Source organism: Gymnoscopelus braueri (genome assembly GCF_963280865.1).
Source record: "Gymnoscopelus braueri genome assembly, chromosome: 4".
NCBI lineage: Eukaryota > Metazoa > Chordata > Actinopteri > Myctophiformes > Myctophidae > Gymnoscopelus > Gymnoscopelus braueri.
The window spans coordinates 42583365-42727543 of NC_137605.1; the positions used below are offsets into that span (position 1 = coordinate 42583365).

The window sequence follows — 144179 nt, forward strand, 5'->3', positions numbered from 1 at the left end:
TCCCATGTGTAAAGATTAGAGGATTAATATGACTCTTCTGAACATCAGGTCACTGACAAATAAGATGGTTATTGCCTCCGCCAGGCCGAAAGGCATGGCGAGAGAGTTTTGCACCCTGTCTGTCCGTCCGTCCGTCCGTCCGTGTGTGTGTGTGTCCTGTCCGTCCGTTAGCAGCTAATCTCCGGCACCGTTGGCCCGGTCGCTGCGAAACTGTGCACACACACTCACTGGATGCCAATTCAGAACCTCTGCCTCAATTTTTTCACATGGGCCTGTTATAGCGCCACCAGGAGGCCGATTTGTGCAAAACCCATTTTTTGATATTACTCCTACAGATTTTTATCCAAACGTCATGCAAATCGGTATCTCTATAGTCATGTGATCAACACTGATCTGTCCGATTTTCCATATTCCATCCTCATTGGCTAAGGTTGGCTTCCAAAGTTTGCAGGATTGCTCCGTTTTGAACAAAATGCCTCAAATCATGAACGCAGCGTGCAATCTCTGTGAAATTTCACACGCATATTCCCACTAGGCCAAGGAAGAAATGCCACCCTTTTCACATTGGCCTGTTATAGCGCCACTAGCAGGTCTAATTTAGCAAAACACATTTTTGGAACAAAATGCCTCAAATCATGAATGCAGTGTCCGATTGCCGTGAAAGGCCTAAGAATAAATGGCACCCTTTTCACATTGGCCTATTATAGCGCCACCAGGAGGCCGCAATAACGTACCTAACCTGGCGGAGACCTGTACTCCGAGGAGCACTTTTTCTAGTTATTAATGATTTTATCTCTGAGCATAAACGTAACTGTACCTGGCTGTCATAGGCCGGTTCAGCTGCACCCATTAAAGCCTCTCCTCCCAATTATGGCTTTCAACAATCTGTTAGAGAAGAGGAAATGGGCAGTGGCATTGCTTAATTCTTTCCGACGTTTTTAACTGTACAACAACCTCTATTCGGGAAGTTCCAAAGCTTTGAATATCTAGGACTTAGATCAAAGTCAGTCACTCTTGTATCTCATTCACCCTACAGTAGATAATGCCCCAGGTTTCTGCCTGAGTCTCTGATTATGCCTCTGTGAAAGCCATAGCCGGAGGCATTATATTTTACATCCATTATACATCCATTATAATCTACATCCATACTGTATGTACAGAATGTACATCCATCCATACATACGTCCATCCCAACGTTGCAAACACGATATGTAGATACATACACTCAGGAATGCCTGGGGGGAATTTCTTCACATTTTGCACAAACATCCACTTGGACGCAAGGATGAGCTGATTAGAATTTGGTAGTCAAATGTCATTTTGTGTGTGAATAGTTTTCACATCAATCTATAAATCCAGGGGTCTGTGTCGTGTTTTTGCCCATATGCCTAGTACTCTGACAATGGGTACTGCACCAGTTTATTTTTATTCACAAACTCAGATGCCAGTGATTCCAAAGCATTTGATTGTATTAATCTCCTGAACAGCATGCATCTAGTCCCACACATAACCATGTCCATACTTAGAACTAGTTAACTCAAAGTATATATATGTTGATATTTTTCCATTCCCTCAGATGGATCACTGTTGCATTATATTTACAGTGTGGCAAGCTGTGTACATCAAATTTATTATGCGTGCTGCCAGTAGGCAAGTATACAGTTTTTTTCACACGTTTTATATACTGTATTTGAAAATATTGTATTCAGTCAGATCATACGTAGATAGGCTACATTATAGACTGGTGACATGAAATCCAGGATTCACAATGGAACCACACAGTAATTAGACTTGTTTTTCAGTTTTCACTCTCACATACACAAGATGATCTGGATCAATGAAGGTCTCTCAGAGTTTTATCTCTAGCCACTGGACTACTGTAATGCACCTTTTACCGGCCTGCCCAAGAAGTCTATTGATAAACTCCAACTTATTCAGAACACGGCTGCTAGTCTCTTAACAAAAAATAAGAAAAGGGAACATACAACACCTGTCCAGTTTCTTTTTGAAAAGATTTTTAAGTCTTGTACTTTTATATAAGGCTTGAAATGGCCAAGCACTTTTTTATATCAGAGATACCCTATCACCTTATGTTCCAACTCTGCAACACTCTACCACATCATCATCATCATCTGTTTAAAGTCCGCTTTCCAGGCACCGCTGGGTTGGACTGGATCCTCGCTATGGCTTGGCGAGAGAGTATGTTTTACCCCCTGTCCGTCCGTCCGTGTGTGTGTCCGTCCGTCCGTCCGTGTGTCATTCTGTCATTTTGTGTACAGCTAATCTCCGGCACCGTTGGCTTGATCGCAGCCAAACTGTGCACACACACTCCCTGGATGCCAGAGCAGAACCTCTGCCTCACATTTTTCACACAGGCCTGTTATAGCGCCACCAGGAGGCCGCTTTGTGCAAAACATATTTTTTTCCATGACATTTTGCGCGCACATTCCCATTAGGCCGAGGAAGAAATGCCACTTGAAAATGTTCAAATCAGCCTCATGGTGCCTCATGGCGCTATAACAGGTCCATTTGTGTTTTCACCTATAACTGCACCGATCTGTGTAAAACTCTGTATGCGCACTCCGTAGAGGTCAAGGAAAAACCTTTGCCCTGCATTTTTCACTTTTGCTTTTTATAGCGCCACCAGGAGGCCGACTTATGTAAAACATATTTCTTTATATTACTCCTTCCGATTTTATCCAAATTTCACGCAAATCGGTACACATGATCTCTATAGTCATGTGATAAAGCCGGATCTGTTTCATTTTTCATATTCCATCCTGATTAGCTAAGATTCACATCTAAAAAAATGAACACAGCGTCCGATTGCGGTCAAACTTATTACACTATGTTGAGGAACAAATGCTACCCTTTTAACATTGGCCTGTTATAGCGCCACCAGCAGGTCTAATTTAGCAAAACAATTTTTTTGAATAAAATGCCTCAAATCATGAATGCAGTCAGTGTGCTATTGCCATGCAAGGCCTAAAAATAAATGGCACCCTTTTCACATTGGCCCATTATAGCGCCACCAGGAGGCCACAATACCTGACCTGGCGGAGACCTGTGCTCCGTGGAGCACTTTTTCTAGTTTGTTTTGTATTACTCATTGAAAATGTCTTTATTTTATTCATGTTCCATTTAAATACTGTTTTACTTAACATTTATAACTTTAGAGCGGTTCATAACCTTTTGTTTTTTATTTTCCTGTGAGCTGCAGACTGTGTGAAAGGTGCTACACAAATAAAGTGATCATGATTACTTGCACAGTGTCTACAGAATATGTGATAATTAGCTATAGAACACTTCAAGTAATGAGGTAGAGATTATTTATGTAAACGTCTATGGATGACATGAGGTGGGAATGGGGTGGAAAGGGGGGATGCAGAAAAATATGCTGCACGCAAGAAAGCAAGATCCAATCTTCCCACACTATTTAAAGCAGAGTGGATAGTAGCAGATGGTAATGTGCAAAAACATAGTTCCACTTGCTTAGTAACAGAGTTTTGTACCACCACTACAGACAAACTGGAGAAGGTTGCTGCAAGCTTCAATAGGCTCAGCATTAGACACACTGTCTGCCACACACACACACACACACACACACACACAGTTATTTACTTTAGCATACTTGCTTAGTTGTCCAGCGAATCCGATGATGACGTCCACTCAAGTCCTTAACGATGGGTTCTAAGGTGGCTAAAGAGTCCTATCCTGGAACCACATGTTCTAATGCAGGTAGGGCATGTGTAGGTTGTAGTGGTGGTAGTATTACTGGCAATCACGGGTGTGTTCCTCCTGAGTCTTTGTTGCTGGCTTCTGGCAGTCCTGTCCTCCTCCAGCCTGTGAGTTCCTTCATAGCAGTGCTGCCGCCAGAGCTCACGGTCAGTAGCAGCAGCCTCAAGGTCCTCTGGCCTGATCTTGCACTTCTTCAGTGAGGTCTTCAGCTGGTCCTTGTACCTCTTCTTCGGCCCTCCTGCCAAGCACCGGCCATGGTGAAACTGGCAGTCGGTCTTGGGGCATCCGGATCACGTGTCCAAGCCAGCACAGTTGGTGCTGCTGGGTGATCATGGCCTCAATAGTTCTGCAGTTGGTCTTTGCAAGTATTCCAGTATGTATATTCACACGATCATGCCAGGTGAGGCCCAGGATGCGCTGTAGGCATCCGATGTGGAAGCGCTCCAGGAACTTGATGTGTCCATGCTTCACAGCTGTAGAGGAGGGTGGTGATGCAGACAGCCCTGTAGACAGCAAACTTGGTGTGCAGATGGAGGTTGTTGTTCTTCAATAGGCTTAGCATTAGACACACTGTCTGACACACACACACACACACACACTGTCTGACACACACACACACACACACACACACACACACACACACACCTTCATCCTTACAATTTTCTAACTGGTAAACATGCATTCAACTCTTGCACAGTCTAATGAAGCAGCACTTGTTTCACATGGAAAAAATAAACTTGGACTGTATTTTTTATTTTATTTTTTAAAGCCGGCCACTGCTGTGAAGGAGGGAAGCAGATGTTTGCTATTGCCTTCCTCTAATGACTCGATAGTCCGTCTACCATCTGTGTTCAGCTCCTGTGCCAGTAGAGACACAGGACGGGCCCTTCATTTGACATTTATCACCAGTCCATGGGTAATGGCCATTTGATCGTACAACGCTGTCATGCACCAAAAATAGCCTATCCACAAGCTCACTATGCGTTGTGGATGCGATGCGTTGTGAGCTTGTAGAGCTGCTATTTTCGGTGTGTAACACCGTTGTAAGACAAAGTATAAATCATGCTTAATGATTCAGCTGCAACATGACTCGGGAGGCGGCAGAGCGGCCAGACAACTCCATCTCCCTCCTCAGACGCCATGGGTGACCCACACACACACACACACACACACACACCTCTCTATTTCATTTAGACACTTCAGCTCAGAAATAACCAGACCGTAATGAACCATTTAACCATTTATTAATATATGACCGTTACCATATATGCAATGATATTGCATTCAAGTTTGGCGGTGTGACTCTGCTCATGTGATATTAAAAGATTTCCTGTGCAAAATGACACAGATCTTCAATCACAAACCCCAGAGCAGCATTCAATTCAATTCAATTAAAGTGTCAAATCACAAAGTTGTCTCAACACTTTACATGTAGAGAAGAGACCCGACGATCCCACCCTGAGCAAGCAATTAGCGACAGTGGCAACGAAAAAACTCCCTCTTAACTGGGAGAAAACGTCAGGCAGACCCTAGGCTCTAGGGTGGCGGCCTTCTGCCTCGACCGTGTCGGGGGAAAAGAGAGAGGGAGAGACAGAGGAGAGACAGAAAGCATGAAACATAATACAGTTTAACATAACATTGAACCATCAATGCATAATTAAACAACCACAACATAGTACAATCCAAAAACGCAGTACAATACACAGAATCATGGAACCACGGAGTACAATACACAGAATCATAGAACCACAGTACAACACAGAAACAACAGTTATAACGCAACAGTTATTACACAACAGTTATTACACCACAGTTATTACACCAGTTATAACATGACACGACATTAAACCCTTAATGTACAACCATCACCATAATACAACGCCATCTACAAAACTATCCTGCCAACATCAGATGCTAGGGAGGAGGCCGGGGAGGTGGAGGAGTTTTGAAACCTACAGCTGTACAACCGGCACTGACAGCCAAGCACATAGAATGAACAGAGAATGAACAGAGAACAGAGGCTGCTTAAATGAACCGCCTGAGATGCACTGTGGGTATAAAAGGGCGTGAGTGAGTTAGCCTGTAGCGAATGAGAATGACAAGGGGTTGAACGTATGACTTAAAGGAGTACAACTGAATAAGCTTGTTAGCGAATGGGGGGGTCCGGGGAGTATGAATGAAATAGAAACATTCTGCCTGCCGTGTCTACATGAACTATCGTTTACACTGAATTTCATTTAGACACTTCAGCTCAGAAATAACCAGACCGTAATGAACCATTTAACCATTTATTAATATATGACCGTTACCATATATGCAATGATATTGCATTCAAGTTTGGCGGTGTGACTCTGCTCATGTGATATTAAAAGATTTCCTGTGCAAAATGACACAGATCTTCAATCACAAACCCCCAACACGCGCTCACTTGCAGTGAGCAAATACAGAGCCACACCTTACCTTATATGAGAATGTTTATCAGTAAAAGCATCAAATTGACGCAATTCCATTTAAGTCCATTTGATATAAATGAAATATGCTACATGAATTAACTATGTGAGTGTCAGCGTTGACACATTTCCTTTAAATGCATACCGAAGATGCCCTTCACATCTAAAGCCGACATCCTGCGCCAGCAGCGACTATTAGATGCACATTTGGCAAAACACCACTGTGTTCTGATGTTAAAGGAAATAAACTATGAACTTATGAATAACTATGTGTATAGACAGCAATGTCTAATTCCTTCTATATGATGGCAGCAATGCTAACCCTTTAGGCAAGTCCCGCTCGCCCGGACGGTGACCTGATATAGAAGGAATACACTATAGTGAATTACCCATCTAAACCTACCATCTAAACCACCATTAAGCATACGTGAGACCCAACACGACCAAAGCTTATAAATTTACCTATCTATAAGCCTACCACATTAAGGTAAACGTGAGACCAAACACGACCAACCTTAGGTAAACCATGCCTACCAACCTAAACCACTGAAGCATATGAAGACCAGTTATACTTTAAAAGATACCCTAACATCATAATACCACACTATAGCCTACGTGAGACCATGACACGACCGATGCTATAGTGTTTTACCAGTTATACTTTAAAAGATACCATAACATCATAATACCACACTATAGCCTACGTGAGACCATGACACGACCGATGCTATAGTGTTTTACCAGTTATACTTTAAAAGATACCATAACATCATAATACCACACTATAGCCTACGTGAGACCATAACACGACCGATGCTATAGTGTTTTACCAGTTATACTTTAAAAGATACCATAACATCATAATACCACACTATAGCCTACGTGAGACCATGACACGACCGATGCTATAGTGTTTTACCAGTTATACTTTAAAAGATACCATATCATAATACCACACTATAGCCTACGTGAGACCATAACACGACCGATGCTATAGTGTTTTACCTGACCCCCAACCTGCGCTCAGGCAGGAGCAATTACTTAACATGGCATCAATTATGCAACTCCTGATTTATTCCATAATTGATCGTACATTTACACTCATAGCTTTTTGAGCAGAAGAAATTTTATCCGTATTTAACGGATATAACATAATAATATAAGCAGCAGATGACCAACGACCCATGGCTTTCAGTGTGAATGATGGAACCAAAGATGCTGCTGAGTTGCAGCACCAATCCGAAAGGAGTGAACAACTTGGGGCAGTCCACATCTGAAGGCATCCTGCTTCCTGGCAGCGAACCAAGCCTTGACATGGCCCTCCCAACATCCGAACAAGGTTCATCTCCCCCAGAATTTAACCGCCGTTGAAGGTAGCGAGACATAGAAGAGAACGGACAAAAACGGTATCAGTTCTTACAATAATTGATATTCCATTAGAATAAAGCGGTATCAGTTCTTACAATAACTGATATTCCATAAGAATAATTAACTGATTTAGAGTGCTTAAGAGGAATTGAAACATGTGACTGAAAGAGAAGACAGGAATGGAAATGTCATGCAAGGGGTTAAAGCTTTCAGTGCAAGAAAGTATTCCCCACATCTAAGAAACCCATAAGATACTGATAGAAACTGCTTCCAAGTAATATCTACATTAGTTAAGATTCTTTCCTCCGCTTAGTAATTACATAACTCCTCGCAGCTAGCTGCGTTCATCGACACATGAGCCGAGTGATCCAAGCTACTTTTGAGTCAAATCATGCATTAACTTTTCACAACATTTCACTATCACAATCCCAACATAGAATGGAGCGATTTAAACACCCATAAGTAATAAGTTCAATATAAAGCGACCATCCCAGAATACTTAAATGTCCGAGATCATTAAACGATCCATACCATTTGACGTACGCCTGGATTTTATGGACGCCGTTCCTTTAGAACATCAGTGTGAGTGGGTTACACAGATCAAGCAGTGAGCAACCGACATGGCTTTCAGTAAGCTTGAACCAGAATAAATTTAGATTTGATTAATGATGACCTGCCTCTCATGACTTCGGCAGAAGTAGATCCAGTTATACCACCAAGGTGATCTTGAGAACTGCTCGGCAATGACCATATCGCTGCAGTAGTTATGAAGACCGGCAGCAACCCACAACCTGAACCTTCCCAGCATCCATGATGGACAGAAGTTCATGCCATCGTCAGAATTGGATCACCATAATGGGCAGTTGCTCAAGAAACATAAAACAGAAGTAGAATAAGTTTAAGCAATGAATGAATATCCCTTTACAAAGACATGTTTAAGCTAAAAGTGAAGGTAACATGCAAGTTAGCTCATCAAACGATGAATCCAATCCATAATGATGATAGAAATTGAAGCAGCAGAGAATCAGATTAGCCTTTGTATGCCCTCTAAATGGCACCCCCTAGAGATAATTACAGTTAAAACGATCACCCCATTCACGAGCTTCAATCCACAATGAATACAATAGCTACCCTTATCTGCTCTTCTTCCAAACTACTTCCATTAACCCTTCTTACATATACTACAATCCTTACCTCACATTACCTGTTAAGCTTTTGACTTGAATAGCAGTACGGTGTCAATGCTACATAATGCTATACAACAGCCCCTTTTAGTAGTAGAATCAGTAGCTCGCACTTTAGAACTAACGGAAACCCAACCTGAACCTTCCCGGCATCCGTGATGGAAAGATGGTCATGCCATCAAAGCCTTGGATCACCATAATAGCAGTCAATCATGAAACGAAAACAGAAGCAGTGTGAATTCAAGCAATGAATATCTCTTTACAATGACATGGTTAGCTAAAAGAGAAGTAACGTGCAAATTAGCTTCAGTGCACTAATGAATCTACCTGCATCTGAGAATCAGATTAACCTTTGTTTGCCCTCTAAATGGCACCCCCTGGAGGACAACCCACTACAATTGAAGCAATCACCCCATTTCACAAGACTTCAAATCCACCATGAAGTAATTATCTATTTAAGCCTCTGCAAACTAATCCACCCATATTATAGTTACCTGAACTTGAGCGTTGATTAAGTGAATAGAACAGGAATGCAGAAATAACAGCTTCACTGAGTGGATTAAATTAACTTGAATATCCCATGATAGTTGTGTACCTATTTAACATGACAGTTACACTGCCATAATGCCTGCACATGACCAGTTAAAAAGAAAACACCCTTGCCCTTTCACCTTATTCTCACACAGTAGCATTGAACTGATCCCCATGATATGACTGTCAGTTGCATAGACTACAGTACCCAAGATGCATTGCTGTATTGTATGAGACTTCCTGATTACTCCCAAGGAAAGTCACATGACACCACCACGCCGTGTTGCCAGATTGTAAGAGAAACAAGCGGCCAAGTCTATAAAAACAAGTCGCAAAACAAATGTTTAGAATATTAAACATTTTTTGCACCGTGATTACATATGAATCTGGGGTTCCTTCCCATGAACGCTGTTCAGTAATATATTTGCTGTGACTTACGGAACACGATCCCAAAGTCGCTTATAATAAGCATACATGGCAACACTGATTTGATACACATGCTGTGTTTTCCTATCCTGGCTTGAGTACATGTCTGAATTTGACTTGTCTTATATTATGCCCCGTTGCACACAGATTGTCTACGACAGCCTTAAGTATAAACATATTATAAAAGCATTTGAGCGAGCAGTAGCAATACAACTGTTGGAAACTCTGCTTGAAGCTTCAGAGCCAACTAGATGGCACTGCACCATTGTGGGTATTCCCAGAGTCAAGAGTGCCTCAGCAGAACAGCATTAGAACTTAGAAGCAGTACTTATTTTGGAAAAACAATTTGGCCCAAATAACTCCATTACTTCTATACCTTAAGTAAACAATAATAATAATAATCTAAAATAGCCAAGATTCATTACCTGATGAGGTAAAGGGGAGTAGCCTACATGGGAAGCAAGCCTGCTGTGTTAACTGTGCAGTGTTGAACAAACAATCAAAGCTTTTACATGGCAACAACATGCTGTTAGCTTTAAGCTACAACAATTCGATTTTTCCACATGGGAAGCAAGCATGCTAACTGTGCAGTGCTGTATAACAAACAAAGATTCTACATGCAGCAGCATGCTACGTTAGCTTTAGCTACAACAATTCCAGCTTTCCACATGGTAAAAGGGAGTAGCCTACAACCAAGCTTCTACTGTACATGGGCAGCAAGCATGCTGTATTAGCTTTGAGCTATGAGCACAGTAGTGTTAGCAGCAATAATAGAAGAAGCATTGGCTGCTGTAGCAGTGTTAAAGTCAGCATCATTAGCAAATCATCTCATATAGCACCAAAATATCGTAGAGCAGCACACAAACCGTAGATAAGTAGCAGATGACAGCTCGCAGCAGCTAGCAAAATGCATTAGTTCAGCAACCAAGAAATTTGAAAATTTGAAAACCTACAGCTGTACAACCGGCACTGACAGCCAAGCACATAGAATGAACAGAGAACAGAGGCTGCTTAAATGAACCGCCTGAGATGCACTGTGGGTATAAAAGGGCGTGAGTGAGTTAGCCTGTAGCGAATGAGAATGACAAGGGGTTGAACGTATGACTTAAAGGAGTACAACTGAATAAGCTTGTTAGCGAATGGGGGGGTCCGGGGAGTATGAATGAAATAGAAACATTCTGCCTGCCGTGTCTACATGAACTATCGTTTACACTGAATTTCTTTCATTCTTGCTTCCCTAGTACATACATACGCATAAAACGAGGCCGTTGGTAAAATCTCGTCATTTTATTTTATCCCCCAACTGTGGTAGGTTACATTTCTGCTCTTTTTTCCCACAAATGCCTTGCCGTGTGATTATCGTCCTTGAAAATAATTGACATAATTTGTGCACTTGTCTCAGATATAACACCCAACACATGTGCAACGTAGTGAGAGCATCAACAGAGTTCTCATTGGTTTTTGTTTTTCTCAGATTGAAAGCCATTATTTATTTATTTTATTATGCTCTTGTTACTATGGTAAAATGTCACCTGCTGTCACATTCAATTCATTTGCTATTTTCTGTTGCTAGTTTGCAGAATTGGTGTTTTGGACTTGTTCCCCATGGAAATGCCTTAACAACAGGATATGATATAATTGGTCTCTGAGGGAAGAGACAATTTCAAGTGAGCTATATACACACAAATGGTTGTTAGGAAACAACCAGCCATATGCAAGTTTCTCATTAGGCGTTTAGAAATGATCATTAACCTTTTGATGAGTATTATTTAAAACGGTCTTTGTGATCATTAAAGTGTTTCACACACACAGTGTTTCACTATCTTTCCTTAAATGAATCAACGCTCCTGGTCTATCATGTGCCTGCATTGTGCCTGCATTGTGTCCACATGACTCCAAACCAATGTATATAAATTGCAATACAAGTTTTCCACCCAAATACACAGTAAAATTGTACACAGTAAAATTCTTAATGTTAAAGTAATGTAACTTTCCTTTGAACCCGGTGCTAAAATTGTTTACCATTGAGCTAATAGAGCCTGCCTGCTTGCTCAGGGGATAAATTGAATCTTGACCATCAGGTCAAAATTCCTGTCAGATCCTGTGTCTAGGTAAGACCTTTAACACGATCTAAATGTCTCAATAGATGACAAAATACAACCACCCCAAGTTATATTTTCTCTCAAACATATTCCCTTTTTCTTTCCTTTGTGAATGAGCTGTGGTCGTATTAAACACGTCTTTTATTTTCAAACATAAGATCTATGTTGCCAAGTGTGTGAGAATCTCAAATAAAAAAAAGGCAGACCTTTGACATGCTGCTCGAATGAGTGCTCTCAGAAACTGATAAGTCATTTATATTTCGTCATTATCTTGACAAATCACATGAATACATCATTATTGAGGGACACTTTCAGTCACTGGCCTTTATAGTTGCCAGTGACTCGTTGCATTCATCCCCTTGTTGATTAATAGTAGGCTGACCTGGGGAGCAGATTAACTTTGCTCTGACTCAAAAGGAGAACAACTCAGTTCAACGTGTTTAAACTTGATGGGGGGGAGATAATGTGGGTTATTTTATCCCTTAATTCACTAAGATGTACAAAACAACAGAGAAGAGGGAGCTGACTTGGTTTCTTGCTACCATGGAGATGAGCTGATTGGAGAGCAGAAAATCATTCAAAGACATTCTGTAACAACAGCAGGAAAACTATTTGTGTCTGTGTTGTGGGGAAATTATAGTAGTATTTATTTTACGTAGCTCAGTTTTGTTGTTATATGCTTAATTTAGTGACATTGGCATTAAACAGACTATTTGTGGGCATCCACTGGCCTAGCGGTCCAGGCGCAAACCAGGCTCTAATGCAGCCTGACAGGGTGTCAGCCCAACGACCTTTACTGTGTGTCACTTCCCGTCTCTCTCTCCCTGTGTCCTGTCTGTCTCCACTAAATACTATCAATTAGAGCCCCAAAAATATTTAAAGAATTTAAATAAAAAAGGAACTGAACATACTATTTGCATGACATTTTAATAATCTTCTGACCTAAACCATAAGGCACATTGTTATAACTTCATTTAGTATGGTTAAAATACTTATTCACCGATAACAAACACCTGTTGCTTGACTATTATGATGGTTCTGTAACTAAAAAGAAAAACAAATGGAGGTGGTGAATATACATTTATTCAACATGGCAGCTATGAGTGGTGGTTTCCATACCCGTCAAATATCATTAGATATTGTGTCATGTACTATCACAAGCTTTGTTTTCCCTTCAAGGTGACAATTGCATGTTTTATTATCACAATATAAAAGGCTCAGGCCTACAATAATACACATTTTACCTTACAAGTAACACATGTCAAGTCACATGTCAATGTGCGCAAGCCAGCTCACTGTTTACATGTAAGAATATGAAGCAGTATTATAGATATTTTCTTTAATATAATTTGCTTCAACTACACATCTGAAGTCAACTTGTTGCAACACTACAACAATACATCGAACTCTTTCAGAAGAGATAAGATAAGATATTTCAGGCACATTTGATCACAAGTACAGCTGAATGGTAAACTACACTTTGATTATATCAACGTGTGACACACCACAGCTCACAACTGTAAACAACTATTGAACCCTCTGTCTTTTGGATTATATATATTTTTTTTAACCAAAGTCTATTTCCATGTCTGAACAGTTGGCCAATTTTCTGAAGTAACCACAAATGCACAGTGTAATATTTTAATCAGAGTGTTGAATGAAGTAATTTGCTTTAATATTGTTATTTACACAGATTGATACATTATTGCACTGAGCTACTGCAGGGCAGACAATTGGGAAGTGGGTCTATAACCTACAGGAGAGAGGTCAAGAAACCTTACACAGTGGTTCCAAGAGAACAACCTTTCTCAATGTCAACAAGACCAAGATGCTGATCGTGGACTACAGGAAGAGAGGAGCGTGGCTGGGCCCCATCACCAAAGCGTCTGGTGTAGAGAGAGTCAGCAGCTTCAAGTTCCGCTGTGTTCACTTCACCAAGGACCTCACCTGGGACGAGCACACTGGCCATGTGGTGAAAAGGGCACAGCAGCACCTCTTTCTCCATAGGCGGCTGAAAACGTTTGGCATGGGGCCCAAGATTCTATGGGCCTTCTACAGAGTCAGAACCGACAGCATCCTGACTAGATGCTCCCTCCCTCACATGGGTACTGCACTGCACTCAACCACAAAGTGCTGCAGAGGGTGGTACGGACAGCTCAGTGTATCAGTGGATGTCAGCGTCCCTCCATCTAGGATATATACAATGTGTCAGTAATTATCAAAGAGGCCAGCCACCCTAAACACAAGACTCTTTCACCCTGCTACCATCTGGCAAACCGTACCGCAGCCTCAAGGCCTGGACCAGCACACGCACGCACGCGCACGCACGCACGCACGCACGCACGCACACACGCACACACACACACACACACACACACACACACACACACACACACACACACACACACACACACACACACACACACACACACGTGGTTGTGCATATATGTGCACACACAAACATGCAAACAACTACATACATATATGCCCCCCACACACACACACAGACATCATTTGTATTATCAAAAACATCCCACACACACAGGCACCTGACATTTTATAATTGTACAAACATATACTGTATATATACACACATACAGAACATTTGCACACAAAACACAAACAGACTATATATAAATATATATACTGTATATGCACTGTATATATATACTGTGTATAGTATATATATACTGTATATATATATATATATATATATATATATATATATATATATATATATACATATATATGTATATAGTGACACAGCACCCAAAGGAAGGCACCTTACATTGTGCAATAATGTATCATATTTTTTGTACTATTTTCACTGTTATTTGTTGTTTTATTGCTAGTTTTGCTCTTTTTCTGGTTGCTGTAATGTCAAGGAGCCAAAATCCAAGAATCTGACCCTCCTAATGGGATGTAACAACAATAAATAATCTTTTATCTCTTGCAGTGGCGTTTCTCAATCAGACAATTCAGCACTACGGACAGCTCTGTGCGCAGCGATGTGTTATTAACAAACTTTCACAAAACCTCTCTCATTTACTGCAGTTGTCCTTGTTCGGAACCATTCAATAAAAGTCTTTCAGTGTATTGACTCATTAAGACTGTGTTCACTCGGCGAACTGCGGCTCATGTTTGACAAGCTCACCATGAGTGATTTGACTTTGTGTGCGTAATAGTTCCTTAGGTTGACCGAGGGCACTTCTTTTATCCCCTCGTCGAAATCACAGCATCTCATTGCGATTTCCAGTTGTTTCTGTCTCTTGTAGAAGAGGGAGAACTTATTGAAAATGAGCGTAATCGGAAGCACAACCACTAAGATTCCGGCAAGGATGCACGCTGAGGCCGTCAGCTTGCCTGCTATGGACACCGGCACCACGTCGCCATACCCAACCGTTGTCATGCTCACTGTGGCCCACCACCAACATGAGGGTATAGTGGAGAGATCGTCACTGTCCTCTTTCTCTACGGTGTAGGCCATCACGGAGAAAAATGACACCCCGACAGCTAGATAGAGAAGCAGCAGCCCCACTTCCTTGTAGCTGTTCTTGAGCGTGGCGCCGAGGGAGCGCAGCCCCGTGGAGTGACGGGCGAGCTTCAGGATGCGGAACACCCTCATCAGCCGCAGTACTTGCGCCACCCGGCCCAGGTTGGCCAGAGCGGGGCTGCTCTCCGCCACCAGGTTGATGACGAGCGTCAGGTAAAAAGGAAGTATGGACACTAGATCTATCATATTTAACGGGTGCTCGAAGAAATGGAGGAGGTCCGGCGCCACTACGAACCTACCAACCAGCTCAAAAGTGAACCAGCCGATGCCAAAATGTTCCACAGTCTCGAACCGGGGATCTTCAGTGCGTTGCCCCTCATTGTCCAGTAAGCTGAACTCTGTCATGCTGTTCATACACATAGTGGCGATTGAACCCAGTACAACCACAATAGAGAGGCTGCTGATAATGCGACTGGCAACGGAGTACCCAGGGTTATCCAACATCAGCCACATGCGCCTCCGTGCGCTTCCTAAAGGCTGCTTATCGAACTTGGTGGCGTCGTTGTAGAACTCCAGCAGCTCGTCAAAAGACGAGGCAGTGCTCCCTGCTTCGCTCCTGTCTTCCCAGTCTTCTCCTCGGTCTGGGTCCATCTTCCTGCAGTGGTAGGCACTACTGCAACAGGAGTCAATAAAGAACACGTTGATGCCCCAGTACTCTATCTCCTGACTGAATGAGAAAATACACAACTCGGCCATGACGTGCAGCCGTCCTGTATTGTAGAAATTCAACACATAGGGGAATAGTGCTGGGTTCCTATCAAAGTAGAACTCCTTGTCTGTGTCATCGTAGTCGTCGCAGAGCTCCAGTATGGACTCTTTGGACTGACAGAGGAGCAGGCGGGCCAGTCTTGTCTCCGGGAACCGGGACAGTGTGTTGGACAGAAGACTCTTCTTGAAGCCACCGACATTGATGCGGATGGCGACATCTCCCCCAGTGTAGGACTCGCCGTCCAACATCCCCAGTGTTTGACCAGTCATTTCTGTAAAGAGAGGGTCAACAGACCCTGGCACATGCACGCAGGCACGCAGCTGCGCACGCGCACACGCATGAACACACACACACACACACACACACACACACACACACACACACAGGTATAAATACTAGACTATGACTTGATCTTATGAAAACGCATGCAAAATGCCTTTGAGATAAACAACACCAAAGTATAGCTTGGTGCACAAACATCGATCCGTTCTGAAGCCAGAGCCGCGCACAGGAGGGAGCGTTCTATATGCATTTAACTAATTGAAGATAAAATGTAGGCTATTAAGACATAAACTTACTTTACTGTGGAACCAATTCCGCGATTTCTACAAAACGTCCCTGCATCATCTTAACTCAGTTGGTGGCATTTTACAATGGGTATTTCGTTCAGAACTCGTGGGCAAGTTGTGGTGACGGAGAGCGTGGTCGCTTGACTCCTGACTGTTAGTAGACGCTTCTTCCTCTGATGTGCTTACAGCTGGATGAGATAAAAGGAAGGCTTTCCTGGCAGTCAGTCACCACGATGTTCTTTCTCTAAAAGACGCTTCCCCCTTCACAATCACAACATACACCCGATGCCTGTCGTGGCCGTGGGATATAATTTAATCATTCATCAGCTCTGCTCGTTACGCCGCACTCAGTCGTACATGTTCTCCGAGGATACTAACACACGCCCAACACAGGCTGCTTCTTTTGTTTGAGCGAGGGAATTCCTTCCGTGCGTGTATTCCTCCCTCTCATCTCTATCCATCCGCTCTTTCTATCTGTTGCTGCGCAGCAACACGTAGCTTTCCCCACCGCCCTCCTTCAGAATGATCTCAACACCGTGGTGCTGAAAGGGACAGCTCCTCAGGGGGAGAGGGAGTCACGAACGAACAGAGACGCAGGCAGCGGGCGAGCAAAAGGCTGCTGTAATTCCTTTGTTAATTTGTACTGAGGCTGATTTGCTTTTGTTGAAGGTATATCTGAACAGTGAGACGGGTTATTAGTGTGAGGTATGCCTCCATCACCTGTGTTTTTGTGCGAGGTTTTTGATTGATTGATTGATTGATTGATTGATTGATTGATTGATTAGTCAGAAATGTAAACAGAAAGGGGAACAGTCAGACATTAAGGCTAAAAGGATAACTCAAAAAAAGTCCTGGGGACTTGTTTCCATTGTGGTCCTATGTATTAAATTCATCAACATAGCATACAAATGTGCACAATAATACATGTCATCAAGACAGTGAAAGACACCTCCTTTCATGGGAATTTACATTTACCTCCCCTTGTGGTCTCCTGATAGATGTTTTTTTTTTTCAGGCCAATTTAGAAAGAAACCAGTGATACACATCCTTTAATGGATGGTGTCAGGGCATTCCACATTTTGGTGGAATGGTGGAACTTTATCAGAATGAGAATTTCCCCAAGTTTGTTCCAAATTTGGGTGGTACCAGTCCAGATCATGGTTGCTCCCTCTCGTGTTGTGGCTGTGGGTGTCACTCACTTTGGAGAAGTACTGTAGTTAGACAGGTACAGTATGAGGGTATTGAGGGCTCTGTCCTTTGACTATCTTAAATATTAATCCTGCATTGTCATTTGCTTTACTCTGTCTTCTACCCTGAGCCATCCCAAACTCAAAGTGTGTTGGAATTAGGTGGGTCATGAGCTTAAGGCCGAGAAGTAGTCATCTCAGTTTGTTTTAGTAGTCATCTCAGTTTGTTTTGGGAGGTCTGGAGCTTAGTTTTGAGTGAAATTGAGATGTTGGAGAACCAAGAGGTGCAGGCGTAATCAAAGTCTCCAGTTAGAGTCTTGAGAGCACTTTTGTTGACAAAAGAGGATATCCTGCCTAAAAACCTTGTTCTTAGATTGACTTTCTTGATACATTTTGATGCCATTTTTTCACCTGTCAGTTTGTTGTCAAGAATACAACCCAAATACATAACCTCTACTTTGCTTGAGATTACTGTATTGTCAACTCTGACCTTGAAATCATTTGCATTACAAAGGATATGTTTGGACCCAAAAATAATGGATTCTGTTTTACCAAGGTGTAATGACAGTTTGTTATCGGAAAGCCAAGTACGGATGTTGCCGAGTTCAGAACTGAGGGCTTCCTCAACTTGCATTTTGTCCTCGACCCGAGACCAGGAGTGCTGAGTCATCAGCGAACAAGAACAAATTGCAGTAACAGGCTGCTTTCATGTCGTTAATGTATAGAAGGAACAGTACTTCCTTTGGGGAACCCCAGTTCACTAGGACGGACGAGGACAGGGTTCCATTGACATCAACCACTTGTTCTCTTCCCTCAAGGTAGGATTTCATGCAGTTCACAGATGTGTTATCAAAACCAATCGCCTGGCATGACCATGCAGCAGTATTTGTCCGAGTCTACCTCGTTCTGAAGCCATATTGGAATTCGAACAGCAGTTTTTGTTCTGCGAGGTAACTACAGATCTGTTTGTGAATTAATCTCTCTATAACCATATAGAACAAAGTATGGAAACAGGGCGGTAGTTGCTATAAGTTCTCATTTGTTTTCACTTACGTGCCTCTGTGTTTGTGCTGTTTACTAATCCCACTACATGGCAATGATATGGGATCATTAAAGATTGTAGACTATAATCCAAACATAAACCTCAGCCACCAATGAATATCAATTTAGTTCCCATAACAATATGTCCTGTCCTTGTCTGATAGAACATATAAACATTGCCCTTTCTTTCATTCAGGGCTACTCTGTCCTATCCCAATATAAAGATCATAGCAGCTGCCGGCATAAAACAGCTATATACATTCTTATTGGTGTAGTCTATGTATATATTAGTTATTACAATTTAGCACTTATAGTGGCATTTGAGAAACCGAGTAGATACTGTGTAGAGATAAATAATTGCTACTTGTTAAGATACATTGTTAATTAAGGGGATATGTATATGATAAATTATACTGTATCATCCCATATTGGTCCCTGTCCTTAGTTTAGGACTTTTGCTCAGATTTTGTGCACGTTCAACAAGTGAAGCCAAGTCAAATGTATATACTGTAGCACATTTCATATGACAGGCTCAATGTGCTTAATAACGCAGTAAAAGACAATGAGATATTTAGACAGTAGCCTATATTAGCATTCCAAAACATTGCTTTCTCTTAGCCATTTGGAGATTAAGGTGACTGTGCGCCCACGAGACATCTGTCCACCTTCAGCCATACTCAGATCTTATGCAGCCTTCTTCAGTTCTTATGTTGAAACTTAACCCACACACTTCATAGAAGTATGCTTGATATCTGCATGGTCTATTCAGATCCCCTATGCCCTCATATGCCAGATTCACTTGTGGCATAATTATAGAAGGCTTAATAAAAATCTCAAAAATCACACTCTGTTCCTCGTCTCCGATGATATTATTGGGACATTCCAGTCTTTTTCTTATTAATGTTCTCACACGCATTATCCATCTTGTGACTGTGCGGTGCTGTTTCGTTGTGATTATAATCCTATTTAAACCATCTGTATCCTCCTCCGGCGGGGCTCTCAGAAGATCTTAATGAATGCCTGGGTTGCTTCCTCCGTACTCTGTTATTCCACCATGTTTCTCTTTTTTCTTTTTTTACTCGTTATTATTCTGGCTATTCCACCTGTCATGATGATTCATCCTCTCGCTGTGGAGGAATGCTTTATAATCCCTTTTAGGACCACATCCGTGTTCTTCAGATTGTGTTAAGACATAACAGTGCATGTGGGAGTGTAAAGATAAAAGAAGTAATGTTTTATGTTTTCCTGTACAGTTATGTACAGTATGTGACAGCTCTGATATCACTCGCAGCTGGAAGGATTACATTATCGCAACATAATTTATTTTTCCTTTATATACTGTGTAGGCTACGGTATATGTTTTTTTCTTTATCAATGTTCAAATGTTCACACTGTCCTCTGTCAGTGTAGGTTCTTGGATGCTGAGGGACATTCAGGCTTTGCTCCACATCGTCTCTTTGCTCTACAGACTGACATGTCTGAACACACAAATGTGCATTGTTCACCACTTTAACACTGGTGTCCAAATTTTGTGCAACGTATTATAGGCAGAAATAAAATAATTTAAAAAATAGCAGATCTGCGATTCAACGCGTTGGCTTGTACTATTTTCAAAATAAGTAAAAAATACATTACGAAAAAATAAGAAAACAAAATACATTAAGATCAAGTGGTATTCAAACTCATATTCTTCTTACAGTAGCTCATTTGTCAACAAGTGTCTGTGCAAACATCCGTTTATGACCTTTCAAGGAAATTATTTGATCTTATATTTTCATCACTGCAATTCCATATTTCTCAGTTATTCTCTAGTAAACGAACCAATGCTCTGAACAACATTCAGATGTCAGTGATGGGATCTTGTCTGTGCTACACTTGAATAGGAAACAGCCTAATAGTCTGGCAAGTCAACGAGGTACTAAACTTGAGCGATGGAGCAGGCCAAAACACTCCTGGGGTGTTGGCTGGTTTTCAAAATCCTAAGCTGTGACAGAGAAAATGAACATCATTCCGAAACTTGTGGTGATAAAAAAGGGCTTGCATCATGTAAATCACTGTCATTTTGACACAGTACACACTCGGCAGCCTTTCTGTCAAATTTCAGCCTCTCTCCTTAAGGCTTGCATGTTTCGAGTGAGACTTTGTGAGATAGCATTATAAATTTAATCGTTTTGAGAAGAAAGACGGTTTTATGGTTTTTCTCAGCCATAACAGCTGAACAAAGGAACAAGGAAATAAATGTGCTCAGTATGAAAATGATCTATGACTGGAATGTGAGGGCTGGACTATAAATCTTAGAAAATAAACTGTCTTTGCCTTCAGGATATTATGCCAGCTTTCTCTTTTTGCTTTTAAACAGCTTGGCTTTGGAACAGAATAATGTCTGAATTAGGTCACAAAAGTGTATTGAAATTCATAGGCTGCACTCTCAATGTCAATCTTCTCCTAAGCTGATTTTCCAGAAGCTCAATATAGATAATGTACTTTGTTTGGTATCACTGTGTCTCAAAATAAAGGCTCCAAATTCTGGTGTGTTCTCCGTGCTCAGCAGAATGCAATCAATCACATTTATTATTATTATTATTATTATTATTTTTTAATATCGTTCTTCTGTGACTTTAAAGCCCCTTCGCTCTCATTTTGCTGAGGCAATCACTCTATTTCACATTTAGGAGGCTTTAGATGAGTTTTCCATCACAGACTGTCAGTTGAGTGAGTGTAAAAGGTGAACGAGAGAGAGAGAGAGAGAGAGAGAGAGAGAGAGAGAGAGAGAGAGAGAGAGAGAGAGAGGAAAAATAGACAAACGGACAGAAAGGACAGAGAGAGAGATGAAATGGAGACAGAAAGAGAGAGAGCGGAGAACCGTTATCTTTCCATCTCATCTCTCCATCAAAGCCTGAGGGGCTTAAGCGAGTGTGTGGGAGTTTTCATGTTGCGTACACACTAAACTCCTGAGGATACATTTTACTCTGGACCTGCAGGGGTCCATTTTTTACATCTGCTGTTCCCTGTCCTCTGCTCCGCTGCATGCATCTCTCCTTACATCTTTCTCTTTCATTCTCTCTCGACCCCTCTCTCAGCGTTTTCACCCTCGTCTCTCCTTTCCCGTCTCTCTAACTTTCCACCATTCTTGTTCCATCATTCCTCCATAGTAAGTAGCCTTGGGAACCAACTGTGCCATGTGGCCCATAGGGGCAGGAGCCATTGAGGCGGCTTGTACAAGTACACCCCCCAGCCATGATGTACAAGTACAGCCCCTGGACACGACGCTAGTATGTCGCAGGGACTTACCCGCAGTGCAACCCTTGATGCTGAGTGCCAAGCAGGGAGGCATTGGGTCCCATTTTGTAGTCTTTGTTATGACCCGGCCGGGGGATTGAACCCCGGCCTCTCAATCTCAGGGGGGACACTCTAACCCAGAGGTCTTTGACAGGGGGTCCGGGACCCCTAGGGGGTCCTCAGAGTTACTACAGGGGGTCCGCCAAATCTTTGTGTGATTTTTTACATTAACCACTTCAACCAAGCATCCCTACTCTGAGGAGAACTTTAGCCAAAAATAGCAGATCTACAAGCACACAACGCCTCGCGTTGCGAGGCGTTGTGCGCTTGTAGATCTGCTATTTTCGGCAAAGTGGTTTGGAATAGGGGGGGAAAAGAGTGAAAGTACAGAGTGAAAGGTCATGTTTACTAAGTATTGTTTAAGAGCATGGTTAAATGTCTGGAAATACACATTAACATGAATCCAACATGATAGTGCTGTGAAACAAGTCTATGAAGCTGCCTATGAAATCTATGAAAATAAAAAATATTTTATACAATATATAATGGGGGTCCCTGCTTTCTCTCTCTCTCAGCCAAGAAAACGTTGAAGCCCCCGCTCTAACCACAAGGCCACTGAGCTGGATCATTTCTACCTCATCTATTCTATACCTTCTCCCACTACCACTTTGAATTAAGCCTGCTTTACACTCTATCGTACGACAGTGTCACATGCCGAAAATAGCAGATCTACAAGCTCACAACATGTGTTGTTGTGAGCTTGTACTGCACATCTGCTATTTTCGGCATGCAACACTTACGTCGTACGATGAAGTCTATAGATTAAGCATTATATAAGAGTTTGAAAAGAAAGTATGTTGACATTCTTGACAGAGAACGTCAAGCTGCCATCTTGGATATGGCGTTTCATATCCGTCTCTCCCTGCAGTGTTCAGGGGAGTGCCAGATTCCTGCTGAAGCAATAAAGGCCCTCGATCTGTCCATGACAAATGCTGTCAATAAAGTTAGCCACATGTTGTGTCCTGGACAGTTGCCAAAGGCTCTCATCGGGGAGGCTGAGCAGGATTCTGAACTCCCATGACAGATTTAAACACGCTGTAAAATAAATGAAAAAGCTAAATAAAATATTCAGACACACACATGCTGGAGAAATAAACTGATTGTATTCATCTCTCCTCCTCGCCTTCACGCTGAGATAATCACATCAAATCTGACTTGATTATGACGAGGGCTATAGGTTCCAGGTGAGGTGTCGGATTAGAGTGAGCAGAATGAGCATTTCTTGGTTCATCATATTCATATGTTTCTAACAATTCTATACAGTCAGTCCTTTACATTCTAGGCCAGACAAAGACAAGACAAGATTCCCCATTGTTCTTCAAATTCCTTGACTTGTAGAACCCGAAGAGGGTATGTACAGCACTCACACCAGTAGACAGTCTATCTCAGCATCTGGCCAACATCCAGTGCTTCACTTTATGAGCAGAAATTAAAAAAAATGGGGGTGCTGCCAATAATATAATGCATAGACAAATGTTTAGAGAAGTACACTTGACCTGTAGCATGTTTGTGTCCTAACCAATTATGATCAGTGGTGGGAAAAGTACTCAAATGTTTTACTTAAGTAAAAGTATCAATACTGCAATGTAGAAGTATTGGTATCCAAATGTACTTAGAGTACCAAAAGTAAAAGTATTAAAATGTTTGAAAATAGCAGATCGACAAGCTCACAACGCTGTGAGCTTGTAGATCGGCTATTTTCAAATAGCCTACGTATAAAATAGGGCTAAGGTGGTTAATGTATGTAATATAATATAATAATTTGATATCTGAATAGTAACTAGTAAAAGTTTTCAAATAATTGTAGTGGAGTAAAAGTACAATATTTGCCTCTAAGATGTAGTGGAGTAGAAGTAAAAGTATTGGAAATTGTAAATACTCAAGTAAAGTACAAATACCTCAAAAATGTACTTAAGTACAGTACTTAAGTAAATGTAGTTACTTTCCACCACTGATAATGTTGCAGAAAAGGATTTATGATAATAAAATAAAGAAAAGATGAATGCACTGTGCGTGTGTGTGTGTGTGTGTGTGTGTGTGTGTGTGTGTGTGTGTGTGTGTGTGTGTGTGTGTGTGTGTGTGTGTGTGTGTGTGTCTGTGTGTGTGTGTGTGTGTGTGTGTGTGTGTGTGTGTGTGTGTCACGGGGGAGGCTGTTAGCATTTGAAAGAAAGCAGCAGTCCCATCTGCACAGGATAATTTTGTTTATTTTGAGCACAGCAGAACAAACAGCCATTCATCATCTGTCTGTTGGCAAAGAGGAAGCTAGTTCAGTGGGATGACACGAAAGAAAACATGATGTAGTTCTATGCATCTCTTTGAAATACATCCAGGTGCATGGCTTAAATATCAAAAGGTGAAAGGGTGGTCCGCCTGATGAAACTGGCCCTGCATACGGGTCCATTTTCCAACTCTCTTTCAGCTGCTAATGAGGTCTACAAAGGGGATGAGTCATGAGTGGGTGATATTTATTTAATTTGAATCATGCAGTTAAAAATATATATATATAATTTACGCAGCAGTGCCGTATAGTCAGGGGATATTAAAAAAATCTTGGAATAAATTCCTTACCAAAAAAAATCTTCACCAATGTGTTTGTAAAGGTGTCTAGTAACACATCTCACAAAGACTGAAATGCAGTCCCCCTAGGAGAATTTTTGACAGCTCCTTAAAGTTGGGGTACCCACCATAACCTTGGTTTAAAAAAAATAAAAAAAAATATCTAAATTGAATTCTGTTTTGAGTAGCATGTGAGGTGTCAAACTAGGGTGTTTTTATGATTCTGAATCCATTGCAAGCATTTGTTTTCAAGGAGTGGTTTTGGTGCAAAACAAATGCTTGCAATGGATTCAGAATCATAAAAACACCCTAGTTTGACCCCTAGTATGAGTGCAGGTTAGCTTACTTTATAGGCCATTTCCTTTTCCACCCACCAGATGGCGACAAATCTAAAACTGAATTTCTTTGCACACTTCCATTGACTATGATCAATAAAATCAGGATACATACTGTTACTTTGCATATCTTACTTCACGTCAGCGGGTGTTTAAAATTAATTTAGTTTTGGTGACCAAGGAAGTTCAACATCATTGGCGGGAAATGTAATTTAATTTGAGCCAATACTAGCCTATAAACCGTCTCATTTTATCAGGTTATCCATTTCTATACACCGTGCGAAACATGCTGCCTAGCGATAATTAACCGTTAATGTTTAATAATTAAGATTGATTTGTGTCGTTGATCTAGCCAGATCACTAGCCCATTATGTTTTTACTTTAGCATGATTCTCAAAACTGTAAATAGGACAACACGCCAAATTCTTGAATATTATTTTTATTTCTTCTATTCTATTCTATTCTATTATATATTATATTCGGTTCTGTTCTAATTTATTCCATTCCATTTTATTCTATTATTTTGTTTTCGGGAAAGGTGCTGCATTTCGCAGTCCAATAGCCTACTGAACCGATAAGTGCGCCACTGGAGAGTTTTGGGCACTCCCTTGTGTGCTCAGCAAGAAAACTCTACCTGTTAACACTGCTTCGTGCCTGAGAGCACCTTTTCATGTGAAGGGACACGTGTCGTGTGTGGTAAAACTACTGTATGGGATGACAAGGTTGGAAAACGGGTAGAGATGCAAAGAAAGTTGTTTTGATTGATCTCCTCCATGAGATGCGAGCGAATTTCCTGAGAGAGAGTAGGGTAAAGCATGGCGAGTTCAAGTCCTGAACTTGTCACTCCTCTAATAACAACTGGATCTAATAACTCTTACGTCACTGGATCTAATAACTCTTATCTCACTGAAGTCCAAGAGAATCCACTCAGGGTAGGTCATTGCAGCTTTTTTGTTGTTTAAGTTTTATATCATAAATAATACATATACTGTACATTGTCTAATATAGAGCTGTGGTAGTTTCAACGATCATGGTCACATATAAATAGGCCTATTGATAAGACTGTGAGACTGTTAAATGTGCTAAATGTTAAATTACATTATCAGTGTCTGTTTTTCATTACTTTAACCAATATATACGAACTTAATTTATTATCAGAAGAAAGAGATAAGACATTTTGAGCTTTTAGGAACTCCCCTCCTCACTGTGTTAAGAGGAGGACGTTCAGAACTAATGCCAGGGAGAACAATCAAGTTGTCACTGGACATTTATGAAGCCAAAATACAACTCTGCAACCCTGAAGCTTTTTGGTTAATGACAACTCATGAGGATGCTTGACAGCTTTAAGATGTATTGATGTTGGCACACTTCAAAACTATTTTCTAAAGTGATCATAAGTACATCCTCATGTTGAAAGGGCTCATGCAGCCACTATGTAAATGAGAATAATGGGGGTATATGATCACTCTCTCTCCCTCTCTCAGTCTACACTGTGCACGCATGTGCTGTGCATGAAGACTTTTTGTGTCACTTTGTGTGTGTGTGTGTGTGTGTGTGTGTGTGTGTGTGTGTGTGTGTGTGTGTGTGTGTGTGTGTGTGTGTTGTCACAGACTCTACTGTACCTCCACACTGTTTCATTGTGTTCGTGTGTGTGTGTGTGTGTGTGTGTGTGTGTGTGTGTGTGTGTGTGTGTGTGTGTGTGTGTGTGTGTGTGTGTGTGTGTGTTCGTGTGTTCGTGTGTGTGTGTGTGTGTGTGTGCGCTAGTATAACGCATGTCCTCCCTCCTACTGCCTGGCATATACATTCTCCTCATGCTCGTCTTCCAATCCTGTGTCAGTCCATTCTTTGTTTCTTGCTAGTTACTCTTCTGTGACATTAAAGTCAGGGGTGGGTAGAGGTGCGGGGGCACAGGCAGAGAGAGAGAGAGGGAATCACAGAGAAACCGAGCGAGGGTGGGAGCGGTGATTGGGTGTGAGTAATGGCCCCGGGGCTAGGCTGTGAAAGAATACAACTACTGTACAATACTGGAAATTTGCCAACCAGCACCCAGTGCCATCCTGGCTCTTTCAATGAATTCAACTCCCGCCTTGTCCTGCACGTGTACCCTCTCACTCTCTCTCTCTCTCTCTCTCTGCCCCGTTTCCCATTTCTCTATACTTGACCATCTAAAAAAAGCAGAAAAATGCTGAAAATAAATGCAGTCAACACCCATACAGGTATTTTCAAGTTAATCTGGCTGAATGCCACTTCTCAGGGCTGTGTGGTCATGCACAAACTAGGTTTGATTGACAGATTGATTTCCCATTTCACACTCCTGTTAGTTGTGTAGCACCTCTGAGGGCAGGTCAATTTACCTTGTTATTGTTCTTTTTCGACCATTATTACTTGGCCCAATAGGTTTTTGTGATATCAAATTGTCAGCATCGGATTCGCTCCACCCAGAGGCTCAAAACCTGACTAGAGATCTGATCAGCAAGTGTAACTAAAAACACCAGTACGAGCATTCAGGGCTTTTTTTTTTGTTCTGATTGGTGATGATGACCATTCCCTCCTCCCTCTTATGCACTCTCATCAGAAATAGTTTATTGGCTGTGTACATTCACACATTTGCACAAAAACACCCCCAAAAAATTAAATGGGAATTCAAATCTTAAAACGGAAAGATCTGATGACACTGAGTTATATGTACTTTACTGTATACAGTGTTGGGTAAATTACTGTGCAGTTTGAAAGAGGCATGACATTTAGATGTTAAACAGTGCTAATGAGTGTTAATGAGTAGTTGAACATATTTTAATAATAATAATGAGTGTTAATGAGTAGTTGAAAATATTTTAATAATAATAATGAATGAGTACAAGCCCTTGTCTCTAGAGTGACACAATCTAGACACATCAAGTCATGCCCACCCTCCCATCCCCTTAGCCACCACCTCTGACCATGGAGACTGAAAGGCCCATCCAGAGATCACCTCATCCTGGGTAGGGACAGATCACCATTGTCAGTAGACACAAAGAGACACACTGTCTGGCTGTCTGTGTCCCTGGGGCCTGGAGATACATGAACAGGAAGGGGAACATCGCTGTCAGTCACTCCATCAGCCTCCAGGCCCATTCTGTTCCATCATTCTGACCCTGAGTTAGAACTAGAGAGGAGATTCAGACTGACTCCTAATGGCAGCTGGGGGACAGTGCCAAGGAGGCTAACCACTTAAGGCTGAATTATACTTTGTTCCGCGGTGTCACACGGCAAAAATAGCCAATCTGCAAGCTCACAACAACGTGGCACGACTATTTTCACTGAATTTTCCCATGTAATAACATGCCTAAAATAGAGACAACAGGGTTCATGTCGTTTTAAAAGCTAACAGATGCAGTACGTGCAGTTTATCTTATGCATAAATCATGAAATATCAGCAGTCATTCACAGTGGCAGCCAATGGAAGCTGTTCTACTTTATCTTCAACAGAAATTGTAGAAGTGTGTGTGTGCGTGTGCGTGTGCGTGTGCGTGCGCGTGTGCGTGTGTGTGTGTGTGTGTGTGTGTGTGTGTGTGTGTGCACTAGGCATTCAGATTTACCCCCTTTATTTGGAATTCTGAAACTGAAGTTCACACAAAATGCTGTGTGAAGTCTGGTGAAACACAATCTGGGTCTATATTGCACCTTTTCTATTTTGCTTGATCTCTTAAGTTGTGAAATATTACCAGCAACTCAAACTCTCTGTGACTTTTATGTAATAGATTTATTCATTTCATTGACTATATATACACTTGGAGTTTTACATTTGGAATTACCACTCCATGACGAACAAACTCACAAAAATGTAGCTGAACTATGACTGAATTCTTGGTGTTTCTGCTATAGGGACTATAATGATGAATGTGCTCAATGGCTGTGATACACTATGTGGCGTTGTCTCTCCTGTTGATACTGATATATTCCGCTGTAACTGGGGTACTGTTTGGGTCGGGTCATGATGTCTGTCTGTTGTGTAAACAAACAAAAATGGATCCTTAACAATTCTAGAGCACTATTTTGATTCGCACACAGGAAAAAGTATCAAATTACATCACCAGTGGTTTTCATTTTAAGCACTGGGTGTTGTATGCAGTGACTCACTTATTACATTGTATGGTGGTATGAACAATTCTGTGTATACCACTTATCTTCTATTAGTTTTTATTTTCTCTGGATTGTCTGTGTAACCTTGAGATACTTGAATGAAAATCGTGTTTCAATCCAAGTCGGTCCACTGGTCCATTATACTTTAATACGTGCTCCACAAACAGAAAGAGTTGTGTGACCTGAAGCGACCTTACTGTCTGACAAAGCAAGTGATGATTTTAATGTTTACCAAGCAGGCAGCAGAGCCAAGGGCACTCCCAGATTACCAGCTTGGCCTGGCTTTGCTCCTTTGTTTGCACTTCCTGAGACAGGAAAAGTTTGCTTTCCCAGCCTCTCTCCTGCTTTCGCTTCCTGTATCTTTCCGTCTCTCTAATACAGTCATGTTGTGAGACAAAAATAGGTGAATGTCGCACAAATTGCAATGGAATATTTGATAAATGTTTATTATTCATAAAAGTCTACTCTATAACATGTAAAAAGTCCTGTGTTGGAAAGTATTTATCTAAAGTATTTCTTAACCATACCAATTATTATTTGCTTAGTAGTTATATACAAGGCAACATAAAGGCACAAATCCATATAAATGTTGGCATTGATTAACATTCATTTTAAATATCACTTAAAACAGCACTTTTATATTACTTTCAACATATTTGTGACTGCCAAATTGCCACTAATCAACAGAAATGTTTCCACTGATGAACATGAACTTAAATATAATCAGTAATCAGTTGTCTCGTTCATCGTCATCACACACAGTCTGAGATGAATTTGCCATTGCTACATGCAACGAAAATTGTCTAGCAGGTGCATCTGATGATGATAGGGGAGTTCTACTGGAGCTCAGTTTGGGCATGGGCAAGCCTCAATCACTCTCGTTCCATTCACATTCTTGTGGCAGAACTCAGGAGTCACTGTGGTACTTCTCTGCTGCTGACATAGGTGGCAGACTCTGAGGATGTACAGTACATTAAGTGGTTGTAGTCACCTTCTCACAACTTTTGTTGCAGTGCGGTGGTAGACTCCACTGCTTTCTGCACTATGAGGAGATCAACAGCACCTGGGAGATGGTATCTGTCAGTTCTTCATCTGTAGGTGACCACTGAGCTTTTTGATGAACTGCTGCTTGTTAGTGTTCTTTATAAAGAACTCATCTTTGTTCAATGTAACAGGCATGTTATCCTCATCCACGGTTACGGTTGCTCCAGTGCATGCTCTCCTGAGGTGTGTCATGTCTTTGGTGGATGTGACTGATAACTGTTATTGAATGTATACTCAGCAGTTGTCTGTCCATTCGTGCTGGCCAGGATGCCGTTTCTGTTGGCCTTTGCCTTATCAACTTTCACCAAGATACTGCACTAGCCTGCATCTGAGGAGAAGGGGTGTCTTTCTTGGAGATAGTTCAGAACGGTGTCTTTCATGTCTTGTAAGCAGGTGAGAGAAGCGTCTTGAGAAAGCATCTTGCATCTGTCATGTCCTTGTTCTACTTGCCAGTGTTGTGGTTCACCCCCGTCAGCTGTGGCATGGCATTTCTGACTTCAGCGTAAGCAGGGATGGAGAGCAGCCAATTGCAACTGTTGCAGCTCCATCAGCCTTCACCCTCTCATGAGGGCACCACCGGTTTTCATACTTATCAACACCTGCTCAGCCGTAGAGGAGGGTGGTGATGCGCACACATGCGCACACACACACACACACACACACACACACACACACACACACACACACACACACACACACACACACACACACACACACACACACACACACACACACACACACACACACACACACACACACACACACACACACACACACACACACACACACACACACAAAAGACATTCTGCAGCACAGAACAAAGCCACAATTTATTCTGACAGCTGCCACAGGTTGTGAGTGCAAACCGGCTGAGGTTGATCTGAGGTAAATTAAACTAAATGTAGTGTTGGGGGAAGTGTTTTATCTATGCGATAAAAACACTGCGTGGTGTCTGTGAGACATCTTTCCTTACGCCTGAGGATAGATTTACCACAACCTCACTCGCTTAATCACATCTGTGTCTCTTGTTTTGACTCACAACACATGTGCACACGCGCACACACACGCGCACACACACGCGGACACACACACAAATATTATGTGGCCCCTGGCACCTCTCACTATTAAGCAGCGTTCTTCTCATAGCTCCGGCTTCGAATGCTATCAATGCATTGAATGGGAGATTATCACGTTTTATAGGCGACATACTGACCTACCCGCGATTTATCAAACCATTCATTGGGCGTAATCAGGAGCTACTGACCTACTCGGAGGCAGAGCAGTCCCCATAACATGATTGATTTATGATTCTGTGCCTATCGGTACATAACTCGAACAGCGCTGAGTAGGCTCAAGAACTTTCGAACTTTTTAAGTCATCTCAGTCGGTAGGTCAGTATGTCTTGATAACACCCAATGAATGGTCTGATAAATCGCGGGTAGGTCAGTATGTCGCCTACTTCGCCAATTCAATGGTCTGATAAAACTTGATAATCTCCCATTCAATGCATTGATAGCATCCGAATGGGGTGCCCATAGACTCCACTAAGGTACCACCAAGACAGCAGGCCACTTACACTCTGTCCTTTAAAGCTGGACAAGGTTATTGATCTTGCTTTAGTGAACAGAGAGCCGCTGGCCTGATTGATGATGTCATCTCTCTGATCATGAATCACCAGTGTTTCTACCATGCTGGGTTGGCTGCATGCCCAGTTACTCTCTCCCTCCCGTTTTGCTCACTCTCCTTTTGTCTACATATCACCCCATAATACACTTAAGTCTGACATTGCATGCACACACTTTGGCATCAGTCCTCCTGGGACCTCATCGTTGAGCTGGCCAAAGTCTACCCCCCACCCCCCCACCCCACACACACACACACACACACACACACACACACACACACACACACACACACACACACACACCTCTAAATCTTGTTTACCCCTGGTGGGGCATCACTATCATCCTTGCTGGAGGTGTGCTATGGGTCAGTGGATTCATCAGACATCAGGCCCAGTGTGGAGCTGAATGATGAACAGATGGCGAGGAGAAGATAGAGAAACACAGTGAACTCCAATAAATGAATCGATAGAATAACGCATTATTCAATGCGTTATGGCTGCGCACTTGGGTGGGTGTCCATTGGATTCCTGCGTGCCGGACAAAAGTGTTTATGAGGAGAAACCACAGAGTTTTGTTTATGGACGCATTACGTGCAATCAATCAACATCCTATACGAAAACAAACAATCATGATGCATTAATTAATCTTGTTATAGGAGTCCAAAGGAGAAGGAAACTGTCTCATGCCTGTGCAAAAGATGATGGTCTTCAAAACTTAGGCCTTGAGGATTGATTAGCCCAATTAATGTGTTGTACTGTTGTACTATAGGCCTAAATCCCCTTTCAATTGACCATAGATGTAACCAGATGTCAATTATCACGTTGTGGTAATGAAGTGCCTTCTTGAAAAAAAGAGGCGCTTTTGGAGCGGCATTCGCAAGATTCTGGTGTCTCGTGGCATGGGCATAGGTGGCATGGCTTGGCGGCGGCAGAGGCGACATGAAGGTGGCATGTTTCCAGCATGTTGCACGTCGCTTTAGGATCTCGCTGTCACTTTAATTGATGTGCGTTTCTCACTCTTCTGAAGTAGTCAGACAGGTACATGGGCACTGGTCCCTTGAGGATCTTGAAAACCAGGCCCGTTGCAAGTTTCTGTACTGTGTCCTCTACCCTGAGCCATCCCACACTAGCATAATGAGCAGGGGTAAGGTGAGTCCTAGGTGTGAGGTCTAGTAGTTTGTTTGAGAGGTCTGTAGTTTCGATTTTACTGCCTTTGAGGTGCTAGAGTACGATGAGGTGCATGCATAGTGCTCCAGCTAGTGTCCTCAGTGCATTCCTACTGACCAACGAGTAGATCCTGCCCAAATATCGTATTCTTTGATTGACTTTCTTGATGACTTTTGTTGCCATTTTATCACCGGTTGTTATCTAAAATACAGCCCAGTTAGGTAATCCCTTCTTTCCTTGTGATAACATTGTCACCCACTCTGATCGTAGAGTCTGTGGCCTTACTGAGGTAAATTTGTTTGTTTGTTTGTTATCAGTGAGCCATGTGCAGATTTTACCAAGCTCAGAGCTAAGGGCTTTTTCAACCTGCAATTTGTCCTTGTCCGAGACCAGGAAAGCTGAGTCATCTGCGAACAAGAACAAATTGCATTCACATGCTGATGTCATGTCGTTAATGTAAATTAGGAACAGTAAAGGCCCCAGTATGCTTCCTTGAGGAACGCTGCAGCTCACTGGGAGGGGGAGGACAGGGTTCCGTTGACATCCACCACCCGTTCTCTTCCCTCCAGATAGGATTTCATCCAGTTCACAGATGCACCGATTGCATTCAACTTATCGAGCAGTGTAGAGTGATTTACAGTGTCAAATGCAATGCATTGCTGCTCTGCAGTTTTACATTTATTTCCTGTCATGGTGGTGTCTTAGAGCAGGGGTCTTCAATAGGGGGTCCGGGACCCCTAGGGGGTCCTCAGAGTTACTACAGGGGGGCCGCCAAATCTTTGTGTGATAGGATATTGTTTTTACATTAACGACTTGAACCCTGGCATCCCTATTCTGAGGAAAACTTTAGCCAAAAATATCAGATCTACAAGCTCACAATCCCTCACGCTGCGAGGCGGTGTGAGCTTGTAGATCGGCTATTTTGGTTTGGTATAGAGGGGAAAAGAGCAGACTAAGTACAGGTGAAAGGTCAAGTTTACTAAGTATTGACGATTTATGTGGTTAAATGTCTGAAAATACACATTAATATGAATCCAATGTGCTAGTGCTGTCAAACAAGTCTATGAAATCTATGAAACCGTTTAATCTGCAACACAATTTTATACATTAGTGCGGGTCCCTGCTTCATCTTTCTCTCAACTAAGGGGTCCTTGGCCTGAAAAACGTTGAAGACCCCTGTCTTAGAGAGACAGACAGGGCAAACTCCTTCTACATAGAGACGATTTGGGTAAGACTGCTGGAGCACGTACAATATTATGTAATTGCGAGAGAACTGAGAAGAAAACGAATTGAAAACCAGTTGCAAATGACTCTATATTGTGCCATCTGAATTGGGGAGATGTATTGTTCTGTGACTATAGCTTACGGAAATTATGGAAATGAACTCTCTCAATATTCTATGTTATTGCATAGCAATGGTAATTATTTATTTTGTCTCTGTACGCAGGGCGCACACTGGAAAATGAAAGCCTAGCCAACCCTGTGTGTGTGTGTGTCTGTCTCATTCAAATAAAGGTTATTAAACTGTGTTGAAGTGAACTACACCCATAATCATATTTTCAGGCCCCCAGCTCTGCAGTGCTCTGTATTACTTCCGTGCTGATGAGCTAGACAAACCGAGGCCAATGTGTGAACATTATTTTTGCCAAGTGACTTCAAAGCTGCACTACGCAAGATTTTCAAGCATTATCTATCTAAACCACTTTAGATAGGAATTTAAAACATATATAAACCCATCTCCCCTGATTGAATTACTATCATTATTGCGGCCGCTAACATACAGAAATTGTGAACATTAATACTCAAGTTATTGATTAGAACTAGAATTAACTTCTCCCAAGAAGTGTCTTCTAGTCTCTGGTAACATGACTACAGTACACTATAGCGCAACTGTGAAACGATACTGCATGGTCGTAACTGTAAAGATGAAGAGAAAGCGTATTCTTGGAAGTAGCACCACAGAGAGTAGGGCGTCTTACTGTGTGATGTATTGTGATAAGCTGTTTTTCTGTGGTGTATCGAGACCAGAGGAAAGGATGATGGTGAAAATATACAAGTGGAAAAGATACAATGCGACGCGTTGTGAGCTTGTAGATCTGCCATTTTCAAAGGATTTTGTATCCATTTTATCCATTTGAAAACGTGTGAAATGGGACCTTCTGCATAATGAGCACTTTTGCTTTAAGTGTATTTTGATGCCAATACTTTTGTACTTTTACTCAAATAAATTGTGAATACCGGATCACTGTAAGATACCATTTGACTCTTGCGGTTCACCTACTGTCAAGCTATCTCTGCTGTAATTCACATGCATATTTTCAGACGATAACCCACAAGCTCTTTCATGTGGCTGTAAGGCACCCCGATTGAGAACCTCTGGGTTTGGGCGATAGTAAGGACCATTCACACCAAGCCAAGACTATCCCTACTGTGAATGACTGCGGGGGTCTCTCTCTCTCAGATTCCCTTCTTCTCTCTCTTCCTCTTTTCTTTTCTCTTCTGTCTCTTTGTTCACTAGTCTTTCTCGCTTTCTCTTTTCGCACAGATTTCCCCCACTCTCTCTCTCTTGCTTTCCTCTCTAAGGATTTCTTGTACTCATTTCCTTTCCTTATTTTTCTTCCTTTTAAAAACACACTTGGCACTTTAACTGCCTTCTTAGTGTCTCTTTCTCACACTTTAATTTGCCTCCACCCACCCTGGCCTCTATCTTTTCTTAAGTCAAGGGAATTACATGGATGTGGTAAGCTGCTGCTGCTACCTCTCCCTTTGCAGTGATTACGCTTCCCTCTTTAAGTCTGAGATATAATGTACTATACCGAAAAGAGCTCTGCAAGCTCACAACACATCGTTGCGTGGCACGTTGTGAGCTTGTAGATCAGCTATTTAGTTCTTAGTTCTTCATAATTCACAGTCCTTCACACACCACCATCACCTTTATTCTACACTGCTATACTACACACGCATTATGCTTATGAACTAAACATTTAGGGTGGGGGGTGCACGGAGTATCTCTGAAACAGGAGAGAATTGGTTCACAGATTATCTTGTTCTTGTGTAATCAATTATACAGCAATTATGTGTTGCAACTGAAGGTTTTCCAGCAAAATAACTCCCATTTAGTCAGGCCTCAAACAGAGAGGCAAGTTACTTTCTGGTAATGGACTTGTGATTGTAATGACTGGTAGAGATTCTGGTGTTTCTGGCACATGGGCAATATTTTATAGTAACAAGGTGGGCCAAATCATCTGAACCACATTGACAGCCACACTGAAACTTGAGTAAACAAGATCTCTCCTTCTCACACAGTTCCAGTACAGGAACATTCTGTTCACCACAGCACATCCAAATAAGTTCTGAGATGTAATCACAATGCCAAAGCGAATAAAAGATGTAGTCTACTGGCACACACGCACGCACGCTTTCACATTGCCTTTTAAACTGAACACTGCTGATGTCCTAATGTTGCCTGCTGTTGTCTTGGTAATGGCTTATCAGACAGCAGGAAGTACTGTAGGGCATGCAGGGTGGATTATGGGGTGTTTGGTGGAGCGTTCTCATCTCACATCTGTTGCTCTTCTGTTGTTTGTTTCCACAGACATATCTTCTGGGAATCATCATCTCCATATGTGGGAATGTCCTCATCAGCATTTCTCTCAATATACAGGTAGGTAAATCGGTGGAATCCAGCCACCCAAAACGGTCTGTCAACACGGCACAATGCTGATGCTATATAAAGAGCAAGTTTTCTCACATAAGAAGGTTTATGTTTATATGTTTATTGTCCCGTGGGGGAAATTCAGTTTCACACTGATGGCTGCTCAAATGGTCATGATGATGTCTGTTCTTTTTCTTGATTATTCCCTATTTTATTGTCCTTGTTGTGTTTACTATTAAAGCTGCTACAATGTGTGAAGAAGCAGAATAATTGTACTCCTGTACACAAGACATAACGGGTTAAGTGACTTGCTCAGGGACGCTTCGATACGTACCGATACAAACCGAATTCTATTGGACTCCCAGACGACCTACAATCTCACACGGCCAGTCGGCCACCCCTAAGTAAAGCTAGACAAACTTAATTCCTCTTTCAGTTCTTTTTAAATTCAGCACATCAAAATTCACTCTTCATTCATCAGTATTTTACTGAATATACAGCTACAGTAAACCCAAAAAGTGTTTGTGACAATTATGTTCTTTTGGGTGCTTTTTGGGTCTTTTTGGGCACCATCCAGACACTCTGCATTGGTCTTTTTATGTGGAAATCCTTTTATCCCTCACTGAAAAATGCATTTAAGCACTGGATTACTTTATCACCTCTTCTATTGTGCCCCAGTTTTTTTTTTAATGTTTTTCTTATTTGGTAACATAAAGCTGTAAAGATTAAGTTGACTTACTGTTGTAAACCCTCTAGTTCACATGTACAATTTGTCTTGTAGGTTTTTCTTGTTATTTTTTCCCTTTTTCTTTTATTTTTACTTAATCCTCAGCATTCCTCCAGCTAACATGAAAAAAACTAATCTGCCTCCTTCCCGTTTTCTCTCTCTCTTTCTCTCTCTCTAACAGAAATATGCCCACGTGCGTCAGTCTCAGCGTGGCTCCAAACCCTACTACACCTCGGCGCTGTGGTGGTGTGGCGTGGTTCTCATGGGTGTGGGGGAACTTGGGAACTTTGCTGCTTACGGCTTCGCCCCCGCCTCACTCATAGCCCCTCTGGGCTGCGTGTCTGTCATTGGTAGGCCCTGCCTTATTACTCTTTACCTACATTATTTTGGTTGTCAAAGCTGGCAGCTGCCAATGCTGAAGTGACAGGTTGCCACATTATTCATCATTCATGAAGGCAGGAAAAATGGTGGCTTCCTTTCTTGGAGTGTCCTATTCCCCTACTGAAGCTGGATTTATACTTACATGTAGTTGTGCGCTGGTATCTGCTACTGAAAATAGCAGATACAATAGCAGAATAGCAGACAAGCTCACATCGCGGCACACAGCACTGGCATGTAACCAAGTATAAATGAAGTATAATACTACCATACTCATATCTCATTGTGTGTTTTACTATAGGATTTACTTGCAGAGTACCATAGGTGTACTTTGGTGTTTTTCATTTTCATGAGGAATTCAAAAGGTGTGGAAAGACTAATTTCCTCAGGCTCATGTTGTACTGATCAACTTTTCAGTGCATTGATAACTATTTAATGGTATATTTTCAGACCCAAGCTAATATTATATATAGCAGCCTATCTTCTAACAGAATATGGAACCTTTTGCTATATGAACAAAGGGAAGCTTAGTATTATGGCACAGTGTTCTAAGGTCTGTATTTGGTGCTGTTATTCAAACTCCATGCATTACACTTATTTGTCACGAGAGCCTGTGAGCATTTATCTCACACAACTTAAAATACTATCTTATCAGTTTACTATCTGGCATGCACTCCTATGCTGCATTTACATGGGCAGGGCAGCTACAAAAGATACAAAGCTACAAAGCGATGAATGTGTATCTGTCGTGGAGTCACTGTTGATCAACACTCTCGTTGACGACATCAAGCGCGCGTCAGACTAGCGAGAAAAATATAAAGGAAAATAAAGCTGGGGTTAAAAAGAACAGGTGAGTGGAAATGCTTAAACAAGACTTGGTTGTTTTGTTGCTTTGTAGCTGCAGTTGAAGCCAGCTCAACTTGGATTGCAGCTTTGTAGATTTAATAGCAGCTACAGTACAAACGCCAGGTGTTGCTTTGCATCTTCATGTCACTGGCTTCCATTGAAAATAAATGGTAGCCTGTAGCTTTGTAGCCGACAGTGTTAACACAGCATTACAGATGAGCACCAGGGTGCCTCCCCCAGGATTCAAAGTGAAGTGCCTTTGAGAAGAAAATGAAAAATGTATGATACCCTACAAAGTGGTCAAAACACTGGAAATAAAGCTCCACATTTATTTTGAAATACTTTGATTCAAATTCCTGTGCAAATTTTTCTGTTGGTTTGCAAGGAAAGATAGGGGAGAAAGAGTGGAGTTGACTGAATCTAATAAGTGTCTTTAGAATTATACACTACAAATAAATAAATTGTCCTAGTGTGAACTAAGCCATCCATTTTCTGGCACTAGCCAATGAAAGAGCTGCAGATCTTTGGGTTGGCACAGCTGGCAGCTGTTCAGTGTAAACACAGTAATGACAGGTTAAATATTGAACTGGTCAAGCTGCCACCTCCAGGCCACCTATCGCACTACTATGCTGGAGGTGACAGTGAGTCACATGCAGTAGATATTAATGGCTGCCATTACCAGATGCTTCAATTAATTTTCCTATAGGCCTGTCTACCCAACGAATGAATGGGCTGAATAAAAGACTTGAAAGACCTTGTTTGGGTATTTCATACATCAAGACAGTAAGAAGGCCAGAGTGGCTTATTGTTGGTATCAGCCGAGAGCAAGGGTGTCTATCCACTTTTCAATGCACTAGGCCCCTGGGATGGAATGGATTGTTGCGGTGGAGTGCAACACCTATCATCAGGTCCCAGTACTTACTGCTTGTTTTAGTTACCCAAGCCACGTTACTCCTATGCTGAGTTGGCAGTACAAGGAATCGAACACAGAACCTTGCAGTCCAAAGGCGAGTGCTCTACCGACAGAGCGACAACGTGCTGAACCTGTGGTGATAGGGCCTTTTCAGTTGCTGCCCACTTTAAGTGGAAAATACCTAAACAGAACGATTCCCCCACCCTGTCAACCTTAAAAGCCGACCTCAAAAACCACCTCTTCAGACTCGCTTTTCACAACTGACTTTTTTCCCCTCATGGAAAGTGACTTTTAAGATCTAGAAAAGTCTGAAATATTATCATTATTGTAATTCTATTTAATCTCACTGTTATTAACATTCACTCTGCTTCTTGTCAAGTCACAAGAAATTGTTACCTTAATTAAAACATTTGATTAGTATATTGTAACTCCCTTCAATCATCCTGATTGGCCGAGAAACAGGTTTCCTTTTTTTTGCCATACTATAATGGCTAGGAATTGCCTCGCAATGCATATCAACAGAGCAGAATTAACTCTTCATCAAACCTTGATATCTCAGTGTGAGAAAGACACACATTCACAATATGAAATCACATTTGCATAAAACACGAGGCAGATAATGTTATTCACCACAGCACATTTCCTCTCATGTTCTATTGCAAGTAGTGAATTAATGGTCTAACATCTACACACACAGTGAGAAGGCTACAGCTAAATGTAAATGCTCAGCTGAAGCAAAGAAATGTCTGAAGCCAGAATATCCGACTAGACTGGTTAATGAGACGATAGAGAAGAAGGAGTTAAGGAAGGAGGGAGAGAAGATGTTGTCTACTCTGTAACTCTGCAGTCATTACATGGACTGACCTCACATCTGACAGGTGGATCTGAGGGAGGCTGTGCAGGTTGCCGCCTGTCACTGCAACTCCATCTCTGGTGAAGGCTAACTGAGGCACGTGCACACATTGACATACAGTACACACACTTCTGGGAAGGCTGAGCGATGCCGCGCGCGCGCGCACACACACACACACACACACACACACACACACACACACACACACACACACACACACACACACACACACACACACACACACACACACACACACACACACACACACACACACACACACACACACACACACACACACACACACACACACACACACACACACACACACACACACAGCTCCTCGTCCATGGTGCCAGCGTTCAAATCGATTTTTCTTTCATTTAATCTTGAGCGAACCTGAAGAAGCCACAACGCAAGGCATGTCGTTAGCGGCAATATTTTGTTGTATGCGACTGTATGGATTACATTAAAGAAAAGTCGATTTGAACAGTGTACTGGAATACTTGAATCTTAAACATACACTCTATTTATATGCAAACATACTGCTTTGAAAGATTTATTGATTTAGCCTGCTAGCAATGTTTTGTACACACACAAACAAATACAAACATCACACACCCTCCCTGCTGTGCCTGCGTTTCAGGAGTGTGACAACTCAGAGAGGGGGCTGACAATGGGGGGTCCTTAGGAGAGGAGACAGGAGGACAAGAGGGGAGGGTATAACAGAAGTGAAGAGCAGGGAGCCCAGAAGGAACAGAGATAAGAGGAATGTACGAGGTGATATTGGAGAGCAATGAAGACATAATATCACACACACACACACACACACACACACACACACACACACACACACACACACACACACACACACACACACACACACACACACACACACACACACACACACACACACACACACACACACACACACACACACACACACACACACACACACACACACACTTGTGCATGTGACTGTATATATTATATATATAGTCATACAAACAGTGTGTGGTGACATAGTGGTGACAGCACTCTCTGCACCCCAGAGGTTCTCGTTGCTACATTTCCTATAAGCAATCCTTGAGAATCTGACTTTGTATGTTGCTATGGTTACTTGTTAGATCCAGCTGGTCCCAGAAGCAAAAGAGGAGCCCTCAATGTGAAAACGAACATTGCCTGTTAGATAAAATGTTAACCACAATGACCCTAACGTCCCTATTCTGGGCATGTCGTATGTGGCGAAGATTCAGCGACAATGGGCAAACATTAGCCATAGCAAATAGCAGATCTACACAAATAGCACGTAGCAAACGTTAATGATTCTATCATCACATCCAGTCATTCCTCGCTGTACTGTATGTGAATGTATGATGACTGATTGTATGAATAGTGTTAACCTCTAGAAGAGGTGCAGTAATTATTACCAGGATTTGACAGTAAAATTGTCATCAAATAGAGAAAAAGCTGGAGCACTCAGGTCATCATAAAAACATTTAATAACATTTAATAAGTGCAAACAAGCAAGACTGACGTTTTGACAGCACCTTCAGATCTACGTCAGCTCTGAAGAAGACACTGAGCTGCCTTGCTTGTTGGCACCAATTCAACGTTATTAAACGTTTTTAAGATGATCCGTGTCCTCCTGCCTTTTCTCTTTTGATGCTGCTATGGTCCCTGTCTGAGAGGCACCGGTTATTATCCTTAAAGTGGGATTTAGCACATGAACTTTCTCAAGTTTCTCAAGCTGTTTCTGTACTCAAGCACTATTGCATTTCACAGTTTATGCTTTATCACAAGTGAATTCCAACCCCCTTTATTTCTCTATAGTAGCCATTCTGCTTGTAAACGACTGTTTGGAGACAAAACCTTAAAGGCATACTATGCATGCTGCTGCTGTGTAATGCACAATATTTATGTAGGAATCCATTTGTCACAGTGTGATAGCCTAAAAGTCAGATGACATGCTCCCTTTCTCTGATGCATTGATGCATTGAGGCATTTATGCGCTGTCGCGCTTGACTTTATGTGTTGCTAATCTTTCATTCTGGTGGTTATGGAGGTATAGCTTTTGGACATAACCCTTTCACTGCGAATCTGCAGTGTTCATTTCAAATCCGAATGTGTAAAAATGGACCCGTAAGGGTTGGAATTAATATCATTCAGGATGTTGCTGTCTGTGTTAGTATGTCAGCCTGTCGGTTTACTGTCATTGTACAAATATGAGAGTACATTTGTACACTCTCAAGACTCAAGAGTTAAATGTTACATGTATATCTGTCCATACTATCAGGTTGAGTGTCTCAGCCAGTCTGCCTGCCTGTCTGTCTGTTAACCGTCTATTTGTAATACTTGTTTGTTTCTGTGACAGACAAATGTATCCAACTGCCTACACTCTCTGCCTTTCACTGAGACACATTAACAAGACTAATCTGACACTCAGCTCATGTGAAACTGATTGCTTTTCAGCTTGCCATCCTTTGACAATGATACTGATGAATGAGTTCATATAAATACGGCATGAAATAGCATGACATTTCTTTTTTTTTATCTCCCAACAAGCCGACTTTGGTGCTTTGAAATAACATGCTCCATTTATCTATGCGTTTTCACAGAATCGTGCCAAGATGAATGTGTTACTTTGATTATTTATTACAGTCATGACTACTGAGTGACTAACACAAACCAGTGTTTAATGTGTGTGTGTGTGTGTGTGTGTGTGTGTGTGTGTGTGTGTGTGTGTGTGTGTGTGTGTGTGTGTGTGTGTGTGTGTGTGTGCGCGCAAATAACAGGTTTGATTGAGTGACATCGTTACTAACAAAAATGAACAAAAATTTAGCACAGTGGTTTAGAACAGTGGTTCTAAAAAAAATTGCAGATCTACAAGCTCACAGCACATCACTTCATGCTGTGCTGCGAGCTTGTACATCTGCTTTTTTTTTTTTTACATTTTTGAAATATCTTGAAAGTGTTTGGTTTATTTTTTTCTTCTCTTCTGGGGGTCCCTGGCACAAAACATTTTCAGATCGGGGGGTCCGCGGCCAAATACATATCATTTTGGAGGTCCTTGGCACGAAAAAGTTTGAGAACGACGGCATCTGTAGAATCGGCCTAAGGTCTTAATGGATTAAAAGGATAAAACATAAAAATAGAACGATTTTCATTCTGGTCCTTTGGGTGCAAATGTTTGTGGTTTTTGGGTACTGTAAATGGAACCTGTTACAACTCAACTAATTGATAATAATAATAATAATACATCAGACTTATATAGCGCTTTTCTTAGTACCCAAAGTCGCTTTACAAAACAGCTTATTAGGAGCAACAAAAAAACGTTAAAAGGCTAAAAACAATAAGCTAAGACTAAGAAGAAGAAAGGGAGATTTGGTATGGGTTAGGCAGGGAAAGACCCCCTTTATTTCTCTATAGTAGCCATTCTGCTTGTAAACGACTGTTTGGAGACAAAACCTTAAAGGCATACTATGCATGCTGCTGCTGTGTAATGCACAATATTTATGTAGGAATCCATTTGTCACAGTGTGATAGCCTAAAAGTCAGATGACATGCTCCCTTTCTCTGATGCATTGAATTTTTGAAATATCTTGAAAATTTTTGAAATATCTTGAAAGTGTTTGGTTTATTTTTTTCTTCTCTTCTGGGGGTCCCTGGCACAAAACATTTTCAGATCGGGGGGTCCGCGGCCAAATACATATCATTTTGGAGGTCCTTGGCACGAAAAAGTTTGAGAACGACAGCATCTGTAGAATCGGCCTAAGGTCTTAATGGATTAAAAGGATAAAACATAAAAATAGAACGATTTTCATTCTGGTCCTTTGGGTGCAAATGTTTGTGGTTTTTGGGTACTGTAAATGGAACCTGTTACAACTCAACTAATTGATAATAATAATAATAATACATCAGACTTATATAGCGCTTTTCTTAGTACCCAAAGTCGCTTTACAAAACAGCTTATTAGGAGCAACAAAAAAACGTTAAAAGGCTAAAAACAATAAGCTAAGACTAAGAAGAAGAAAGGGAGATTTGGTATGGGTTAGGCAGGGAAAGACCCCCTTTATTTCTCTATAGTAGCCATTCTGCTTGTAAACGACTGTTTGGAGACAAAACCTTAAAGGCATACTATGCATGCTGCTGCTGTGTAATCCACAATATTTATGTAGGAATCCATTTGTCACAGTGTGATAGCCTAAAAGTCAGATGACATGCTCCCTTTCTCTGATGCATTGAAAAATAGAACGATTTTCATTCTGGTCCTTTGGGTGCAAATGTTTGTGGTTTTTGGGTACTGTAAATGGAACCTGTTACAACTCAACTAATTGATAATAATAATAATAATACATCAGACTTATATAGCGCTTTTCTTAGTACCCAAAGTCGCTTTACAAAACAGCTTATTAGGAGCAACAAAAAAACGTTAAAAGGCTAAAAACAATAAGCTAAGACTAAGAAGAAGAAAGGGAGATTTGGTATGGGTTAGGCAGGGAAAGCAAGTCTGAAAAGGTGGGTTTTGAGGGAGGCTTTGAACACGACAAGAGGGGGGGCGGCTTTGATGTGAGGTGGGAGTGGGTTCCAAAGTGTGGGGGCTGCAACTGAAAAAGCCCCGTCATCCCAGGTGCTTTTTTTTGGGGGGGGGGGGGGAAGTCCAGGAGGTTTGCATCGCCAGACCTGAGGGAGGGGGAGGGGGTGTGGCGTTTGAGGAGGTCAGAGAGGTAGCTGGTTATTGAGGGCTTTGTAGGTGGTGAGTGTGTTTTACTCGGAGCCCAGGTCATGGAGGACTGGGGTGATGTGGTCTCTGGATCTGGTTCTGGTGAGGAGGCGGGCTGCCGAATTTTGCACTTATTGAAGTTTTTTGAGAACTTTTGCAGTGGCACCATAGAGGAGGCTATTGCAGTAGTCGAGTCTGGATGTGATGAAGGCATGGATGAGTGTCTCTGCAGCAGTTTGGGATAGTGTGGGATGGAGGCGGGCGATTTTTTGGAGGTGGAAGAAGGCTGTTTTGGTAATGTGGTTGACGTGGGATTGGAAGGAGAGGGTGGGATCCAGGATGACACCAAGGTTGCGGACTTTGGTGGAGGGGGTGACAATACGATAATGAGGACTTCAGATTTATTGCAGTTTCAAGAAGTTTCTTTTGCATCCAGGACTTAAAGTCAGTCAAACAGGTGGTGAGGGTGGAGAGGGTGGTAGCAGTAATGGTTTTGGAGGGGAGGTAGAGCTGTGTGTCGTCGGCGTAGCAATGGAAATTGAGGCCATGGCGGCAGTGCCGGTGATTCCGAGGGTGGATTTGAGGCGTGAGAGGAGTATGGAGTGTTGATGGTGTCAAAAGCAGCACTGAGGTCAAGGAAGATGAGGTTGTTGAGTGAGCCGGTGTCGCAGGAGAGCAGGAGGTCGTTGGTGACTTTGATGACGGCAGTCTCTGTACTGTGTTTGGAGCGGAAACCAGATTGGAAGTTTTCGAAGAGGTTATTGGATTCAATAGTCATTGATGACGGTTAGGTTCAGTCCAGCTGCTGTTCAGCCAGCTAGATAGAGATACTAATGTTCCACATTGTCACTTATGCATTGCCCAATTCCTTTTGACTTCATTGCTGTAGAAATGTATTATTCCCATCTAGCAATATTATCGCCATAGCCATTATTGTTTCGGGCCAATATGTACAGCACAATCAGTACAATGTCTCGCTTTGCTTGTCATACCTTTTGAATCAAAGTACATTGTCAGGGGAATCTGGAGAAGCAAAAAGAAAAAGTAATCGGTGTGCTGTCAATGTAATTATGTAGTTTTATTTAGAGACACACAGTGTGACACGCAAAGTACCTAGACATTTTCACTGCACAGCTTAAATTACATCATGTCTTAGGCTCTGTTGAATCCTCCTGCTGCCCGTTTGGGTGTGTAGGTATTGCTATGTTAGAATTCAAATGATAGGGTAGTCAGTGCATTGTGAATGGTGGCTGAATCAAGCCTTGATTGTGGTGTGATTTCTACCTTTTCTCCCCCAGCCAGCGCCATCATATCTGTGCTTTTCCTCAAGGAAACGATGCGTGCCTCTGATGTTGTCGGTAAGTAAAAAAGTAGCTAGAAGATAAACAATGAATGTTTTCCTGATTTAAAGAAAAGTTACATTGCAAACCACATCTCAGTGCAGCAAAAGGCAGAGGGAATATTGTCATGCTTTGATTGGCAAAGGATGGAAATCAGTAGCTCAGTCTTCATTAAAATACTTCATTTAAAACTCATGTGCCTACCATTTCCAGTTTTTTGTGTAATGTTGACAAATGCAAATGCATTCCAAAATGCCAGTAGTACACATTAAAGTCAGTTTCTTTTAAGTCTTAAAGTAGTAATACAAGGTCTTTGCGGAACAGTGATCATTTAATTCAATGTCACTTATTTAGAGACACACTAAATATTTAGAGAAAACCATAACATTATTATGATTCATCCTCTGTTCCACAGGTGGCGCTCTGGTCATAACAGGAACATATGTGCTGGTGACCTTTGCCCCCCATAAATCGACACACATCACTGCCAGCCTGGTCCGGTATTACATCGTCAGCTGGCACTTCCTTCTTTACCTCGTATGTTCCTCTAAACCAGGGATCCTCAACTTTTAATTTCAACAACCCCCGGTTTGATATGCATTAGGATTAGGCCATGGACCCTCATTTCATAAATCTTTTATCTCTGGGACCCCTATCTACACTGTAAAATCTTCAGTGTTCATTTAACTCTGAGAATGTACAAATGGAACCAAATGGACTTGTAAGGATCCATTTGGTTCCATTTGTACATTTCCGGAGTTACAGGCCCATAAGGGTCATAACCAGCAGAATCTGTAAAGATGCCTAGCTGGTATAATCCCTTAAGTATTGCTGGCCGGTAAGCAGCAATAGTTAATGTGGCAAGATTGTTGGGCCAACTCTCAGCGTGATTACTTCCTTCATTGTTTATTGATAGATGGACCATCTATTGACCATCCATAACTCAACTAAAATGTGTGTTGAATTGACAATGAGACTCACTCGCAGCTCATCAGGGGTGCTTGCCAGTGGTGTAAACACAGGACGACTGGGCGCCCATCATTATTCAGAGCACAGCATCTCTCCCTACCATATTTCACATTCTGCGCCTGTATCTAGTCCTAGTCGCTGAACCAAGCCAATGCATAGAGACTGGAAAAAATTATAAAACAAGAGAGAAGACAGAAAACAGAGAAAAATGATGCTCAAAGATATGGTGGTAATGGGGGTTGCATGGTTATGGGTAGATGTTAAAAAGGGGGTGCTCTTTACCAGCCGAGGGAATGCATTGTGAATACTCATCAGGCTATGAAGGAAGAGCCTGAAGCAACAAGTGATTCATTGTAGATAGTTATTAATCAAAGTAATGCTGTGAAGACAATGAATCATCCATCAAGGTCATACTATTGTCAAATCTTTTCATCTAGAAGGACTCCTAATTAGGCCTATTGTTAAACACACCGATCGTCATTGTCTATACAGTATCAGGAACATAAAATGCTGATTATATGGCAGTCACACTTGCGTGACTTAAACTCACAAACATCATGATATTTGATCTGATATTTAAATCCAAAATAAATCCTAAATCCTATCATTCTATTGTGAGAAGGATGTGAACATCTGTTACAGTGCTTCCTGATGTGTTGTGCTGGAACATTGCTGCCAGCCTACACGTTTATTTAAAATGCTGCACTTCGATGAGTTTCAATTCACGTTAAATACCAGCGAAGTTCCCCTTTAACAGCTAGATTTGAACGTGAGCCAAAAGAATAACATCATAAAATATATCCTAAAATGTATTTAGGATAGTCAGAGAAACATTTTAGAATGTTTTATGAGAAACTGTCACATTACTGGTTGGCCCGGCAATATCTCTCCTCATTTCTGCTTTGACAGTCCTTTCCTCCTGCCTTCCAGACGTTTAGAGCCCTGTGGCATTTCATCAGCTGTCCTTTAAAAATGGAGTGCTGTTGTACTCACAAGGACAGCTGTGCCTGTGGTTGCTCTCATAGTATTTGTTTGCCAGGGTGTTTTGATTCAATTAAAGCACAATGCTCACTGCCAAATTTATTTTGTTTGGGGCAAGGTTTTTCCACCGTGGATAGCTCCACACTGCGAAATCCTGTGTTCATTTAGTTCAGTGTAAATGGATAAAAGGTTTTAGGACCCAGCCTGTGAGGTTATCTTTTTAATTTTTCTATTAATGATTTGTGTTTTCCCTGCCTTATCTCCTTTGCTCTCACACTCCTCACACTTCTCTTCCTCTGCGTCTTTCACTCTCTCCAGCTTATAGAGATCATAGTGTTCTGCATCCTGCTGTACGTGTACAAGAGGAGGAATGTGAAGCACATTGTCATTGTGATGCTGCTTGTGGCCCTGCTTGGTAATGAACGAGTGGAAACAACGTGATCGATGCCAGAGGTTATCGAATGAGCCATTACAGGCAGTTGCACATTGCTCTGTTGCCTGGCTACCAAAAACTGACCGGTCCGATACCCCTCTCCATTATCATTTCTGGAAAGAAGTTTGTCTATGGTGGTGGATAAGTGAAGCATGTTGAAGGACCCTTAATTCAATTTGTATCAATTGTAATATAATAACCATAGATAGATATACAGTATATAAGCACGTCATGGACCTATTATTTTCCTCTGAGGGAAGATAACGTGTCTTTGTGCATTTATAGAATTCAGTCTTCTGAATTCTATAAATGGAAAAACAAATGTGTCCTGCCACTCATCCAGCAATAATGTTTTTTTGTAGACTGGTCATGCTCTCCTGAACTGGCCCTTGGTTTTCTTGTTTTCATGTGTTGTTGCAGCCTCTATGACAGTCATATCAGTCAAAGCTGTGTCGGGGATGATCACGGAGTCTATAAAAGGCTCTCTGCAACTCATCTACCCCATTTTCTACGTAATGTTGGTAGTCATGATCGCCTCCTGTGTCTTCCAGATCAAGTTAGTGAAGGTTTTCTCTTTCTACAATTTTTTTTTTTTACCCAGCCATCATGGTCACTGCTAGATTCAATTCAGTTCAGTTATTCAGAATCTCTGAACAGAAGCAGAACCAATGTAGATTTGGAGTGTACACAGTAAAATCCTCAGTGTTAATTTTGTACAAATGTAACCAAATGGGTCCGTAAGAGCCCATTTGGTTACATTTGTAAGATTGATGAACTAACGCTGAAGATTTGACTGTGTATAACATACAGTAGCCTACATTGGTCCTATTTACATTGACACTACAAGACTATTATGATGGATAAGGAGCCTGCTATGCGGTCTCTGTTACTACAGTCATTCTATTCATCTTCAAAACAGAGCTGGACAGCCTTTCTCTTCTTTCTCCACAGATTTCTCAATCAGGCAATGAAAATGTTTGATGCCACAGAGGTGGTTCCCATCAACTTCGTGTTTTTCACCGCCAGTGCTATTGTTGCAGGTATGCCAACCCCAGTGCTGTCAATCAATCACATGCTTTACTGATGATACTGTCACAGCCTGTAGATTTCCTTCTCTGGGAGTTCACCAAAAAAAAGTGTGAATACTATTTCTGTGAAATGAACTCTTTTCAAATAGTTTCTGAGGAAGAAGATGAAGGGGAAAAGTGCTGTAAAGATCTATTCATGACACAGCATAAAGGAGTCGAACATAGTGCCAAGATGGTGATTCATCCTTGAAGTGTATCTCTTTAACAGTTTTTAGCAGCCTATTTATAGCATGTACTGTATACTGAGCCAGCATAGATCAGTATCATGCTGATCAATAGTTATCCTACACTTAGCTTCACAAAAGCATCTTAGTGGTAAGATTCCATTTGTTCATATATATTCGAATATTAAACCGACTATTCGACTATCAAACCACTATTCGATTATTCTATAAAAATAAATTTAAAAAAATGTTTTTTTTTTTTTTTTTTTTTTTAAGTGGCTTTTCTACAGCAGACACGCAGCTGTGAGCTCTGGTGTGACGTCAACTCGCATTCCTTGAGTCGAGTCATCAATGCCATTGAAAAAAAAAAAAAAACTTTGTGCGGTGAAACCGCCCCTATAAGTGAGGTTTGGAAATTTGTACAATTATCTTGGGCAGTGAAACCGCCCCTATAAGTGAGGTTTGGAAATTTGTACAATTATCCTGCGCTGTGATTGGCCAATCACAATCTATTTAGGACTGTGATTGGCCAGTGTCACATGACACATGTGCATAGCCCTATATAAGAAACCATAACTTTAAAAAAAACATAAATTTGTTTTTTTAAAGTTATGGTTTCGTCCATCATAAAGAGTGTTTCAATAAATGTATTTATCTTTTGTACATGATTGGTTGACTCCATTCAGTATTGTGATTAGCTAGCAAGACACCGCCCACTTCACACAGGGTGTGATTTTTATAATCAAATCGATTAATCGAATATTCAAATACTTATAAGTCGAATAATTCGAATGCAAAAAAATCACTATTCGTGAATGCCCTAGGCCAGTAGCACTAACAAAATGAAGGTAAATGCTACAATCTAATGGCTACAAAAATGTGCTTGTGGCCAGAAAGTCACTGGTCTAAAAGCATGGACTGGGGAAATCTGGACAGGGGACATATAGTCAACGCTCCTAGTTATATAAAGGTTGAAAAGGGAAAGTTTGGGAAAACAAGGCAGGAAATAAGATACAACGCACTCAACAAACAAAACTGGGTGCTGGATCCTTAAAGTAGTAAATAATGGAAAAAAGGGAAAAAGACTAGGAATGCACTCCAAACTCACTTTTAAATTGCCACATGGACATTTTGGGCAAGACGCCCTTCTTCAGCAGGTGTACTGGCAATTTCACTACCAGGCACAGGGCCATAATAGGAATTTACTCAATTGAAAGGCCCATTAATAGTTGCGTTTCTGAGCCAACATGCCTAGAAAATGTGTGATCATGGGGCAGGATATTGTTGAGGAACCGAGAGCCACTGAATGCTGTGAGGGCAGGGCCCAAATAAGACTTAGGCCCCAGGGCTATGACCAGGCTTAAGCAGTGAAAAGACAAATAGAAGTGATTATGTCAACACAGGTCCCAATCAGGAACTGGCCCCACCCCCTGGCCAAAAGGAATCCTGTAACAGTGTTTCAGCACCATAGACAGTAGCTTTATTTTACCCAGACAAAGGCAGTCTTTATAAGGCTATTTTTCCATTCAAATAAAATCAACTTGGCTACATTAAAAAGCCTGGGTGGTGTCCTGGACTGTCAGCTGTCCTTCAAGGTACACATGATGGCAGTGAGTACTTGGTCCTGTAAAGGGGAGGTCATGTTTCGATCTCACTAGATCTTTATCAGGAACATTTCTGACGAGGATCTAGTGAGATCGAAACCTTGAAACGGCAATAAAAAAAGTGGAGCTGAGAACTAGTGTGCTTTTTATTTTTACCTTTACCGTTGATTGTCGTTTGTCCAGTACCTGATGTGCATGCACTATCTCTTTCAGCTCCTTATCCAGGCCTCCCAGTCATCTCAAAGCTTGACTACTGTAACTACCTCCCTCATTGGCCTCCCGTCATGCTCACTTAAACCCCTCGAAAAAGTACTTAAATGTTTAAACTGCTGTAGTTTGAACTGTAGTTCAAACACTTGGTTCTTATCGTCGTTGTCGGGTAGAAACCTCCATTTTTGTCTTCTCCATTTTTCAACTTTTTTATTTGTTTAATAAATCAGTGCTATTGAACACCCTTTACGTCTGTATGTGGGTTTTCCAAATATTGAAACAATGAAAAGTATTAAAAAGTGCTTCTGACTAAACCTCCTAACTCCATTGGATCCTCAAACTGTCGGTCAAACCACTTAACTTCAATTTTGGAGATGGGTGTTTTTTCCATCATTGATGCCATCATTGATTAGAATGACAAAGTCAGAAGGAACATTAATGGTCAAAAACCTCCTAACTCCACTTGAGCTGTATTTGGGTAAAATTATGATAATATAAGGACACAGATACTTGAATGTGTCCTTATATTCACCATACCAACTTTGATGAGGCAGTATTGTGTTGTTGTAAAACAATTTCCTGAAAAGTTAATATTTTTGAGTTATTATTATATTATGTGCATAAGAACACACTCTCCCACCACTTCATTATGTCAGAGCGCTGACGACTCATTACACGATGACAGTTTTTGGGTATCGTCCTCACTTATGCCATGGAGAGACTGGATGATGCTTTTGTAATTAATGCATACTGCTTTGACTGCTGAATTGGTTGAATGCACGGCATTGAATGCACGGCACCCATTCCACGAGCAGGTTTAATTCACATATGCGTGATTGCACTCTTTTATACATTATTGTATAAAACTAATTATTGTAGCATTGTCCCCCTATAAATTGTCCCCTACAATTTTCTATATCAATACTCATCCTTTCCAATTCTGCAGTAACTGCGTGAAAGAAGAATTTGCCTGTGAGACTGGTAACTGGAAGAAATTCCAATTCCTTCAGGGGAATTGTGTCATTATCACAGTTAGCTGGTCTATGTTGGATATGTCAGGCATTGACCCAAACAAACACAGGCACAGGATGGAGAAAACTAAAGATATTGCATGATTGTTTGGTGCTTACTGTTCGCCGGGCCCCCTGGAGCTCCTGGGTTGCAGCCCTGTGTGCCCGTGTGTTAATTTGGGCCTGTGTGAGGGGTAAACACTGAGTAAAAGCACTGAGAGACACTGGATACTGTGGAGGTGTAAACACTGAGTCAGTGCATAGCAGATATACAGTATATACACGTGTATATATATATATATACGTACACATGGGTATATATACTCTCTGTGTGTGTGTGTGTGTGTGTGTGTGTGTGTGTGTGTGTGTGTGTGTTTTTACATGTTTGACAATTATTTTACATTTTGTAGGAATTGTGTTCTACCAGGAATTTGAAGGGCTGGCTTTACTGAACATCTGTATGTTCCTTTTTGGGTAAGCTTTCACCAAGTTGTACTGAACCGAGTGTTACTTCATTTACTGTAATCACACATTGTAACTGGAACCAACTAACTGTGAAACTCCTTTTCCAGTTGTCTTCTGTCTTTTCTTGGAGTTTTCTTGATAGCCAGAAATAGACCAAAGGTAAAACATCAAGACAAGACCTTTATTGCGATGGACAAAATTCCAGGTATGCATTTTGGCCTGTTACATTTTACAATAGCAAACAATTCAATGCATGTTATACTCAAAGACAGTCCAATAAACAACATGAGGACAGATTTAGTTAATCAAAGCCTTTTTATTTTGAAAACACTTTCCCCTCCTAACCACTAGAACTAAACATGGTCCTGTTGTTAGAGTGCAGTGAATTTATCTGTTCACTAACCGATTGTAGCCCCAATAGTAGTAACCATCTCATGTGCTATCCTATTCATGTTCACACAGGGAGAAGGCACAAAAGCAAAGTCCAGCCTGAGGCAAAGAACACTACATACGGAGCGCTGGCGGCCAAACTCATGTGCAACAGAGCTGGCTCAACAGATGATTCCTAGGACCGAATTCCATCTGTTAGACTGAATTGTTGTATGATGTGTACGTACGGGTACATGAATGTCTTGGTTTGCCTGTCAAAGACATGATAAATCAGGGCTCCACAACAGTATATCATTATTCATAGTAATTATGGTACCCATGTATGGTACCCATGTATGGAAGTATGCCATCTGGTTGGTAGTACTGACAGCATTGACCACCGTCTGAGATGTTGTGGCAAATTATCACTCTCAAAATTGCTTTATTTATTGTAGGGATATTTCCAGCAGGCTTGTTGGGAACTGCTGATGAGAAAAGTGGACTCTGGAAAAGAGATGACACATCTCAGGTTCAAAGGCCAAAAATCCACAATAGACACCAAATGGAATTACTCATAGTACTGTGAGTCAAAAGATCAGAGAGGCCACTCTTGCAAATGTATTTCTCCTAACATAAAAACTCAATGCTTTCATTGCCAAAATGTAAATAACCAGGTCTATATGGTGTCAAATCTTGTTAATAAACCAATGATCAAATGTGATGTCACAAAAAAACGTAATGCAACAAAACAAGTGCACTAGTGCCCTCTACTGGTAAAGGAACACCAGAAATTAGCAAGCAGTTTTTTCTTCATTGTGGTAATAATAATAATTTAGTCCCCACTCCTTTGGAGTATTTTTGTCACTAATGTGTGGCTGAAAATGAAAAATAAATATATTATGTTATATATAAATGTTTAATACTTTTTTTTAATTTATAGTTAGGACAGTGAAAAGGCAAATGGAAGTTATTATGTCAACACAGGTCCCAAGCAGGAACTGGCCGATGTGATTATGGGGTTTGTTAATTAAAATTATTATGAATAATTACAAGACAGCTTACTTATAAAAACGGACTGCACTCACATCAAGACTGCTTGACTTCACTAAAATGCTTGGTGAGGGGAACTTCTTAACCAAATAAGAATGAGTTTATCCACAACCCACTACATGATTCGCTCTTACATGTTTAGCTTTAAACAAAAACAAATTGTCATTAGTTTGCTGGAACAACAGTAATAGCAAGTATTGTCGTTTCCATTCTATTTTGATTCTTTATTCTATTTTGTCTAACCAATCAACAAAATCTAATTTAAACCATTATAATTCCACTTTGATATTCAGTTGAATTCACCAGAGGGATGGGCGCTGATAGCCGAGTGGTTAAGGTGTGTACCACATAGTCCCGGCCTGGGACTGGGTAAATGCTTTCTATAGCCTTTGGCTTTCTATTACTGCTTAAAGTAATTTAAACTTTGAAATGAAAAGTACACCAAGAAATCCAGTGTTCATTTAGTGTGTAAACCCAGAATTGTGTGACATAAGGAAACACTATGCCCAGTACTCATCCCCTTAACTTCAAGGTATTTAAATATTTTAGATGGCATAGTGGAAAGTGACAAGAATAATAGGTTAGGGAAAGTGGGAAATCATATGATGCAAGTCAATGAAGGGCCCCAAGCCCCCTTACCCCACCCCATACACAAAAAAAACACTCAGTGCTAAATACTGTATGATACACCTAATCACAGATTCACTTGTTGGCCACAAAATGAATAGGAACAGATACATTAGAATAGATCTCAAAGAACAGTGTACAACATGTTATATTAGAGCTAGAGTTTATTATGAATGAGCTGCCTTCATTTCTGAGAGAAGGAGAAGAGAGGAGAGGAATGCTGACAAAGAAGACAAATAGCTAGACTCAACACAGAGGGGCAGAGGCACTCACTTAAAAACGTATAACTGTAACATAGCTGATATTCCTATTCATAAACACAACTTGTTATGAAGGCCACAAAAGAAAAAAGGTGCCACTCGCGATACAACGTTTCAGCACCAAGGACAGCACACAAAATCGCTCTACTAAATCGAGTGGTTCTCAAACTTTTTTGCCCCCCCCCCCAATTGATATATATTTGGCCGCGGACCCCATCTGAAAATGTTTTATGCCAGGGGACCTCCAGAAGCAAAGATCTGAGTAAAAAAATCGCTTTAAAAGGATAAATATTTTCAAAGATTTGTCAAAAATAGCAGATCTACAAGCTCATAGTGCAGCACTCGGTGCCGCGCTATGAGCTGCTATTTTTTAATAGCCAAAGTATCAAATATAGTTAAAGTGGTTAAAATGATTTGCTGGGGACCCCCTGGTAGCCCCCTCCCCCCCCCAAGGACCCCTGGGGGTCCCCGGACCCCACTTTGAGAACCAATGGCTTAATCGATCGGAGAATGGTTCAGCACCACCGCCGATGTGTTATTCTTCAGCACCATGGACAGCGCCATGGATTTATCATTAAAGGAATAGTTCACCCAAATAATTACTTTACTTTCCATCAATTCATCGCCCCATGAAGCCTTGAATTCAGAGCGATTTTTTGTTTTTGTCGCATTCCTGATCCAATATTCCTCCATCACAAAGTGTAATTGGAGCCAGGGCAGACTACTACTGTCTACCTCCTTATAAGTGGTCGTTTTAAATATAGTATTGCTCTTGTTAAGATTGGCCTCCTATTTACTACAATTAATAAAATATTGGAATAGCCTGGCCCTAGGCCACTGGATCAGGAATGCGAAAAAATCATCTCCATGGATTCAAGGCTTTAAGGGGTAAAGGGGTAATGATCACAGACATTCTAGGGCTAGTGCCTTGCATGGTTTCCTCCGCAGTCGTGTGTGAATGAATGTTAAATACATTGTAAAGCGCTTTTGGAGAAAGGTGCTATAATAAACGCAGTCCATTTAATTTAGGCTATAGGCCTACCATTTACAAGCAGCCGTATACTTAGGCTAATTCAAATCAGCTTTTCAAACGATCCCCATAGCAGCACAACTGCTGATAGGCTATTTGTGAACCATATGGGGCGGTGTCATAACCTGACGCTTCCAGATCCAAGAAGCTTGCGTCTTGAGCTGTCTTGAGGAACGTGGTTACTCAATACCGCCCCCATCTGGCAGAGTCAGGTTAGCGGTGTCATGGATTTCAGCAATTCTTTGCTTAAACCTCTGGCAAATAGGCCTAACTGATGAAAGAAAGTAAGGCAGACTAAACTGGGGCAGACAACCAAGGACAGAATGCAAATGAATAGGCTACATAGTTTGACAATCAGCTGGATTAGATGTGATGCCCATACAGCCACACAGCACAGTCAGCTACACAGAATCAACTCGCACAACCACACAAGTGTGCAAGCAATTGTCTGGCCTCAGGGGCCTGCGGTTAATACAATATCCAAGCAGACACGGCGGTCTGCAATATAAGAGCATCAACAAACTGAGGCCAAAGGCCAGATAGCCTACTGATAGTCTTTCTCATCACAAATAATATGAAACAACTTACCAGTGAAAACTTTCATCCAGCGGCTCTGACAGCCAAATCCAATCCAGCAATATCCAAAAACTTCAACACGTTTGAATACTCAAACTCCAACAGTAGGCCTACCACACTATAGATATGTGACCAGATTGTATACTCCACCATCCTCCTCTCCTTCATCCTGGCAAACCTTTCAGCCACCTTGTTATCAATGTCAATATCCCTCCCTATGCATAGAAGGTGATGTTTGAGGAGTCTGCTTTTCATGTCCGGTCTTAAATTAACTTGAGGAAACTGATAACGGCGCTGCTGACAGTGTTTAGTATTTTGTTTGGAAATGCCTTTTCCATATCGTGGCAGGTAGCCTTTATGTTGAGCTTTATGTCCCATTCTCTACACGTGAAACACGCTCTACAACTCAGCTGTGGAGAAGTTGGCTAGATGCTGCTGGTTGCGTCACTTCAGCGACGTTATGGGGTTTTGGCAAAGATTTTAAAGCGTTTCTGAAACTGTTGCACAAGGATATCTAGACACTTAGCTCAGGTCCATACCAGAGCTAGAGGACACTTGCCAAGCATGAAGGGCTGAGTTGTTGAGAGTGAGAAGACGTTTGTGAGTGGAACTCATGATATTCTCCCTCACTGCTGTTGCTGCTTTTTTTTTACCTACACACTCTGCACTTGCGTTACGAAAAACAGTGAGGGGGAACCACACATACAGCTTTTAAAACTCGCAGAAGTCAAATCGACAGCCCAATAGGTTTCCACCCAGCCAGTCACATGATGAACCAATACAACGGTCACAAGAGCAGCTACAACACAAGTAGCAACAAATGACTCTGAATGGCCTTTTGGCCCCAATCAATCAATAATAGCCTAAAAATAGCTATAATAGCTAAATCCGTGATCAGGTCAGTAAATCACTTCATCAAGGTGAGTTGTCTATTATTGTACAGTCACACCTAATCTCAGGCATTTAGATTCAGTTTACATGAGTGTTAGCTTGCTTATTACTTTTAGGAGTAACAAAGTAGCCTAATATAACATTACTTTTACAAATTGGGTAATATTACAATTAATGTCATGTTATGCATTAGGCTACCATCAGAAACGTAGCTGTAACTTTTATGTTTATAATGAACTCATGCACACTAAAGACAATCTGCCATTTGTCCACCAATCCCTATTTTGACAATTACTAAATTTCTCAAAATATATACCAGCATCAGAAGGTGTTGCAGCCTCGTAGTTCTTTGGGTTTCATTAAAAAAATTACAATCTGGAATGTTGATGCAACCCCACAGTAATGACCTGCCTGCCACTTGTAAAAATCTGGTTTCAATAAGGCTGTATTGAATTGAACTCATGTTTATAGAAGCATATCTGTGTCTAGCCATGTGGTAGTGGTACCTAGTACTGGTTGAGCCAGCAAAATGTCTGGCATTTGTGACCAATGTATTCTGGAGGTGAACCTGCACGAGTTCATACATACATACATACTACAATCTACCTCACACAACTTTAAATAAACCATACACAGTATACTATATTAAGTGCTAGTAAAGTTTCTTGTTGCCAAGCAACAAGATTTTCTTGTCTGACACGTCATGGGAAGCCTATTTTCAAGCCAGGTGTAACTATACAGAATAAATGTTTAATGCCACTTTGATGCCACAGCATCATGTAAATGTCAAAGACAGAGGCACAATTATTACAGCAGGGAAAAACTTTAATTGCCCTCAAATGACACTCTGCAGATACAGTAGTGTTGAACAGAAAATATATTTCTAACTATATAAACCATTTTCCAAAAACCAAAACAAGTGATTAACCTTGTTCAAACCAAGAATGCCATGACTATAATACTTCATGCATTGAATAGATAGATAAGACATCATGGTAACTGATTTTGGAAAAGGTATAACTCAACCAGAACCTTTAGCTTATCTTTAATAAACAGGACACCACTGCTAACCGTACTTTATGAAACCTCCATTCATTAAGGTATTAATGTAAACAAATCAAAAGTTAAGTCAACTGAAATACTAATAAGTTCCGTTTAAAGAATATTTCCCAAACATTCTTTTTCACAAGCATCTAATACCAAAGCTAATGGTGTAGAGAGCAATATTCCCAGCATACTGATACATGTACAGTAAATGCACTACCCACACTGTACAGTTGATGCTGCCACAATGCAAGGACATGACACTTAAGGCACAAGGTTTTTCTCAGATCATCAAGTCAAATACAGCATCATGCGATCATTTCTTGCAGTTTGCAGTTCCACAGTATGCCAGACCCACAAAAGAAAGCGTCAATATACTAGTTGTAATGAACTAGGCTGGGTTAATACACAGCTTTAATGCCAAGATGACCTTTGTGCAATAACTTAAGTACGTCGTTATGGGAAAATTGAGCTCTGCTGCACAGGCTCAGATCTGTGACCTATACTTCTATATTGATTTTAGCGAAGCGGTATTGTAACGAAGTGGGGTTGCGCAGAAGCACCAGGCCTCTCTGTTCCACCGGCTGGTTGAGGAGAGTATGGAGGAGGCCAGCGACACTGACAAACCCCAGAGCTTCCCCACAGCCAGCGGACAGGGTGAAGTCCCCCTGGGTCACCCAGCCCAACGTCACACGGGAGCAGTGTGACGTGACGCTGGGCAAAGGATCAGGCCACAGTCCCAGGATGAGGTCTGAGGAAGAGGCCAATTCAGGGTCTTTAGCCGGAGTGTGGCTCGAAGTCGCGGTCTGATCGGATAGGGTGACGGGAGTGGCAGAGGTGGCAGCAGAGGGCTGGCCCAGAGATGAGGTAAGGCTTGGGTCAGTGGTCGTAGTTGGGGCATGGACAGAGGCGGAGGAAGATAGTTCTGAGCCCTTGCTCTCAGACTTGCATGACAATGTTGCAGGTTTTTTGGAGCCCTTCTTGTGGCGTTTTACTCGGCTCTTGAAGTGGTCTCTGTGAGGGGGTTCCTGTGGACCGCTGAAGTCAGGCTCTTTTTTTTGCAGCCGTGTCAGGTCTTCGCGGGTGGGCACACACACCAGAGCATGTAGCTCCGGCTTCCCCTTTGACAGCAGTGAGAGACGAACCCACACCAAACTGTTCCTGTCATTTGAGAGAAACGACGTCACGTGTGCGTGGTCAAGAACTTGCACCGGCCCCACACGTAGTGACCTCTGACCTCTTGAGGTTGTGGGTCTGCACCAACCAGAGAGCAGCTTCAGAGACTTTCTATTTCTGGGAAACACAGAAACAACCCATTAGAATTCAGGAGAATATTTATCACGGTTAATAATTCAAAAGGCACGTTACATTTTTTAAATCATCCTAATAATTGATTTGAAATGTGTATTCTGTAACATTCTGCAATCCCAAAGTGACCAAAATAAAAAGCGAAGCCAAAAGACCGTAAAATCAATCCAATTTTCTGCTCATAAAATCGTCCATTACTCAAAGCCAGTGCGACGTTTTTATGAGGATAGATGCAACTCTTCACCTCTACTAATCTCTGTGATATATCGCAGCAATTTAAAGCTGGATGTACTTTGGGTTTTCTCATCAGAGGAGTTATGATGAAACGGAGGTAGACTGGAGGAGGGCTATGCATCAGGCCTGTCAAACGCTCCAATAGGGTCTCATTGAAAAAACAAAAGGAAAAAGATAAGTGACGATTAAAACGCAAAAGGCAAAAAGAAAAAAGGAAAACGCTACTTGAGCTACACAGCTCAAGGGACTTTTATAAGTCAGTGGAATTAATGGGGGTACTTAGTGGATTCATTTGCATGTGTGCAGGGACCGTGGACGTTAATGAAAGGGTACTTCATCTCAGTTAATTCCAATATTTCAATATATGAATCTGGCTTTGATTCTCAACATGACCCAACTAAATCCTCAATATGACTCCGAAACACAGCATGAAATAAAATGAGACAACAGAAAACATTGTACCTCAGAATAGTGAAGCTACTCTGTGGCACCATTAGTGTCACATCAACTTCGGCGCCAGGCATGGCAGGTTGGATCTGACTCTGTCCCCTGTCCCCCTCTCTCGTGATAAGTTCCCACTCTTCAGCCAGCTGTTGCCAGGGGCAACGGAAGGGAGCCAGGCAGCCATGTTTTATGTAATTGGTCCGTTTGGCAGGCGGACGCCTACAGGAGAGGAGGTGAGAAGGTTAAACCCTTGTCAAACTGTCGGGGCAGCCCTGACAATTTATATAACAAATCGTGCCTGCCGAAGAGCGGATTATGGAGGATGAGTAACACACAGCCTTATTACCATCTCATCAGCGTAGATGGGAAGTTATTCGTAATGGAAATGAATCAGGGTCAAAGCTGTGGAATGCTTACTTTCCTTCTAATTAATCTCCCATTATTGTCAACAAACTGCCAGTTCTTTTAGGCAGGGACTAATAAGCATTCTTCATCCAATAAGAGGATTCTGAGCAGACTATTTCACAATTACAGAGCTATTTTGGATGCAATGATATCAAACAAAAGAAAAACACGTACATTTGCATGTACTGAACATTTGCTTTTGTAGTGTCTCATCATGACAAGACGATCCCCTTTTATTTGCTTGGTTTGAGAAATGTTACACCACAAGTGTGAGGCAGGTAAAGTGGCAAGTTAAAAACTACACACTATAAGTATTATACATAATTTCAAACCGTTTCCAGACATGATGTAGGCCAGATCTAGTTGTCTTATGCTATTCATTGTTCTACTGACCTTTTGAACTTATTCAAGAGTTGGGTTTCTTGCTCCTGCTGAAAACGTACACCTGCAGGGCAGTCTGGGTAGTCGTGTGGAAAGTGAGAAGCTCCTTTATTCTGGGACTGTTTCAGACTCATCTTTAGACCACCGATACGAACTCCTCTATACACCTTGGGGATAAAAAAAAACACACAGCAAGGTAGCTTTCAACTCATTCTGTGTATGTGCATTTAGCATATTCTCGCTCTTAACTCATTCCCTGCCTAGGACGTAAAAAACGTAATTATTTCCAATTACCAATTCTGCCTAGAACGTAAAAAACGTAATTTTGAAAAAGAATGTTTTAAAACAAGATCTCACGTTCCTTCATCTCTCGCAGTGACACATTTCATTGTAGCACACCCGGATACGGAAATACGTCAAATCGAAGATTTTCGGTTCCGTCCGCTTCCTGTTTAGGTCCCCCTCTAAAACGGTCTTTTCTCGGCTTTGCATTTCTCCGCCGTGGAATGCTGTTTAGCGACGCTGTTTTGAAACTGCTACTATTGCAAAATGGAATGTCGCCGATTGAAAATTTCTTCTCTGGGCCACTCACACAACTACCCTGTGTGTCTACAAACAGTTGAACACGCGATCATAAGGGATTTAAGTGAGTTTTCCGTTCACATGGCGATACATGGTGTTTTTACACTGGGCTGGAGGAGAGAGACTCCGCCCCAATCGGAATGTTTGTTGTTTGAGCGGCGTGCACAACTCGCCTGTGTGTTTAGAAACGATTGCACTTGCGATCATAATGGGGAAAAAAAATTGTGCATTTTTTTTAAGTTATAAAAAACACTAAATCGCTGGCAGTGGGCAAACACAGCCAGAAATAAGTCTGGCAGGGAATGAGTTAACTTACTTGACAAAAGCAAAAAAATTATCTGCACCAAACCGTTTAGCCCTAAATCTAAAAATAAACATTCTGTACAACTACATTACATAGAATTAATAGAAACAATACCTCTGATATTACAGTTTTGCCTGTGATTATTATTGCAGGACAATTTAGCAAAATGTCATGATTCCAAATACTAATAGTTAAGAATCAGAACACCCATCCAAAAAGGTGCAGGCCAACAGTAACAACAATTAAGAGTGTACACTTACTCTCTTGTTATATTTAATGGATCAATATGATGATAAAATCACGTCATGTATGTTGAATATTGAAAGGCCCAAACAGGTAGATGAGATTATATAATTATTAGTCCAAAAAATATTGAAAGAGAGTAAGAGTGCACTGTTCACTTTTGTACCCAATCCCAATACTCAAACTTCCATTCTTGCGTACTCCACTCGCACCTTCGCCCCGCTTCCAAGCAAGGCCGCGAGGAGGAGAGGCAAGGACGGAGGAACCGATCAGGTTCGTTTTAAGGTATCAGAGTGCTCCACATTTTGAAACGATTGGCAATTAGTAGGGACATTGAGATTTGTCCTATGCTCATTGAAATTTGAGCATTGGGATTTGGCTCCTGTGATTCCAAATACTGAAAACTCTTCAGATGCAGAACCAAAGTACATCAGACAAACTACCTTCTATAACAACTTACCAGTGGGACCCAGAAAGCCATCCCCCAACCCTTGGGCAGCAGTAGGTCCCAACCAGCCCCCCAGGAGCTCATCTCCTGTCCCACCTGCTTCCCGGGCTGCTGAACTAGCAGGACAGGGACCCTGCCCTGAAAAGGAGTGGGGCTGAGCCTGGAGCCTGGCACCAACATCTCACTCTTCATCCTGTTCAACTCCTGAGGCAAAACAGATCAGAGAGTTATAAACACGGCTACTGTATGTGTTTCATACAAAAACCTGTGCAAGTGTTATTATAAAGTTTGTGACAGAGTAGTGGTAAAGAGATAATGGGTTACCTGTGCTGATATCATGTTGTGTGTGACGTTGTCACGGACAGACTGGTCCCACAGGGAGCTCTGACTGCAGTGCTCTGGTACCCCACGCAACATCAGCTCTCTCCTTTTCTCCTCATTCATCTCTGAAACAAACAAAACAAAGCACAAAAATGCACACTCCTACATGACTAGCTTCACAAAGACAAAAAAAAAAGAATACTCCTCGCGCAAGATTGCTTTTTTCCCCCTACAATTACTCACCCCATGTTGGTTTGAATACATGGAGATTTTTTTTTTTTTGTATTTGTTTTTGGTGAATGAAGAGTCCAAAACACCAAGAATAGAATTGAAAAAAAGGATAATAATAGGGGTCCAATATTAACAGCAGCAAAAAAATCCAAATCTGTTCATCAACTCCAAAACAACTCTGTGTCCTCAAAATGTGTGCATGTGAAGTCAGCTCGTGTTGAACCCCAGGCGTGTTCCTCGTTCATGCAGGAGACAAGTTATACCGCAAGTGATTTAAAAAGTAAACTTTTCAGCGAAAAAGCAATGTTAAGGAAGTACTGACTGAGCATACGCCTGGATTAAGGGTGCGGAGATTCATCGATATGAATCGATATGGACGTGCGCAATGCGACTGCACCGGTTCATTCAGTGAGTTCTGTGTTTCTGACGTGACGTTACGAGACTGTTTGCTCTTGTTTTGGGCATGCTGTTTGATCAGACAGACCACCATGTGTTGCGCCGTTAACGCATTAACTTAAGCGTGCGTTTTCTCTTCGGTTGTGGAGATGTGGTGGAGTTAGGCTTAGGCTACTAAGCTATCATCGGTCTAAATACCCAGGCGCGCAGTGGTTTCCAGTCCACAAATACCAAAACGCTCGCCCCAAAACACAGTCGCCCCGGGGCAAATCCGGCGGTATTCACCTGGTATTCCTAAACGTAACCTCAGTAAACTATGCCTAAACCTAACCTTATTCCTAAACGTTACCTCAGTAAAACAGTGCCAAAACCTAACCTTATTCCTAAACTTCAGTAACCTCAGTAAAACAAATGCAAGAATACAAGAACCGCTTGTCTGCGAAAGAAATGGGGGTGATGTGTTTTGGGGCGTGTCTTCCGTTTACCGTTTCCACCCGACCGCACACTGAGCACAGAGAGCAGACTGAACATAATGGCACAGGAGGTCCAACCTGGGTCCTACGACAAACTTACTAGCCTTCTCCTTGCGTTTTATTTTGTTCATTACTGTTAAATGTCCCTGTGTTGGACAGGGGGGATGTTTATGAAAATACGGAACAACTTGCGTCCCATATTGGTTCAAAACGGGACGATGGGAGTGGACCCTGGTCGGTAACGCGGCAAGTAACTTGGCTAATTATAATAGTAATTCCTCCGCGCTGTAGATAGGCCTTTCTACTAATTAGTTGTAATTTCTAACAAGAAAAAAACAACCTCCGGGATCCCGGGAACCGAAGCCAAGTCCCGGGAGGGTAAATACCTCCGGGATTCCCGGTATTAAACCCTAGAGTGAACCCAACCTACATGCAGACTACAGACTATGCACCCGCGACTGCAGATAGCTCCACGCCACGGGTTAAAATGCAAGAGAAGTACCACTTAACTGTATAAAATCCCTGTCCACTGATCAGTTGTTGCGTCACTGTAGCACACTCACTGATAATGATCCACAACCGTTTGTTCTTCTTGCGGAGTCTCCGACACAAATGATTGAGATCATTTTGTAATTGAAGAAAGCGTATGTGGTGTATTGTTTGCATTTAAAACAAAGTATTTTTCACTGTTTCACAACTTTTCACTGTTGATGCAGCTCTCTCTCTCTGCTGCTGTTCTCTCTGGGAGAGAGGGGGGCTAGAGCCTAATTTATACTTCGCAGTATGTCAGAGTGTCGCATTAGTGTGTGTAAATTTATGTTTATTTGTTTACACATTATCTTTTCCATGTTGGATTTATGTTAGTAACATTAATCCATAGATGACATTTAATCTCTTAAACCCTCAATACTTAGTCAAATTGACCTTTGGCTCTGTACATGGTCTGCTCTTTTACAGATAAGACGGGTACAGATAGACGGGTACAACTGGTACTCTGACAAAGCCCCTGACACTATGACTCAGACATAAAAGGTTGGATCGGCAGTGCGACGTAGGTGTGAGGGCCGCATAGCGGCCTGAACCTCTAGTTTCTTTACAATGTACTTCTTTCTCCTTTGTAGAATGTCAGTGATAAAGTGGGAAGGGAACAGAGGACGGTTGGTTGAGGTAGAGAGGAAGAGCAAGGAGGTAAAATTGTGGAATCCTGCCGCAAGGGGGGGGGGGGCTCAATGACCACAGAAGTAGCATGGTGGTCGAGATGACCCAAGGGGGCGAGGAAGGAGCCCCCCCACCATGCTTGCCCCTGCTTGAGGAAGGGAGAGGAGCTCATCTGCAACTTGATCTCAACTCCCTCACCCTCATTTAGTGTCCCATATCCTTTGAATTATGCATCCAGAATTTGAGTAATCAATAATACAGGAAGCAATATATGAGGAAATTTCCTATTTTTGTTCAAATCCATGCTTGCTCTTATTTTGTTAGTAGTACCCACTGATTTCTGGGATTCACGAATGTTTTCTTATTTTTGCTCTTCTTAGTTAACTCATTCAGTGCCCGACTTATTTCTGGCAGTTTGGCTCTGAGTGCCAGAGCCAAAATTCATTGTAAAAAAAAGTGCTTAGGAGCCGAACATTTTCAAATCATGATATCTTGGGTTCTGAACTTTTTTTTTTTTTACGTCTTAACACATTGAATGCCAATCGCGTAGATCTACGCGAACCTATTTAAAGCCGCAGCGTGCCGTTCGCGTAGATCCCCCCCCAGGTGCACTTTCGGAATTTTTTGATCCATTTCCGGTTCCGGTTTGAAGACCGGAAACAGAATTATTTGGGATCCGGTTTTGCCGATCACGTCGGCCCTCGTTCTAATGACGAAACTGAAACTCAATTCTCTTCCTGTAGTTTTTTCTCCTCGCATATCACTGTTTAACGTAATCCGCTCTAACCATGGAGCTCCGTTTGACATGTGGTTTTCACTGGTAGATTCAGTGAGATCTCGCCGATGTAAACAGACAGTGCACAGCTCAATCTTAAGGATTTTAACAAGATCTATGGCGACGTGAAAAAAACAAAAAAACAACAATAACACGTTGGCACTGGTGAGTACATTATGAGATTAACGTCTGGCATGGAATGTGTGTTAAGACGTCCAGTGGAACAGGGCTTATGATACAACGGACGTCTTAGACGTCGAGTGGCACTGAATAGAACATTTTATGAGTGGTCAACACTCGCTTGCACTCTTGCACTCCAAGATAAGGGCGCAGTCACACCGAACTGGAATTTTACCTATGAGGGCGGATTCTGCCAATGCTTTTCAATGGGAGTTGACTTGTTTCAGTTTGTTGTCATTCGCAGATTTCGTTAAAAAAAAACTACAAACTCTCCATTCCCATTGAAAAGCATTGGCAGAATCCACCCTTTTGTTTTCACAGTCTACATAATTGTCTAACGCAAAAAAACATGAGCTTTAAATTTGAACAAAAAAAATGCATGGATATCATAATCAAATTTAGATTCTTATATGGTTTAGAGTAATGATCATAATTGTGTTATTACATTTGTGGGTTAATATTGGTCCATTAATCCTAATTAAGACTATAAAAACGCTTCGATATTGCATGTTCAGCAACATCTTAATTTCAGTGTGTCCCTCTTACCATATCACAAATGTTGCCGTTACTGCCATTACTGGGTTTTGATTTCTCTGTAATGCCAGTACTGACGCTCTGGAAAATTACATCAACTTCAGTTTATGGTAAGATCACAAATCTGATCCAAACAACCCATATAAAAACTGTGCATTGCATTTTGTATATAACCTAGCAAGATTGCCCTGTAAGAAATTACTTAACTGAATAACTAATGAAAATGGTGACACTTCTTTTTCTGCTCTAACATAGGAAAGGAATCCCCAACAGGGAGAGGAGTGAGGAGAGGACAGTATGAGCTCAATCTGTTATAATGTTGGGTCAAATACTGTATGTGCATTGCACATACACACATGTACGTACACAGTACACACAAATTCGACCCCGACTAAACTGTCCACTCCTCATTCGTTGTCCTTGAGCAAATCAGTAAAATATTGTCTGTCACTGAGGGTGTTGGCCGAGTACAGGGTCCTGCCAGGATTCGAACCTGGTACATCTGCATGGCCTGGCAGAGGCTCCCCTGGAGCACAGGACCAGATGCGTACTCATTGCAACAGCCTCAGAAATACAAACAACACACTGATTCACTGTTATTACTCTCATCTATGGACAACATTCACCAGACACCAGGAAACTTGACATGGAGCAGTGTACATAACGAACTGTACTGAACAGGGAAAACTCGAGGAGAACAAACTAATTATACACAGGCTTATAATTTGCATCAGTGAAAGTTATGTCTGTAAGGCCTGATTTTACCTTGCGCCTGCTTTATATCGGGCACTGCTTTGACTCTCTGCTTGGGTAATGTCAACCTGGGGTCATCCACTGTCAGACCTAGCACTGTGCCTGAAGGGACCTCTCCTGTAGAGTAGACGCCTGTAGAGATCACTTAGGGTTAGACAAACTGTACATATACATATGCATACACACAAACGCAGACAAAACAATGAGAAAACACATGAGCAGCCAACCTTTCAGTGTCTTAAAGACATCAGCTTGTTGTCGATGTAAGGTCATCTTTTGCTCATCTTTGCAATGCTCAGGCCACCAAAGGGAAGATGTCTGAGATTTGATGATAGACTAAAAAAACAAAACAAATATAAAATAAAAATAGTATACATTCAGTTTAAAGATTTAAATAAATCTAAGCTGGTCTCTGCTTTCCATGCTGGTAATTCCACATAGCTTACATCACAATCCGTGGCAGCTTCAAGTGTTTCAGTCAGAACAGAATGAGACTGTGGTCCGATCAGCCGATAGCGTACTATCTCCATTGTTAGGTCGCTGCAACAGAAACAACAGCACAGTAGAAAAGTAACTTACGCTATTTTCAGATTAATACTTGGCAACAGAAAGTACTTCAGAGCCTAAATTTGGATTTGGTTTAAAAAATAAAATGTAGACTGAATACTTTATACTAATTCCAGTTGAGCCGGATTTCCAGGTTACTGGCGTGGTGGGAGATCTGGTTCCGTCACCCAGGATCTTCTTGGCTGGAGGTCCATTATCATCCTTACAACTGCGCTTCCTTTTGGTTCCTGGGGTCTGCTGCTTCTTTGGATTTGGAGTCATTTCAGACTTGGTTTCCAGCTCTGGGTTGGGAGTAAGCTGTGCTATGGTGACCACTGGAGCAGCTGGTGGAAATATGGGCTCGCAACACTGACACACATTTTGTAACTCAGGAAGGAGGTCCTGGAACACAAAAAGTTTTCAGAGTTAGTTGTTGTTTAATTAAATTTTGTTGACAATGAGGGGCATATTAGAAAACTTTGCATCATGACATGCATGCCTGTTTCAATATAAAGAAACATTCACTGCTCTGTTCTACAAATCCATTTCTAATCAAGTATGGGTATTTGACAGAATACCGCCAAATTTGAATGTAATGAACTACAAAGATTATTAGTAAAATGCTTACATCTCCGTTAAGAACCTGTACCTGTTTAAGAGTGGGATGAACCCAGATCCACAGCTGTCTATGAGTTGAGCCCTGTGTGCGGGGTCTCCACATGAAGGTGACAGGACCCAGGGGCTGTGAGGGGTACTGTCCTGCTTTATAGACCATTGTGCTGCCCTGTTTTCGACCCAGCAGACATGCTGCCGCAGCAAACGTTGGTCCTAGAACCACACACAAAACACACCACTATGTTTACTGCTATTCGGAATTATTCCAAATATCACTGTTATAAATCAAAATCAGGGCTGGTCGGGGGACCCGATTGTATGAATAGCACTGGTCCAACATCAGGCTCATTATTCTGAAAGCTGTGCAAGTAATGTCCATGCAAGTCGGGGACAATGCAAATTGGGAATGCATCCGTTTACGCAATACCCATTGTCAGAGTACCCAGTGCGGTACCCACTACCACCATTATGATCGATCGACTAAATATGGATACGGGATTGAAGTTGATTGGTCGGACGGACGGAGCGTGCTTGGGGAGCAGCGGTGCATTTGGGAGCAGCAATACTGGTGTAGAGATTTATATTCTTGTACAGTATACGGTTTAACTTTTTTGATCCAGCACCCAGCCTAGTAGGTCTGGGATGTGCATGTCTTAGCCGTTTATAAGCTTCCTTCTCATCTGGGACAGATACACAGACACAGATTCTGTGTATTAATAGATACATACTGTATCAAGGTACGTTACATAAACCTCTCTGGAAGTGAGTAAAAGCAGTGTGAAGTATAGCATATGCAGTTAATCCAAGTATTTTCATCCGTGTGTTACAATGTGTTCTTACCCACGTCTTTGCTGGTCAGCTGTGAGAGGGAAGCAAGCAGCTGGTCTTCTGCTCCCAGCAGCTCTATACAGCAGTAATAAGAAAGGTCCTGTTTGGGACAATCGGGACAATCAGACAAGCAAAGTACATATCAATGACATATGGCTTCAGCTACAATTTACCAAAATGTATTGTATTATGATTAAATACTGTATAGCCTCTTACTAGTAAAATCCTCAGTGTTCATTTATCCATTTGTAACAGAGTGTACAAAAGGAACCAAATCGGTACCGATAGAGTCCATTTGTACACCCTCACAGTTGAAGTCTTGTATTTTTCCTATGCTTCTGAGAGAGAGAGCCTTCGTGTAGCGTGTGGTCGGTGCAAAATCATGTTCAGCAAGGACATATTGATTACGGCCAATTATTTATTATTCTTTGAAATGTGTCTTTAGACTTACTTTGAAATGAACACGTGGGGTTTTACAGTGTATGGCGTTGTACCTGTATCAGACAGTGGCTGCTCATGGCCCTGTAACAGGCTCGGTAGCACTTGTAGGTGGGTCTGTCCCCAAGGCAGTAGCCCCACTGTTTCAGCATGTGGAAACGCTTGGCGTGCCAAATGTGAGTCTCTAGCCACATGTTCTTTCTCTGGCGCCGGTTGAACTCAAGCAGCAGGTTCCCATGACGACGACGGGCCTTGCGGCTCTTGTTCTTGGCCAGCTCCTTCTTCTGACCGACGTGCTTTTCCCGCTGAAGTGGCCAATAGAAAGGTCATACGTTATGGGCGATAAGGGCATTGTGTGTGTCTGTATATGTATGTGAGAGGAAACCAGACAGACAGAAGAGTGATAGAGAAGAGAGTACATGTTCTCAGCACTGATCTATAAACTAAAACTCTGGATTGGTAACATAATAACCAACCATACTTGAGAAAAGGAGAGGAAAATGTGATATTTATGACTAGAGTATTGCCATCCAACTTATTCAACTGTAGATAAACAGTCCAGGTGAGCTGGCAAGCTAACAGCCGTTTAGCTAATCTACCTGATCATCAGGAAACTACCCGATTATCCTGAATCAAGTAATTTAAATATTAAAATGTCAGATTTACATAATAGCGCTACAGCTTATAGATTTAGAGTGTACTGTATGCTTGTTGTGTTGTTGAAATCTATAATAATTAAGTATTATAGATCAATGGGTAATACCAATGTAGCGTCACGGTGGCTTCACAAATTATGTCAATTATTATGGGTCCAGAGTTAAATATAGATCACACCGAGAAAGGAAAAAGAAATGAGTCCGTGTTTGAAAGAAGTGTGTGTGTGCGCGCGCGCGCGCGCATATATTAGTGGTCCAACAGTTAAAGGTAGGGTAAGTGATATTTTTTGGTTAAAACAAAAAGTATTTTGTTAAAAGGTTAAAATACTATATTCTGATAGTAATCATTGCTATAGAGTGTATTTTCAGTAACAGATGTCTCCCTGAGTCTCCAGCTCTTTAATAAACAGAAAATACATTTTTCGGTAGGTGTCAAAATCTCAGCCAATCAGGAGAAAGTACCCATTTTTAAGCTTAATTTGTATAGTGTTCCAGTTCCAATTTTGCATGCTCATTTCTTAGTGTCATCACTTCCAATTTCACTTGTTTAATCTGTATCCTGATTGAGTTCTCTGTCCTGGTTGGATAAAATTGGAAATGAAACTGAAACTGAAACGAAAATGCATTTTCACTCTATAGCAAATAGCTCTATCAGAATATAGAGCTATTTAACAATTATTTTAACCAACGCAAATCACTTACCCTACCTTTAATCTGACCAATTGATTGACTTTTATTTATTTTTATACAATAGCAAAAATAGTGAAAATAGCAGATCTACAAGCTCACAACAGGTGGCATCACGACATGTTGTGAGCTTGTAGATTGGCTGTTTTTGCTCTATGAGAAATGTAAAATTTCGGCATCGATTCATTGACAAAATATCTAAATTATATAAGAAACACCCTTCTCGACTATTTGATTAATCAAAAAGCAATCTCAGAAGAATCACTACAAATAATGGATAGTTGCAGCAGCCCTAGTGTGCATTCCTTCATGTATGAGTCGTGATGCATACCAGCCTGTTGGCAGTTTCCCTCAGCCTGCAAGGCAGCCTTTTGGTGTTGTGGCTCATGGCTCTCCTCCTCATGTGTTTAGGCAGGGCCATAAACACATGGCAGCTGCCTGTGGGCTTAGTGACAGCTTTCAGCATGGCCGTCACCTCCGCAGCCCTGGCCCTGGCAAATGTTCTGGCTGGAAAAGTGGTGGGGTTTGATTAAATTTTATCACTCATTTCAGTGAAACTACAAAAAAAAGGATGCTTTCACTTGTTCCATTTCCTTTACATTGTCTTGACTATAGAGGTGCAACATGTCTACTACATGAAGTGAAAGCGATTAGAAAGCCTCAACACCTGTACATGTCATTGCCTATTCACAGCTTCAGCCACATATTGTACATAAAACAAACTATTTCGCCATTAATGGCCTTATTGCCAGACCCAGGGGGTCGGCCTACAGGAGGCTTTGTCGGTCGGTCTGTCCCGCTTTTCCTACCCAGCCATTCAGATTTCAACCACAAGGGGTCTGGCAGAACCAGGTCTCCTGGTCTTGTTTTTTTATTTGTTTTGTGTATACTTTCTACGCAGTCATTAAATCATTACTGAACTTACCTGAATAATTCAGTCAATGCTGACTAAACCTCAGTGTGGTTAATAATGTCATTAGTAAGATCTTCTGTATAACATTTGTTTGCCCTTACCAGTGATGCTCTTGGGCATCTCTTCAGCATAGCCCCCTCCGTCTCTCTGGTGTCCACGCACCCATCCACCCTGATGTTGAGAGCCCCTCTGCCTTGCTGTAGATGGAACATACCTACCTTGACCTTGAAAAAGATCATCACTTTGTCAATTCATTCACATCAATGACATAGATTCCATCTAGACATCTCTGTAAAATCTACACGGCATGTTATCACAAGGTGATTAGCATCATCCTAGTATATTTAATTTGTCAACAGTGAATTGTAAGGAAGATATAATTTACCTCCTTAACGCCACCATTTTGCTCAATTTAATAACTTTGTACACAAAAAAAGTCAGGCAAACAGAGTGATTGGTAGACACGTTTGCCAATGAATGGACAGAATGTGCAGACTGTGTGCTGATCACTCAGCAGCACACACAGACACGTTACCAAGGCAGAAAGTGAAAAGCAAACACTTTGAAAGAACACAGTGGCAGAGGACACAGGAGCACAAAAGAAACAGAGGCAAACATTCAATTGACCATCCAAAGTAAAATCCTTTTATTTATCCATTTCCCGGAGTGTACAAATGTAACCAAAATGTGTACACTCTCCAAGTTAAGGTGCTTTGGTGATATTGTGTGGATAAATGAGTGTTAAATTGCTATAGAGTGCTCTTTAGTAAACAGGAAACACATTTTCAGGATGGAATACCAATTTCATCCAATCAGGAGAGAGAACTCATACAGAATAGTGAAATTGGAAAATGATGAAACTAAATTGCTGTCTCATATACTGTATGAGACAGCAATTTTGGATACAAGCACCTTTAACAAAGAGGATTTTATAGCCTTGAATCAACACTGTCATTTATTTGATCGATTCTGACATATATACAAATGTCAGAATCAATCAAAGAAATCTATGATAGTAGATTGATCCAAGGCTAAGGATTTAGACAGTGTAGCAGCAGCAGTCACATGAGAAAAGCTATCCCCTTTCAGAACCCTGCATACCTTTTTTGTATACGGTCATCATTCATCACAAATACAAAAAAGGTAAACAGGGTTCCGAAAGGGGCTTTAGACTAGAGAAGATCATACTGTACCATGGCGTGGAGTGTCTCCATTCTGTGGTGTGCCTTTATTCTGTGGTGTGTCCTTCTTCTGTGGTGTGTCTTTATTCTGTGGTGTGCCTTTACTCGAGCTGCAGCTCGGCTCATTTTGAGGAGAGGATGGATACTGCACACTGGCAGGCTGGTTCCTCATCTTCTTGTCCCGCATTCTGCGTTTAGCAGACATTGTCTAAAAGAAACATATAGATATAGAGTCAGGCAGGTTTATTATGCGCTGAAGATGAGAGAGAGAGCGCTGACACAGCTTGAACTTGAGCTAGCCATGAGATACACGACGGTCGTCTGTCACGACCGTAATGGATGAACTTCAACTTGGAGTTTGCACTTTCTCCCTTTACCGTACATCTACATAAACGTTCAGATTTCAAATATAAAGTGCTTACCCCATGGCCACGGATGTTACAATTATGTACGGGCCCGCAGAAGTACCCGTAGTTCCATATTGTTTAATAAAAAGCATTTTAATCCAATTGGTGGCCATTTTCTCATAGTCATAATGTGTCAGAGTGCAGTACACCTCAAAACCTTTAAGATCGCGTAGTTGAAAGCATATTGCAAAAATACGGAGAAAATGGCCACCGATCGGATTAAAATGCTTTTTTATTGAACAATACGGAATATACGGGTACTTCTGATAGGCCGTACATAATTGCAACATCCGTGGCCATAGGGTAAGCACTTTATATTTGAAATCTGAACGTTTATGTAGATGTACGGGCTGTAAATGGATAAAGTGCAAACACCAGGTTGCAATTCATCCATGACTGTCATGATATGACAGTCATGTTTCAGGGCTAAACTTGAGCTACAGTAAAACGTGTTTTTCAGCTCAATATTAGATATCACACCACGCTTATTACAACATGCATATACATAATATTTACCTTGGGAATCTGCAGAATAAATTAAATGTCGAAATCGTAAAATAAGGTCAAAATTTGGACGTGCGCACATTCTCTTTCACAACATGTGAGTTGTCAGCATGATGCAAGTCAACTTCCTACTTCCTGGATGCAAACTGACCTCATATCCGCTTCGGGTTACGTTGGGGTCAGTGTTGCCATGTCTGCTTATTATAAGCGACTTGGGCTTCCTTTTCTGTACAGTTGCTTGTGAAAATTGGTGGTTGCGGTTTTTGGGCTTGTTTCTAAAGTGTACTTGCTTATTTAGGCTTACTTCCAATTTTTTTTATTATTTATTAAACCAGTGTTTTTCAAATATTTTCATGAAAATGTTTTGTGCCACAGGGGAGCATTTGTGTTTCAAAAACATTCCAAATATTCCACATTTTATTGCAAGAGTTTTTGAAAATAGCAGATCGTAGATCTAGATTGGCTATATTTTCAAATAGTCGACGCAGTTTATCAAAGTGCTCATGTGACCTAAGTTGCTTCTTTTGGGCTTGTTTTCCGAGACCTGGTTGCTTATTTCTCTCACAAAACATGGCAACACCAGTTGTGGTCATGTAATGAATGTTGTATTGGCGCAAGGGACACGTCGATAAAAGCAATAATGAGCATGTTTTGAAGCATGAGAGGCTACATTTTGAATTGAGAAGTTTCTATAGATGCAGTTAAGCTAAATACATGTCTGATTTAAGATAAAAGCTCAATTAATATCAATGTTAGTTATGTTCTGTGCATCTACATGGTCAATTATGGTAAAAGGGGAGGTTTCTTTCCCACAGTCCATGTGTACATGTCATCTTTACCTCTGTCTTCCCTGTAAAGTAAAGCAGTTATTTGTATTTCATCTACAGATCAAACATACTGTTTATATCATCATGGCTGCGATCATCAGGAGGATAATCCACACAGCGAAAGCACCTGCAGCTATTGGCCCTTACAGGTGAGGTGTAGAGTTATGAACTTGGTCCAAGTGTCATGTGTGTCCAGTCAGTGACTGACATCATATGTGTCCAGTCAGTGACTGACAGCTCACATCTTAATAATCAATAGTCCCTGTTACTTCCATCCGATCAAACAACAACAAATAGGATTAGAGATTAGAGTTTATGTGGAGCATACTTTCACTCAAGTTTTTCCACAGGTGTTATTATGTATTATTCTTTTGGACTATTTTAGGGGTGTGTGCATTTTGTCCAATAGTGTGTGGGCAGGAGGAGGGGGGAGGGGGCAAATGAGAACTGCATTTGGGGACAAAGTACAGGTTGTAGGAGAACTAACTACTGAGTTCTCCTACTGAGTGGCAGTGCTGTCCATGGTTGGCAGCAGAAGGCAGTTTGAGGATCTCAGCCTTGCTGGGGTATTGTTTAACTACTGTCTGGTTGAATGACCAATGGTTGATTATAGATCAACAATTTAGATTTCAGTGTGTCAAAACAATCCGCTTCAAAGAATAACAATGTGTTACAATAATAAAATGTGTTTGTACAATTTCTGGTCAAAAGGAGTTAAATGGTTTCAAATATTCACTTTCATCTTTAGGCTATTCTCAGTAATGTTATAGTGGTTGAAAAACCTTCCTCCAGAACAATGCTTCTACAAAACTAAATGAAAGGGAGAAAAGACTGTCCACTTCAGAAAATATGATCGGATCCATTTATCAGTGATACTGTTCTTCTCTTATTGTGTCTTATCCAGCCAAGCGGTGGTGGTTGATCGGACCATGTATGTCTCAGGACAGCTGGGTATGGACCCTGCCAATGGACAGCTGGTTGAAGGAGGTGTTCAGGCCCAGGCCAGACAGGTGATTGGTCAGAACCGCCCCTCAGTAAATCTCAAGACAATACGAGAAACTAAAACCTGGAACACTTTTCGGGTGCTTTCGCATATTATGTCCCTTTTAAAACGAACCAAACTGAGGCCTCCTCAAGAGGACCAAGGAGTGGGACAAAAGAAAAGGAACTCAGTTATTTTTGTGTTCACATCGTCAGTTCTCATGAAAGAGAACTCAGTTCTCTTTCTGGTCCACTTCAGCCCTGAAGGGGCCTCAGTCCTCTTTCTGTTCACATTATGTAATTCATGTGAGCTCAGACCTGTACCTGCTTTGATTTATTATGGGTAGTTTTCTCCTGAAACAAGATGGCCGTTCAGCCGTTGCTGTACCTTGCTGTACTTGCTAATGCACGTACAGTAGATCTAATATCTACTGTAGGCTATGCGCTTCAGTGGAGCTTTGTCTGCTAAAATATTGGATTTTGTGCCATACTTTATCGCTACAAAACCTTTGTGTAACACTTTATTGCTACATTGTACTGTAAAATGTAAACAAACCATGAGAGTGGCTATCAATAATAGCTGATGGAGCATATCTACAAGCATAGAGCAGGGGTCTTCAACACATTTCAGGCCAAGGCTCCCTTAGCTGAGAGAGAGATGAAGCAGGACCCCCACTCTATTGCATAAAACTGTGTTGCAGATTCAACTTTTCATAGATTTCATATAGCTTCATAGAATAGTTTGACAGCACTATTATCAGCGTTTCGTAAATATTGTTGTTTATTTGTTTACACGTTACATCTTTTCTATTAATTAAAAAAATAATTGTGCCAGGGACCCCAGAAGAGAAGATTTATGTAAAAAGAAAAGTCTTAATTATTCAACACTTTCAAGATTCTTTTTAAATGTTCAAAAATAGCAGATGTACAAGCTCGCAGCACGCCATGAAGTGACGCGCTGTGCATATATAGCCAATGTATAAATGAATAAAGTGGTTAAAATGATTGTGGTGCTGTATTAACACATTTAGCTGGGGACCCCCTTGAACCCCCCCAGGGACCGATGGGGGTCCCCGGACCACACTTTGAGAACCAGTGCCCTAGACTAGGTCCCGGACGCCCTGTTGAAGACCCATGGCCTCTAGAGGGTTAAAACTGTCAAAAGGCCACCTTAAGTCCGTGAGCCAGGGGGGTTGGTCAGTACCAGCTGAGGGGAATAATGCTCATAGTGATTTTTGTCAAGGTATGCATGTCTAGAGTTAGAAAATATGTGATAGCCTTGCACCAATGGTAGCTTTATGGGTGCTATCATGCATTTTATTTTATAACACTAGGCGAAAATGACATGGGTCAATCTATGAAAACATACTATTAACCCCCCCAAAAAAAATATACAAAAGGTTTTTCAATTGGTTCTGGTACGTCTAGGCATGCTTAAGAACATAAAAAAAAATCTAAGAAATGATATTTCTCGTAAAGCCATCATTTTCAAGATGGCGTCCAATATGACTGCCATGAGCTTAAATGGCTTTATGATACTGTTCAACCTAGAAAGGTGGTTTTGGTGTCTAAAACTAGGTTTTAGGGTTCAAGAAATATGGCTGAATCAGTGAAATTACCATCAGTTAATTATTTATTGCCAAATCAAAGATGGTGTCCATCCCATGGTGATGTTCCATTGTACTAAATTATGTTAAAAACAACAAAATATTGCAGTTGTGTGAGGGAATCTGTGAACTTATGGTGATTCATATGGGGACCTGGGGCGGGGGGGCGTTCATAGGTGTAGAATCTATTTCTACTGTTATATTTTCACTTGCTGGTCAGTCTTTGGCCTATGTGCTAAAGGTCAGGTCAAGGTCTCTCTCGCACCTTATCGTCCAACCAGGTGTCCAAGCAGGCAGCAGATATGGTCACTGGTTGACATGTACAGTAGGCCCTATTCACCTCACAATTGACATGGAGCCGTTTGTTGACACCTTGCAGGTATGGAATCAGCCAGAAAAGCTCTATAATGTAATTGTGCATCCCGGTGGGATGCATGTTATACAGTCATTCTTCAGCTGCATTGCAAAACTGATGCAAGGTTCAGCACTGGAAGTGGAAATGCATGTGGTTGCAGAACATGACAGGCAAGTTCAGTGGTCAGTCCTGAGTCAGCAGCACTCTTGAAGTGGTTTCTCTCAACTTGGCCAAAGACATTTGAACAGATACAGCAGTAGCCTACCTGGACACTGCGCATTTCCATCCTACTGGCTGACAGTGGGTAGACAACTTCTTCCTACACTTCACATCCACCAGTTTGAATGTGCAGGGAGACACATTGACATTAACTTCACCTTTTCTCTCATGAAGCACATGACTGAAGCACTTCTTCCGTGCTGGCCATGTGCAGTGTGCTTGATATCTAACCCAGTGCCTGCCGAAGATGCATGTGCTCCATGCCATAGAGGCTAAGCTAGACCTTGTCTGTCAGCACCATGATGGATTCTGGATCACTGTCTCTGCTCACCAGTCTGGGGAGCAGACTGCCATAACGATCAGGAAAGATGCTGTCATGATGCATGTGAGTGGAGTGGACTGAAGCCTTCCCCAAAATGTGCAGAAACAGTAGAGGGAGAGTTGAAGCACTGGTGTGTCTTGGTCATAAAATATTGGGGTGTATCCTCACACACAGAAAGATCACCCACATGAGATGTCATCATGAAGAGTAAGAACATTAAGCAGAAGCCGTTGAGCATGTTGTACACCTTCAGTGCTGACGATAGATACTGCATTTAGTCATGATGAGGCAGACATCACCATGATTTCCTATATCCCTGATGCAGCCATCTCTGGAAAGGGTGTGATACACATGCTCAGTGATTTAACTGATGTTCTTGTCGTGTTGGTGTATTGGGGTGTATCAGGTGGACCTACAGTGTAAAGTACAGATGGAGCATTGTGATGGGACAGTCTTATATGTATGGCAAAGGCAAGATCAGAGCACACAACACTTTGCTGGCAGGGAACTTCCCAGGCTACCCTGATGTGCTGGGTGAGGTGGTTGCCACAAGTCAATGGCCCTTCGTCCAACACCGACCAACCTGTTGCACCACATGTGGGCTCATTTACAAGTGATGTTGTGGAAAGTGGCAGACCACCAAGCTCCACCTGACAAGTCGTTTGATGTCACACAATTTGGATGGGAGATCCAGGATATTCCTGTTCCTGTCATTGCTAAGGGTGAACCAGCACCGTCAGAGCTATGTGACATGGTGCAATATCAATGTAGGGCACAGAGAGTGAGAAGTACATCACTGATGTACTGTAACTGCTCTGGTGAAGATGGTTACTGATGATATGTTCATGCTACAGATGAGGAGTGATGTCAATAAGGAGGATACTTGTAAGGATGAGGTAGAACAGGATGTGGGTTGGAGAATACAGATGTAGTTGCAAAAGATACATATTTGCCGTTATATCATTTTACATTCAGGTTATTATGAATACCAGTTCTTGTGACATGTTAATGACACTTTTCACAAAACAAATTGAATGAAAGTTCATCAAGTTGTTTCCATTTGTTGTTCTCCCAGAGGTAAAATTTAACCTTGACCTGACCTTTGACATGATTGACCTGATATAAAAAAAAAACAGGAATGGATTCTACACATGAAAACCCTAAAAAAATAGGTATTACACAGAGGCATTCTAAGACAAGCGGATTACAAGTAAAAAATTGCCAGGCGTGTGTTTAGTGGCCATTTTGGATATTTTCTTACACACTTGCACTATATTCTGTTTATTGAATTTCATAATACATTTCCTTAGAATCTATGTATGTAAACATGGTTTTAAATCTTTAGGTAATTTACAAAGGAACCCTTTGTGTTCCATCTTTCATTAAAACCGAAGTACATCTCATGTCACATATAGTCACTATGTTGTCACTGCCTGTAATAGAAAAATATTCTAGATATGCTAATTTTACAATTCTGAACAATATATAGTCTGAGCTTTATCCCAACTATTTTTCAGAGAGAGAGGGTCAATAATAAGAGAGAACCATCAGTTTGAAGTAGAATGCTTCTTTCGGATTTTGAAAACTGTGTTTTGGCTTGTGGTTATAAAAGGAGTGATAACACACAGATAGCTACCACCAATGCAAGGCTATCACATTTTTCCTAGCTCTAGGGGTGTATACCTACCCAAAAATCAATATGAGAATTATTCCCCCCAGATGGTACTGATGACCCCATATTTGGGGTCCTGGCTCACGGACTTTACCTGGAGCGCTTTATGTTCACACTGCACATGTTAAAGCGAACCGCACCAGGGACGAGAAGCGAACCCAACTCAGTACGGTTCGCCTCAAAGCGGTCTGAGTTCATTTGGAGTGTTCACATATGTGCAAAAAGAATCTCCCTAAACAGCCTGAGTTCGTTTTGAGGGCTGAAAGGGGACATAATTATGTGAAAGCAGTAAGCACCCTGAATTAGACTATGTGGTTTTTGATTGGTTCACTTCTTCCGTTACACTGTGCTTACATGATGGCAGGACTTGATTCAACAGTTCACTCTCTGGCGCTCAGGTGGTGCAGTGGTAAAATGCCTGCCCACCACCTCGGAGTCTAGGGTAGGGGGTTTTCAACTGATGGTGAACCAGGGACCACCACCCTGACTGAGAATCAACCTGGGGACCACTGTTGTGTTGGGTGGGGATATGGGCTAAGATTAGCTTTTTTGGTAACACTTGATATGCATCCCATCTTTATAATTCATTATATAATGCACTATAATGCATTATAAATATACTTATAATGCACTAGAATCTGCTTATAATTATAGTTATAAGAACTAACTAAATAAATACTTACAGTGCTTTATAACACTGTTTCTCAGCCAATAGTCCACAGACTACTAGTGGTCCATGGGATAATTAGGTCTACAGGTGGTCAATACATACATACATTGTACCTTTGTTAAATGTATTAAAATATGTTAAAATAATATCCATCAAATGTAAGAAAATATTTGAATTAATAGATGTGGTGTGGGGGGAAATTACATGACTGTTAAGGGCTTGATATAATTCCTTTCTTGCACAATACTACACGCAACAAATTATATCAAGCACTTAACAGTCATTATTCAACGGAAATATGCTAGTGGTGGTCCAAAAAAGCTCAAAAAAGGTTGAGAACCACTGATCTATTCCTATCCCACGGTTACCCTTATTCTGTTCTCTTACTTTATCCGACCTTCTATATTAAACTCATGTTAACTGATATAATGATTTGTAACGTATGTATGAATGAGCAGACACATGCGATTATATGGGCACATTAACTAGTAATGATGACTCAACCAGGCCATCCGGTACACTTCCGCTTCTTGAGATTCGAACTCCCTTTATTGTGGAATTTCTTGACCACCGACTTCCCAGTAAATGACATTGACACATCATCTTAGGTTACCAGGTCATTAACCCATTAAGACCTGAGGCCGATTCTAAAAAGAAAATCTAAATTTTGAAAAAAAACATAATTAAAATATAATATAATAATAAAAAATATCTCAAAATATTTTGTTCCAGGGACCCCCAGAAGCAAATATTTGAGACAGCAGTTGCAACATTGTGGAGAAAAGGGGGTTAAAATATTTGCCTACTCTAAATTATACGAGAAAAAAAAAAAAAGAAAAAAAACTGTTCACTCTTCATTCTATACTATATAATTAGTGAAGGTGCCATCAGTACATTTAGCAATCATATGGTTATCACATCAAACCGACCAAAGAAATGACGAGAATGAAGGTTTTGTAAATAGATTGCACACACTGTAGGCATTTTAAATATTTAGATGGACAGGGAATTGACCCCAGCTTTGTTTGATTAGGTCAGCGCACACAGAAATTAGCCTGATACTCCTAAAAACTCTTACAATTTGTCCAAACAGGCTCTTGTGAATATGGGTGAAATCCTTAAAGCCGCAGGGTGCAGTTATGAGAATGGTGAGTCTGAAAATTATCTGAAAATCAGTGCCTGCATTTGTTCATTTTAAATGGCACATGTAGGCCGACCTTTACACCTGATGTTGTAGGGCTCCCATATAGTATTTTGTCTTTCTTTCCATAGTTGTCAAAACCACGGTGCTTCTAGCTGACATGAATGACTTCACCAATGTGAATGATGTTTATAAACAGTGTAAGTATAACATATATTTTTTTAGTTTTTTCCAATGAGTCAATCAATGCAATATCTTGTTACGTTGCATCATTTTCAAGTGGCCTTGCAACATCTTGCACTACACACTTCTTCCACTGGGTGTCAGTGTAGACCAAAGAACTTACATGAACTAGGGCCACATTAGTTGTAGTGTGGGGGTTTCACTTTCAAGTAGTTCAGAAAACTGCCTGATTGTTATCTTAACCATTAGTCTTAAACATGATCAACAACAATGCAATGATTTATTTATTGCTTGTTTGTTTTTAATTACTCATTTATACTTCCTTACTTTGTTTTCTGTTGAACAAATATTGAGTCTAATTGTAGACAAAATCTTGAGTCTTATTTTCTTCTGAGATACATTGGATGTTGTTGAAGCAGATCACATACTTTTATTTGCAACATTCAGCACAATTCACAAACCTGTAACAGTGTGCTGTAAAGCACAGTGCTAAAGCATGCTGTTATTTCTACCCGGCAACTGAGAAACAGTGATGTGCCATGCCACTGCACAGGATGAAACATGAGCTTCTGCTGCCAAGGGGTCAGGTCTTGTACTACAGTAGGTGGAAGCTAACAGGCCACATCTGATAACTACACAGTAAAATCCTCAGTGTTAATGTAATCCTGAGAGTGTACAAAATAATGTAACTAAATGGACCTGTGTGATACTCTCAGAGTTACAAATATAAGATAATTTTACGGTGTGTTCTATGAAGAGAAAGTTCTTCCTGTAGAATACTGTGCAGCGTTAAACTCTGTAAAGCTCTGTTGCTGGCCTGATTAACAAATTCAAATTTATTTTGATAAACAGGTTTTTGCTGAAACCTCATGAATAACAGGACATTTTATGTGCGCTTTTGGCAGGGCAAGTCATGTGGTGGTATCATGCGTGGTATCACGCAGAAAACAGTTGAGAAAAAGAAGACTGCAAGATCAGACAGATCATGTACATACTGTACTCTACATATAAATGTTTTTATAGCCTTGATAAATAGAATGTACACACTTGACTCCATGTGAAACATCGTGGTTGCAACCAGTGCTGTAGCACAGATGAATGGAGATTCTGTCATGCCACTAAAACATCTATCGTTGGTCTTAACGTGTAGCACACATCTGTCCTCGTCTTGTGAGATGATAACCACAGATCATGAGTTCAATCACTGCAAGTAGCAGTTCTATTCATGTTAAAACCTGGTTTGAACTGACTAACTACTTCCTGTCTATCTTACAAACTGTGTGTGTGTGTGTGTGTGTGTGTGTGTGTGTGTGTGTGTGTGTGTGTGTGTGTGTGTGTGTGTGTGTGTGTGTGTGTGTGTGTGTGTGTGTGTGTGTGTGTGTGTGTGTGTGTGTGTGTGTGTGTGTGTGTGTGTGTGTGTGATGCATCTACAGTGAGAATGTACAAACATTCCTGTGTCTTTTCATCCAAGTTCCATCTCTGTGATAACCCAGACATCTTTACATCTTTGACAGCTAGTACACCAGATGTTATTGTGGTTGATGAAGAGTCCAGGGAAGTGTCTGTATTAGAGATGGCATGCACCTTTGACCTTAGCCTATGACCAAGGTCATTAAATACCAACCACTCCTACATACCATCTCAGAGCTAGGTTGTAGGTGCTGACTATTTGTTTTTATATTTGGCAGCCTAGGACATTATACCCACTGACTGGTTGTTAGGGGGGGCAACTTGGGATGCCCAAAAAGGAGGCAAAAAGGCTGGCAAAGTACTGTGCTGTCTCTGCTATAATTGGCAGCCGCCATATATGGCGGAGACGCTGTTACTTATACCCATAGAGTATACTGAGTGACATGCTTTTTGTATCATGAAGACATATGCCATGATTTTGTGAATGTAATCTTACTGCACCTATAATATTTGTGTCCCTGTACTGTATGTTTCTCCTTTATGTGGACATAAATAAATGGTTAAAGTGTGTGTGTGTGTGTGTGTGTGTGTGTGTGTGTGTGTGTGTGTGTGTGTGTGTGTGTCTGTGTCTGTGTGCGTGCGTGCGTGCGTGCGTGTGTGTGTGCGTGCGTGCGTGCGTGCGTGCGTGCGTGCGTGCGTGCGTTCATACACGTGCGTATGAATTTATGTTTATCTACTGTATATATATTGTTCATTTTATCCTCTGTTATGTAATACTTGATACAGTTTTCAGCACCAACTTCCCCGCCAGGGCTGCCTACCAGGTAGCTGGTTTACCCAGAGTGAGTACCTGTACGGATTTTACCACTCACACATACATTAGATGGTGCTTGATCCAAAAATCATTACTGATTTTCTTCTCTTTCTCCTTCTAGGGTGGACTTGTAGAGATTGAGGCTATAGCCGTGTTGGGTCCTCTCACTGATGCCTCCTAATGTAAACACTCACAGGATCGAAAAATTGAACATATATGATCTGTAAATCATGTGGTTCAGAATAGTTTCCTCTGAATTTTTAATTTTTATATTTTAAAAAATGTTATCAAATATTAAGACATCAATGTCTTTCTGTCACAAGGCTCATGATATCAGTCTTGTAATCAAGTCATGCTTGGATATTATACAAGAGGTCTTTCTTGTTTCACCACTGTTCTGTAAGTACAGGATTGTTCAGGCCACTTTCACCTCATTAAAATGCATGTTTTGAAACAGCTTCTAAACTATTACCCCCACACTTTATGTTGTATCAGCTCTTATTTCAGCTACGTCAGGCATGGTAGGACATGTATAGCTGAGAAGAACCTTCTCTTGTTTGCTGTATTGTGTTACTTCTGTTAGCAGTCATACTAGCGACAGTCTGTCCCATGCCGGATATTGGACAATAATTAAAGCACAATACATTTGGTTAATTCACTTGGAGGTTGTTTTGTTTTTACATGCATGACAGACCTGTAAGCTTATTTTGTGGCAGGTGCATTTAGTGTTTTGTTCTTTAATACTAATAATATTAGCTACATATTGTAGGTATGCATTTTTCTGATAATCCATCTATATATATGGACTGTGTTAAACAGAAAAGTACAAAAGGTTTCAGAACGGTTAACAGTAACTTGTCTAGTACAGTAACACTACTGGTTTCAGTCCACTGGTTCCTTGAGAGGTAGACACTTACTTTGGTGTTATAGGGGAAGAGATAATTGAGCACACCACAACGTGCTGCTGTGGTGCCCCCCCTCCATCACGCCCCAGGACTGTACTGTACATTAAACAGGTAAGTAAGTAGCATTACAGACAAAGCTCAGAATTGCATTATAGAATGTCAACTTTTCAAGGCCTTGCATTGATACCAGAAGAGATATCAAAGATCAAACTAAAACTTGAGCCCAACAACTTTCTTCAGATTTCATAGAATCAAGAGAATATTTTCTGGTAACCACTGGACTTCTAACATACATTAGTATGCAGAACCAATGTTAGTTAATGTTAAGTGCATATCATGGTGCAATTGAATTAATTATAATGTGCGTGGGATATTAGAAGTTCTCTGATGCCTTGTAACACTACTGTGTAGAACCAATGGTGAGATAAGTTTACCAAATTATCTCCTCATGTTCAGAGTATGTTTTTTCCATTTTTTTAATGACATCAAATGATCAACTAGTTAACACAAAATGATATAGAGAAACAAACATGCATATACCATACAGTAGCTCTTTAAAAAAACATGTTACACCCATATCTACTATAAGGAACTAAAGTTTGGTACGTAAACAGGGCATGTAAAACCAATAGTTCCATCATATTAATGTTCAGGATGGTGTATGATGTTTGCAATGCTCTTGAACTATTTCTGTCATCAGTGCTTATGGCATCAAATGATAAGATCCCCAGACTCAGTAAAGCCTTTAAGTCCACTATTTTATATTCCCTCCATAACAAGAAAAAGATGTATCTACGGTTGTGAAAGATGGTTGTATGAAATAGCAAGATGGCAAGTTAGGAATATCGTATTAGTCAAGTATTAGTATTAGTTGAATCTTTCATCCAAACATGATCATTAATAATTAATTTGTAATATTTCACCAAAAATATAAAGACATCTAAAAATATATATAATATATGTATAGAAACCACCCATGTACCATAGTTAGCTCTGATCAATAGTACATTTAAAGCTGAGCTCTGTAACTTTACTCTTCTACCCTGGATTTGAACCCGGTTTCCTGTGCAAGTGCTGAAAATGTTACCATTGAGCTAATAGAACCTCCCTGCTTGCTGAGGGGATAAATTTAATCTTGACCATCAAGTCAGAATTTTGTCAGATCCCGTGTCTAGGTGAGACATGACCTTTGGCACGATCTAAATGTCTCAACAGAAGAGCAGGGCTACAAAATACAGCCACCCCAATTGTATAAGTTATATTGTATTAACATATACTCATATACAGATTGGACAAAATGACATTTTATTCATAAAGAAAACGTTACATAGTGCCGCTTTAACACCACTGCATTTCTACTGCTTAACTTAATATTTTAGTTTTATTGGGGTTACATATCTGATTGTGTGTGAACAAAATGTGGAATCTTTTAACTATTAGTGATGAGAGAATGACCATGAAACCAAGTAAATGCATTCAACTTAAAAAAAATACCAAAGGTACCGCTCTACTTCATTGCATTCATAATTATAATTATATAATATAATATAATATATTCCACATAGAAGCTTACACTTGTTGAAGTAGTAATTAATTCACTGTGTGCAAGTTTTCTCTCATGAAGCTGTACAAGATATGACTTATCTGAAAATGGGATTGATGACAATGCAGTTTCTGAATAGAGCTCACTTTCATGGAGATAAGTAGTGCATCAGGTTCAGCTGGCCTGTGGTTAATGTTACGACAGCACATATTAGGTGTATTTGGCTCCTGGCAGGTGTTTTCTCAGTGAAAAATCCTATTTTAAAACAGGGGAAGTGGATCACGTTTACAAGACCCAGTGGTGGACACACACAGTGTTGCTTTATTCTATTGATTCTAATCCCTGTTCATTAAGCTAGGGTTGGATGGCTCAGGGTAGAGGACAGAGTAAAGCAACTTGCGTTGGGCCTGGTCTTCAAGATACGCAAGAAAACAGGGATGCCCATGTACCTGTCACACTACTTCAATAGCGTAAAAGACACAATACCTGAGGGAGCTCCACTTATCTCACCCAACCCAGATTCGGCACAAACATGGTGTCAAATTCGTTCTACTGGTATGCCACCAGAATGTGGAATGCCCTACCAACAAACATCAAAAAGTGTGACTCCTTACCCTCCTTCAAAACCGCCATGAAAGAGCACCTGTCTGCAAATGGTAACTGGTCCTATTAAAGTCAAAGCTTAACACCAGAAATGAAAGTTACTCACAAATGGGTTTGTAAGTAATGATTTGGCAATGCCTGTTTTGTACAATACTTTGTTATTCATCCTCGTCTTCTATGAGAAGATACATTTGAAACTTAATGCAGTGTTTAAGCAGTAATCCAAGAGTTAATCAAGGGACCTCTGATTTCATGGGTCATCCTAGTTTAGTTTAAGCTTTCTTGTTGCATCCCAAGAGGCACCAATAACACCATCTGATGAAATATGTGCCATTACATAAAGCACACAAATCAAATTATCTGTAGATCACGTTAATCGAACATGTAATTATAATTTCCTCTGTTGCGGTTGTTCCGAAATAGATCTTTACCTATTGTAAAGCATTTACATTTCATCTTGTGATCACAATCATGCTTTAATATTATGTAAGAGACTTGTTTAACCACAGTTGTACAGTTGTGTAAGTGCATGAATGTCCAGGACACTCATATTCCACTCATATTCCCTTAGAATCTAAGATTGTTATGACCCTTAGTCTAGCGGTATAAAGGCTGTGACATAATAACTAACAGGACACAGAATTTAAAACTGAATATATATTTATCACAAACAAAATTACAACAATGACAAAATGTACGAACTAAGAATCTAAATAACAAACCTAAACATAAACAAAACAAACACAGGCTCAAACTTAACTAATAGCAACTCATCAGAATCAGAGTTGGTCACAACACGGTGGCTACAAAGCCCAGCCTTTAAGGACTTTTCCAACAGGTATGAATACCAGAGCGTTTGGGTAAGTTTGGTGGGGTGAGAGGATGGCAGCAGCAATGCTCTGCTACCGAAGATGACAATCCTCTGATCAGCAAAGGTTGAGAGTCAGAGACTGGGTGTGGCCCCCAGCAAATCCACTCCCTGTGTCACAGGTGTCAGTCCATTTATAATCAAGGCTTCAGTATCCACTTCTCACCAACTCTCCACCTCAGAACAAAGGAAAATACAGAATACTACAATGCAAAATATAAGATAAAATACGGCTGGCCGTAACAAAGATCTAATGCTTAGATCTTATTTCAGATAATGGCATGATGCTGTAGGTTTAGGATGTAGCCTAACGACTATTATAGTTACACTGCCACACTATGCTGTGCTCCCGATGCAAAATTGCATGTGTGTATGGGCATACTGTATGTCTGACCTTTTCAAAAATGTGCTGAGAACAACAGGGACGGTTGGACAAATTGCATGACACCTACCTAGAGAAATCCTTATTGTTATATAAAAGTTTAATTCATAATAAATCCAGCTACTGCTGTGCAGACTGCAGAGCTGTGCAGTGAGATAAGAGTAGACTGCAGATTACACTAAACAAGGCTGCAAGAATAGTTTTGCAATGTGCTTTCAAAACGGGGTCAGGGAGCTACAATCCACAATGGGATGACCTACAATAGAACTAGTGACAGAATTCTGTTGTATTATGTGAAAAAAAATCTGTATAGTATAAATAAGTATAAATGACCAATAAATATTCAGAACAAAGAGTTAAACACCATTAATAAACGAATAGTTGAAAGCTGCAATAGCTGTATTGCAATGAATAAAAACAGAACACTCATGTTGTGCTAAATAGTAATACCATATAACATCAAAGCTTTGCTCAATATTAGGGTATCAGCTTTGTTTTTATTGAAGAGCCTACCTTCTGAAGGGCTCTCCTTGTACCTATGCAGTATAAATGAATAAAAAAGCTTTTAGCATAAAGATGTGTGTTTCAGTGGATTAAGGAGAGCACTCCTAGTCACAGTGGTACAGAGAAAAATGTAGGGTTCTTCCAATGGAATGGCTGAGTGCAAAAAAGGCAATGATGGTGGGTTTGTAAAAGGCAATGATGGTAAAGGCAATGATGGTAGATTTTATAGAATATGACAACCATAGCTTAACTAAATACCTGTTAGACCGTTGTTGCTGAGAGGCAAGCCAAAATGTATATATATTAACTTTTTCAGTTGAGTACATTCTATGTTTTAAGTGATTGTGATGGTTAAATATAATCTAATGGAAGACTAGCCATCAAGCTAAAATAAATCAAAATGTATAATTCCCAGCTCATGTTTTCTTTTAGCTATTAGTCTTTCCTTGTTGTGTGCAATATGAGGTACTGTGGTCCTGCAGCCCTCAGCACTGCTGAGGGCTGAGGGGTTTTGTCTGTTGGTTGTAACAAGAATTCCATAACACCTGATCACGTTACTCTATTCATTTCATCTAAAAATCTATGGAGTAAATGAGTGTAAAATTCACTTCCGGAAAACAGAGCTTTTACAAAAAGTGGGCGGTCACTGTTGAGCTCTATTAAAGTGAATCTTTGCTATGACTTATGTGGAGATTGCATGTGGAGTAGGCTCTTCAGAGCCTATTCCAACTTGGTTATAATTCCCAGCTCATGTTTTCTTTTAGCTATTAGTCTTTCCTTGTATGTGTGCAATATGAGGTACTGTGATCCTCCAGCCCTCAGCACTGCTGAGGGGTTTTGTCTGTTGGTTGTAACAAGAATTCCATAACACCTGATCACGTTACTCTATTCATTTTATCTCAAAATGAACTAGTGGGCTAAGAATGTTGAATAATATGGTAATGTATGTGTGATAGCATAGGCAACAAAACCTTGTAGTGTGGACACCCTAATCTTTCTGCAGTGTATGCTACATTTCTATACATAAATATAATGAATGCATGGAACCACTTGAATCAAGGTTTTATGTAATCCCTGCTCAAATTGAACAAGATAAAATAAGAGAAGAGCACACTTGAGTAAAACAAAACAGAATTACCAGAGCATATATTAGTAGGTAAAACTTTATTTATTCTGTACACTAAGAAGGTTAGCGACATCATAGACCTCATAGACAAAGCTCAGAGAATGAATATATTACACAACGGCCACTTTCAAGGCCTTGCATAGATATAGAGATTACAGACCTCAAACAAACATTTGATCCAAACAACTTGCATCACATTGTATAGAACAGTTATTTTATAGGACTTTTACAGTCTTGTAACAGAGTATGTGAAACCAATTGCAAAATATGATCTGTTGATGTTCGCTGCATGATGCATTTAATGCACTTGAACTTATTCTAAACGGCATATAAAGTGGAGTGGCAAAATCCCAGGCTCTGTAATACATTTGAGTCAACACTATGAAACTCCTGTTGTAATACAGAATAAGATATTATGTAGATCTGCCAAGTATATCCCAGTGGAATAGTTATGTCAATAAATAACCCTGGATCAATGTATCAAAGTTGCAACATTACAGGTTTCTTTCCATATTCAGAGATGATTTACCTTTACTCAAAAAGTTAGTCTCGCATAGCCAGATGTTTCGATAGCTCCGCCTAATCAGTAGACGGCGATCTCTGAAAGTCTGACTATGTGAGACTACTCACAAAGTTAACTTATCCATGATCCTTTAATGTAGTGAAATATTTCAAGCAAACAAGATAATATGGAAAATAGAAGGAAAAGAAAAAACATCCATGCACTATAGATGTTATTAACAATTTAATGTACACTGCATATCTATTACTGAACCCCTAGTATTGGCATTCTATTGGTTAAATGAACCTCATTGAATTCAACATTAGCAGGGTTTTAATTCAATGCCATGTGTAAAACAAAGCAAGCAAATAAAAACATGGGATTATGACAGAATGTACACTGCATGCTCAAGTCTAAAATGTTCATTTCATGTGGAAAAAAAATATTTCTTTCAACATAGAAAAAACTACAAGAAATCCAACAAGCAAAGCAGGTATTTGCTGGCAATGTAAATGTAGCCAACGTTTTCTTCAGCTACACAGCTGGGAATTACTTGGAAGCTACGACTCTTCATCTGATTTCATTCACAGCTGAGATTATTTGGCTTGTATTCCTCAAGAAGTAGTACCAACATTTAAATAGTAATGAATTCACTCTGTGCAAACCTGGTCACCTGACCTATGTATTTCATAGCGTATACAGGTACGTATGTGGCTCCAGACAACATATGAGCTCTCCTGAATGAACACGTATTAAGGCACAACGTTGAATAACACCAACAGTGACATTAATGGTAGGTGTATATATTGACAGTAACTAGCTTCTTTTGTTGCTTTATTCTATCGTTTCCCAGAAATGTTTACACTTCTTTCATCTTTGGGTTTATTCAACATTCTGATGGAACTCCCCCGACAGACACAAAATAAAATGTTCAAAGATTCCCCCAAACACCTGACCACTTAAAGAAACGATTAAGAACAGTGTAAAAGAACAGTCCCAGAACATTTGTAACACAATTGCAACATTCATTAAACAAATCTGTTTGGTTCCTCATTAATCAATTTCAAATGTAGTTGATCATAATATGAAAATGTGTGAATTTCTCCTTACATGAAAGGCAATTAATTTATTGTGTGTGTGTGTGTGTGTGTGTGTGTGGAGGGGGGGGGGGCGGGGGCATTTATGTGATAATGTACTTTTGAGGCTTAATTGGGCGTCTGTGACAACAAGGCCAATATGCTCCACCAGTAGACCAAGTGAGTATGATGAATGATCCAGACCAGGTTAACAGTTCATGGCTTTGTTCTCACCAGGGGATCCTCCCTCTTCATGGGACTTCCTAGTCCTCCTTTTTGGCTTCTGCTTCCAGAGAGGCATCTGTGAACGCACACACAGGAAATCAGTGCATATCAGTCACATGTAAAACAACGTGTGACATTCTATTTATCCATATATGCTTATACTAAAGTAAAAAATGAAGAAACCTCCTAGTATCTTCCCCCTTTTGTGTTTTTTCGTAAATTAACGTCCTACTTGATCATACTACAGCGTCACACAAACGCATCAAGTGTAGCAGATCCACAAGCTTGAAACGCGGCGCGAAGCGACGCGTGAGCTTGTAGATCTGCTACTTTTGTGTTTTTTTCATTTGAATCCTAAAAGTAACAGTTTTGGAGATATGAGGTTTCCACCCGACAGAGACGATATACTGTATATACACGTGTAATACCAAACTACCCCCCCCCCCCCCCCCCACCACAAAGGCGATGGCAAGAGATGACATACATTCCTTCTTAAATGTCAGTAAATCTTGTTCTGCAGGGCCGGTTTACTAATGAATACCGCTCTAGCGTGTCTGAAAAGACACACACACCCATGCATATGAACACACACACACACCTTTACAAACCTGGCTATATAGCATCTAGGGTGTGCCCCTGTAAACCACATATTGCTGCCAGAGAGTGTGAGGGAGAGAAGGCAGTCTCAGTTATGTAACGTCTCTCCCGGATGAGACCAGCGTTATACACGTGCAGCCTGGAGGCCCGGGCCTCTCTCTCTCTCTCTCTCTCTCTGCCCCCAAAAGTACAGTATGTTCTTCCAGAGCAAAGACCAGAGTTACACACCGGAATCATAAATATATAAATATATACAAAATCAATGTTTAATGAGTTTACTACTGGTGAGATTTCTCTGCAGTCTTGCTCTACATCCATACAGCGTCAATGGAATAGAACACAGCAAACGCTGACTGCACAGACTAGCGCTTCTGTTTGATACAGAAGACTAAATTCTTGTTAAAATGAACTGTTAAATCTTTGGCTCGTTAACTTTGTCTAATGTAGGGTTGTCTTGAACAGAATACTCCACATGCACTGGAAAATACAACCGGTTACCTACACTATGTTTGACACATTTCCTGTACGGTAAATACTACCCTGTCTGTACTACCAGGTTTGACACATATACCTACGGTATGTAAACATTGGAACCGTTTCCAGGACGGTGCATACATGCCATCATTATGTTTTGACTGAGATAGTAGAGCTATCAACAAACAAATCAACAAAACTACTGGTGATATACTGTATTATGGCTCATTTGATTAGAACTGTCTCACTGATCTCACCAAAATGCCCTTTGGCCATCATGTACTGTTTGCATTGCAACTGGAGGCCAGCCAAGCATGTGGGGAGAGTTCCATTACATTGTCTTAAGTCATTTGAAGCAACAGGGCATAATTATTATCTAGGCCGCTGCTGACAACAGAGCACAATAAGTGAGAGTTGTCAGACTAGAGCCGTTGTGTTGGCCAAGCGCTCTGCCCATAACCGACACACTCAAGCAGAGACCGCGGTCCTCAGTGAGAGTGAGATTGTATGTGTGTGTGTGTGTGTGTGTGTGTGTGTGTGGGGCTGCTTTCATTGTTCCTCACAGTGCATTATCTGTTTGGCATCCTGGACCAACAATGTCCACCCTGTTAATTCCGTCAGCTTGAACCAAACGCAGGACCAGTTTGAGAGAGAAGTCTGTTCAAGTTTGTTCATTACGGGAACAGTATAAATGGTTCACTGGGAGATCTTCACCACTATGCTAAAGAAAAGATAGTGCACACACACACATCCGCTTCAGTGCCCAGGTGCAGCTCAAACAGCAGCTCAACATAAAAGAAAATTAAAGTCTGCACACTGGTTAGAAATGCTACGCCGCGTTTTATTGTGCTTGTGCTCGATCAACAGATCTTCATGAGGAATTTTCGTACCCAAACAATTCCTGATGAAGATCTGTGGATCCAAACGTTGTTGAGAGTGCAATAAAACACAACGGAGCATTTCTAACCTGTGTGCAAACTTTTTCTTAGATCTTCACCACTACCCTGTGATACTACAGGGAACTGGATCTTACCTTAACCAGCTCAAAGGCAGGAAGATGATTTGTGTGTTTATGACTTGTGAATAATTATTCAATGTTTACCCAAGATGTAAACGAGGTCTATTTGCACATTTCAGGCTCACTGTGTATTCTCTTTACTTTTTACTCTGTTGCGGCTTGTTTCTGCATGCCCAGCATCTCCTTATCATAATCTAGTGCAAGTTTGGTATACATGTTTGATATTTCAGCTATTTCAGCCTGTGGCAGTAGTAGCTAACTAAATTCTTCTCCCTTGTGATTCATTACACAGCTTGAAAAGTAGTGTACGGTCTACTTAGTCTCAAAGTTAGTGTTGGCTAGATATGCATTTTAGATTAACAACCCTTGATGGGGTGAATCAATGAGCTTTGACACCCGTCATCAACACTCAAGAGGCATATTCATGCCATACAATGGCAGCTGTCATTCACCAGTATATTATTACAATTGTAGTTTAACCCTCACTGGTTTGTGCAGGCCTACTGAAGAGATGTGACACATCCCTAACACATAAAACAAACATTACTGTATAGAGAATATACAGTAACCACATACAGTATAATAACTGAGAATGGTTTCTTTATAAATCCATGAGGAAAATAAAAGTATAGCGTGAGGAGTGTTTATTAAAATAAAATGTGTCTTTGTGTGTTTTTTTATTTAACTCTGAAAGTGTCAAAATGGACCCAGACACATGGACTGACACTTGCAGAGTTAAATTAAGAATGCAGATCTGACTGTATGGGCAACAATAATGATTGGTCTTGTGCTTTCGTACCTGCAGGCTCCACAGCGGCTGCTTCTTCTACTGCTGGAGCAGGCTCTGCCGGGACTTCTTTGGTTTCCTCAACAGCAGGCTCTTCTGCAACTGGAATCTCTGGAATGGTAGCAGCAGCGATCTCAGGGTCTATTACCTCTGCTTCAACTGGAGCTACTGCTGCCTCTTCTACAACCTCAACAGGGGCCTCAACTTCAGGAGTGGCCTCAGCGACTACACTTTCTACTGCAGCGGCCTCCTCCGTTGATACCACCGCTTCTACAACTGCTTCTGCGACTGCTTCTGCTTCTACGACTGCCTCTACACTTTCTACTGCAGCGGCCTCCTCCTTTGATACCACCGCTTCTACAACTGCTTCTGCGACTGCTTCTGCTTCTACGACTGCCTCTACCGCAGCCTCCACAGGGGCCTCAACTTCAGGAGTGGTCTCAGCAACTACAGTTTCTACTGCTTCTACGACTGCTTCTGCAGCCACATCATCTACTGGGGCTGCAAGGTCCTCTAGGGCTGGTTCACTCAGGAGGTCCTCCCCAGATCCCAGATCTTCCTGCGCCTCCAGGGCTATCAGCACGGCCTCAGACTCATCAGCAGCCCCCGGCTGAAGGTCATCTGGTAAGGCACTCTGCACGGGCAGCTGCATCTGGTCCGCAATGGTTTCTGCATCTTCTGGGATGAAGCCATTGCCATTTCTGACCACTGTAATGATATGGACAAAGGTAAGGAAACGTTAAATCAATGATAACCTGTAGGTGGTAAAGACAGACACCTGCTTGACTCCTGAGACAACAGGACAAAATAGGTTATTTAGACATCAGCAGTAGAAAATGGAACCTCATCAACTAATGATTCTTTTCAACATCAATGGTCTGTTAATTTGTAGCACAGTCAGACTACATGGCAACACTGAACATGCACAACGTTTAACTGCAAACACCTGGTGGGGGGTCTGAAACTACCTTAATAGTTAATGCATGAGTTTAGTGTTGTTAATATATGACCAAATATGCCATGACAACAGTTTTAACAACATACATGAGAAACTAAATGGCCCAGTTGCCATTGTTGGGATTTCCAACAATCAAGTCATACAACCCCATACAGCATAATACATATCATCTGTATCATTTACATAATAAGCATTCATGAAGCACAGCTTTGGAGAGCACAAAACCTTAAACAAATGTCAGCATATTAGATTGCTGCTGAACACTAATCCACTGAAAGTTTATTCATTTTCCATTATAAACTCAAAGTGAAATATTATGCAGTAGATCATAAACTTTACGGTCAATTTCTTCTTTCTTCATGTGGCAGTGAAAACATTTCACATTTCTGTTTAACAGATACATTAATCAGGGTCTTTAAAATGGTACTTTGAATCAACAAAACCAGCACAAACGATAAAGTACAAGGGACATTATGCTGCTGAGATTGCCATCCTTTCATTTCTGTTGCTGCAAAGATGATTTATTGAAACCTGTATTTGCCTAAGGTCCAGAGGAAAAGAAAGGCACACAGGTGATTGATTTAAAAACACACAATGTGTCTTCTTCTGTCTTTGGTCTATCTAATAGAAAACCATTTTTTTCCCCAATTGCAATACTCGTATTTCAATACAATTGTTGTAATGGGTGTGAACACACCATCAGCCCTTGGGTATGAAACTACAGTAAAAGAGAAACAATAGACTGGAAATTAACATCAACTAAAATGTCAACTACTGTAACGCCGCTTACTGATATTATTATATCAGCCACCTATGTACTGGTGACAACATATTATATCACTTGTTCAGCATCTACCAATTCAGTGTCACAGCTAACACACAAACACAACATTGAGCAGCATTGTTCCCAAATGTATGACACAAACCAGAATGATCCAATTAGCTAAACGGTTGGATGGTTCGGCCGCTGCAGCTTCCTGATTTTATTTGACTGTCGGAACCTGTAAAAAGGACAGGGCCTGATGAGTGGAAGGGAATGTGACGGGCTGGCACACCACACAAAAATGAGCCAATGAACGGAGGACTAAAACAACAACAAGTGAAGTCATTAGGCACACAGGAACCTTGCCTCAACAGCCCAAAGTTTGAGTGAAGCTGTGTAGAGTTGATAGTGACCTAATATTTGAATAAGCATACGTTGTGTTGTTTTAGCTCCACAAGGTTTGTGTCCGATTTTGTGAGGTACTTTTAAAAGCTTAATGGGAAAGACAAAAATGCCGGTTTGGTGTAACTTTTGGGGAGGTGAAGAATAGTAGAGGGTGGGGTTGTGCATCCAACAGGGCACATCTGGATCAAGTTACATTACTCTCCTGTGGCCCTGTAAAGATACAAACGCCAAACTGTTGGGCTGGAAAAATATTTGACTTGCAGAGATTTCTCACAGCAAATTATTTTTCTGTGTTCACACATTCTATTCTGCTCACAGGAGTCTACACTACCCGACACATACGTATGAAGGTTTTCCTGTTTAAAAACACACTCGCTTTGTCAAGATTTCTGGAATTTCCTGTCCTTCGCCGCTTCAAGCAATACTTCACCTTTGTCATCTTTCTCATCTGTCACTGAAAATGATAAGCCATGCTAGGGGTGAGAGAGACTCGAACAGCCTCTACTAGCATGGATGACTCGCCTGTCAACATGGTTTAGCAGCCCATGATGACTGAAAGCCCAGACAAAACAGCGTCACGGCTGGCAGGGGGATGGGAGCCAGGCCTAGGGCAGTAAAGAGGGGGGCTGGGGAGCCAGAACTGGGAATGGCTGGCTGGGCGACATGTACAATAACCAGTCTTATAGTCAGTGGGACTTCTGGTGTGATGTACGTAAGAGCCTGGAATGGGACAGAGCTTCTCCAGGTGACCGTTGCTGGCTGACAGGCAACACAATGCCCATGATGCACCGAATTACACTTGGCAAAGATTCATGTACTTCAGACAACTACAGAGGAACAATGCTCCAGCTGCATGTTTAGAAATATCTCTTCGAGAACCGTCATGCAAGTTTGCACTTTTTTTGCATCAACACTGGACATTAGATTCAAATCAGTGACAAACTAAACTTTGATTAAGTTCTTGACGGCAAGGGACACCGTCGTGTGATGGAGCATACATTCAGTTTAATGTCAGTGGGTACAGCACATACAGTACCATACACACACACACATACGGTGCATGTATATTGACGCAATTGCATAATCTCTCTCAGCTGTGCCTGGCATGAAGAAGCCGTGTGGCAGCAGGCCTGACTCATGAATGAACAATCATGTCCTATGTGACAGGCATCTCTGTGGGACGCTATACTGGCCTAGCACACAGGGCCCACATGCAAAACAAAACAAGGCAATGACACTGCTGTCTCTTATGTACAACATGACACACACATGCAGTAGTGAAAGACACTGGCATTGCTGCACTACTGCGTGTAGTGAACATGCAGGAGATGTGGGCTCTCTCCAAGAAGAGGTCACCATTCTTGTCCCCCCTCCTTCTCCAACTTTGCATGACCCTCCTCCATTGTCTGAGACAAGTTGTAAATCTGTGGAATCATATTGTGGTGTTGTGGTCGATAGTGAACACACAGCCTGTGGCTGGAACATGGCATGGGGATGTGAGTCTACCTCACTTCTACCAGTTTTTGGTGATCACCTTTTAATGATAGCCTACCTACTTGGATCTCTAGGCATTAAATGCACATTACACACAGCAACCTACTTGAAAGGATATAAATTATAAACATGTTTGGGCCATATTATGGGTAACTTGGGGGGGAAATTGCTTCAGATTATCTTTTGAAGTCAAAGTCAACACAGCAGCACTTCCTTGAATCACAGCAAACCGGTTTGGTCAGAACTATTGCCTTTAGGGTACACGTGAACCTTTGTTCAAGTGTCCATATAATATTTCATATTTAAGGTGACAGGGGTTGCAAGCAGGTACAGTTTTGGGTCCAAATTAACACATTTTTCGTTATGTAGTGGAGAGAGGTTGATGATTGATTAGGATTAACACAAGTCATTCCCTTTTCAGGACTTACTTAATAGTAGTTTACTCTTTGCATAGCCTTGGATAAAGAGTAGTCTTGCATCAAGGCTACTCTTTGCATAAACATTACCGACATTACTCTGCAATCTGTGACAAATGATGAATGACAACCTACTGCTGAAACAGTGAGGAAAATAACACTGAAACAGCAGTGTTAACAGGGAATATTTATGTTGAACACAGTGGCAGTGAGAAAGCACACGATGTACCAGCAGCAGTCACACCCCCCACAACAACTTTTAACTGAAGGAAATGACAGTTTAGAACACAATGTTTTCACACACACCGTTACTCCAAGTATAACAGACAGACATCCCAATACATTTAACTTGTATGTGTATATCAGTGGTTCTCAAAGTGGGGTCCAGGGACTCTCTGGGTTCCTTGAGGGGGTCCCAAATGGAGGGTCTGTAACTCTGAGAGTGTACAAATGGAACCAAAGGATTTGGTTCCATTTGTACACTCTCAAGAGTTATGGGGGTCCTTGAAATGTAAAAGTTTGAGAACCACTGGTGTAGATGTATTAATACATCTGGTGTAAAGTACTTACATGCATCTCCATTGCTCTCCTCTCCTGGTTTAGTGCCAGGTCTTTTCTCCTGATCAACAGTCTGCGGGCTGGACGAGGAGCACCCCATGTTTACAGAACAGTGTACTTCTTTAGTGTACTTCTTAAAGATAAGGTTGGATCAGATGGCAAACTGCGAGACTAAATACACAGGAGTGAACAAAATGCCCCCAAATGGCTCTCTGTTGTTTAGCACAGACAGAGACGAACGGCAGGGTCGTGAAAGAATGGACAGGACACAGCTCAGTAGTCGGTTCTTCCTAAGAGTAGCTGGACACCATTACATCCCCTGGTCAGTCTGTGTGTTTATGCATGGCCTGCTGACCCTCTATCTCCTGCCCTGGACAACGCTCTGGTGTTGTGAGCAACAACAGTTAAATAGCACCGGGTTCAAATGGTGAGGAGTATCTCTACCGAACTGCCTCCCCCACACTTGCACTTAAACTCTGTCCACATTGAGGAGGAGGAGGCATTGGAGCTCTTCCTCCTCCCCTTACAGAGCAGTCCCCACCTCCTCCTCCAGAGAAGATCTCCCACTGTGTTTGATCATGAGGCATGTGCTCCTTTTACTCCTCCCCTAGTGCAAAGTAGTCCCCACCTCTGGGAGGAAGTGCACCACCCTCCGGCGATATTTCGCAACAACACCACTGTTTGCTACTGTAATACACTGTATTTTGTTTATGATCGGTGGTGGAAAAAGTACTCACTTTATTTTGCTTAAGTAAAAGTATCAATACTGCAATGTAGAAATACTCTGTTGCAAGTAAAAGTCCTGGAATTTAAAATTGACTTAACGTAACAAGTACAAAAGTAAAAGTACTCGTTATGCAGAATGTCCCATTTCACAAGTTTTCAAATATATAAAATGTATTCAAATCTTTTGAAAATAGCAGATCTACAAGCTCACAATGCGTCGCTTGTAGATTGGTCATTTTCAAAAGGCCAAAATGTGTATAGGGCTGAAGTGGTTAATGTATGTTTTGTAACAATAATCAGGATCTACAAAGTAACTAGTAAATCAAGTTTTCAAATAATTGTGCTGGAGTAAAAGTACAATATTTGCCTCTGAGATGTAGTGGAGTAGAAGTAAAAGTACAGAAAATTGGAAATACTCCAGTAATGTAAAAAATACCTCAGAATTGTACTAAGTAAAGTACTTGAGTAAATGTACTTAACTTACTTTACACCACTGTCCCCTACACACTAAAGAAGTCCCCACCTGGGAAAAAGTGCACCACCCTGTGGCAATGTTTTGTAATGTTTCACACCACTGTTTACTCCTGTACTACTGTATTTTATTTATTATTAATCATGGAATGACAAGTGAGCTAATGAAATCATTGTACACTGGCTGGCTTAAGCTGATCCCAGAGATCCATTCGGTTATTCAGATATTTCCGTAAACGTCACCACAGAAGTTGTTTAAAGTGCATATTGACTTACTGGTATATTGTTTCATACTGTAGCTGGTCTCTGGAGATGTGCAAATATTTAATGGCATATTTAGAACTATAAACAAATATTTGTCCCTCAAGTGACCCTCTAATAACCTTTGTATCAGTTTTGGTTCTCATTGCAATGCAATGTCACGGACTTGTCTCGGTTCTTTTGTGTGCCTGATTAATTAATCTCTGAGATATTTGTTGCAAACTTGCAATGATGATCACCCTGGACCCTCCCTCACCAATTTGCTTACTGGCAAAACAGTTCCAAAAGTGACACCATAGCCACAACGCTCCAACAACCTGACACAATGATGCTAGGAGGTGAACAACTTGTCTCTCAACATTGAAAAGACCAAGGAGCTGATCGCAGACTACAGCAAGAGAGGAGACAGGCTGGACCACATCTACAGCAGTGGGTCTGCTGTGTGGAGACAGTCAGTAGCTCCAATCAGTGTTCACATCACAGATGTTTGAATATGCTCATATTAGGATGAGCACACCTGCCACATAATGAAAATGGCACAGCATGGCATGGGGACCAACCAAGGTCCTACGGGCCTTCTACAGTCACAACTGATGATGGTACACGTAAACGTAAACATATGGACACATACATATATATATGTACATAATTTATATATATATTACAGTATACTGTGTGTGTGTGTGTGTGTGTGTGTGCGTGTGCGTGTGCGTGTGCGTGTGTGTGCGTGCGTGTGCGTGTGTGTGTTAGAAGTAGGACCCATGCACACAGCACCTCAAAGTGTGCTTTTTTGTTATTATTGTCCAATTGTACAATGTCATGGCACAAAATCAAAGGAATGTTACTCTCATATAGTTGTAATGACTAATTATTAATACAATCTTGGATCTTGAAAATGGAAAATAACAATTGAAAGGGCAAATAAAAAAACACACAAAATAGCATAATGTTTTATTTTTATTTTCAATGTACAGTGTTGTTAAATATTTGTAATTACATAATAAAGCATCTATCAAACATTGTTTAAATCTTTAAGTTGCAGTTTCCTGCCAAATAAATGTTCCTCTTTTCTATCTCAACTTGGGAACCATAATTTCGACATCACTTTCTTCATTTCATACAAAAAGCTTGTATACAATATAAATAGTAATTCCAGTAGAATGCAGCATACACAGTAAAATCCTCTGTGTGAATTTATCCATTTGTAAGAGTGTACAAATGTAACGTGGTGATAAACACGGAGGATTTTACTGAGTAGTATATGTTTCAGTGTAGCTTTTTTGGATGGATTAAACTGCAATCCGGAACTTATCTTAAAGAATAAAACATGATTTAAACCAATCTGTATGCTAGAGTACGTAAATACAATATAACTAGTACTTCTGCAGTGGTTAGTGCTGGTCTGCCTATTCCCTACTAGACACATATCTCCCCAAAATGAGCAAGGATGCCATCTTGGTAGAAGGAAGAAGTTTTGCCTCCCACACGAGAGACCGGGGTTCAAATCCTGGGTAGGACATGAAACTTAGGGATTGCAGCTTTAAAGAACGTGTAGAATGCTACGCTGTACGGTACCGTCAGTTAGAGGAGAGATGGAGCGAGGAGGAGGGAGCAGACCTTCACTTATGAACAACTTGATTCTCAAGAGTCTCCAACTTCTTTGTCATAGCTTCAAGTGGACACGTTAAAGAAAGTATGCAACAAGTGATTATTCTATAAGTTCCTTTTTTGATTAATCGAATAATCTTGAAGTGCATTATTTTATTTTAGAATGTTTTTTCAATGAATCTGCGTGAAGAAATTCAAATAGATTTTTCATAATCGACTAAGTTGAGTAGTCTGATCAAGTACTTAAGCCCAATTTTATACTTGGAGTCAGGCAGAAATAGCAAAAATAGCTGATCTACAAGCTCACAATGCGACACATTGTGACATGTTTTGAGCTTGTACATATTAGATGAAAATTGATTATCTAATTAAAACATTTTGTACAATCGATTAAATCAATTAGTTTGATTACATGTTGTACGCCTACTACAGTATTCAATATCAGACACATAGACAAAATATAAATCACAAACAGACATTCCATGACTTGGCAAATGCAAGTCATGGAATCCCACAGAGAGTGTTATAGGCTAATTTGACTCTGAAAGTGTACATTTGTACACTCTCTTGAGTTAAAAATTGATAAATTAACACTGAGGATTTTAATGTGAGACATCAAAAATGATGTTTGAATTAGATTAGCTTATATTTGACAGACTCCATGAGCCTTCATAAGCCTAGATGGACCTGTCAAATACTCTGTCCAAGGACTTTGGAATAATAAACCACATACAAATAAAACTTTATGGTCGGTTTCCCCTTCAAAAGCCATTCTCTCTATTTGTTTCATTTTAAAGGATATTGTTTTGGGTCAGTGTCTTCAGCTTCTCTGTCACCTGGTTCTGGAATGTTATCAGAGCCTCACACTGGCACATATCCTTATCAGATGGCTTGTCTGTTGGGAGAGAAGGCTCATTAACAATACAGTATTAATCATGACTGAGATGAATTCCCTCTGTTGGGATTAGGTAATAAGTCATTCTAAAACACTATTGGACACTATTATAATGTCCTATAACATTCATATAGGTATAGGTAACATTCATCTGTGAACACAAAACAAAATAGATGGCATTGTTATGATCTAGTCACTGCACTGCACTTTTGAGACAGTAGAGGGCAGAGACGCACCACTATTGTAGAGGAAAGAGACTTCTTGTATATTTCAGTGACAATGTCCTGCAGGATATAACATCAAGGAGCAGAGCCCACAGGTCTAATAATCATATTCTGATGTCACTTTGTTTGAGCAAAGCCCAATATATATTTTTTTTACAACAACAAAAAAACAAATAAGATGACTTCATTAAAATAATTATTGTTTGTGTGGTAAAGCTCTTTTTGCAATAAAATACTCTGGAAAACAGATGACACTTGACACATAACATCCTCTCATCTCTACATGGCTGAAAGTACTTACCGGTACATCAAGAAACCGCTGACATGCAGGGCATAGGAGAGAATAAATCTGACAGTTTTATCTCACAGTGATGTTTCTGTGTTTGTTTGAGGGCATCAGTGAAAGTAACAGATGGAAAGTAAATAGAGATAAATAGTGTTTAAGATGTGATTGGATTATAGATGTTGCGTTATATATTTGTTCATTAGTATTGATTAATCAATTTAAATTGTATGTATTTAACTGAATGTTTTGTTAGTTTGTTTCAGTTACGGCATGCAGGTTACTGTACCTTTACATATCACTGACTTCAACTTGTTTGTAATTTCTCCCATTTTCTCAAAATCTTCAGCATAATACAAGTGCTTATCATCAGGCTCAGAAGCAATTTCTCTCAGCTCCTCTTCAATAGCTTTGCCAACACCAAGAGCATACATTGTGACACCTGCAAGTTACATAAACCAAGGTGTCACAAAAATGTATGTCTTTTCTAATCACAATTTCACAAACTTTACAGATACATTTCATAGTGAAGTGAAATCAATAGAAACAGGTTTGTAACTACTAATAATATTATTTATAATAATACATTTTAGCAATAGGAAGAATTTAAACAACAGTTACAGTAAATTATTCTATGCGTAATCCTCTGAAAAATATTTACAAATATTTTCCTGAATATATGACAGAAAAAGCATTAACTCATTGCCTTGCTGTGATTGGTAATAACTCGGCATGTACTGTACAGGTGTCAGATAGCCTACTATATTATCATATGAAAAGAATCAACTGTACTGTACCAGCATTTTTTGCCTTGGTAGCCCATTCTGAAACATCATCCTGGGATCTTCCATCAGTGAACACAATGCACACGTGTGGGAGCTTTGCCCTGGCACCTTCCTTTGTTGAAAAGCTGTACTCAAACATGTGACGTAGAGCTGATCCAGTCATGGAACCTCGGCCCATGTACTGCATACGGGTCACAGCCTGTTTGATATCCTGAGCTGTCATGTACTGGCCAAGGGTGAACTCAGTACGGACTTTGGTGGAGTACTGGAGCAGTCCGATATGTGTGCCAGTTGTGGATATATCCAGGGAGTCCACGATACCATTGACAAACTTCTTGACCAACTCAAAATTCTCACGGCCCAGGCTTTTGGAACCATCGATCACAAAGACCAGATCCATTACTCCATCCCCACAATCTGTCTCTGTCAGAGAGATTTCAATTTAATAACATATACCAGTAGTTTAAACAAACACAATAAACTGTTTTTAATTATTGCATTCTTTTTGAGGAAGGAGTTGTGTACAAATCTATACCTCCTCTCTTTAATAATGGAAATGTGTATTCTCATCTTGCTCCCTGTTATTTTTATTTTATTTTTTATTAAGGTCCCATTTCACGAGCAGAGTTATTAAACGGTAAGAGCTTGGATGTTACACAAAACAATATCACTATCTGCAGACCTTGATGCCTCATCATAATGAACATGATCACAGAATGTTTGTTAAATCCAGTATTGAGGGAAAATTAAGAAAATACCCCCAATAATGAACAACCTCCCATTCATTAGTTATGTAAAAGAAATACCCATATGGGAACCCAGTCATATAAACATTATACCTAATAGATTTAAATCTTTCACAGTCCAAATTGCTTAGTGAATACAAATAGGCTTAGTGCTATTTAGTATGTTTACAAATGAGTATTGAGATAGTAAGTGAAAATGAACCTTTCACTTTACTCATCCAATGTAAACTATGCATATAAAGTAACACTGAGAGAAACAATGTGTCTATTATTACTGTTACATTACTAATACAGTTATTAAACCATGAAACAATGCTAGCAAAGCAAATTCTCAGTGGAAAAAAAAACTTTTAAACGTTTAATCGTGCCATGAATCTAATTCCATGTTTCTATCTCTAAAGAATAAAAATAATCTTCTCCATGGTATTTGATCAAAGCATTCTGTGTTTAAATATATGTACATTTACGATTATGATGAGCTTGGACTTACTCTGGCATGTTTTCCCATCCGGTCTGAGTGTGTAGCCTTCTCTACATCTACACACACATGAGTTGTTTGTGTTGATGAACTCCTGCTCACATCCATGTTTACCATCTGCACAGTGGTCAATCTCTGCAGTAAAACATCATTCAGAACAATTGGGGGAAGAATTTGTGGAAGGTTGACAAGGAGGAAAGCTTAAAAAAGTGAAGCAGTTATGTTTGATTGCACAGTCTAATATCATCAGGAGACAGTTTTGCCAAAAAAACTGCAACTTGTTCAGTTACAACATATAATACATTCAGATTACCACACTACATTTTTAATGGCTATATTTATCTCATAAATCAAACCCACCATTAATTGATGCAAAATTATACTTGATCTATAAACGCCAGTACACAAAAAGTAATTACCCATCTCATAAACAGATTACTCCAGTCCTGTTATATCTAACATCTTACTACACAATTCCGTTAAGCAGGATGTTTTGTATTCCACGGAAATAGGTTAAAGTCATTGTACAATGAATAGACACTGTTCAAGGCATCGTATATCATTGCCGTGTTATTTTCCAGAACCTGGTTTAACATGGACAACTGTTGTTTTGCCTGGCTGGAACCACTGGGAAACCGCCCCCACACTTTGCCTGCTCTGAACCATGTTACACACACATACAGTAGCAGTGGAATAAATGGCTAGTCCTTCTGGTTCCTTTTGACAAATCCGAACTGGGAAAGACAGCTTTCAGCATTGGTGCACCTGGTTCTTCGAACCTCTTGCAACAAGATATTAAACTGAATACCCTAGCATCTATTGGCCATTTTAGGAATTTACTTAATAACCGTGCATTACCTGTATGCAACTGTTTTAACTGATTGCTGATTGTCTTTCTTTGTTGTTCGTATGTTATTCATATGTGTAATCTCCCTCGGCATCATTGTAAATGAGGGTCTCCTTCAATGATCTCTCCGAGAATTTTAAATAAAGATTGAATAAATGTTTGACTTAAAAAACAAAATGAGTGAGCCTTACTTTTGCATGTTTTCCCATCAGGTCTTAGTGTGTAGCCCTTTCTACATTTACACACACAGGAGTCCTCTGTGTTCATAAACTCTTGTTCACATCCATGGTTACCATCAGCGCAGTGGTCAATCTCTGCAGTGAATCACATTCATCAGAACTGAGATGACGAGATTAGTAAGCAAGGCATATTACGGCAGATGTTTGTTCAAGACTGGGATAGTCTATGAACAGCAAATACAAATTTACCTTGGTTATCATTATACAATACTGTATTGTAGTGTACATTGTACAGTATGGAACAATACATACATCGATATGACATCACCCGTAACTAAGTCTTTATATGCTTATTGTATTGCTACTGCCACAGGAGGCAAAGTTCCACAGGATCAAAGAAATGTTGAAGTACTTGTACAATGACCACCAGCGTATTAACCTCTTGAACCCTACACTACACTACAGTACATAATTAGTTGACCGAGGTCCCCCAGGGCTCTATACTAGATCCTAGATCCCCTCTACAACATATATCTCTTGTACTGTAGATTGGCTATTTTCTGCGAATGTTCGCAAAACACAGATTGTGTTGTAAATTAATAATTATTATGATGTTGTTTTTAATGTGATCAAACCAGTCTAGGAATGATCTGTCACACATTAACGTACTAGGCAATGCAAGAAGTTATCTCTAAAAATGAACTAAATATTTTCTTTTATACCTTGAAACATAGACACACTAGTAAGCATCAGGTACGACTTACTTTTGCATGTTTTCCCATCAGGTCTGAGTGTGTAGCCTTTTCTACATTTACACACACAGGAGTCTTCTGTGTTCATAAACTCCTGTTCACAGCCATGGTTACCATCAGCACAGTGGTCGATCTCTGCAGTGAATCAAGGTTGTATAGCAATACACTCTAAGGTTAGTAAGAAGGATGCTTTGCATCTTTTTGAGACATGGGCAGATTTTGAATGGTCATAATAATGATTTGCATCGACTATAATCATATATTTTTGCAGCGTTGCTGGTGATACGGTTTTGCACTCTTGCAGTACCAATGCAGGACCACACTTACAGTTATGTTATATCAACTTGCTAATTTCCAGAACATCTAGCAGTTTCCAGGAAACGGGCATCTCATTTTCTACATATGTCAGGTTACATAACTCAATAAAATATAAAGCTCTAGTAAATAAAAGTACTGATGATACTTACTTTTGCATGTCTTCCCATCAGGTCTTAGTGTGTAACCATCTCTACATTTACACACACAGGAATCCTCTGTGTTCATAAACTCCTGTTCACATCCATGTTTGCCATCAGCACAGTGGTCAATCTCTATAATAATAATTAGTCAAGGCACAGAATTAAACATTAGAAAGGCACAGAAGATGCATGTAAATGATGCCATTGCCAGCAGCAGTGTAAGGGAAAACGAAAGCTAACATGATACTGTAACTGTTTAACCACTTCAAACCCTCTAGTCTTAGTGAAACAGACCTTGTACTTGGATCGCTTTTTTTCTCTCTTTGCCAAAAGTAGCCGATCTACAAGCTCAGCAGATCTGCTATTTTTGGCGAATGTTCCCCCTTTGGCTTGCTGGGGTTCAAGTGGTGGTTAAATGACAATTTAACCACCACTTGACAATTCACATAGATTAGAAATATGTTATTAGCATTAGCAACATGATCATCATATCGTGCGGCAAATGCTAATAACATAGTTCTGTTGTTCTACAAAAAGAGAATAATAACTCAAAGGCCAAACAACAAGAAAACTGTGTCATAAAATGTGTCCATATTTCCACTGAGTAAGTGGGAAGCATTTTACCTGATTTCTTCTGTGGCCTAAGATATATTTAAAGAATCTTTCTGCTTTTTTGTTTTGTTTACAGGGTATGTGTTATTCAGATCCATGATCTTCTCAATAAAGCAGGCATCAAACAACCACAAAATCAGGTTGAGCAGATATTTCTTTTACAAGAGTCTATGTCTGATTTTCAAGCAGAAAATAACTTTTAAATTATAATAAAATAAATTGGAAATAACCAACCTAAATATTGTTGTGCTCCATTGGTTTGAAGATGTGGTGTCCAATATCATGCTAGTGAATTGTTATAACTAAGCAGTAGTAATGTGTAACAAATAACCAATAACACTTGGTTATTTGGTTTGTACAAGGCAGCTCATAGAACACATATGGACACCCCAGAAGATGACCTAGAATACAAATGTCAGTGCTGCCTAGCTCAAATAAAGTGTTTGATTACGCAGAAGAATTTGCCACTTTCAGCATGAATGTGTTCCTTGTAAACTGTCCTGTCAAAGAAGCATTAAACAACTTACTGCTGCAGGTCTTGCCATCCAGATTGAGAACATAGCCCTTCTTACACCTGCAGAAGTAGTACTCTGGAGTACTGATACAGTCATGCTCACAGCCATGGTTCCCCAGATCACAATAGTCTATTCCTGAGGGGGGTGAATTTCCCATCAACAAACTAACTACTACCACAACTAAGACTATCTGCTGCTACTACAACTCAAAACACTGAGGCAATCAAGTCTCAGGTCACCACTCATATAAGGGTCAGTTCTTACACTCTCAGAGTTAGATTAACACTCAGGATTCTGCTGTGTACCACTCCAAATACAGAGATGCAATCTGGTCTCAAAACATCACATATTCCAACATGATTTTACTGCAAATGAGTGAAGAAAAGACAACAAGAATGTCTAACGCTGTATAGATAGAAATAAACCGTACTGTGTCGATGTAGATAAAAGCAGTCTCTAATCGAGCCTGAATTAATTGAAAGTAAACATCATTAGACTACCAAAGAGGAGATCAAGATGAAGTCAAAACATTTTCTTTCTTTAGACACGGATCGTTCTGCTGAAATCAATATCCAGGTATACGTCAGTATGAAAAAAGCATTTATAATGTTCCTTTAATACAATAATCTAGAGGTGCAGAACTGTGAGCCAAAGTCTGTACTGGGAAAGATCAAACATCAAATGATCTCATACTTGTTTTGATATGGCGTTATAGCTACTAGAGTACACCACAATTCAACAGCTGGTAGACTGATTGAAAAAGCACACTTCCTTAAAGGAAACCTCCTCCACTTTAGGCTTGGCTAACATCCACTAAATGAACAGGAGGTACATTTTCCAAATGAAGGTGGATAGATGTCACTTTTCAGTTTCCCTGTAGACAGACGACCCCCCCCCCCTTTTTTGGTACATATTTTTGTATTTTTTCATGCTTTTTTTTGTACATTTTTTCTGTATTATCAGTATTTTCATGTTGATTTTTGAACTGTTTGGTTGCTACTATATATGTCTATGAAATTAATTCAAGGACCCCAACGGAAACAAGTCCGCAAGGACTTTTTTGGCCGGACCTTTTAGACAAAAGCATTATAAATGTAACTGTGTTGTTTTACATTCTTTTACCTAATGAAAATTTCAATCAATCAATCAATCAAACTTTGACACAAAATGTGTGTGTCCTTTGGACTGGTCCCGGGGATTGTAATCCCAGTTAATCTATGAGGCCACGTTGCACTACAATAGCATGGAGGCGTAAATGAAATTCTCCATGTATGTCTATGTGTGTTTCTGTAATACCTTGATTAACGTTGTACTGACAGATACACATAAATACAGACAGGATGCAATAAACTGAAAAGAATAGGGTTCCGTGACTAAGGAAGGAAATTATGTGAGGAGAGGAGAGAGAAATAGTGAAGGTATTATAAAAAGAAAAGTGGTTTTATTACTACTGCATGTCTTCAGGTCCTTGTTGAGTTGATAACCTGGACGACAGCGACACTCATAACCATCAGGCAGGTTGGCACAGATGTGGGCACAGCCATGGTCCACTACAGCGCACATGTCCTCAGCTACAACAATGACAGAGGCACCAATAATGTATTATTATTCATTCAATTCAATTTGACAGATTAGCTCACTAATACAAATACCAGAGGAATGGAAGACTATTACAGTGGGAAGGTACTGAATCTAGCTTGGTGCAGACATGCCCAATTATACTAGTCACAAAGAAGCATGTCTACTTTAATGTAGAGCTATATTGTCTTTACAGTATTGTTCTTTGTTGTTGCTTTACTTGGCCATGTTTAGACAACGGATGGATTCCATTGGTGGGGGAAAAAAAGGTAGTATCCTTTAAAATGCAAAGGCATTATTGTCCACAGAAAGCGTTTTTGAGCTGCAGAGCACTTTAGATATCATGTCCAGAGCACTACACATGAACTAAGCGAGACACCTCTGCTCAACGATTGAGGCTATGTCTCTCCAACCCTCTGCATAGGAAAGTATTGATGAGCGGTGCTCCTCTCCCAAACGTATTAACTATTTTCTGCTTGAGGCGCACAGAGCACGGAAATGCAATGCTCCATGCTGGGAAGAGGAGCGCTCCAGCGTGTCTTTACCACAAAACTGCAAGCCAGGGAAAAGCGCTGGCACCTAATAAAAAAAACCTTTTATGGACACAGCCCTTAATGTTACATATGTAAGCAGTTCCTTCACCTTTACAAGTCTTGCCATCAGGGTTGAGGGTGTAGCCTTTCCTACACTTGCACCTGTAGGAAGCTGGGGTGCTCACACAGATATGCTGGCATTGATGGTCCACCTCTTCACACATATTTGAACCTAATGCAAGTATGCGTATACACACACACACACACACACACACACACACACACACACACACACACACACACACACACACACACACACACACACACACACACACACACACACACACACACACACACAAATGCATACAAATAAAATAGAGAGAGATAAAAATCCACAATGAGTAAAACATTACCGCAATGCAGGGATCAGCCATTCTCACTATTTCAAAATGTACTGCATCTCCACTGAGGGGGGACAGGAGCAGAGCAGAGCACACTCACCTCCACACAGTTTGGACTGGAACACAGAGATCAGCGTTTCAATCTGACTGAAGTTGGCTACCAGGTACACGTGCTCAGAGTGAGGCTCACTCCCTATGGCTTTCAGGGTGTTCATATCCACCCTGCCCACTCCAATAGCAAAGATCTGGATGCCCGCCTGCCTCGCTTGAGCCGCAACCTCCTCCACCGTGTCCTGGGGCCGCCCGTCCGTCACAATCATAGCGATACGTGGGATGTTTAGGTGTGCTGACCGTGCGCCCTCTTCCTCTGTGAAAGCAGTCTCCATGGTGTACTGGATGGCCAGACCGGTCATGGTTCCTGAGGCCAGGTGTTCCATGTTCTGTACGGCCTGCACTACCTCGGCCTTGGTGGTGTAGGTGTTGAGGGAGAATTCATTTTGGATAACGCTACCGTACTGCAGCAGGCCGACCCGTGTCGCGTCAGGACCTATCTCCAGGAACTGAAGTAGCTTGGCGATGAAGGTCTTGACCTTTTCGTAGTCGTTCGGACGGATGCTGCGAGAGCTGTCGATGACAAAGACGAAGTCTAGCGGGACACCTTTGCAGGGGTCCTCTGAGTTCAGGGACACAGGAAAAGCATTATGATTTTATGACTGAAACCAATGTTGTTTTAAATCAGAGCTCAGTTCATGACCCAAGCCTTAACCAGTTGAATGCATCCCTATTCTGGTGGGAACATTTGCCATATTTACAAGTATTTAATAAAGGTGGTGTAGGTTTGTTGAAATCGATGTCAAATAGCTCTATATTCTGCTAGACAGTGTTTGTTCAGTAACAAAGGTCTCCCTGTCTCTCCAGCTCTTTAGTAAACAGAAAATATATTTTCAGGTCAGGACACCAATTTTAACCAGTCAGGAGAGAGAACTCATACAGGATGCAGGATAAACAAATATAATTGGAAGTGATGAAAAATTAACAGACAAAATTGGAACTGGAACACTATAAATTGAAGCTGGTTCTTTCTCTTGATTGGATAAAATTGGTGTCCCAGCTTACCAGTTTACTAAAGAGCTGGAGAGATGCGGAGACCTCTGTTACTGAACAAACACTCTATTATGATTACTATCAGAATATAGAGCTGTAACTTTTTAACAAAACAAAACAAAACAAAAATGTTCTGTTTTAGCCAAAACATATCACTTACACCACGTTAAGTATTAAGGTTTAAGTGGTTAATAAAGTAAGTCTTAATAAACAAACAAACAAACAACAAACACATACACACACACACACACACACACACACACACACACACACACACACACACACACACACACACACACACACACACACACACAAACACACAAACACACACACACACACACACACACACACACACACACACACACACACACACACACACACTCACACACACACACACACACACGTCAGATTACATACCCACTAACTTTGTTGGTATAGTGGACTCATTTTGGGCCCTAGAAACGTCGGGTCTGGGGCGTTGCTTCTCTGGCCGGGCTGCATCACAGCACAGCAGGCAGAACAGGCCGAGAGCCAGGGTCCTCATTCTGAGCAGAGAAACAATGATGCTGGTGTTACAGTCTTTAAAAAGAGAAGACAAACAAGAACTCAGGAAAAGTTGGTAGTAACACTCTAACAACATGCAAGAAGCAAAGAAACAGAAACAGGAACAGGAAAAGTGTCAGAGGGACAAAGGGGAGAAAGACAGAGTGGAGAATACTATCTTTGGTGAACAACATTTAGAAAAGTAAAAAGTAGATGGAACACAAATTGCGCTTCCCAGCTTGATAGTACAGTAGGTTACAAAAGGGACACAAACACTGTAACACAAGAATGATCAACATAGAAACTGAGAAAACCTAGACAATCAAATAATGAAAACACAGAAAATAAAAACACCAGTATATCCCAACATGTAGTAAAAGCTTCCCTTTTGGGTCTGGATGTGTGATCACAGTAACAACAGAAACACTGAGACATGATACCTGTCGTTGATGAGGAGGAATTATAAATAGGAACACTTTCACCTCTTGCATATATGACCCTATACCCAGCTTCAGATTTCACATTTTAAATGCGGAATAGTTGTCATACCACAACATTCACAGCATTTAGTAGCTCTTCTGGAACCAAGATGGAGCAAATCATAGACATTGTGATCAAGGTGGTTAGTTAATTAATTCAGAAATACCGTCCTGTACCAGAGCACAATTGAACATATTTTAGAGCCATACCATAAAATGGGGATGAGCTTAATTTATGCTTCTTTTTAATATAAGGTTTTCAATATACCATCCAATGTATGTAGCGAACAAAACTGCATAAGAGCATGGGCTTTTACATGTTCTGCAGCATGGGTGGCTTCCAGTGATTTAGCACAGACAGAATTCCACCACGGTCTAGTCCTCTGGAGACTTCAGGTTGAAACCAGCTTGCACGGTCTTCTAAAGCCATCAGAAACTGAAATGTAATCCAAAAGGTGGCATTTGTGCCATATGGATGTACTGTATTCTCATTCTAAAGCAAGCTGGCACCATCACAGGTGTCCAAGAACAGAATCCTGAGCTTTTCAGTTCTGTTCACGGCGATGACACAGACTTTGGGCTCAGTCTGTACTGTTCACAGGAGTGGGAGATACAACTGCACAGGAGACAAGTTTATGGTTTGCTGCTGACCCCAGATATATAAGGGTCACACACACATGCAGCATCTCATGCATCTCGTTTCGACCTATGCCCTCGCATCTGTTGGATGTCTTTTTTCACCACACAGTTAATAGAATGATTGAAAACACTGTAGAGACTCAGTGTTCTGCTGTATCCTAGAGATATCCTACCTGGAGACTGTAGCCCTAATCTTCACTTCCAAACGGCTGGACATCTTAGTTTCTCACTGCTTGACTCACTGGAGCCAACAGATGATTCAATGATTCTACAATAGACTAGAAAGATTTGTTTTCCCACCATAAATCTATTCTGAAAAGTGACTATCACAAACAGTGAACAATTATGTTTTCCAATTCCAAATTCAACAAGGGCAACTGTGAACTATTTTTGCTTTTCTCTCAAAATCCGGACACTTTTCATAAATTGCATATGAAATGATTATTCAAAGCCATTCCCCTTCATTTTGAAGCTGTATTTTCCACTTAAAAAAAGAGGGAAAAAAGAAGGGAAAAAAACAAACCACATTTTATGGCCTTTCTGTTTTGTAAATTCTGGAACTTTGATGACTTTTCATGATGCAGGTTAAGGAAGCTGAGTTACTGCCAATACTCTCTTGTAAACACTGGAAAACATACGTAACAGGTGTTGTCTAGCTTTATTTTGTATCACAGAATTCAAAGAAACGTCATTGATTCTGCCACATTCATCATCATTCAGTTGTTGATAGATCAGCTGATAAAGAAAAATAAGAATAAAACCTGAACTGATCTGGGAGGGAGATAATATGCATTATCATGAAAATGACTTACCTTATTTTGAAATGACAATATGTCAAACTCCTCAAAATAAAATATATGTGTATTAATCCTTGCAGAGGCGTTAAGACATCAACAAGAACAAGAAGTCCCACTAGTAACTTCAAACTCCTGGTATGAACACAGATAACTCTCTCTCCCTCTCAACTCTCTCTGTGCTTCTTTCTCTGTCCGTGAGAAACGGGGCACGTGCATTGCTCTGCCCCCAATTCTCTATCCAGACTTTTTCACTACTTACTCCCTCTGTTTATGTCTGACTCTAGCCTAGGAAACGCCTCTTGTGCAACTCTGTTGGAAAGACAATCTGTTGTCCATTCTCACCTTCAGTGTCATTTTAGTCACATACGATTAGAGACGCTCACTGTAAGCCCTGGCCCTTTATTACCAGTGGAGACAGCAGTGAATAAACTATCTTGCCACAGTACACAGTAAAATATCCTGAATGTTAATTTAACTCAACCTGTGAGGGTAATTTTGTACATGTAACCTATATGACCCAGAGGGTCCTGGCTGTTATATACAGCTAAAGCAATCCGTTTTTTTTATTATGGTTTATTTGTAACCGTTTTAGAAAAGCAATATTGCATGGATTGGATATGGGTTTTGGGTTTTAGACCCAGTGTATGACTGTGTACACTCATGCTGTTTGCATTTCAGTCTAATAAAGTATTCAATCAATCAATCAATATGCCTTGAGATTTTGACTAGCCCTTGGTATTACCTTGGGCACAAAACGTTTGAAAACTACTTCTGTACATAAATCATTAGCCTACAAACTGTTCTAGAATAGATGAACTGTCATTCCCACCAGGGCCATGCAGCCACACACAACACTAAATAACAGCGATTTAAAACTACGTTACCTTTTATATCCAAACCAGACAACACATGAATGTCAGTTAGGTGTAAATAAATAGAAGATAAAACCTAGTAAGGCGAGATTAATCACATTAACCCTGTCCTGTCCCTTTAGGGCAAAAACGTTTTACGTTTAAATAAATAATAAAACAAAAAATATAGAGAAATAACAAGATTTTCAAGCACACAAACTTGAAGGTTGCAAGGTTCCATAGTGTAGTGGTTATCACGTCTGCTTAACACGCAGAAGGTCCTGGGTTCGAGCCCCAGTGGAACCTGCCGTTGTTTTTCTATGAATTGAGTACAAAGGACCCCAATGGAAACAAGCTATAGGCTATCTTGGGTTTTATATCTTCTTAACAGACCTTGTATAGACCCCTTAACAGACGACGTCACACTGGTTGCAAGCGATAAGAACCACTGAACCAGTATTGCGCGCGCAGGTACGGCACCAAGGGTGCGTTCGGAAATTGCGCACCGCACTCAGCGCACTCGCCTATTAGTTCGTATTGGCCAGTGCGCTCATTGCTGTATTTCCGAACACACCCATAATGTTGGGAATTGATTGCATCAATGCAATCACCTGTTGGTAAACAAATAATTGGTCTATTGAACTGTACTTTCCTGTGCCTGTTTTTGCAAACTGTTGATATTCAATCAATCAAAACATCTTGTAGATCTGGTATTTTCGCTAGCAGGACGAATAGGCGTTAAACTAAGTGGTAACAAATAACCAGTGGTGTAAAGTAACTAATTACATTTACTCAAGTACTATTTGTAAAATGTTGGGGTACTTTTACTTTACTGGAGTATTTCCAATGTCCAGTTACTGGACATTGGAAATACTCCAGTAAAGTAAAAGCTATGTTTCATCCGTTTCAATTGAAACGGCCCCCAACCTCAGGGGGCCCCCAAATATTATTTTTTTATATATTTTTTTACTCGCATCCCAGTCCGGGGCCGCCTCCGGCTGGCTGACGTCCAAGAATTTCATGCAAGAAGAGGATGTAGATCTGATTAAATCAGGGCTCAGCTCAAGTGAATCATGTGACTGAGTGAGTTGTTTTAGCTGTCTGTCCATGGTGGAAGTGCAAATAGCCTAATTAATTTAGTTCGAAAATGCATCATTATGGATTGTGGAAGCAAACTAACTTCAGTGCACAAATTATTTTTTAATAATAAAAAAAAAAAAAAAAAAAGGTTTTAGTTACTTTGTAGATTTTGATTAATATTACAAAACAAACATTACCCACTTCAGCCCTATATTTCGGCCATTTGAAAATAGCTCATGCAAGCATTTGTGAGCTTGTAGATCTACTTTTTTTGTTTTACTTCTGAAATGGGACATTCTGCATGAGCACTTTCTACTTTTGGTACTTTAAGTATATTTTGATGCCAATACTTTTGTACTTTTACTCAAGTACATTTTGATTCGGACTTTTTACTTGTAATAGAGTATTTCTACATTGCGACATTAAAAATGCGAGTACTTTTTACACACCACTGCACCACTTTCACACCATGGTAAATAACAAACGCAGTTACCTGCATTACATACGTTAGCTAGCTAATGATGTTCCCATGATGTTCACCTTAATCATGTAGTTGTTTTAATACACAATATATCCTGAGAGAAAATGTTAAATAAATGTTAAATAGATGTCCATCGCAATAATAATACAGTAACGGCATCATTTAAACTGTACCTGATATAAAACGCTGACGTCACAAGTGTTGACGTTTGAAAGTTGAAGACCAGCTGGTTGGGCGGACAGACGGAGGGCGTGGTCACGACGCACGCAGGAGACATTGAACTTCAGGCGCGTTACAGTGATGTCTTCAAGTTAAATGCTGAGAGCTTCCAGCAGCCAGTGAGCCAGAAGAGGACGCAGTTGTGGCTGAAGAGCTCAGACATGACCTTCACAAACACCAGGGACCGTTGTTTAAAAAACGGCCGTTAAAAACAGCAACTCGATGAACTTCATCTCGGCCACCAGCCTCTGACAGACGACCATGAAGTCTGTCCAGAAGATGCAGACGCAGTTAATCATCGATGAACTGTTGGAGACAGAGCGAGCCTACACCAAACATCTGCGTGGATGCCTGGAGATCTACCTGGGGGAGATGACCAGTGGAGTGGAGGAGAAACCTGCAGGCATCATCAATAAGGAAGCCATCATCTTTGGTAACATGCAGGACATCTATGACTTCCATAGAAATGTTTTCCTAAAGCAGTTGGTCGAGTGTAAGCTTCCAGCGGATGTGGGACGTTGCTTTGTGACATGGGCTGAGAAGTTTGACATGTATGTGAACTACTGCATGAACATGCCTGCTTCCAGTGAACTTAGAGTGGAGGAACACGCTGGATCCTACTTTCACCACATCCAGCTGAAATATGGTCTGGACGTGGCCAGTTCTCTCAGCTCCTTCCTCCTCACGCCGGTACAGAGAATAATCAAGTACAAACTCCTGCTTCAGAATGTATTGTCTTGCTGCGAGGATGTTGGAGGAGAGGTTAAGGACGCTTTGGAGGCGATACTAAGGGTTTTAAAGAAAGCTAACGGCAGCACAGGCCAGATGACACCCAACCGACGACAGCCTCGGGCCTCTCTCAGCTTGCTGCGCTACTCTCCAGGTCTGACATGGCAAGTGGTGTGTTCTACCATGGTACTCTATGTACGCTGTATGGACCAATTATTTGTTTACTAACATTGAGACTGGACGCACAGGTGATTGTTTCACGCAATCAATTCCCAACCTGTTGTTTTGGGGTGCGCAGGTTTCAGCACACCCCAACCCCCTCTTGTGTGTTGGCTAGTGAGGCGAGACCTGACAGAATGGGTTTCATTGCGCGCATACTGGTTGCGCACATACTGGTTCTTATCAGTGTGGCGTCGTCTGTCAAGGGGTCTATACGCCGTATAAACCGCGTATCTGATACGTTGATATGATGCACTCAGGAGTGGATGGGCTGGGGGGCGCAGCAATACAAACAGCAAGAATGTGGTCTGACTAACTCTGAGTTGATGGTGTTACTGTGAAACGAGTGGGCCTGGCCGAGTTTCAATTTTTTTTTTACATTAATTAATTATACGCGCGTGCGTGCCGTGCGTGTGGGAGGAACTAGGGGGGAATAGAATAGTTATAGTATACCCTCCAAAAAAATCTAGAACACACCGCTGGTTCACATGGATGACCAAGCGCATCATGCAAAGATCCAGCCGGAGATGTGGATGAGGCTTGGGACAAGTTCTGAGTGGTCTTAAGCTTTGTGGCCTTTAATCACTCCTGTACAGAACAGACTCTGCAACCTTTGCACTTACTGGCATGTCTCATCATGGAGCAGGTTGGTGGACCACAGTAGAGAATTGACAATGACACTGAATTAATTATTATTACTGTATATATTATATTTCATTGTATCATATATTGTTGTTGTTATTACCTGTGCTTATTTATACTTTATACTATATTACTTGATAAATTACATAATTATGGTTTTCAAGGTATAACATTTAAATGGTTGTCTAGTTATGTTTATAACCGTGAACAATATGTTTATGACAATGGTTGTTTTTCATCCAAAGTTAAGATGTCATGTGGAGTTCCTCAGGGGTCGATACTCGAACCCTTATTATTTCTTATTTATATCAATGACCTTGCTGCTGTATCCTCATCCTTTACACCGATTTTGTTTGCTGATGATACGAATTTGATTTTAACTCACAAGAATTTTGAATCACTCATTAAGGAAGCTAATTCTGGCATAGCTATGCTGTCCGAATGGTTTCTTGCAAATAAGTTCACTAAATGTAAAGAAATCCAACTTTATTGTGTTTACAAGTAAAAACAAAAAATACTGTCATCATACAGCTAAGATTTCTATTGGTGGGATTGAAATTATTCAAGTTTCATCCACCAAGTTTCTAGGGGTCTTGGTGGATGAAAAATTGTCTTGGAAAGAGCACATACTTACAGTAACCAACAAAGTTTCAAGATCACTTGGTATCATCAGAAGAATCAGGGGCTTGGTTCATCAGGCTTGCCTCTTAACCCTTTATTACAGTTTAATTTATCCATATCTCATTTACTGCAATATCGTTTGGGCAAGTACATATCCATCTAATTTACACAAATTACTCATTACTCAAAAGAAATTTGTAAGACTAGCTACGACTTCTAACTATTTGGCTCCATCTGCTCCTCTGTTTAAAAAACTATATTTACTGTCTGTGATATTAACACAATTTAGTCCTGTTGTTTCATCTATAAATGCACCTACCTTTCAAATATGCTTCCTACACCTTTTAAAGATTATTTTAAGACCAACTCGCAAGTTCATAATTATAATTGCGACTGATTGCCTCGTCACTCAAGGGTCCTTCTGGCCGATCCACACGGTCACGACTCTTTTCTGTTCTGGCCCCACAGTGGTGGAATGAACTTCCCACTGATGTTAGGACAGCAGAGTCACTGCCCATATTTCGCCGCAGGCTGAAAACCCACCTCTTCAGGAAACACTATCCTTCCTCTCTGCCTGACCTACTTGTTGTTAACTAGTTGTACGAACGCTTTTTTTCTATTGTTGTATTGTTTATTGGATCTTGTTTAGTCGATACACTTATTTGTTTAGCTCATGCTCATTTGATTTAGCTATTTTGTTTCATCTGTTTAAGGAAATAGGTAGCTGATATATTGCACTTTTACCTTAGCGCTAGGTATACTCTTGGTTGCTTGTTTTTGCAGAAAATGCACTAAAGACTTCTGGTGATTAGTAGTTTTCGTTCCCTACCTATGTTGAATACACTTATTGTAAGTCGCTTTGGATAAAAGCGTCTGCTAAATGACTGTAATGTAATGTAATGTATAATACTAGACAATCTGATAATCTCCATCCTCCCTTCAGCCGTACCACCCACAGCCAGTTCTCCATTAAAGACAGAGGTTCTTTACTCTGGAATACACACATACTTATTGCCAACTCCTCATCTTCACTCAGTAACTTTAAACATAGACTGAAGGCCAGCCTGATGAATCAAGCCTCTCCACTTGCTTCTACCATTATAACGTAGCTTTCTGCATACACAACCACACACACACACACACTGACACACATGTGCAGACACGTGCACACACACACACACACACACACACACACACACACACACACACACACACACACACACACACACACATACATACACACACACACACACACACACACACACACACACACACACACACACACACACACACACACACACACACACACACACACACACACACACACACACACACACACACACACACACACACACACACACACACACACATATGTGTTGTTTGTCATGTCTTATGTTTGATTATTATGTTTAACTTGATTATTATGTTTAACTACTTGTTTATTATTATTTTTTAGGTGAGAACCCTTTATAAGCCCTTTATGGGTTTCTTTTTCTCACCTGCACTTATTTCTGTATTGTTTTTAATAATGTTACCTTTGTAATGTTTATTATTGTGCGAATAAATAAATCAAATCAAATGTTATGAATAGTTTTATTGTATGTTGTATTATATATTATTATTGCTGTACTATGTATTATTATTACCTGTGGTGACTATAGTGAATGAACTGAATACATGGTAAAAATCTGAATGTTCATTTAACTCCACCCAGAAGGGTACATTTGCACACACGTATAGTATATGATGTATAGTATATGATCCAGTGGGTCCTGACTCCTGTTACATGTGGCTAAACCAACCAAATGGGGTTTTATCAGTTCTGTAGTGTTATCAAAATACACTGCCACAGTTTGTCTGCTTTGTCCTCAGAGGATTCCAGCTACTGTGAAAGGTTATTGTAAGTGACATTTGGATGAACTTATTCTCCACATGTATTCACAGTCTAAAAACAGTTGTCCAGCAGCAGTTTATGGAAAGACTCTCATAAGGAAAAATAAAACACAACTACACAAGTGTCAATGAAATTGTATTTTAATAGACAAATAAATATCACAACATTCTATTTCCATCCAGTAGCAGGAGCCTGTTAAGAATTGAATTTTGTGACCTCAAGAGGACACATTCCCCACCATTGACCAGCAGAACAGATTTGTCTGTTTACGTAGACCTGCTCCCATCTGCTTAATTGAAAAAACACAACCAAGGGTCCACAACCACATGTATCAACCGCCTCAGATTGGGGCTGATCCAGGATCAGTGCACCAGATCCTAGTGAGCAGCTCAATTCATACCAGGGACATCAACAACCAACCTGATTCTAGACCAGTGCTACTCCTGTGCGCTCAATGGATAAATAGAACACCAGGACCTCAGCCAGTAAAAACATAGAGACACTATTACATATAAAAGTCATGGAAATCAACCTATGAATTTCATCCACAATTTAAATATACAGTGGAAGAGGGTGACAGATATATAGTATGCTGCTCTTGCATCACATCAGAATATAGACGGACAGTTCTTTGGAATAATTTCACTCTAGGTGACACTTCATACTTAACACATCTTAAAAGCACACTCTATCAAAAGAAAGGTTATAAATAAAGGCAATTCAACCCTGATCACGAGCAGAGACCACACACAGAGAGGAAATGCATCTTCAAGTTGACTCTTCAGCCCTTATGTGGGCAACAGGATCACATCTTTGCAATTTGTGCTTAAAACTGTCAATATGTAAGGACTGACCAAATACTATTACAGGCATGACAGAGCTTAAATTAAAGTAATAAAATATATCATTTATTTATATCATTTATCACTCTTTGCAGTGATTTTGTATTCCATTTCACCCTGTTACAAATGCATATCGTTCCCTGGTTTGCACAAATCATACCAGAGATTAGTGCAAATAAAGCAAGCTAAATGAAACAGGATAATAAATCCAGTAGTGTTATAACAGTAACAGAATAGGTATATGGAGCAGTTACAGTAGGAGCACACACTGTTTCACTTTGTTTCACTAAATAAACAATACAACACAGAATTTACCTTATTCACATGGTGGCCATTTCGCTCGTACATCACAATGAGGTAAGGGCAAAATGGCCAGCATGTGAATATGGCCAAAGGGATTATTATGGTGATGATGGTTGCAGCATGGTGTGATTGCATTAATCTGTCTGTATGAGTATGCCTGCATGCATATGTGTGTATCTACTGTATTAATATATACTAATACATCAAAGAGGCAATGTGGTCCATACATTTGCTGTGGTTGTAGTACAACAGCTGAGGAGGTGTAAGCAGGATTACGGCCGGAGAGTATTCATTCCAGTTGCTCAGTCGTACGAAAATAGCCAATCTACAAGCTCACAACACGTTGCATGGCGACGCATTGTGAACTTTTAGATCCGCTAATTTCAGCACGTGACACTGTCGGGCAAAGAAGCAAATTGAGCTTGATTTCATGCTGTAGCTGAAGGATAGGGAGGTGGAGCTTCCTTGGGAGGGACGGTGAAGCTATCATCATATGGTGGTAACAGCACCTGCAAATGAAGAACAGAAGGAGTTCAAGGAGGTGAGGTGTTACGAGTGTGAGGATTGTGTGTCAGTGTGTGTGTGGGTGTATGGGTTTAAAAGCATGAGTCTTTCTGTTAACTAGCAATTATGTCCTTTTTGTCATGAAACAACAATGTTAAATGGTATTGCCTTTTATAGTCAAGCTTCATGTCTGCGTGAGTTCTATCAGCATTGCAGTATGCAAGCGCTGGTATAATACCAACCCATAAGATGCACACTGCTAAACCATAGCTAGGATTTTTTTTTTTTACTTAGAGACCAGAAATGATAGTGAAACCATCACAAATACCTAATAAAGAGGCTAAAAAGCAGGATTTCAACTAGAGACGCCCATGTCTCCAGATTATTAACTACTCACATCTGTCCTCAGGTGTTAACCCGGGGACCGAACAGGCAACCTTCTGTTTCCCAAGCGGCTGCTCTACTTACTGAGCGCCACTGTCTTCCCTCCCTTTATATTCCACTCTGTCTCAGTCCACCTCAGACAGACCTTTTCACAGCAGCCATATTGTCATGAAATAGTAGGGTAAACAGGTGTTACCAATTATACTAATAAAGGTTCCGTTCCATTTAGTGTAACAGAACCTTTCCAGTGAGCCAATATACACAACAGCAGCAGACTCTGTTTGACCTGTCCTGAATGAAATGGAACATTATTTTCACTTCTTTTTGTGCCTCCCCTCACCCAGTGGGTTTATATACAGCTTGACTAGCAGATTCAGTCAGAAAGCTCTTTCATTGTTTATAATTCAACATTCGCATTAGATGCGAGGCATAGGAGCAAAGGCTAATTTATACTTTGTTGCACCCCAATTTCTTCAGTTGAAAATATGTCATGAAATGTCTCATGAGAAAGAATAAATTAGCCTGAGTATTAGTGGTGCTAAATTCTACAACAATTTATTGAAATAGATTGTGCTCGAGTTGTCCAAGATTGAAATCCAGTGTAATGTACATGATGAACTTAAACTGTAAGGGCTCATTAATAGGCCGTCGTACGACCTTGACGCTGGACGAAAATAACGTATTTTCAACTGCAGCACATTTTACAGTTGAAAATCAATTATTTTTAGATACATGGTCGTGCAACAAGGTGACCAAATGTGATGACATTTACAGAACAAACACTACCAAATGCAGGTGCTGAAGATGGTTACACAACCAGTCCATTCAAGTGAGAGACATACAGTAGGTTTGCACCTGGTTATTCTTCTACACCACTTCTCCCTTGCACCTGTCTGTCATTTTCAGGTGTGCAAAGAATTTTTGGTCCTGTGAATTTTTCCTAGCAACACTGACAGCAGGGGAATACATGCTCCCAAAAATAACAGGGAAAACAGATTGTCATCACTTGTTTATACACCTCACCATTTTTTTTGATGGAGAGAAAAAAACACTTAACATTCACATCAACTAATAACTGCTCATTTACTGTAGCTGTCCAGGATTCAACATTTTCTGTTAATTTGACAAATGATTAAATCTTGTATCATTACTAATCAATTAACCTCAGAATAATTGTAGTATGAACAGTAAACTGTTCTTTTTATTGAAATAAATCAATTATCCTTTCCTAAAGCCTCCCTCCTTCATTCTCTTCAGTTCATTCTCTCTATTTCAGTGAACACTACAGGGAATGAGGAAAAGCCAATGTGTGTGTGTGCGCGTGCGCGTGTGTGTGTGTGTGTGTGTGTGTGTGTGTGTGTGTGTGTGTGTGTGTGTGTGTGTGTGTGTGTGTGTGTGTGTGTGTGTGTGCGTGTGCGTGTGACACAGTCACGACTCACAAGGTATTGTTACCATATGGCATGCATTACACATGTGCATCTCTCTGGCATGAGCGCATGATGTATAGGAATGCAATTGGTGGTCAAAATAGACCACAACCGGCCACAGTGTATTCTCATGGTCTGTGGAGGGACCTATTGAATATGCCCAGACCTATATGAGACAGCCTAACTGTGGTGGTAGTTAGTAAGCTTAGCATGGACAGAGGTATAGGTTGCTGTGTTTTTATCTGGCACTTTTGACTAATGATGTCAGAAGTTGGGGGAGCGCTCTCCCATTTCCCCTTTATGGCGCAGGTGTTTTACACATCATGACAAAACATAAACATTGTTAAAAGGTACTAAAAAAGTAGTACCTAGGCAACTGTATTCTATGTGAACAAATATTACACCACCATCACCACCTATATTGGTACTCTGTATGTCACAGTACTATAATTTAGAGTTAAATTCTAGTCTCCTCAAAGTTTAACTGAACATTCTGATAGAAAAAACAAGCCACTCAAGTTTTTGAAACGTATTTTCTCTCGACCAGGTATGAACCATTTAACCACAAACAAAAATCTATATCGGGAGGCCAGGGTAAAAGTGGTTATTAAGTGTGTGGGCCGCAGGCTAGCTGCAGCCAGACCCATCAAGACAGAGCTTACGTACTGTGCACCTTCTGTAGTGATTATACCATAATGGCTTTACCAGCATGGTGACCCATCTATCTGTTCAAGTGCATCTATCTATCTATCTATCTATCCATGCTAGCTAAGTATAAAACTACCAGCTATGACTGCCCAGATTTATACTTCCTCCCCCCCCTGCATGACGACATTACAGCTGGGTTACTAGCCTGAGAGTGGGAAACCTACGCATGCAATAAAACGTGAATTGTGGTCTGGATTTTATGTATTGTTTTTTTCCCCCTTCCATCAGACACTGCAGGACAGGTTTTGTTTTGTTGTCTATGGAACTGTGTTAAAGGAACATATCAAGATGAAATATTTTATGAAAGATCAATTCTCTACAAATAAATTACATGATAGACTAATGGCCGCATGCAAACATTGGCCTACACTCTAACCATATCAGTTCCATAATTTTTTTAACGATTAACCATGGCATTTCATTTGCATCTACACTACAGAATTGTATGTCTTTCCACATGGACATGCATCATTCTGTATGCTTCAAAACTAACGTGTTTATTCAGCTGTTCCTCAAGCTCGAGGAATGTGTGAACTACACCTGTGAAGTAACACATGTGCTGTACATGTAGTATGTGGAATAACAGCTCATTGGAAAAGGTGACTGGGAAAAGAAACATCAGTATCAAGCTCACTTTTGTGTTTGTCAAATTGTATTGTGACATTTCATAAGAACTGTGGCCAACCAAGTGTCAGCGCAAATTTAACCTAACCTCAGCTTTGTTCCATGCTCCAGCGTTTAGGCATTAATTTACAGGCAGTTGATGCAGCTATGGGGTCTTGTGGAAGTGGAGAATCATACAAGGTGACTTACTGTGGTGTCATTGGTCGAAACATAGAGGAGGATGTCAGAAGCAGCTCTTCCACTCACATATCTGTAGCAGTTCCACACACACGCTATCAGGTAGGCCTGATGGCATAAAGGCAGAGAACATAGAAAAAAGACACACATTAAGAAATATAGGAGCACTGTGTGGGTCCGCAAGTTATGTCCAACAAGAATCAGGTGCTCTTCAGGAGTTGAAGTTCCCTTCCTTTGTAGAAAAATAAATGCAGCGTACTTCATGAGTTAACTTAATTAAGCATCCAAAGCACACTGTTCTACTGTAAAAGTAAAAATTAAAAGCCTTTATTTCGACATGGCTTGGCAAAGTTAAAAAAATGCAAGGTGATGAATGCATTTAATCGCAACGAGCTACCAGGCTTCTTTTTCTACAAAGGAAAATAACTCATCTATAATCAAAAAAAGACATGTTATGCAAGGCCACGTTGACAGAGGGTAAACGTTAATGACATCACACAAGAGAGGCGTAAGTGGAGATGGTGGTACTGTAAATAGTGACTTGAATGAAAAAGCTAACCACGCCTGGACTTCTATGAAGTATCTATTTTCAGGTGTGGTCAGAGAGTTACACCTCCCTCCAGAGTGGCAGGGAAACAAGCTCTTAATGTGCTCACTTCTGACATCCAGAAATCATCTGGCTCTCAGCAGGCAGCTTGCTACCGGAGTTCACAGGCCAAATACAACGCCATCTGGTACATCAATCCACGTCTATAGGACACAAACCTAGACTGAGCCCTGTGATTCTATATAACCTGGTGCATGAGCCACAGGAATCTGTTAATATACTGCGGAGGTCCATGTGCTCCAACAGAGAACACTCCATGGAACTCACAGTCATACTGCACAAACTCGTACCAAGACACTGAACACCATTCATATTCTGAATGATTATTCTGAATACCTTACTGCATGGAGAACACACATAATAGAAGCGTAGGGCCGTCACCATTGCAACATAATAACCATACCAGAATATTTGTCCCACTGAATGGTGTATAATACACCCCCCAATTGAAATACTGTACAAGTAACATCCTTTCCTCTCTGTTTCTTTCTCAGTCTCAGGCTTATTTTATATGGCAAACCTCAAGACAGGTTAGTCAAGGGACTTTGTAGTACAGTAGCATACAGTACCACTTGAGTAAGTGCTTGTAAACAGGCATTGACTGTTGCTAAGCAATTTATCACAATGGTATGAAGTATTTTTCAGCATTTGCAGGATAGCCAAAAACAACAGTGCAGATGTAGTATCAATAACTTTCATTCTACAATTAGCAACCATTTGTAGAGCAAAGCAACTACTGTGAGTCAGACTACACCTGCCAAGGACAAACCTGAAAACATTTATTAACGAATATTAAACACTCATTCCAACCACCCTGCTTTTTCATCTCTAATACCTTTTCACCATATTATTATTTTACACTCTACTCACAGTAAAGCCAAGTCTGCCTTAAACATACAAAAACGGGTCACAAAATTGCATAACACCTCCTCTCAGTAGTACTGAAGATTATCCAGTAAACATAAGCCCTATGAATTCAGTTGGCACTACTGTTGTGGAAAATATTCTATGTGGAATTTACCTTGAAACAAAGAATGCAGCTGATGAAGAGCAGCACGATGAGGACCAAGCACACATTACTCAGAGCTGCAATCTCCTCTTTGTAGGGGAAGTTATCCGGCTGAACGGAGATCAACAAGACAAAGTTAGGTGATCAGTTCATTTAAGGTGCAAGATCAAAGCCATTAGAATTAGGGACAATTCGTTATTTAGAATAAGGGGTCACTGTCACTGGAGGCTTTTAGAGTTCTCTGAAATAAGCACGGCCCACCGTGATGACGCTGGTTGCTTGTTTCTTCCACAGAACCTGGCCTCTGTGGAAGAAATAAGCAACCAGCATCATGTCGTTCTGCACGAACGATAGCTCGCTCGCGACATTCAGTGCACGTTTGAGTATCATGACACTCCACGATGAGCAGTAGTAGAGAAAAAACTAACTTTGTATCGGTTATAATAGACGATTTTCACTCTTACACGGGCTCCCATTATGCCAACGGAGGGGGTCGACAGACTGGACGACACGGGACTCTCTGAAATAACTCAACGTCCCTTTCAATGATGGTGAGTGATTAGCGACACATCAAAGATAACACTTAAAATGTCCGGATCTCTGCTTTAAGCCATTTTCAACTAAAATAACATAACATAATGTGGACAGCAATCTCTGCATTCAAATTCACACTGTTAAAGGAGAATACCGGACAAATTAAGTGTTGTCTTTGATGTCTCGTTACTCACCGACCGACGTGAAAAGTGGCGTTCTTTTTTTCCATAGATTCCCCTGTCGTCATTTTTTAAACCCCCTCCGTTGTCATAATGGGAGCGCGTGGGTTAGGGAGATTCGTCTATTATAACCGACGCAAAGTTGTATTTTTCTCTACTGCTAGTCATTGTGGAGTCTCATGATAGTCAAACATGCGTTGAAAATTCCTGCAAGGCCACCGTTAATGGCGAACGATTTAACACTGGATGCTTGTTTCTTTCCAGAACCTGGCAACTCGTGTTGCCAGGTTCTGGATTAAAAAATGACGACAGGGGAATCTATGGAAAAAAAGAACGCCACTTTTCACGTCGGTCGGTGAGTAACGAGACATCAAAGACAACACTTAATTTGTCTGGTATTCTCCTTTAAGCTGCTGAATTGGGCAGTGGGTGTCAATTTCATACTGATTGGATATGACAACCTGTCTATTATCTACTCAAACAATACAAATTAATTGTGCTGCTAAATCATGTGAAGATGGGCAAAAATAAGTATTAATTAATTGATTAATTAAAACGTGCGCACACATTTTATTCATTTATATGACCCCGCCCCTGGACTGTATACCCTCCCTTGGACAAAAATGTAAAAATCTTGTTTTCCTCCAGTGGCCCCTCTCATGGATATCGAACGGCCCCTTAGTGGTTATAAAGCCATTATGATTCACTAATCAACGGCAATTGCTCAGCCAAAAGGGAATCCCCCTGGCCAAGGGAGCGACATTAGGCTTCTGTTACAATTGCATACTTAGATGTCACATCATTCAAAAAGGGGCCTTCTTACCAGTTGCTGCAAATAATCCTGTATAGTGTTGGGGTATACCACAGTACTGACAGCAACCAAGGCGTTAAGTCCGAAGTCAAATATTTGGTAGCAGAAAAATGGGATGATCCAGGCTGCATGTAGCTGAAACAGTGAAATAAATGTTAGAGGTGAGAACTATGCTATTTAAAGAACTCCAGGAAAAGCTGATATATGTATGTGAGAACACAGAATCAAACTAGGCTCTTTATCCAACGCTGTGAGCATAAATCAACTCTGAAAGTGGGTCACAGAAGATTAAGGCGAGTCCCCAAAATAATTATTCAGGACAAATACAATACAAAGTACTGCTTTTGTACGCTGCCATAGGACTCTGGCTTGTAATACTCATTACTCTTTTCAAAAGTAATATTACTTTACTTATTTCTCCCTGCCAACAGTAATCAGTTACACTACTCTTTACTTTTCCGTTACACCCCACAAAATTGATAATTGCATCCATTCTCCTCATATTCTGCATTTGCATGTGCACTACTAGCAGTTTTCTTTTCTGGAGCCACTGTAAAATCTGCAGTGTTGGAACAGGTCCATTTAGTTAAATTTGGAGTAAGGAATTTTGAATGTGTATTCAACATACGACAGCCAGGTAAAAAAAATGTTTTGCAAGCCATCTAGACAAGAATACACTTCGATGGAAGTTGAGCTGAAGAAAGCATTTTAGATAGACTGTCTGTTCAACCAGCCGGTGGTTCAACTGCCGACATTCACACTGAGCACTATAACTATAACTATGACCATAAAGATATAGTTTTAAAAATTGTTCTAAGTCAAGTGGATGGCAGAGTTCACACCAACTATATAAAAAATACAATGGTAAACTATATAGTTATATTTATAGTTATAGTGCTCAGTGTTTAGACTGCTAAACAAAAGCCTTCTCTTTGAGGAAGGGTGACTGCAATATTATTACTTACATATTAATAGTAATTAGATATACTACTCGTTGTCGTTACTGGCAAAAGTAATATTGTTACTAGTAACGCAATACTGCCCAGGACTTGAGACCTATCTGCAATAAAATGTATGTCTTAGAGAAGATACTAAGGATACTGTTAGTAGCCTAAAACACTAAATTAGGGCATTTTAATGAACTAAACTAGTCTGCACCATAGCCAGGAAAGATTTTTATAACTGGTACAGCAGATGCAGTTTTCATTTCAAGCTATATCAACCGCAGTACACAGTAATAACTGGGGTGTTAGTTAATCTCTGAGAGAATAGCAAAGGCTCACAACCTTGAATGCACCATATGTTGCCATCCCACAAATGAGGATCATCAGCATGGAGATTGCTGAAGCTATGCACATATCTGGAATAGAAAAAGGAGAAATAAAAAGTGTATATGAGCGGATGTGTGCGCAAAAACCCATATAACAGAAATGTAACTTTTGTTATTTTAAGTCACTTTCGTTGAGAGAGTACAGAATTAGCATACATTCATTCTGTAAAGCTGATAAGAAAAATGCTTGTATAATATACATGACATGATGATTTACTGCAACTGACTGCTTCACATGGAATTAACCCCAGCCTTTGGAATTCACTTCATGTCAATCTGACCTCATAACAGCTCAACATAACACAACTAATCATTTGGTTACATAAGGGGAAAAAAACAATGCAACAATGCAACAAATCCACTGTCTGTTCCCCATTTAATCATAATATTGTATTATATAATATTTTGTATTATTTTATTTTTAACTCTTTATTTTGCACTCAGCAGTCATAGTAGGAGTCACTGTGTCTGTAGACAGGCTAGTATTGCATTTAGTTCTTGGTGTCTAATTGAACTAATTGCAACATTGGTGGGCTGAGTTAGGCTTTCAGAGTCAACTATTGATTGTGATGAGTGAGAGGATAGCACTACACCACCAATAACATAATTAGATTAGATTAGATTTTCTGTTCACTATAAATAAAGTCTATTTTCAATAAATAAAATGTGCTGTCTTAATTGGAATTGATAAGATGAAGTCTTGAAATCATTATTAATTAAATTCACAGAAATATGCAGTGGCATTGATTCTAAAAAGATCAACAACTGTCATGTGAACATGCTGTTCATTCCCAAACAACAAAACCAAGATTTTGTTGGGTAGACTGTAGTGGTGAGAACTATAATAGCATAACAATACTGCAACATGTGGTTGCTTAAGACATTAAAGTCTGATATGTCATTCAAGTCTGAATCTGCGTCTAATGGAGAAGTTGGACAGACCTATGATAAGGATCACAGGGCTATAATACCCAGCAATTCAGACATTTCTAATCAGCAACTATTACCAGTGCTATGGCAAATAGAACTGACCAACACAAGCATCCTACCGCCTGTCAATCAATACACAAAATCATCCTATTGCACAACCATGTGCCCATGCGTGCGTTCCCCTAGGCCAGTGGTTCTCAATCTGTGGGAACCCCCAGGGGGGTCCCCACATGATTTTTGGGGGGTCCCCAGATGGCAGTAATAATAATAATGTAAGGACTTTTAAGACCTTTTTAAAAGAAACGAAGAAATTAAATGAAAAAAGACCATTACTGCATCAAGAGTAATCAACAAACTATACTATAAAAACTGGTCAAACATTGGCCTAATTGCCAAATAATATAAGAAAGAAAGATTTTGAAATTAGCTGATCTAAAAGCTCACAACGCCTCGCAACAATATTTATCTGTCGAACCGAGTCAAACTACATGTAATGCCCCAACTCCTATAATTCCAAGTGCTTGTCAGGGTGAGGGGGTCCCCAGTTCAAATATGATTATTTAGGGGGGTTGCGGCCTGAAAAGGTTGAGAACCACTGCCCTAGGCCATGGAATTCTTCCTTAACGTGTACAGCTATTGAGGTGAAGTGCACTGTAAAATAGGCTACAGGCCTCCTGGGCGACTTACTGGTATCATCCATGACATCCAGGTCATTAGCTAGCTCAGCGCTGGTCAGGTGGTACTGTTCAGGATCACCAAGCGCTGTCAACAGGATGAGTAAGACCACTGCATTGATGAGCTTTAAGACACAAGACATATGGACAGATCAGGAGTTTAAATTATGGACAGACAGAAACATTCAGGCCAGGGAAAGAGGACGATGCAATATGTGTCACTTGGATGAGAGAACACATAAGCCACTTATCAAAGGCAAACGTTTTAAGTATGTCAGTAGAAGTTATGGATTCATCTGCTAAAGCAAATGAATCCAATGAATTATGATCTGGAAGTTCTAGAATTTCATAAAGCTTGTTTGCCAGACTTAGTGGATTCTTATCTTTTAACTATGACATTAAGAGTGCTAATTAAGTTATAGCCTAGTCTAGACACCTTTCTTTGATCGGGCAAGCACAGCTCATTATACGAAATCACTCATTCATCTGACTGAATCTCTATTCATCAGGTGAATGTAATGGAAACTTCTCTATGGCTGACTGCAGCAACCTGACACAGACCTCTAGCTACCTGATGAGACTGAGTGATCATTTATTCATTGGAATTGGGCTGAGGCATTTTCCACAGGCGGTGTTTGATTAAGTTAACCCTTTCTAGAACATTTTACAGGAATAGCTCTACATTCAAACTCACTGGGGGCTTTAATAATCATAAGAATTACATGTAGACGACAATACCTCGTCATTTAGCTACACAAGCCAATCGCATTAAATTAAGGTGGTAATCGTTTATGTTATGGAACACTTTTCAGCATCATTCAATCATCATTGTCAAATGAAAAGAATGCACGTATCCTCATTTGTTATGATAATATTTTCATTGGTGAAATTAGTTTTCACTGGTCGACATAGCTCTGGACGGTCCTCCATAGCGTTATTAGAAGGAGTTCTCCGCTATGATACTTTCGAGCCGTTGCCCGCTCACCCCCGGAAGCGCAGGCTGCGCAGTCTCTCGTCTGTAGTAAAAAAAAAAAAATACACTTTCGCTACTCACCAAAGCAAGGACGGTTTTAATATGTTGAAGGCCTACTCTCCCTAGTGGGAACACTCAAAGACCCCCACCTCACGTGTAAAATACACGTTTTGGCCAGAAAAGAAAACATTTCACCGGATGGAAAAATGTTGTCAATAGAAAAATTCCATTGACCAGATCTGTAGGGGGCGCAGTGGAGTAACTAAAACATTTTTCCATCCGGTGAAATATTTTCTTTTCCGGCCAAAAAGTGTATTTTAGACGCGAGGTGGGGAGGCTCCGAGTGTTCCCACTAAGGAAAGTAGGCTTTCAACATCTTGAAACCGTCTTCGCTTTGGTGAGTAGCAAAAGCGTATTTTTTATTTTTACTACAGACGAGAGGCTGCGCTTCCGGGGGTGTGCGGGCAACGGCTCGAAAGTAACATAGCGTAGCGTTAAGGGGAACTCCTAACGGTATCGGTATGGACCGTCACCAGCGCTATAGTTTACATAATGATAAAGAATGCTCACCATATACCAGACCCCCAGGATGATGGTGCCTGTGCGGACATGGCAGCACAGGCAGCAGCTGGTGGAATACCACCGGTCCCACGGGGAGATCATCATCTTCAAGCCTAGCTGTCTGCTTTGATCACAACGCTATCATTTGCTGTATATCTCTGAAGAATGCGCTCCTAAAGCGAGCTCCGTTGAACGAATCGAATGTAGTCTTCCTCGCAGATGGATGAGAAATGCAACGCGTCTGACTGCATGAACCTGTCCTCCTCAATTACCGGCGCTACAGCGCAGTAACAGCCGCTTAACTCAGTCCAATTGACAAACATTGGACCCAGGGTTGCCATGTCCGCTTATTATTAGCGACCTTGGGCTTGTTTTTATGTAAAATTACTTGTAAATATTGGTAGTTGCGGGTTGCGTTTTTTACTGGGCTTGTTTCTAAAGTGTAGTTGCTTATTTGGGCTTGTTTAAAAAAATATACATTATTATTTAAACCAGTGGTTCTCAAATATTTTCATGTCATGGACCCCCAAATTAATATGTAGATATGCCCCTAACCCCATCTGAAAATATTTTGTGCCAGGGAGCCCCGTACCAGATTTGCGTTGTTATGATTTTAAAATATATATGTATATATATATGAAAAATAGCCGATGCCTGTTTAAAGAGCTCATGTGGTCTAAGTTGCTTATTTTTCCTAGACCTGGTTACTTATTTCTCTCACAAAATATGGCAACGCTAATTGGACCATGTGACCGGCTAGAGAGAGGATCAGAGCTGTGTGATGTAACATATGGATGTAACCCGTCCTTTCCAGAATGTCCTGGGAAATGAAATAAAATGGCTAAACTCACTGCATCTGCCAAAATATGAGATTTAACCATAGTCATGAATCATGATAACGGACATTTTTAAACTGCTAAAAAATAATTTGCACACATAGGCCTGGAAACTGTAAAGAGTGTAGCTAGGCCAGGTCCTAATATAATTATCTCAAATGTTCCAAATATAGAAGGGATTATTTTTTACTAGCAACAACAATGATTCTAAACAAGAAACTAAATGCAATAGGCTATTTGATGGATGAGTGTTTTTTTAAAGCTCACATTAACTGTAGCAAATGTAGGAAATAAGGACATTTTCATAATCCCTTTCAAATATAAGGGATATTTTTGATAGCAACAACAATGACTCATATAAAGAAAGCCTAAATGTATGGGGATTAAATGCTAACTAACTTTTAGGGTATAGTAGGCCTACAACCTGGGTTAAGCATAGAAACCTGATGCTCCAAACCTTTGCCCAGCGTTCAGATTCTTCATGCTGTGGATTTATTTGGGCCACCGAGAGATCGGAGATTTAACCCTCCTAACACACACCAGCCTTCAACCATAAATGTTTATGCATTCATTCATCAATCACTCCATAACCGTTCAGATAATGAGTGCCTCTCAGGCTATCTCTCATTAACGTGGCGGCACACACACACACACACACACACACACACACACACACACACACACACACCAGACGCGCACTTCATGTTTGTGAACAACTTGGCGCCAAATGACTCGTAAACGACCTGATTCTGGGTCAGGGTCTCGTAAGTAGCAGAGCGGCTGTATGACCGCGATCTATTGAGAGTCAACCCTCGATCCAACCTTTTGTCCGGGACGCCGGGGCCGGCACGTGGCCCCCCGGCGTACCTGACGTTAAACTAACAACCTTTTTCAGAGCGCGCCGCACTCCCAGGGGTGACGGCGCCTCCCGGGAACGGGGCAGATTCAGCGGGGAAAGAACACCCTGTTGAGCTTGACTCTGTTGAGGAGCAGGCTTGTCCCCGGCCCGGGGACGGAGGCTTCTCCCCGCCCGACTTAGCGTCCAAGGCGCTAAGTCCATGATAGTCCCATGGGCGCGCCAGGCCGTTTGTACCACCAGGTCCACGTGGTGCTTTGGCCGCGGCCTGCCACTCCACTTAACGCCCGCCGAGGGGTGCTTAAGAGTGGGTCCGCGGGACCGGCCGGTGTGCCGGGTCCAACGCGCTAAGTCCATAATAGTCCCATGGGCGCTCGTCGCCGTTTGTACCACCAGGTCCACGCGGTGCTTTGGCCGCGGCCTGCCACTTCACTTAACGCCCGCCGAGGGGTTCTTAAGAGTGGGTCCACGGGACCGCCTGGAGAGCCGGGTGTCCCCCGGAGGTGTGGGTCCCCCGGACTGGAGCGAGTACCCAGCTTCGAGGCTCCCTGGGCCGGGTCGAAGCCTCCCCGGGGGTCCCTGGGGTCCCTGGCCGGAGAGGCCCGAGCCGACCGGCCGAGTGGCCAGGCTCGAGCCTCTGGAGCCGGGGACCCCCGGGGGTCCCCGGACTGGAGCGAGCACCCAGCTTGGGGGCTCCCTGGGCCGGGTCGAGGCCTCCCCGGGGTTCCCTGGGGGTCCCCAGCCGTGGGTCTGGAAAAAGGACAAAGTCCTGCGGTCGAAAAAGAGCAGATCCACAAGCCTGGATAGGCCTGTGGTGGCCGCGGGGCGCAATACCGCCGGAGTCCACAAGGTGGCGCCGTCCCCGGTCCCTGGTCCCCATCGGGGGTCCATGGACCACCTCCTACCCAGGGACGGTGGCTCCCGGGGCGGGTAGAGCGGGCGAGTGTGCACCCGGCACTGTGCCGTGAGGCACTGGGCTCCCTGGCCCTTGCCCTGTGTGAAGGGGAGAGCCAGGGAGAAGGGCCGACTGGTGCCATCTAGTAGGTAGGGACCATGCCCAGGAAGAGGCCTCTTCCTGGGGCAGCGATGGGCCACGGACCGTGGCCCATACAAACACATATTCCAATTTGATGCGCTAAATTTATATTTTTGCATAAAATGCCATAAAAAACGTTTTTTGTTTTGGGCATTTAAGGGTTAATGACTAAAAGATGGTTGGCCTCAAAGGGTTAATATGCATTCATCCAAAAGGAAACATGACCAGTTCCACTATTAGACTTCAGATCTAGAAGCAGATCTGATGCATTTGATTTGATTTCTGTGCATGTTCTATTTCACAATATCACAGTTTAAAGATTAAGTTGTTCTGGGAATGAAGGGGTTAATATTTAAAAGTTTACAAATATTAAATCTAATGCACTGTACACATCCACTTACATGGATACACACTGTAGAAAGCTAATTTTAAGCAATTAGATGAAGTATTTTGCATGAAATACCATAGAAGTCTATTTTGGGTGCATTTTTTGTGTTTTGGGCATTAAGGGGTTAATAATAAAAAATGCTCAAGGGATTTCACTGGGCACCCTCTTGAATCCTTAAGAGGGGACCCCCAGCAGCAAGAATCAGTTGAGAAAAAAACTTTAACCGACGAAACCACGTTAAGCCCCATGACTCCCGGACTAAGGGGCGTGTCCAGCACAGTAGCTGAAGCCACGCCCACTCAAGGAAGTATCTCTCGCCTCAGCTCCGCCTCCGTCCAAAGAGGGTTTCGTCCTAACGTCGCGTCACCAGGCTTTCCTCCACCGAGTGTGTGTGTGTGTGTGTGTGTGTGTGTGTGTGTGTGTGTGTGTGTGTGTGTGTGTGTGTGTGTGTGTGTGTGTGTGTGTGTGTGTGTGTGTGTGTGTGTGTGTGTGTGTGTGTGTGTGTGTGTGTGTGTGTGTGTGTGTGTGTGTGTGTGTGTGCGTGCGTGCGTGCGTGCGTGCGTGCGTGTGTGTGTGTGCGCATATGTGTGCGCGCGTGTGCATATGCGTGTGCGTGTGTGTGTGTGTTTGTCCGCTTGAGTTTGACGCGCCCGCGTGTGTGTGCGTGTGTGCCACGCCCACACGGAAGACAAGCTTTGCAGCTGGCCGATGTGCTGTGTTGGTTGACTCGCCCGGGTCTGATTCAAACCACTGAAGAATGGCTGCCTCAAATAGTTTCATTGGAAATGTACAGCCATACATGTTTGAGCCTCCTGAACCCGAGGAACCAGATGAGATTGAGCAACCTCAAATTCAACCTCGTTCTCTAGGAGAATGGTGGCTTATATTTTTCCCTATACCATTATTACAAGTTATAAACTGTACTACTGAGTTAGCTGTAGTATACAACCCTCGTAGACGTATTTATGATTCTGACGTTTTAGATTGAAAACGTCAGAATCATAAATACGTCTACGAGGGTTGTATACTACAGCTACTACTGAGTAGCATACCTAGACTATTGATAAATAGCATAGAACAAAAACATATTTGGTAATTTTACCAGTTTTGTTTTGCCAGTATAAATCACTGATCAAGCTGGCAGCCATCATGTTTTTAGTTTTGTTGCCTAGCAGAAAACGTTGTGCTCTGAGCTGTTCAGATAACTTTACTGTACGACTTCATATAATTAATATTCCAATGGTTGACAACATATTTAGTAACACTGTGACTTAGATTGCATGTTGACAGATTTTTTTTTTTTTTACCTGTTATCCTGTAGTTTTCAATGTACAGATTATTTTAATAGCATATTGACTGACGCTAGGTTCTTGATTTACATGGGATACTAGTTTCTTTAGGCACTACACTGTCTCTCTGCTTTCCATGTACAGTATGTGATTACCTTGCCTACATTGTAAATTATACATGTCACACTGTGAATTGTAATCATACAGGTGCACCTGTGGAAAATGCAGGCCAATGCCTAATGTGGAACACAATATCTGCTGCAAAGCTATTAATGTGGTATGTAAAGAAAAACATCTTCCACAATGATCATCACTGTGAAAATTCACAACTAGTAAAGTACTAAAACACCAATACTGTACATACTCCCAACAGGTTCTGAATTGCGGATTATACTAGGGTCAGTCCACCCTAGGTGGACACGCACTGACCTCTTGCACCTTAATCCCATGTATAACGCACTGACTTTTTTTGTCTTTTTTATTGTGCTCTTTTCCTCTAAGCACCTTAACGTCCATATGTATATCATGCACAGTATAAGTATAACATGCACAGTATACAATACATTGCTGCTATGCTCAGGCACCTTAGTTTTTTTTTGTTTTTTATTATCTCAGGTACTTTGTAAATATGTAGATAACTTGTCTGGCCTTCTGTTGCTCTCTTGTTTTGATCTCCTTCCCACTTGCCCCCCACCCCCTCTTCTTCTCCCCCCCCCTCTTCTTTCTATGGAAACTAACGTTGCAATGGGAACGATGTACAAAAACGAATTTCACCCACTTTTTTACCTTGTAAACCTGTGATGTGACAATAAAACTGATTCTGATTCTGATTCTAAATAAATTAAGTGAAGAGCCAGAAGAGCTGGAGTGCATGACTCTCCATCCAGGAATTGAGCCTGTCTGCCTGAACCCATACTCCCTGCAGAATGCCCTCAACATTTACGAGGCAGACCATGGCCCACTGCCGCAGAAGGAGAGATTTCAGTAAGTTAGACCAATATTTCTTTATTTGGAATGTACATAACTTGCATTTGTTTATCAAATGGCACACATGCCCTTCAAAAACTGGTAAGATTTAGGACAAGAACCACATATTATATATAATCACTATTAAAGGATTAAACTATGGAAGGATTCACAATGTTACAGTATCACTCAAGGATTAGCTGTATGGTCATAGACATTCAATGAAAATGCTGTCCAGTCCTGCTTTATATTGCATTGCATTGACCATTCCATCCATATACCCCTTTGTTATTTCAAGGACCTCCAATTTGTATATGCATTAGGCCACAGACCACCATTTGATTCAATTTTTTATCTCTGGGACACCAATGAAGATTATAAAATCGTCAAGTGTTTATCTCTGTACAAATGTGTACTTGTCTGACCAGTATATACTGCATAATGCAATTCAAAGATATTGCAGTATTTTCTTACACATTCATTAGGTGTTATTATAAGTCACTTTGGGCACAGGCATAGAAGCAGCTCTACATAGGACGGAGTGTGCGCTCAGTCACACGCCATGCTTTTGGCGATATCAAGGCAAGCTCACTCTGGCCTGCTCTCACACAGTGGTAAACATATTGGTTGCCTGCTCCAAACACCATGAAAAACAGTCTCTATAATCAAACTATCCTTAGAAATTCAAATTTTTCTTTTTTTCCATGCTTATCCAGACCTGGAAATTAATCAAATCAAATTCCATACTTTTCCATGTGATTGTGTAAGCAGAAATAAATGGTTACCTTGCACATAAAGGAGTTAATAGTGTGAATGACTGTATGCCAAAAGGAAGTTAGTCTACACTGACTAAACTGATTGGATACTTGTGCGATTGTGGGGGAGCACAGCAACGCAATCATTGATAAAGGGGCACAAGAGGCAGATACCATGAGGATGGTGGTCCTGCAACCAGTACAGTATAGGTGACAGAAGATATACTCAAGAACAACAGAGACTAGTAAATTAACACTAAAGTTGGTGATCAAATGGCAGGACAACAGTCTGATTGACAACCAGGAAGAAGAGAGGTGAAACTGGCATTAGCAGATGTTCACTTTGAAGTTGGCGCCATGACTCTCCAGTTCAATCACCAAACAGGGTTAATAGCACCACCCTCAGGCAGGGAGAGAAAACAGCACAAAAGGTCACATTTCATTGCATTCATTGGGTTATTTTGTCATTACAGGCGTGCTCGCTACCTGGCCTACAGATCTTTTGTGTCCTGGGTCTGGGGACGCCTGAGACCGAAGGACCGGAGAATGTTGCCTTCCTGTATTGTGCTACGGATACACGAAGAATACCCTGATGAAGATTCGGAATACACTGGATTTAGGCCTGCCATTTAATCCATTAAGACCTGAGGCTACAAGAACCCCAAAATGATATGTATTTGGCCGCGGATCCCCCATTTGAAAATGTTTTGTGCCAGGGACCCTCAGAGGAGAATATTTATGAAATTTTTTTCAAAGATATTCAAAAATAGCAGATGTACAAGCTCGCAGCTTGGCTCTAAGTGACACGCTGTGAGCTTGTAGATCTATTTTTGACAACCACTGTTCTAAAAGTTTTCTGAGAAAACTTATGTTGCTATATATAGCTAAAGTATAAAATGACAGATGCTTTCCCAGTTTTAATGGGTTAAATAAACAATATTTTCATTACAATGTTCTGGACGTTTGTTATGTACAGTTATTCTGTCATTTCATACAACTATAATATATTTCATAGAAGTGTTGGACAGCTTACAATCATTTTTTTAGTGATGACATTTTTGCACACACCCTTTTGTAATGGAGGCGCTATAGCAGTGATGGACTGAGGCAGGAAGGAAGGCTCCGGAGCACAGAAGCAGGCAGAATATCTCTGCTGTCGGGCAGAAGCCAACTATGTCCAAAATGTATATTTCAGGAAATGAAAAAAACATTTTAACAACACAAATACTGTCTCAAAGTTGGTATGGTGACTTTATACATTGTCAGATACTTGCATGTGTCCTTATATTTATCATCGCTTTACCCAAATACAGCTCAAGCGGAGTTAGGAGGTTTTTGACCAGTGATGTGGAGATAATTATGTCCATCATTGATTAGAATGACAAAGAAAAAAACCTGAGTTGGGTGGTTTGACCGACAGTTTCCAATGGATCCTCAGGAGGTTTAGTCTGAAGCACTTTTAATACTTTTCATTGGTTCACACACACACACACACACACACACACACACACACACACACACACACACACGTAAATAGTGTTCAATAGCACAGATTTATTTGCGCCAAAACAGCGAAGATTGAATGTGTAAAAGTGACAGCTGCACTGGTGTGAAATCTGGACAACCCTGAAAAAAAAATGAAGAGAATCATGCCACTGCTTTTTCTAAACAAACATTTTGACTAAGGGAACAAGGGTACAGATGGTGACTTACATGGTGGCAAGTGATTGGGGAAGGGATTAGACGGGTGTTGGGTCACCACCAGGCGTTGGGTCACCACCAGGCGTTGGCTCTATTGACTCTGGCTCTGGGCGGATGAACCGGGACAGATGGGCAGCAACTGCAGCAGCCTTTTCAGGATGCTCGTACTGTGAGCACAGGAATCCAGGGACAGGCAACTCTTTCATCTTGGCCACAAAAGGTGCAGGGTTGGGGAAGACCTCATTAAAGAGGAGGTCTGTAAGCTCTGTCACATATTCTACAATACAGGAGAGAACACATAACAGCATGTACAGTAGTTTGAGTAATTCATATGGTCTCAAATGTTTCCAATGTAATTAGAACATTTATGATGCACAATTTGACTGATGACCACGGTATGCAGATTAAAACTTGAATCAGAAACTTGAGAATTACATGTAACTAACCGGTAGTATAGTTGGTCTTAACCGCGGTGACAACATGATCGCCTTTCTTGGCCTTGGGAAACCGTATGCTGTACCGCGGAG

At 40.9% G+C, this 144179-nt stretch overlaps 8 protein-coding genes across 15 annotated transcripts in view; 2 read left to right on the forward strand and 6 right to left on the reverse strand.

Annotated features, from left to right (window-relative positions):
• Positions 1-14887: 14887 nt before the first annotated feature.
• Positions 14888-16330, reverse strand: kcns2 (potassium voltage-gated channel modifier subfamily S member 2; the record flags this gene model as incomplete). The annotated part of the gene is made up of 1 exon (XM_080425922.1): positions 14888-16330. One exon carries the CDS (start codon positions 16328-16330, stop codon positions 14888-14890), a length of 1443 nt encoding a protein of 480 aa, XP_080282048.1.
• Positions 16331-25724: 9394 nt separating this feature from the next.
• On the forward strand, positions 25725-54683 carry nipal2 (NIPA like domain containing 2). The gene is made up of 11 exons (XM_080427413.1): positions 25725-26020; positions 36641-36709; positions 37609-37777; positions 46436-46495; positions 46893-47014; positions 48746-48842; positions 49281-49416; positions 49812-49900; positions 53347-53410; positions 53509-53606; positions 53864-54683. The coding sequence occupies exons 1-11, from the start codon at positions 25904-25906 to the stop codon at positions 53968-53970; spliced, it is 1128 nt and encodes a 375-aa protein (XP_080283539.1). The 5' UTR covers positions 25725-25903; the 3' UTR covers positions 53971-54683.
• A 4147-nt stretch (positions 54684-58830) lies between these two features.
• Positions 58831-75324, reverse strand: pop1 (POP1 homolog, ribonuclease P/MRP subunit). 5 transcript variants are annotated; one of them, XM_080425429.1, is made up of 17 exons: positions 75206-75324; positions 74364-74490; positions 74295-74327; positions 73203-73325; positions 72520-72695; positions 70902-71150; positions 70420-70507; positions 69614-69792; positions 69086-69366; positions 68865-68958; positions 68646-68754; positions 68431-68550; positions 63922-64043; positions 63610-63801; positions 62033-62187; positions 61253-61453; positions 58831-60541 (listed from the first exon to the last, which is right to left on the reverse strand). In XM_080425429.1, the coding sequence occupies exons 2-17, from the start codon at positions 74485-74487 to the stop codon at positions 59749-59751; spliced, it is 3039 nt and encodes a 1012-aa protein (XP_080281555.1). In that variant the 5' UTR covers positions 74488-74490; positions 75206-75324; the 3' UTR covers positions 58831-59748. The 5 variants fall into 5 exon arrangements, with proteins under 5 accessions (XP_080281555.1, XP_080281554.1, XP_080281553.1 ...); XM_080425428.1 differs by having other exon boundaries at positions 68431-68535; positions 74295-74490; XM_080425427.1 differs by having other exon boundaries at positions 58831-60535; positions 74295-74490.
• Positions 75325-76020: 696 nt separating this feature from the next.
• Positions 76021-86018, forward strand: LOC308084433 (2-iminobutanoate/2-iminopropanoate deaminase-like). Its single transcript, XM_080427090.1, has 6 exons — positions 76021-76169; positions 76925-77030; positions 82940-82994; positions 83119-83187; positions 85367-85422; positions 85516-86018. Exons 1-6 carry the CDS (start codon positions 76105-76107, stop codon positions 85573-85575), a joined length of 411 nt encoding a protein of 136 aa, XP_080283216.1. The 5' UTR covers positions 76021-76104; the 3' UTR covers positions 85576-86018.
• Positions 86019-91346: 5328 nt separating this feature from the next.
• On the reverse strand, positions 91347-101098 carry LOC308084085 (uncharacterized protein). 2 transcript variants are annotated; one of them, XM_080426565.1, is made up of 4 exons: positions 100611-101098; positions 96420-96712; positions 96017-96314; positions 91347-93204 (listed from the first exon to the last, which is right to left on the reverse strand). In XM_080426565.1, the coding sequence occupies exons 1-4, from the start codon at positions 100696-100698 to the stop codon at positions 93167-93169; spliced, it is 717 nt and encodes a 238-aa protein (XP_080282691.1). In that variant the 5' UTR covers positions 100699-101098; the 3' UTR covers positions 91347-93166. The 2 variants fall into 2 exon arrangements, with proteins under 2 accessions (XP_080282691.1, XP_080282690.1); XM_080426564.1 differs by having other exon boundaries at positions 96017-96712.
• Positions 101099-103041: 1943 nt separating this feature from the next.
• Positions 103042-116703, reverse strand: LOC308084081 (matrilin-2-like). 3 transcript variants are annotated; one of them, XM_080426558.1, is made up of 13 exons: positions 116528-116703; positions 114472-114599; positions 113051-113623; positions 112659-112781; positions 111887-112009; positions 109321-109443; positions 108866-108988; positions 108114-108236; positions 107088-107210; positions 105864-106274; positions 105356-105508; positions 104467-104559; positions 103042-103731 (listed from the first exon to the last, which is right to left on the reverse strand). In XM_080426558.1, exons 2-13 carry the CDS (start codon positions 114596-114598, stop codon positions 103676-103678), a joined length of 2151 nt encoding a protein of 716 aa, XP_080282684.1. In that variant the 5' UTR covers position 114599; positions 116528-116703; the 3' UTR covers positions 103042-103675. The 3 variants fall into 3 exon arrangements, with proteins under 3 accessions (XP_080282684.1, XP_080282685.1, XP_080282686.1); XM_080426559.1 differs by having other exon boundaries at positions 114472-114633; XM_080426560.1 differs by lacking the exons at positions 108114-108236; positions 108866-108988.
• An 8118-nt stretch (positions 116704-124821) lies between these two features.
• LOC308084824 (lysosomal-associated transmembrane protein 4B-like) lies at positions 124822-136063 on the reverse strand (the record flags this gene model as incomplete). The annotated part of the gene is made up of 7 exons (XM_080427747.1): positions 135835-136063; positions 134305-134416; positions 132644-132717; positions 131370-131492; positions 129846-129944; positions 128230-128325; positions 124822-124902 (listed from the first exon to the last, which is right to left on the reverse strand). The coding sequence occupies exons 1-7, from the start codon at positions 135928-135930 to the stop codon at positions 124822-124824; spliced, it is 681 nt and encodes a 226-aa protein (XP_080283873.1). The 5' UTR covers positions 135931-136063.
• A 7627-nt stretch (positions 136064-143690) lies between these two features.
• The window catches only part of LOC308083608 (uncharacterized protein), a gene marked incomplete at its 3' end in the record, with an annotated part of 3689 nt that continues 3200 nt past the window's right edge, over positions 143691-144179 (reverse strand). The window contains exons 2-3 of the mRNA XM_080425923.1: positions 144099-144179; positions 143691-143929 (exon numbers count right to left, since the gene is read on the reverse strand). The exon at positions 144099-144179 is cut by the window's right edge and continues 68 nt beyond it. Coding sequence (XP_080282049.1) covers positions 143691-143929; positions 144099-144179 — 320 coding nt within the window. The remainder of the gene's footprint in view (positions 143930-144098) is intronic.

What these genes read in the sequence shown, in the direction of transcription:
- pop1 (XM_080425426.1), bottom strand. Translation starts at nt 74,487, where the DNA reads ATGTCTGCTAAACGCAGAATGCGGGACAAGAAGATGAGGAACCAGCCT. An exon ending in GGGAAACTGCCAACAGGCTG is followed by an intron (nt 71,151 to 72,519) that starts GTATGCATCACG and finishes TGGCCACTTCAG; the next exon opens with CGGGAAAAGCACGTCGGTCA. An exon ending in TTCATCCCACTCTTAAACAG is followed by an intron (nt 69,367 to 69,613) that starts GTACAGGTTCTT and finishes TTTGTGTTCCAG; the next exon opens with GACCTCCTTCCTGAGTTACA.
- nipal2 (XM_080427413.1), top strand. Translation starts at nt 25,904, where the DNA reads ATGGCGAGTTCAAGTCCTGAACTTGTCACTCCTCTAATAACAACTGGA. An exon ending in GCATTTCTCTCAATATACAG is followed by an intron (nt 36,710 to 37,608) that starts GTAGGTAAATCG and finishes TCTCTCTAACAG; the next exon opens with AAATATGCCCACGTGCGTCA. An exon ending in CGCCAGTGCTATTGTTGCAG is followed by an intron (nt 49,901 to 53,346) that starts GTATGCCAACCC and finishes TACATTTTGTAG; the next exon opens with GAATTGTGTTCTACCAGGAA.
- LOC308084085 (XM_080426564.1), bottom strand. Translation starts at nt 100,698, where the DNA reads ATGGGGTGCTCCTCGTCCAGCCCGCAGACTGTTGATCAGGAGAAAAGA. An exon ending in GGAGAGCAATGGAGATGCAT is followed by an intron (nt 96,713 to 100,610) that starts GTAAGTACTTTA and finishes ATATCATTACAG; the next exon opens with TGGTCAGAAATGGCAATGGC. An exon ending in AGCCGCTGTGGAGCCTGCAG is followed by an intron (nt 93,205 to 96,016) that starts GTACGAAAGCAC and finishes GTGCGTTCACAG; the next exon opens with ATGCCTCTCTGGAAGCAGAA.
- LOC308084433 (XM_080427090.1), top strand. Translation starts at nt 76,105, where the DNA reads ATGGCTGCGATCATCAGGAGGATAATCCACACAGCGAAAGCACCTGCA. An exon ending in TTCAGGCCCAGGCCAGACAG is followed by an intron (nt 77,031 to 82,939) that starts GTGATTGGTCAG and finishes TTGTCCAAACAG; the next exon opens with GCTCTTGTGAATATGGGTGA. An exon ending in AGGGTGCAGTTATGAGAATG is followed by an intron (nt 82,995 to 83,118) that starts GTGAGTCTGAAA and finishes TTCTTTCCATAG; the next exon opens with TTGTCAAAACCACGGTGCTT.
- LOC308084081 (XM_080426558.1), bottom strand. Translation starts at nt 114,598, where the DNA reads ATGAGGACCCTGGCTCTCGGCCTGTTCTGCCTGCTGTGCTGTGATGCA. An exon ending in TGATGGCAAGACTTGTAAAG is followed by an intron (nt 112,010 to 112,658) that starts GTGAAGGAACTG and finishes TCATTGTTGTAG; the next exon opens with CTGAGGACATGTGCGCTGTA. An exon ending in TGATGGGAAGACATGCAAAA is followed by an intron (nt 108,989 to 109,320) that starts GTAAGTATCATC and finishes GATTCACTGCAG; the next exon opens with AGATCGACCACTGTGCTGAT.